This window comes from Bombus huntii, unplaced genomic scaffold (assembly GCF_024542735.1).
Source record: "Bombus huntii isolate Logan2020A unplaced genomic scaffold, iyBomHunt1.1 ctg00000135.1, whole genome shotgun sequence".
NCBI classification, from domain to species: Eukaryota; Metazoa; Arthropoda; class Insecta; order Hymenoptera; family Apidae; genus Bombus; species Bombus huntii.
Window position 1 is genome coordinate 1 of NW_026099382.1, and position 138,641 is coordinate 138,641.

The 138,641-nt window shown below is 37.2% G+C and overlaps 3 protein-coding genes, 8 long non-coding RNA genes and 1 pseudogene across 31 annotated transcripts; 6 read left to right on the forward strand and 6 right to left on the reverse strand.

Annotated features, from left to right (window-relative positions):
* Positions 1–21,537: 21,537 nt before the first annotated feature.
* On the reverse strand, positions 21,538–22,013 carry LOC126877232 (uncharacterized). The gene is made up of 2 exons (XR_007694857.1): positions 21,874–22,013; positions 21,538–21,807 (listed from the first exon to the last, which is right to left on the reverse strand). It is a non-coding gene; the product is annotated as an uncharacterized LOC126877232 (long non-coding RNA).
* LOC126877233 (uncharacterized) lies at positions 22,010–22,780 on the reverse strand. Of its 3 annotated transcripts, XR_007694860.1 has the most exons (4): positions 22,762–22,780; positions 22,361–22,452; positions 22,099–22,243; positions 22,010–22,039 (listed from the first exon to the last, which is right to left on the reverse strand). It is a non-coding gene; the product is annotated as an uncharacterized LOC126877233 (long non-coding RNA). The 3 variants fall into 3 exon arrangements; XR_007694859.1 differs by lacking the exons at positions 22,010–22,039; positions 22,762–22,780 and adding an exon at positions 22,554–22,572 and having other exon boundaries at positions 22,215–22,243; XR_007694858.1 differs by lacking the exons at positions 22,010–22,039; positions 22,762–22,780 and having other exon boundaries at positions 22,215–22,243; positions 22,361–22,539.
* A 22,323-nt stretch (positions 22,781–45,103) lies between these two features.
* On the reverse strand, positions 45,104–46,060 carry LOC126877227 (uncharacterized). Its single transcript, XM_050640036.1, has one exon. It carries the CDS (start codon positions 46,058–46,060, stop codon positions 45,104–45,106), a length of 957 nt encoding a protein of 318 aa, XP_050495993.1.
* Positions 46,061–48,140: 2,080 nt separating this feature from the next.
* Positions 48,141–49,925, forward strand: LOC126877230 (omega-amidase NIT2-like; annotated as a pseudogene).
* A 1,546-nt stretch (positions 49,926–51,471) lies between these two features.
* Positions 51,472–58,255, reverse strand: LOC126877234 (uncharacterized). The gene is made up of 2 exons (XR_007694861.1): positions 57,673–58,255; positions 51,472–52,767 (listed from the first exon to the last, which is right to left on the reverse strand). It is a non-coding gene; the product is annotated as an uncharacterized LOC126877234 (long non-coding RNA).
* On the forward strand, positions 56,963–108,566 carry LOC126877231 (uncharacterized). 8 transcript variants are annotated; one of them, XR_007694854.1, is made up of 7 exons: positions 105,659–105,880; positions 105,957–106,235; positions 106,311–106,579; positions 106,663–106,759; positions 106,922–107,026; positions 107,104–107,530; positions 107,679–108,566. It is a non-coding gene; the product is annotated as an uncharacterized LOC126877231 (long non-coding RNA). The 8 variants fall into 8 exon arrangements; XR_007694853.1 differs by lacking the exons at positions 107,104–107,530; positions 107,679–108,566 and adding an exon at positions 56,963–56,977 and having other exon boundaries at positions 105,785–105,880; positions 106,922–107,082; XR_007694851.1 differs by lacking the exons at positions 107,104–107,530; positions 107,679–108,566 and adding an exon at positions 58,403–58,419 and having other exon boundaries at positions 105,785–105,880; positions 106,922–107,082.
* LOC126877229 (omega-amidase NIT2-A-like) lies at positions 59,785–104,942 on the reverse strand. 6 transcript variants are annotated; one of them, XR_007694848.1, is made up of 5 exons: positions 104,826–104,942; positions 100,729–100,913; positions 100,160–100,328; positions 99,174–99,884; positions 98,882–99,110 (listed from the first exon to the last, which is right to left on the reverse strand). XR_007694848.1 is itself a non-coding variant. In XM_050640045.1 (4 exons), the coding sequence occupies exons 2-4, from the start codon at positions 100,810–100,812 to the stop codon at positions 60,278–60,280; spliced, it is 465 nt and encodes a 154-aa protein (XP_050496002.1). In that variant the 5' UTR covers positions 100,813–100,913; positions 104,826–104,941; the 3' UTR covers positions 59,785–60,277. The 6 variants fall into 6 exon arrangements, 5 of the variants coding, with proteins under 5 accessions (XP_050496002.1, XP_050496005.1, XP_050496003.1 ...); XM_050640045.1 differs by lacking the exons at positions 98,882–99,110; positions 99,174–99,884 and adding an exon at positions 59,785–60,489 and having other exon boundaries at positions 104,826–104,941; XM_050640048.1 differs by lacking the exons at positions 98,882–99,110; positions 99,174–99,884 and adding an exon at positions 92,708–93,634 and having other exon boundaries at positions 104,826–104,940.
* LOC126877235 (uncharacterized) lies at positions 68,422–72,138 on the forward strand. Its single transcript, XR_007694862.1, has 4 exons — positions 68,422–68,631; positions 68,769–69,415; positions 69,514–70,019; positions 71,765–72,138. It is a non-coding gene; the product is annotated as an uncharacterized LOC126877235 (long non-coding RNA).
* LOC126877228 (katanin p60 ATPase-containing subunit A-like 2) lies at positions 85,961–88,498 on the reverse strand. Of its 7 annotated transcripts, none has more exons than XM_050640040.1 (7): positions 88,456–88,498; positions 87,842–88,031; positions 87,464–87,740; positions 87,119–87,320; positions 86,930–87,060; positions 86,535–86,734; positions 85,961–86,384 (listed from the first exon to the last, which is right to left on the reverse strand). In XM_050640040.1, exons 1-7 carry the CDS (start codon positions 88,457–88,459, stop codon positions 86,024–86,026), a joined length of 1,365 nt encoding a protein of 454 aa, XP_050495997.1. In that variant the 5' UTR covers positions 88,460–88,498; the 3' UTR covers positions 85,961–86,023. The 7 variants fall into 7 exon arrangements, with proteins under 7 accessions (XP_050495997.1, XP_050495995.1, XP_050496000.1 ...); XM_050640038.1 differs by having other exon boundaries at positions 87,464–87,743; XM_050640043.1 differs by having other exon boundaries at positions 86,948–87,060; positions 87,119–87,287; positions 87,464–87,752.
* LOC126877236 (uncharacterized) lies at positions 89,372–91,755 on the forward strand. Its single transcript, XR_007694863.1, has 2 exons — positions 89,372–89,433; positions 90,188–91,755. It is a non-coding gene; the product is annotated as an uncharacterized LOC126877236 (long non-coding RNA).
* LOC126877237 (uncharacterized) lies at positions 102,654–103,725 on the forward strand. The gene is made up of 3 exons (XR_007694864.1): positions 102,654–103,054; positions 103,113–103,379; positions 103,476–103,725. It is a non-coding gene; the product is annotated as an uncharacterized LOC126877237 (long non-coding RNA).
* A 12,368-nt stretch (positions 108,567–120,934) lies between the features above and the next one.
* LOC126877226 (uncharacterized) lies at positions 120,935–135,733 on the forward strand. The gene is made up of 3 exons (XR_007694847.1): positions 120,935–121,925; positions 134,362–134,493; positions 135,120–135,733. It is a non-coding gene; the product is annotated as an uncharacterized LOC126877226 (long non-coding RNA).
* The last annotated feature ends 2,908 nt before the right edge of the window (positions 135,734–138,641 follow it).

Sequence of the window (138,641 nt, forward strand, 5' to 3'; positions counted from 1 at the left end):
ATTGACTCAATTGAACAACAGCGCCTAGATTAACGGACAAACCGCATGTTCCAAACAGATTTACAATCACGGCAGAAAATACATGCCGTTATAGATGTTTCCTGGTCAAGACTAATTTCCACGCGTTAAGAACATTGTAACCGGAATCTAGGAAGAACTAGCACTTCCTGGAATAATACTATTGTGTCCTCGATTAATCTTTTCCCACTCATTTTCATCTCCAATTTCTCATGAGGCTAAGATTCCTGCATCTTTTATCATAATAATTTATTAATACTATTAATAAATTGAGACAATTTTACACGTCGTATTTTGCGTTATAAGATGACTTGTAATTTGTAAAATTTACCTGTAAAATTCCTTTGTTTGTTTTACCGAAGCAATAGTTGGCATTTCTATACGACAATAAGAATTTGTTAATACTAATAATTTGTAAGGTTATCATGTTATCATTCTTCTAATGGATAGTATATTATTGAAACTTTTTTTAATATTGAAACGCGATATTTTTTTGGAGAAGAAGTGCATAGTAGTAAAGAGTTGAATTCTACGGACGTAAAAAGTGGACATAACATTTTCTGTACATGGAGTCGCCTGGCCTAAACATTTTATGATTTCCGGGCAAAAAACAGACGAATCCAGCGCTGATTTTAAAGCAGCTTCATCCAAATAAGCCACAATAAGAAATTCCCACGAAACAGTTGCGTTCATCCCCTTTCGAGGTCGCCGACCTCTTTGAATGCGTTTCAAGAGCGTCGTACCAATGAAACTTCGAGTTCTAAACTAATTTCTCAGCCTTTTGCGTTAAATTTAACCTTCCGCGTTAGTGTATTTCGGACGAGCTCCTATTTTACGCTTTCGTCGACTTCACCAACGTAACACGCAGCATCCGCAAGTAAAACTGTCTCTTAAATTTGATGTGACACCGATACACGACGAGAAGAATCACAATGCCATTTTTATTCCACTTCGTTAATTTTTCGTCGTAAGGTTTAGCTGTAAATAGGATTAAAAAAATTTAGATTAACGAGGAATTTAAAATTGATCTGTTAAATCAACAATTTCCATTAGTTGTCAATAGATTTTATAAGCCTCAGATTACTGAGAAATTATACACATTGCAAAATATTTACCATTGGTTACCCACGCTACACGTAAATTTGATCAATCTACCAATGCACTAACACTGCAATAAATTTCTATTGCAACATTCCACGCTCCTTTGCCGCACCTTAAACTCCTCGCTAGATTTATTCCACCTTAAAGTGTCACATAACTCCTACGACACCGATATCAAATCTTAAACTCCACCAAATTCCAGAGAAACTTGATTTCGTCGAAAGTAAGAGATTAAACTTAAAAAGCAATTTATTTCATCTTTAAACTATCCCAAACTTCTTAAATATAATTTATGTATGTCGGAGATAAGAGGACACCGGTGCCTTCCCTCTGAAACCTCGGGAAAATCCATAAAAACATTGTAATTAAAATCTACAGTTGTAACTAAACGATTTGCCGTCATTCTAACCAATTGTATTTGTTTGAGACTTGTGACAATGAGCTTGGGCTCAAGGCGACAATTAGTCGCCGAACGTAGCCGCGGTCAACGGGACGAACTCTCCATCTAACAAAGGCATTGAGTAATCCTATAGCTCTCCTTAAAAGAAAGATTTGTAGCGGCACGTGGCAGTAAACATTCCAACGAGTTCTGTCCCGTAGCTCGCCACACGCAGATCCTATTCTCCGGACAGGATGTTTACCAGATGTCGACGCGTCTCCACAGTACGTGATCAGCTAGCCCGAGGACCGTCATAAACACTAATATCTAGTTACCTAAAATCCTTCAACAGATACACAGTCTTTGTCCCAGTTACGGGAAGACAGGAGAGACCTATTTTTCCACGAACGACGTCTCCCACTAGCAACCCTCCCTCAAGGGCGACTAGCATCCTTTTATAACTACCGATATGGAGATTGGCCAATTAGCAGCAACGTCAATTTCCCTTACTTTCCGAAAGTAGGATGTCCCCGACGAATCCGATGATCTCGTGTCCTTAGATACACCCCGTCATAGTTTTCCTCTGGGGTATCACCGGGATGGAAAGTCATTCTCTCTTGCGGTCTCATCGACAAAAAAAGGATTAACTCCTTACAGTCAGCGAATATTAACACAGAATCCGACTTAGATTTTTTGCGAGTGCGTACGACTACCGTCCCGTTGTCCGCGGATTCGTTATTGAACCTAGGATCATTGTCATTAGTCTCTCGAGTATCTAATAACCACGGTTACTTGTCCGGTTCTATGGTAATCGTATTTGCACTAGCCAATGTCTTCTCTATTGCATAACGACGACGTGTAATCCAAACGAAGATTCGCTTTACGCCCCTAACCCTAATTCTAATGTAAACCCGACATATATATATGTCGGAGATGAAAGAACACCAGAGCATTTGGAATTTTGGATAATCCCGCAACATTCTAACCTAGAATCTACTATAGTTGTAATTGAACAATTGTAGTTATTCAACCCGATTGTAATTATTCGAGAATTGTGATAATGAGCTTGGGCTCGAGGCGACAGTCAGTCGCCGAACGTAGCCGCGGTCACGGGATGAACGCTTTGCCCAACAAAGGTATGGAGTATTTCTATAGCTCTCCTTAAAAGAAATATTTGTGGCGACACGCGACAGTAAACATTCCAACGGTTTCTGTCCCGTGGCTCGCCACGTGCAGACCCTATTCTTCGAGTAAGATGATTGCCAGATGTCGATGCGTCTCCGCAGTACATGTTCGGCTAGCCCGAGGGCCCGTTATAAATCTTAAGGTTTAGTTAACTAAAGTCCTTCAAACAGACAAACAGTCTCTGTCCCAACTACGGGAAGATAGGGGAGACATATTTTTCAACGAGCGGCGTCTCCCACTAGCAACTTTCCCTCGAGGGCGGCTAGCAACTTTCCCTCGAGGGCGGCTAGCATCTTTTTCTAACCACCGATATGGAGATTGACCAATTAGCAGCAACGCCAATTTCCCTTACTTTCTGAACGAAGGCTTTTCTCGACGAATCCGATGATCTCGTATCCTTAGACACAACCCATTATAGTTTTCCTCTGTGGCATCATCGGGACGGGAAAGGCATTCTCGCTCGCGATCTCATCGATAAAATAGTAACGTCTTCGCGATCAGTGGTTATTTCACGTTTTAACCAGACTTTGACTTTGTGAGTACGTTCTGTTGTCATCCCGTTGGCCGCGGATTCGTTATTGAGCCCGAGAGCATCGTCACTCGTGTCGCGAGTGCCGAACCGCCGTGATCAATTGTCGAGACTGTACTAATTCTATCATTGCAATAAATTACATCTGTGTGTACCGTATCAATGGCTAATCCTCGAGAAGATTCCTTTGACGCTCACAACTCCACTCCCAGTGCCAATCCGACATCAGAAGTGGGATCAGAACGGCTTCGAGCGCTGGAAGGGCAGGTCGCTGTCATGAACAACCTAATTCATACGCTAATGCAAAGGCCAAATACGGGAACCACCAAATTACCACATTTTAACCCAGAAGTCGCAGGCGCCGACCCATCCGCGTGGTGCGCGGCTGTTAGTAGGGCCATGAAGAACAACCCCCTACGAGATGACGCGCTATACTCTGCCTTAAGTGACTCTCTACAGGGTTCTACAGCACATTGGCTGGCACGAATGACGGGAGACGGAGAGGTTACTTGGTCTACCGTTAAGGAACGATTCCTTATACATTTCGGTGGCCGAGAGACGACGTCCTCATCGTTAATTAAGGTATTCAGGGAACCGCGGGGAGTGGGCGAATCCACGGGGGCGTTTGCCGGCCGTGTCCGTTCCCTCTTGCAGACGCGGTGGCAACATTCTACGCTAGATGAAATACTTAACGCTGTCACTCTCTACATATTAATTCCACACGACCAACGTCTTAAACGATTGGCCCTCACGAGCGATATCAGAACGGAGGACCAATTTCTGAGCGAAATGCGACCCTTTTGTTACGAAGAAGAGTCGACATTTTCGCCGAGAGATGCACCGGCGGAACCCGAAGCTAAGCGACGAAAGTTATCGGGCCACCAGACGAGGTGTCATTACTGTGGTACTCTCGGACACAGAATAAAGGACTGCCGCAAGAGGATGCAGAACGAACAGCAGAGGGATGCACGACGCCAGGAAGGAAGCCGACTGGCCGCACCGTCCAAGGCGGTTTGCTACAGGTGTCATGCGGAAGGCCATATCGCACCTAACTGCCCGGCACGACGGGACGGTAGACCAGGCCCCAAGGATGAGCGTAAAGTCAGCTCCTGCGTGGTGGAGCCCCCAGCCGGTAGTTTAAGTCATCTGGGTGAGTCGTTCCCGTTTTACTTCAATTCCGGAGCCGAGTGCTCATTAATTAGAGAATCTGTCGCTCCGAAATTCTCCGGTAGGAGAACGACAGATATAGTAGTTATGCGAGGAATAGGAAACACCTGCGTTAAGAGTACATCCCAGATCTTATCTACGGTACGCATTAACTGTTTTACATTGGAGATAACCTTTCACGTTCTGGCCGATAGTCACTTGCATTATGATATCATGATTGGCCGCGAGATCTTAAGCCAGGGTTTTGATGTAACTATTACACGAAATAGTGTCGATATTTGTAAAACGAAGACTATTAATGCCTGTAGTAAAACCTCCGAAGACGAGATCAATATCAATGTGGTTGACACTGACGTGGTTGGTAACGATAAAAGTCGATTAATTTCTGTTCTCGAGAAATTCAAAAATTCATTCATTACGGGCTTCCCACGTACTCGCGTAAGCACGGGCCAGTTAGAAATACGGTTAATCGATCCTAATGTCACCGTGCAAAGAAGTCCTTACCGACTTAGCGAAGAAGAGCGTAGGATAGTGCGTGAGAGAATAGACGAGTTAATTAGAGCAAAAATCGTGAGGCCGAGCAACTCACCGTTCGCGAGCCCTATCTTACTTGTAAAGAAGAAAGACGGCTCAGATAGACTGTGCGTAGATTTTCGGGCATTAAATAAAAATACGGTCGCGAACCGGTATTCCCTACCCCTCATCGCGGATCAAATCGCGAGATTGCAGAAGGCGAGATACTTCATTAGCCTGGACATGGCCAGCGGATTCCACCAAATTCCCATTCATCCTAATTCGACGGAATATACGGCGTTCGTTACACCCGACGGGCAATACGAGTACGTGACTATGCCGTTCGGATTGAAAAATGCACCATCCGTTTTCCAGAGGGCCATTCTCAACGCCTTAGGCGACCTCGCGTATTTGTTCGTTGTTGTTTACTTGGACGACGTCCTAATTATTGCCGACTCAGTAGATCAAGCCCTAGAAAGGTTGAGCACCGTATTAGATACCCTCGTGAAAGCCAGATTCTCCTTTAACTTTTCAAAATGCTCCTTTTTAAAGACATCGGTACTCTACTTGGGATATGTAATTCGTAACGGAGAAGTCCGTCCAAACCAGGGTAAAATACAAGCCTTGAGTTCTTTACCTGCACCGTCGACCGTCACACTACTTAGGCAATTCATAGGTTTGGCCTCTTATTTCCGAAACTTCATTCCCAAATTTTCACAAGTAATGAAACCCCTGTATGCACTTTCCTCGAATAACAAGAATATACCTTGGACGGATAGGCACGAACAGATAAGACAAAAGGTAATTTCCGTCCTGACTGACGCGCCGGTGCTAATGATATTTGACCCCAATTACCCCATAGAACTACATACGGTCGCTAGCTCGGCAGGATATGGAGCCATTTTAATGCACAGGGTCGAAGGTAAAAATCGAGTAGTGGAATATTACAGCAAAAGAATTAGCCCTGCGGAGTCTAGGTATCATTCCTACGAATTGGAAACGTTAGCAGTTGTAAACGCCGTCAAGCTCTTCCGTCATTACTTACACGGACGAGAATTTCTCGTTGTCACCGATTGCAACTCCCTGAAAGCATCCAGTAATAAGGTACACTTGAACGACAGGGTTTACAGATGGTGGGCTTACCTGCAAACTTTTACCTTTGACATTATGTACCGGGAAGGTAAACGAATGGCCCACGTAGATTTCTTTTCCCGAAATCTCGTAGACTTGGATCGCAGTACGTTCAGCAAAATTGTAGAGAAAGAAATTAACCTAACCGAAATCTTCGACGATTGGCTACTAGCGGAACAACGTCGCGACCCACAAATTTCTGAGATCGTCGATAAATTACAGAACGAAGAGCTCGCGGAAGACGTCGCGAATACGTATGAGTTACGGTCCGGCACCCTTCATCGTAAAATACAGAGAAAAGGTAGAACTCTCTGCATGCCCATCGTTTCGAGAGGGTTTAGGTAGTCTGTTATTAACCATGTGCACCAGTCCATTATGCACTTAGGTTGGGATAAAACGCTTGAGAAACTGTACGAGTATTACTGGTTCGAAGGAATGGCGAAGTATGTTCGCAAATTCGTAGAGAGCTGTCATGCTTGTCGAGTTTCAAAGGCAAGTTCGGGTAGAGTACAAGCCGAACTACAACCCATACCTAAGACCAGTATTCCTTGGCATACGGTTCATATGGACATAACGGGTAAACTAAGCGGTAAAAACGATTCGAAGGAATACGTCATTGTGTTGGTCGACGCCTTTACTAAGTTCGTATACTTGCACTATACCCGTAAGATAGACTCCATTAACACCATTAAAGCGCCTAAGTCCGCTATATTTTTGTTCGGCACTCCCTGCCGGATAATAGCGGATCAGGGAAGATGTTTTACGGGCAAAGAATTTCGAGACTTTTGGCAAGATAAATACATTAAACTCCATTTAATAGCGACCGGAGCTAGTAGGGCCAACGGACAGGTAGAGCGTATTACGAGTACGCTAAAAAACACAACAATAGAAACCACCGGGCGGTCCTGACAAGACGCCATCGGGGAAATACAACTGGCCTTAAATTGTACCACCAACCGCGTGACTAAGTCAAGCCCGCTGGAACTACTAATCGGTAAAACAGCGAGACCCTACGGCTTATCCCTACCCGACAATATCGAAGAAAGAGAAGTAAATATCTCCCATGTAAGACAGCAGGCGATAAAGAATATAGAAGCAAGCGCCAAATACGATAAGGATAGGTTCGACGAAAACAAAGCTAAAATAGATAGGTTCAACCTTGGCGATTTCGTATTACGTTATAACGGCATACCATATAACGTAATACGTTATAACGTCATACCATATAACGTAATAGGTTATAACGTCATCCCATATAACGTAATACGTTATAACGTTATCCCCTAAAACGTAATACGTTCTAACGTCATACCATATAACGAAATACGTTATAACGTCATCCCATATAACGAAATACGTTATAACGTCATCCCATATAACGTAAGACGTTATAACGTCATCCCATATAACGAAATACGTTATAACTTCATACCATATAACCTAATACGTTATAACGGCATACCATATAACGTAATACGTTATAACGTCATCCCATATAACGTAATACGTTATATCGTCATACCATATAACGTAGTACGTTATGACGTCATACCATATAACGTAATACGTTATAACGTCATACCATATAACGTAATACGTTATAACGTCATCCCCTATAACGTAATACGTTCGAACGTCATACCACATAACGTAATACGTTATAACGTCTTACCATATAACGTATTACGTTATAAAGTTATAGCATATAACGTATGACGTTATAACGTTATAAGATATAACGTGCTACGTTATAACGTTATACCATATAACGTAATACGTCATAACGTCGTCCCATATAACGTAATACGTTATAACGAAATACCAAATAACGTAATACGTTATAACGTCATACCATATATCGTAATACTTTATAACGTTATACCATATAACGTAATACGTTATAACGTTATAAAGTTATAGCATATAACCTAATACGTTATAACGTCATCCCATATAACGAAATACGTTATAACTTCATACCATATAACCTATTACGTTATAACGGCAAACCATATAACGTAATACGTTATAACGTCATCCCATATAACGTAATACGTTATATCGTCATACCATATAACGTAATACGTTATGACGTCATACCATATAACATATTACGTTATAAAGATATAGCATATAACGTTATACGTTATAACGTCATAGCATACAACGTATTACGTTATAACGTTATAAAATATAACGTAATACGTTATAACGTCATCCCATATAACGTAATACGTTATAACGTCATACCATATAACGTAATACGTTATAACGTTATACCAAATATCGTAATACGTTATAACTTCATACCATATAACCTAATACGTTATAACGGCATACCATATAACGTAATACGTAATAACGTCGTCCCATATAACGTAATACGTTATAACGTCATACCATATAACGTATTACGTTATAAAGTTATAGCATATAACCTAATACGTTATAACGGCATACCATATAACGTAATACGTTATAACGTCATATCATATAACGTAATACGTTATATCGTCATACCATATAACGTAATAAGTTATAACGTCATCCCATATAACGAAATACGTTATAACTTCATACCATATAACCTATTACGTTATAACGGCATACCATATAACGTATTACCTCATTTTCGAGGATACGCATCGTTTCACGCAGAAGCGCGTATATTCTAACCGGTCGTACTTTATGGGATGGCTACCTGAGCCTATGAACATAGGTAGCCTTCAGGCCTTTAGAAGGAGTGACAGCTGCACCTCCTCTATCTCCCGCATAATCTCAGCGCCAATGTCGGTAGTTATTCGGACAATTATAGCGCTCTTGACATTGGATACCTGTTCAGAGTCGTCCCCAGAAAGGATAATATGACGACTTAAACTTGTTTTATTAGTTATCAAATGTCCATATCGTAAATTATTATGATTAGTTTATTAATGATAAATGGATTAAACAGATGTTAATTAAACAGAAAACAGTGGTTATTAAACATGACCCAATTGCAATAAACGTATAATAATTAAAACAATTAGACAATTAATTAACAATTTTCGTCAACGCAAATTCAACTCTCTTTTAACAACGCTAACAACACTATCTTGACAACGCAATCCGCACTCTCGGACTTCTCAATACATACTCCTGTTAATTCGTTTATCGTCCCCTAGCATCCCCTTGTCTTTTGTCATAGCCCCAGTACGCATATGCTGAGCAACCGCTTGTTTATAATTCACACCTAGGCAACCGCTTGTTTACGATCCGCACAACACCCCTTAGGCCCCTCGTTCATGATACTACATTCGGCCGTACCTGACAATCACATCTGCCCTCGGATGTGCTCATCATCACTAATTTCACCCTCACCTCTGACTTCAACAACGTCCCACCATTTCATGCGGTTAGCCACCGTGGTTGTTGTTCGTGACCCTTCGTGTTCGCCCTCTCGTTGTACCACATAGCAGTCATTCCGCAAGACTTTTACCACGCGGTACGGCCCAAGGAACTGCGACTGCAACTTCGGACCAGGACCTGCGTCCTCTCGATCGCCACTAAATCTCCTGTCTCATACGCTGGTGCCTCTTTACCTCTCTTGTTAAACGTCCGTCTGTTTTTAGCTTGAATTTCCTCGATCCGTTTTTTTTGCCTTTACGCGTAGCTGATCTCGCTCCTCCTAGAACATCACGGCCCACTCGTCTTCGATCAGCTGCGCGCATTCTCATCCGCGTTCCAAACAAGAGTTGGAACGGGGTAACATTCGTACTTCTGCTAGTGGTTGCGTTCAAATACCTTTGCGCTATCTCTAGGTGTAACCACTTGTCTGGTGTTGGCGCAGACAAATTCGTCAATAGGGGAACAAGCGTCCGTTTCACTCTTTCTACTTGTGCATTGTAGTCCAGCCGTGTTGTATACCTTTCTCATCCCAATAATCCTCAAAGGCAACGGCTGTGAATATCGTCCCGCGATCCGAGATAATTCTTCTCGAATTTCCGAAACCTACAGACTGCTTCCTCAAATGGCGAATAACTTCCGCAGAACTTGTTGATTTTGTGGAATACAACCAAACGAACTTTGTGAAGGCATCAATCGCCACGAAGATATACCGGTACCTTTTCTTCGTAGATGGCAATGGTCCAAGATGATCGACACGATAAGTGTCAAATGACAACTCCTCCTTGTCAATAGGGTTCAGGAACTCCTCTCGTTTTCCTTATTTTTTCTCCGCAAGGATACAATCGATGCAACTCTGCACTACCTTATCCACCTTCTCGCGCATGCCCACAAACCGATAGTCCCTTTTTAATAACGCTTCCGTTTTAGTGATGCCCAGATGGCCGTGTTCGTGAGCTCGTCGAACCACTTGAGTCTGCATTGACTTTGGCACGCCCAGCAATGGTATCTCCTTTACTTCTTTGTACAAAACTTCGTCCTTTGAAACGTATCCGCCAGCTTCGTGCTGTTCGATGTTGTCCCGGATCTACCGCAGATTATCTTCTTGCAAATGCGGCTTCCTTAGCCGTGCAACAATCCTTTGTTCGTCCTCGTCTAGCAGCATGATCATGAGCAACGGATTTCGACTTAGCGCGTCGATGTGCAGTATGCTCCTCCCTGGCCTAATTGAATTGCTCTAAAAGAATTGCCCACTTCGCAACACGCTCTGGTCCTTCTTCTCCTCCTTCCTTCCCTTTTTCTCCTGACCTCCATCTCCCTTTCTTTAGAAAGCCGGCATTTCATCGCCTTTGTGCAGAAATCATAAAACCTATTCCAAAACCGCTCCTCCGCGGCCATCTTCTCAACGGCCCGGTTCTCCAATTTAAAGTCTTCACCGATCGCGACCTCCAACTCCGTTCTCTCCTCCGTCCATCTAGGGCACCAAAAGAGCACATGTTCGGCGTCATCCAGCACCGCACCACAATCCCAACAACTGGTGTGCGACTCTTTGCCGATCCTATGACGGTACCAGTTGAAGATACCGTGTTACGTAAGGATCTGCATCTGTATGGTAGTTGATCTTCCTCTTCCTTTTGTAGAAGACCAGCGGATCTTCTACCAGTCTCGTAGTTCAATTGTGGGGGTTGTGGAACGCCCACTCCAATCTCCACCTGTCCTCTGCCTCCGTCTCCAAATCCTTCATTTCTTCTTGCCCAACATGTGCCATTTCTTCAGGGCTCTCGTTGATCCGCCTCTTCACTCCATACTGCTTCCACCGCAACCATGCCTTGATGTAAATCGGCATGCTACCGGTAAGCACACACAGACCCCCATGTGACACCGTACGGTAGGCGGTAGACGTACGGATCAACGCTGCCCTTTATACCCTTCTCATGATCGTCCTATTTGTTTCTCTTCCCAGGGAGGAGGCCCATATCTGTGCGCCATATAGAACCACAGACTCCCAGATACCATAATACAGTCTCTTGACTAAATCGTTGGGCCCGCCGACGTCTGGGAGTAGGCTCCGTATGGCGCCCAAGAACCGTTCCGCTTTATCACAAACTGCTTTGAGGTGGGGGAGAATCCCCTAGCACTATCCAACACTACCCCTAAGTACTTCACAACACGGCTAGTGGAAATCTCGCCCCCATCCCCCACGTCGAAGTTAAAAATCGTCGGTATCCTCTTCCTTGTTAAGAGGATAACCTCCGTCTTCTCCCTGGCCAGGTGCACTCCAGTCTCGCAGCACCACCTAGTGGCCAAGGCTATGATCGCCTTTATCTTCTCATTGACGCCGTGGAACCCTCAGAGCTTGAGTAGAACCGCCAGATCGTCGGCGAACGCTACTGCTTCGGTATCCTTCTCCCGGTCCAGCGACTCCAGCACCTCGTCATACACGAGATTCCACAGTAACGGTCCTAAGACCGATCCCTGCGGAACCCCCGCGTAGACGTTCCTCCCTACGACACCGTCACGACAGTGTACCAGTATTCTCCTCTCAGCCAGATAGTCCGCTAACAACTCCTGTAGCCGTCCCGGTAGCCGTCTCCTTCGATCCTCCTCCATTATCCTCTCCCACCTTAGAGTGTAGAAGGCGTTCTTCACATCAAGGGCGACCAGAACACACGCCAGGTCCTTCCTTCTGCACTCTTCAGCAACTGCGACCGTCCTATCCAGGGCTTCAAGAGTCCCCCTCCTTTATGAAGAAAGCCATACTGGTCCCTATGAAAGGGATCCAGACCAACGCTCCTCTCGATGAGCATTTTCAGCGTGTGCTTCCACACCTTTCTCAACGCCGACAATATGCTAATCGGCCTATACGCCGATGACGTCGCAGTATCTTTGCCAGGCTTGGGTATTAGTACCACCCTAGCCTATTTCCATACCGCCGGTATTTTTCCATAGGTATTTATTCCGTTGAGCACTGTCAGGAGAACGCTAGGCTTTTGCTCCGCCAATAATCTCACTACAGTGCCAGGAATCCCATCCACTCCAGCCGCCTTCCTGGAATCGCATTTCCCAACGGCCATCCTCATGTCTACTTCCTCGATGCCTAACCCTCCTTCTTCGCCAGGTAGGATCGATGTCTCTTCCTGTGCAGTTCGCTTCTTCCAACTCTCCTCCTTGCTACGCCCGATCGCCCTTTTCAGCCGCCTCCTAGCATCCTTGAATTCGGCCACCAGGACCTCGGCATCATCCTTGCGGGCCGCCACCGCTCGCTGGGCTCTTTTTCTAGCTCTTAGAGTTCGCTCCTTAACGTAGCGAGCTCATCGCTCCACCAATAGTTGGCGCTCCTCTTCGCACTCGCCGGGTATCTCCTCTTCAAGTCCACGGCACACGTATGCTCCAGACTCATGTGCAGCCCTTCGCCGCATGCCGTCTCGTCAAATTTAAAACCATTTTCGTCATAGACTCCGTCATATTTGTTTAAAAAACCCTCTACATCCATCTCTTTTGTCAAGTATTTAAAGGCGCCACCCTCCACTCGCTTAATATTATCCCTAAACTTATGCTCAATATAAAAATGGTCAGAGGCTGAGTACCAACCTAGGACCCTACTCCCCCTCCAACTCAGCCTTATTCGTCTATTAACACTAAGTATATCCGGGAAACTAGTCCTTTCATTTCTCAGAAAGGAATAGTTTCCCGTTGTCCTAATAGGTATAAGCTCGTTCCTCGTTGTAACGTCCAGCAGACATGTTCCCCTACGGTCCGTCTTAGACCCCCCCCCCCCCCCCACCGTGGATTTCGCATTAAAGTCACCATAATCGCCGGTGCTCTTTTTCTCCCCTCCTTTATGATCCCTTCCAGTTCCTTCAAATAATCGTTGAACTGGCCCTTACTCTTATTAGGGGAACAATACCCACTGACGCAAAATACGTCACAAACCCTGAACCTTACAATCCCTACATTTCTTATCAGGATCTCGCTTGCCGCATGTTTTCCATTAAACAGCGTGACCCATATCGATGCATCCCCACCCTCGTCATTAAACCAAAATGGCAACTGCCTATAGGGCTCGGAGATGACCACAATGTCCACCCTGCTTTCGCATACGCACTGCATCATTAGCTCTTGCGCAAGCCTGCATCTATTTAGATTTATTTGTAGAACCCTAACTGGGCCCCCGTCTATTCCTAACACCTAAACGCTCCATAGGGCACGCCAACGAACCCGTTACATGCCTTGCATTTATGCCACCATGTTTCAGGCACATTGCGCATCTCGGCTCTTTATCACAATCTCTCATTATATGCTCAGCGCTGCCGCTCCTCCTACACGACTCCCTGCCATGACATGCAGCAGTACACCCTGCCGCCACATGCCCCAACATGTGGCACCTATAACAACGCCGAATATTAGCTATCTGCCTTACAGAAGCTATCGTTAACCCCGTTCTCAGCCTCCTCTCTCTCGTCACTAGGCACTCCACTCGCTGGGCGGACCACCACCGCCTCTTGCGTGCCCCATGGTGCCGCTTTTATAGATTTGACTTCTATATCCGCATTCTCCTCAATTGCCCACTGCGACCTGATCTCGTCCACCAGCTCTTCTTTGCTGGTGAGGGGATCGATGTTCCTTATTTGTAGGGTCGCCCTGTGCACCAGAGCGGCCACCTTCGTACTATCACTCAAGGCGGCTCTCAATTTAGCCGCCTCCTCGCTAACCACCACCGTCCTATCGAATTCAATTAGGCCCGCTCTCGTCCTACGGACCCCCGTGGCTCCCTCCAATGAACTCCTCACCTCCATTATCCTCTTATAAACATGAAGTCATTCGCAACCTTCCCTTCCTCCACCTTAATTAGAATGGCTTCCTTCCTCCTCCTGTTCCTTGGTACGTCTCTCTCTTCGGCACCAACCTGCCGTTTATTTCCCGGACGCACCATCGGGGTAGCTTGCTCTAAGGGAGCTTTCCTCTTCCTCTTCCTTTTTTCTACCCTCATTCACCCTTCGGAGTCCTCGCTGAAGTCACCCCTTATCGCTCTGTTCTCCCTCCCACACGCCTCGGCGTATGTGACCTCTCCTCTTCGGGGCCTCTTATACTCCCCAACTCTCATAATTTCAGCCGGCGATACTATCTTTCTTTTTGGGTATCCGCCCTTAGCTATCGTCACTTCTCTCTTCATCTCTGCCCTGTCTGCCCTTTTTTAAACCTCGACAGGCTCTCTCCTTCTCCTTCTTCCTGTTTCCTTGTGATCCCCACACTGCTCCAAGGAAGACAGGATGCTTTTCATCAGGTTGCCATGTCAGCACATGCCCTGTCACGATCAATCCTTTGAAAACTGCGTTTATGAATTTCTGGAAAACAGCTGGTGAATTGCATAATCCGAACGGCACACTAATAAATTCATACTGTAGGAACTGTAAATGCTGTATATTTCCTGCTACTTTCTCCCACAGGAACACGAAAGAATCTATTCCTGGGGTCCAACGTACTGAATACTATCGATCCCTGTGACAAATCTAATTGATCCTCGATCAAGGGTAGCGGGTATCTGTCTTTCACTACCTTTCGATTCAGTCGCCTATAGTCGATGCAAATTCTAGTTGAACCATCTTTTTTTTCAATCAACGCGATCCGGCTTGCATAGTCGGAATGTGACTGGCGTATTATTCCGTCATTCAGCCACATTTTGATCTGACCGTTGACTTCGACCTTATCTTGCGGGGATAACCTTCGCGGTCTTTCATAACCGGGAAGATCATCTTGTAATATTAGATTCATTTCAACCCCTACTTCGAGCGTTTTCTGCGGCTTATAATTTCGAATCAGATTCTCTATCGCTTGCTTGTATTGTATATTCGTGATATGGGACAAATCTACCTCATGCCTCCCCCACTCCCAACTTTAGCACCCAAATACCTGAAGGCTCTTTCTGGGATTCTTCCGGGTATCCTTAATTTACCAATTTTTATTGCCGGGTCTTTAATAAACCAGGTGTCTTTTTCGCTATTACCTGGAACATTTGACTTTTCTCTGCTGATATTTTCATGCCCCGACCTCTCCAGGTATTTCTGAAGCTCGTCTATCTGGCTTTGTGCCGCCCTCGTATTTTCACCAAGCAAGACGATATCGTCTGCGAAGGCCAACACAGAGACTTTGTTCCCTTCATTTATATTAATGCCACCGATATTCTTTTCGATTACTTCAAGCAGCGGTTCGAGATACAAGTAAAATAGCAGCGGTCATAAAGGATCACCCTGCTTGACTCCTCTGAGAATTTCTACCTCGACCCCTATATTATTATTCGCTTTGATCGTAGTTTTACATCCTTTGTACATTTCATTTATAATTTCAATTATGGGGGTCGGAACGCCTTTTCTCGCCAGACATGGTTTTATAGCTGAATGGGGTATAGTATCGAAGGCCTTAGAGATGTCCAATATTGTGAAAATTCCCCTTCGATTTCTTTTACTATAATTTAAGGCTGCGCTCATTAGGTCAATATTGATTTTACATCCACTTTCGGATGTAAATCCTTTGTGCCTTTGTTGAGAATTGTGGATCTTTGAAGCCGAAATAATGTTATAGGAACATTAAATGTATATTGACAGTTATTACTAAAATAATGATATATTTATTACATGAACGATTCTATATATATTTATCGATACACACTTGCACGCGTCTCAGAACCTTCTACACCCGACTCTTCATCGACGACTCTTAACCGACTGACTGTTTACATTCCTCTGTTTCGAGACGCTGCGCACACACACATACTTCCACACACTGATATATACATATAAGTATTTCTACTACGCACTTAACTCAGTCCAGCACAGAAAATTACACATATCTCAACACACCTCCTTAATTTTTTGTGCTGCATATTTATAGTGGGTCTCGTTGTAACTGTTTTGAAATCGACTTAAATAATTTACACTATAGCTAACGTCTAATCTTGTTCCAGTACTAATATATAACAAAGCTCCTATGAGATTTCTATATCTTATATCGTCTAAAGCTGATTGTGCGGGTTCTAAACTTAAGTTTTGTTACATTGGTGTAAAATATAATTTGCTGTTTTCTATACTATAATGTTTCGCTAATGACTCTATATAACTACTTTGATCCAGTTTCATCTCACACTTCTTATTATCGTATTCAATGTTTATTCCTACGTAAGTCTTTACTTCACCCAAGTCCTTCATCAAAAATTTGTTTGACAATTTTTTTTTAATTTCATCGATTTTTCTTATGTTTTTTCCACATATTAATAAGTCGTCTACGAATAGAATTAAATATATAACATCATCGCTCTCATACTTCATATACAGACAATAATCACTCTTACTTCTTTGAAATCCTAATTTTTTCATATATTCGTCGAAACATTCATACCAAGCTCTTGAACTTTCACGCAATCCATATAACGCTTTTGATAATTTACATACTTTCCCGCTTTTATCGTCGTAACCTATAGGTTGTTTTACAAATACTTCCGATTTTATAGTTCCGTTTAAGAAAACTGTTTCTACATCCATTTGCATAATCGTCAAACCATATTGACAACAATAAGATAGTAATAACTTCAACGTTTGCATTTTTGCTACTGGAGAGTATAAATCTTCCAGTACTTCTTTTTGTTGGAAGCCTCGAACAACTAGTCGCGCTTTCTTACGATTATCAGATTTATTCGTATATATCCATTTCAAGTCTAATACTTTTTTGTCTTTTGGTTTTTCTACTAATTGCCAGGTCTTATTTTTCATTAAACTATTCATTCTCGATCCATTGCTTCTTTCCATGAACCGCTGTCATCTCCACCTAAAGCTTCTTCATAGGTTTGAGGACTGTGTGCACTAACTATATTCACATAAATGAAATATGAGCTCGTTTGGCCATATCTTTGAGGTTTCTTTCTTTCCCGTCCTGACCTTCTCAAATTACTTTCTGTGTCCTCAAGTTTTTCTTCTGATTCGTTACTTAAATTTCTCTCTTTTTTTATTGCAACCTGCTCGACCTTTTCGTTTACATCCGAATGTTCGTCAAAACCCTTTTCTGTCTCATTGCCTGGTCCATCTTCTCCTCGAAATCCTACTAAATTATCATCTTCACCTATAAATTCTACGTGTCTTGCAATTACAATTTTATTATTAACTAGTATCCTATATCCATTGTTTTCATAACCTACAAGTATCCCAGTGTCTGCTTTTTTGTCCCATTTCGAATTTCTTTTAACTTCGGGTATTCTTACGAAAACTCTACTTCCGTACAATCTTAAATTATTTATATTCGGTTTCCTTTTTAAAAATATTTCAAATGGTGTTTTATTTTCATATGTGTTTGTAACGGTTCTATTTTTTAAGTACGCCGCGGCTCTAACTATTTCCGGCCAATATTTAATATTCAGCTTTGAATCATGTAATAAGCATCTAGCGGAATTCATGATTGTTCTATTGTAGCGCTCAGCTGTTCCATTTAACTCGTGAACATAAGGTGGGCATGGTTCTACGACAATTCCCTTTTCCCTAGTTAGATTGTACATGCTTTTGTTCATATATTCTTTTCCATTATCGTATCTTAATCTCTTTATCTTTTTACCAGTAAGATTTTCGACTTTGTTTATGTAATCAAGGGAGCAATTGTAAACTTCACCTTTTGATTTCAAAGTATAAATCAATGCACACTTACTGTAGTCATCTATAAATGTCAAGAAATATTTGGATCCATCAAACCCGGTATTATTATGAGGTCCATTTAAATCGGTATGTACTAATTCTAAAATCTCGCGTGCTCTTCTACGGTTATTTTGGAAGGGTACATTTCTACATTTTTAGCATGAGATTCTTGCCCTTCAATGTAACTACTTATCTTATATAAACCATGATCTTTGAATGCTATCCCTATCAACTTTCTGTATTTGTTATATATCTTTAAAGTATTTCCTGCTGAGACTATCTTATTTTCATTCGTTACTCTCGCATAGCTAATTAAGTTATTATCCATTTCTTTCACGTAAAATACATTAGACATTGTAATTTTAATCCTCCTTTTGTTTACTTCAAAGTAAGTTAAAATTTTTCCGACTTTTGTTCCTTTTAGAATTCTACCGTCTCCTAACTTCACATTTATCGGGTTTTTTAAATTTTCGTACTCAACAAAATAAGAGTCATTATATATAATGTGATCTGAACATCCACTATCCAATATCCAATCTATTTTTCGCGTATCGCTAGTACATACCGTAATTTCATTTTTATTATTTTCGCGCTCTACTCTCGTTAGGAAAGATCCAATTTCTTGGTCGTCGTAGCCCTCGTTGTGTGAATAATTTGCGTCGTGTTGACTTGCCTCGTAGTAGCGTTGTTGCCGGCCTCTGCTTTGTCCTCGTTGGCCAAATCCTCGTTGGCCGTATCCTCGTCTTCTTTGGCCAAAACTTCGTCCGCCGCGACCCCTATTCTACTGCGGCTGATACGCACCTCCTTGCTGTTGCGTTCTTCCATTGTTTGCGCCATTGTTTCCGCCTCTATACGTGTTTGTGCAATTTTTTGCCATGTGACCGTACTTTCCACAGCCATAGCACTTTATGTCCTTTTTTTCGGCTGTAAATACATTTGACTTTGTTCTATCACTTTCTTTCTTGCTACGCGTTTCCCACATTATAATTTTATTTTTCAAAAATTCACAAGTCCGATCACTTTCTTTCACTGAGTCGATTAAGTCACCAACATAGCTCAATGATTCTGGTAGTGCTTTCAGCATGTAGTCGAGTTTTTCACGTTCGCTTACATTTGCACCGGCACTCTTTAATTCATTGATAGTTTTTTCAAATTCCGTGAAAAATGAATTTGATTCTTCAAAGTCTTTCAACCTCATCATGCCTAGTCTACTTCTTATACAAATTTGCACTGCTGTTGATTCCTTCATATACATCTCATCAAACTTTTGCATTATTTTTAAAGCAGTGTCTTGATCACCAACAAATTCTAATTGCTCATTCGTTATACTACTATAGATGTAGTTCATCGCCCATTGATTCTTTTCATCCCACTTATCTTGCGCATCCGTGTCCATTTTCTCTCGTGTAGCCGGTTCATAACATTTTTTACACTTTAGATACATTAATATTCTTTTCTTCCACATTCTGTAATCGCGTCCATCGAATATTTGAACCTTAATTTCGTCGTCCCTTGGCATCTTGATTCGTTTTCTATATTCACACCTTTTTTTTTTTTTTTTTTTTTCAAAAAATATTTCTCTTTATTATCCAAAATCTTTTTATTTGTTCTACCAATAGCCTTTTTATCTCTTCAGAACTTATTTCCAATTTTTTATTCCTTTTTATAAATCGACTTTTATACATTCACTCCCGGTTACACGTGGTTCCATAACCTTAAATCTCGGCAACCACGATCTTCTACCATGTTGAGAATTGTGGATCTTTGAAGCCGAAATAATGTTATAGGAACATTAAATTTATATTGACAGTTATTACTAAAATAATGATATATTTATTACATGGACGATTCTATATATATTTATCGATACACTTGCACGCGTCTCAGCACCTTCTACACCCGACTCTTCATCGACGACTATTAACCAACTGACTGTTTACATTCCTTTGTTTCGAGACGCTGCGCACACACACATACTTCCACACACTGATATATACATATAAGTATTTCTATTACTTAACTCAGTCCAGCACAGAAAATTACACATATCTCAACAGCCTTATATTTTGATCTATACCCCGTCTTAGCCGCCCATCGAGGATTGATGAGAAAATGCGGCCTAGAATTGGGCCGATCGTAATTGGTCGCCAGTTCTCGACCATATTTCCATCTTTATTAGCCTTTGGTATTAAGGCTGTCCTATTTTTCTTCCATGCGGTCGGAAAATAGGAACTATACCATAATATATTTGTCGGAGATGAAAGAACACCGGAGCCTTTGGAATTTTGGATAATCCCGCAACATTGTAACCTAGAGTCTACTATAGCTGTAATTGAACAATTGTAGTTATTCAATCCGATTGTAATTGTTCGAGAGTTGTGATAATGAGCTTGGGCTCGAGGCGACAGTCAGTCGCCGAACGTAGCCGCGGTCACAGGATGAACGCTTTGTCTAACAAAGGCATGGAATAATTCTATAACTCTCCTTAAGAAGGAAATAGTTGTAACACTCGACAGTAAACATTTCAACGGTCCCTGTCCCGTAGCTCGCCACACGCAGACCCTGTTCTTCGAGTAAGATGATCGAGTAAGATCGATCGTATATATATATGTAACTATGCACTAAATTTGAAACGTATGCGATGTATTGAAAGTTTTAAAAGTTTCTTTCAAGTTTCAGATATTTAATCTAAATTAGAGATATATTAGTAAAACATGAAATGAAATATATATATTTACATTATAATTTTTAAACATATTCGTATTTTTAAACATCATTAAGTAAATTTCTAAATAATTAAGAATATACTGCTTCTTATTAAATAGGTACGAAATGTTTTTATTAGCGAGAAGCTATTAAAAGTGATGGTTGACAAATTGTATCGATATACCACAAGTTGACGAAGTATACCAGTAATAATTTAACAAAGCAAATTCTTCACTGCGATCTTCGAGAGAAATTCCTTGGAATTGGAATTGTTGTAACGAACGCAGCTGCATTTATAACATGCGACATAAGTAAACTCTTTTATATACTAAGCTATTTGATTAATGCTAAGTATGTAAGAAATCTAAAAAGCTTTTAAAATCGTATATTTATCATTGTACTATTGATTTTCCTACCATTTCGAAATGTACAACTTTGAGAGTAATTACTATATCTTCGTTCTTAAATAATGGAGCAGCTAGCGAAAAAAATGAAGGAAAGGCGGAGAAACGATGCAGAATATTCATAACGTGCACGTGATTCATCTGCATGTTTCAGTTTTGTTGTATATTTCACAATCGAACATTTTCTTTTCTCTTCTATCGTACTCTTGTATCTTGTGACGTGACTGTTTCTCGTGGGAGATAAGAGCAAGACGAAATGCGGTTTCTAGCATTTCGCAAACAAAAAAGGACGAAACTGTTCGCTTTTCTTCTGTTTTCTTGTTTTTAAATAGAGATGAAAGATAAAAAGACATATCTACAGAATTTATTCTATTTCCATTACACTATTTTCATCTAAATCAATTGGCTTGCTGAATAAATTCTTCTTGTTTACAGGCATAGCTAATAGAGATTTGGATAGTCTAATATGGCTTATTTTCATTCTTTTTCTTAGCTCTAATACTTTCTTTAAATCTTTCTCGCCAAACCTTATAAATTTAAAATTATTCGCACACTGTAATTCATTATTCCAATTCAATAACATTTCACATTGAGTTGCATTTAAAATATCAGAAATTTCTGAAAAATAAAGGAGGGTTTGTACATCAGGATATATTGAAAATAAATTTGGCTGTAATTCTTTACCTATTCCACGTGTATGATATTCTCCTAGTTCTTTCTACTCTAATTATATGTTCCCTCCTAGCATGCTGTCTACTCCTGTTGCTACCTATAGACCTTTTAATAGTAATTTCTTCCATTTCTTCATCATTTCTTGCTGCATACCTTTGGATCAAATATAGAACTATAACTAATCACATCTTTAATGTACAATCTCTGTATCATCATGTGTATACATTTTTGTTTTACCTCCGTTTCTAACAAACTTGCAGTTATCTCTGGAGTATAGGGTCACACGCCTGGAATCATATTGTTTCTGATCCACGATATTTTCTCTCCTATTGAATTCTGTTTTATCAAGCAGGACATTTCTGCCTTCTGTCTATTTGATATTCTGAAACAAAACACATTGTCCATTTCCTTCTTTATTACACAAAAGTATTATATAATCATATAAAATAAATGAAATGTACATAACAAAATCACATAATTTAATAGTAATTGTATTTACTTTTTGGCTTTTTTCGTAATAGCGATAGACTTTCTGCTATTTGGATGTATCATTTTCTTTGGCTTCAGGAATTCTTTTCTCATTGCAGTGGCCTATAAAAGACAACAAAATAAATTAGTTAAAATATTACCATGGCTATGAATTATTTCGATTATCCTAATCATCAAAACTCCAACTCAGGCTATCCGTTTACTCAATGTATAATCATGCACAGGCGAATCGTCGACAGTATCACACGCTTAGAAGCACTAATAGAGTAGACAAAACATCCTACATGCCGCAGCTATCGAAACAATAACCAGATAGCAACGGATAGGCGCCTCTGATATACACCCGACGATAACCGCTTCAGAGGGACTAAAACCTCAGTACAAGAAGTCTCCCAAATCAGCGTTCTATACCTCTTTGTTATAACACTCTGAACCGTCACTCTGTTGGATTCATACAATAAATTTTACCACTATATCTAAAGTTTAATTCTTTAACTTATTTGTGAAACGTTCGAACTGCGACTCGAGGAGATCACCGGTGATTTGTCAATTTCGTGATTTGTTGTGTCTCGTATATGATAACAGCAACGACGGCGACGCCTATCGATAGTAAAAGTAATATCGAAGTATACCTTCCTACCATGACATTTCCGGACTAACAAACTTCAAAATTGGTTTCTTTTGTTTCAAGATATTTTTAGCTATTTTTTTTTAATCTTATAATGATAACCTATTTTAAAATGTGCAATGTTTGATAAATGTACATTAGTAAAATTTCATACGAAGAAAGTTTTTGGGAATCCGTATTATATCCAGCGAGCAGAAAACGAAGACTTGACGGAAGTTGACAACAATGGAGATAAAAGTCTTTATCGTAATATTGTTTTTATTGATTTTAACGTCAGATGGAACGGGTTTCGACAGAAAACGATCCACCAAATTTCAAAGAGGTAACGAGCAAACTTCAAGTAAAAACGAGCAGAAGTCAACACCCGATTATTATTATTACTGCGACTCAACAGAGTTTGGAGTAGTATTATACAAAAGATTCCGTATTTGCGTTCTTGTTCGCCGTGCGACATGATAGAAATTGATTTCTCTTCCGCTTGTATCAGATGCGGGATGTTGGTTGATCCTTTTTCGCCGGTCTCGATTATCCTATTTCTCTTTATTCGCCTATTTTTTAAACACAAATATAGATTTTTTACGATTATTTATATTGTTCATGACATCATTTGACGAATTCTTCGAGAACTTCGCAAGGGAACCAAGACATAAATGATATTTAAAATGTTTATAGCAGTTCTGAAGTAAAGAGAAGCGATATTAGTTTGAAATGATGGATCATTTCAATGACTTTATTATTTATTGCCTTAATAGCTATCTACATATTATTTTAGTTGCGTTTTTCTTTTGGATTTGAAATGACTATCTTGTGTTTCGTCAATAATTTGTCTTGCTTCTCTTGGTGCATTTCTAAACGTAGTATTGACATAAATGAATTTTTTACTGCAAGAGTCAACATCACTTTTTTTCGACTTCTCTTTTAGGTTACAAGAGTACAAAGCTATATATAGGCCAAAACATGTATGTATTTTTCGATAAAAGATAAATTTTTATTCAAAACCTACGAGACTGCACGCAGATATTTCAAATTGCAGCGAATATTATCACGAATACTTCGCGTTAAACATGTTATATCTTTTAACATTTTCAGAGACGCGTAAACATCTGCAAGCTATTTATCACTTTATTCGATTGCATATTGTAGCGGCATATGAGTCATAGGACGATGCGAATCGAGAGTAACTCATGTTGTTGTTTTGCCTCGGGGCATTGATACCGTCTCGAGGTACGAAACTTGATAATAAACAAACTCCAGACAGAACAATATCGCCGCTACGCGCAACCGTCAACCGAAGTCGAATTTAAATTCGTTAAAGGGAGATCGTTAGAAGAGTACTGCCGATAGTTTTAAATACATTTGACTACACCAAATATCAACTCGTCTCATCACTATATACACCAACGCGTTTAATCAACCTCCACATAATCGAGAAATGATTTCAAATTTGACCCACGTTTCTATCGACTTCGCTTTCTTCTTTATTTTGGAAGAAATGCACATTCACTATTTATCAGCTAAGCGAACTCGAAACGAATGAAAATTCCCAACCACCACGTAGACCAAAGCCTATCAGCCTTTTCCGAACCTGTAGGTTACAACGAGATTCTTAATTAATTAATTCGTTTCTTACAGGCTACAGAGTCTGAGAATAAAGAATTTTTTTGACCGTTTTGTTACGACCTATGTTAAAACCACATCATAGCAATAAGATAATAATACAGATCGTAATCATTATATATCGGCACATACTATCAATTTGATTGTGCAATTAAATAACATAATATCAAAAGTAATCAAATGTTGGGATACTTTTGCGCGATAGTGTATATGTGTAAAATAATATGATTCTATAAATTCATTCACAATAAATCAAAAACAATGTTGTGTTGCTTATTCTAGTAAACAATCCAACCATTTAACTATAAGATATTTGGAAAGTTCATGTAACAAGCATACAATATGCCACCCGGAAGGTACCAACTACGTTCCTCTATGAAATCAGTACAAATGTTTCAAGACTTATATATTATTAACATTTCACGCAACGTTTTTATAAGATACGTTAATCCGTAGAAATGACCCGTCGCAGTAAATTTATACATAGATCAGAGTTAGAAAATACAAAAGAACGATATTTTCTCTGAGTATACGAAGTTAAAATGGTGTTGGACGCAAATTAATTGGTTGGAAAGAGGCGCCTTGAAGCGTACTAAAAGAGGTAGCTTACCTCCTTGAAATACCATGGAACGAAACCCTGTTGGGCAATGGGCATTCTGCTGTAGCCTGGAATTCCTTTTGCTCCCGTATTCTTCTTCTGTTTTCCGTGGTTTTTGTTACAACACTCGCGACGTTTTCATTCAAACGAACACACAACGCATAAACGGAGAAAAACAAACGTTGAAGGTTGCGTCGCGTCACGCGAATCACTGACGCTACACTTATACGTTGGAAACAGGAACGAAACCGACGCAGGTGCAGCACGGGGCCCGTGAAATGTAAACTATCGAACTACGTATAATAGCACACGAAAGTATTTCTATTGTTTGTATATATATATGTGTGTGTGTATATTCGTGTGTGTGTGTGTATTCATATATATATTATATATTGGTATATATATATATATATATATATATATATATATATATATATATATATATATATATATATATATATATATATATATGTCGGAGATGAAAGGAAAGCCGAAGCCTTTCCTTGGAAATTTTGGGAACATCCTCTAGTACCTTAGCCTAGATTTTATTATAGTTGTAATTGCTTAAGATTTCTAATAAGCGAGATTGGGTTCGAGGTGACAATCGGTCGCTGAACGTAGCCACGGTCACGGGATGGATGTTTTATCTAACGGAAGTCTGGAGTGGTTGTATGTGTTTTCCGAGAAATGTGGTTGTGGCGGCATGCGGCCTCGAGAGCGGGCCTAGCCACGTGTGATGTTGCCTCGGAGGTGCCGATGCAATGGGACATACATTGTATTAGTAATCAAAACTCCAGGCAGAAACTGCCTAGCAACGGCGTTTGGAACTTTCTCGATGCTTCCAACGAGTGTGCCGAGCAACGGCGTTTGGAACCTTCTCGATGCTTCCAAACGGGTATAGAAAACAAAATGCAATCGTACAGGGAGAAAAATCTCCACGAGGCTGGCATTCTTGCGATTGCCTTGGAGAGTGATACATCGAGCATTTTCGACGATCGCATTTGCGTCTAAGTTAGTTTCGCTTAGTAAGGAGTTATCCCGGTGACCGTGGATTCGTTTGAACTCAAACATTGCTAATAGTATTATTTAATTTAATTATTCGTAGATCGTATTATTCATTAGGCTTAGTGTTTGTTAGACTTATTATTAGTTGTACTTATTATTTGTTAAGCTTAGTGATAGACCTGTATATACGTGTAAATAAAATCTCGGCTTTGTGAAACGATGGCTAGTCCACATGAAGAGTCGTCGCGCGCCCAAAATTCGAATCGTGATCCGACATATATGTGAGTGTATTTTATCAAAAATATGTTTTTTATGTTTTCTATATATATATATATATATATATATATATATATATATATATATATATATATATATATATATATATATATATATGTATAAGATTTATAAAATGAATGCTCGGTAAAATGTCTGTGATAAATAATACCAATTAAAATTGAAAAATTTTTAATTGCATTGCTTCGACTATACATATACATATACTTAATGTGACTTACTTTGTATGAGAAAAATTCTGTTTGTCAATTCGATATCGAGAGCTGATAATGCTAACATACGATGAAACGATAACAGAAGAATCCGAATATTCAGAACTTTTCACGATATATGTTAAATAATATTATGAAATAAATTAAATAATTACCCCGCATTGCTTCCAGCGTACGTGTTCACGATTCTCGGCGAAACCGAATATGGCAGCAGGAAATCAACCAATCACAACTTCGGAAGAAAGTAAAGCGCGGGAAGAAATGGCGGCATCCAGCTTCCTGCGAATCTATTCTCGATCTCGATGTAAGCAGTAATCTTTCGATAATCGTTTTGCAAAATGGCGTGCCTTAAACGAAGTGTATAGTAAAATTCGTATTTGAGAGACGCATAAATAAACGATATCAGGCTATTTCCCGCGAGAAATTCACGTTCGGTTGCAACATAACATGTCACGTATGTATTTTCGTCGAAAACTGATTTCGAGGGACGTGTATATGTACGTATCAAGTTACTTGGCGAAAGTTCAACGACAGACTGTGACTTTAAAACAGTATGTAAGCCTATGTTTGTTGTCCGAGAATTGGAAGAATCTGTCATGTTTTGTTTACGTCGGCTGTAATGGAGTGGTATTTTTGTCTTGTGGTAACTGAATGTCTCAAACAACAAACTCGAGATTTCAATCGATCTTCGAAAAGAAGTCATACCCATTGGCCTTGGGTGAGTTGTGATTTCATTAACTTTTTAATTCATAATTGATAACATAAGGTTATTGTAAGACCGATGAAAATATGGATAGCAACCAATTGCAATTGAATATTTGGCCTGTCTTGCACTATTGAAATTTTGCAAGTCACTAAAGTTACCAGCATTAATATGTTCCCTTGCACAAGTTTGACGATAAAACAAATGAAATTTTACTAATTGCAAGTTATTTGATTATTCTATTTAACGAAAAATTATAAAATCATAAAATAGAATTCTATATAACCTGTAAATCGTAACTTGTCAATCTACTAGTACATATATTATAAATTGGTAAACTTTTGTGTGTGGGGGAGGGGGTGCTAGATGTAACACTGATACGACATTTTGAAAAAATATTTATAATCATGAAAGGCGTTATTGAAATATTGAATTTTTATTAATGTTCCTTGCAACTTCGAGTTTGCGTGCTATATTTAAAATGTACATAAGATATAAAGTATATTGACAAGTAACAGTCACAAAATTGTTTCAAATGAGGATAATCATCCTAATATCAACTTATCAATTGTGATCTGATAAACAAGAATTCAAAATACAGTTAAACTGTGTTCTACATACAATAATCTTTTTCGGATGAGATTTAAATATACGAACATATTGTGATATTTTGTCCATAATAACATGAATAATATAAAGTTTCGTATTACATATACTCTATTTTTTAATATATTCTGCATATCTCATTTTATGACAACAGACAAGCAAACTATATTCCCATTATAAGCTTCGCTCTAATTTCGCATCGTTTCACCTGAATATATCGTGAAATTTCATCCCGTCAAAATTTTGCGTCAATCTTTTTTATCTTAAAGGATTAAAGACAGTTGCAAAACGCCACGGTGTTTCGGGGTTTGTTTAAATTTCCGCCAAATGAAAAAGAAGTTTCGCGAAAAATGGTAGTTACTAACGGCACGTCTGGTTACAATTTTCGTTTACAATACTTTTGGCGAGTAAATATGACGTACTGGGTCGATACTAAGTAGTCGGTTATCCCTGAAATTTGAACTGTTGAGAACGAGGTAATAACAGGGCGACTGGTTTGTTGCTGTGTAACGTATACACGTTTCTGAATAGTTTTCTACTTTAAATGAAATTAACTGCCACCCGACGGAGTTTCGACGTAGCGATAAACACGCCACTGAAAAAAGCGACGAATGGGAATGGAAAATACGTAAAGATTTTTTTGACAAAATAAAGAATCATTTTGTCAGATTTCAAGAAGAGTTTGGGTAAATTCAATTTATGCTCTTTGCTACTTGACTTATGTTTATAACACTAAAAGTTATCTTTACAAGCAGCGAAGTGATTTAGTTTCATCCGTAGTTCGGTTGCTTCCAATTTTTTCATTTTCACATTGTGTAAATTTCGACCAATTGCGGGGAGACGTAATCGCGAGGAGAGACGTCAACGGGGGTCGTAAATCCCCGTTACGATTATAACAATCGACACCACGAATTGATCGATCCCCTGATTTCCGTTGAGATAATAGGGGTGATTGAGTTTGTATAACACTGTGATTCACAGAATTATAAATTATATATTTCCAACACTTAGATTACACTGACGTAGAGAAATAAATAGTTAACAACTTGTCGCACGAAGATGCGATAGATATGTACGCTAGAGCAGGGCTCTTATAATGGAAATTAATGTATTAATGGACTTAGCACTATAATATATTTAGGAGAGAAGATGTGTGTTCGACAACACCGAGAACCGACAAAAGATTTGCGTGAAGTATGCGACTCTCGCGCTATGTGTAGACTGCCGCGTTAGGCGTTAGTTTTTAGACTGTCTGTCGCTCTTTTTCTAATACGGAAGAAAAGTTCGGTGTGGGTGTGCCCCTGTGCCTAAAGAACGCGGATTCGTTGTTCCCACTTTCGTTAGGAAAAGTGAGGGCAACGAACCGCGGTGTTAATTGGTCATGACCTGCACTACTGCTCGAAGGGATGAGTAGGGAGTCTCCTACCATCGCGGTGGATAGATGACTGTGTGCGTGAGAAAAACCTAGCTTGTTTTATTACAGGGCTATTCGGATTTTCCTAATGGGTGCATACCCGCTTTCTCCGTGTTTTAAGTGCGACTAATAAACCCAAGGACCTCTCTAAAAACCGACTGTGTTTCGAGAATATTTTTAAGCTTTAGAAATTCTTCAAGACAAACGGATTGAAGACACATGGCGAAACAATACAGGGAAGTGAAAGTTATGGTGAGTCCTTAGGTTTATTGATGGTCGAAGTGACGTTACGCAGGTCGGTTGTTGTCCGGTCGCGCGGGCTGGCGTGCAGATGTTTTAGGCGGCATAACACATTGCGTATTACAATATTGATGTTAAAATATTATTATAGAAAAACATGTTAGCAGCTTAATTTTCTATTTGTTCGTTTCTCTGTTTTCCTTATTCTGTTTTTGGATTTGTGGTTGATGATTTAAATAATGACGTGACGAGTTGATACTTGATATTGTCAAATATATTTAAAATTATTCTAAATACAGAATTAATCGCACGGGAGACAAAGATTTTGTAACGAATCCTAGCGGCTGCCATTTGTCGTTCACGCGCTGTTGCCGATACCGGATGCGCTAATGTCACGTAAAATAACCAAATAAAAAAAGAAATTTGAGGTGTAAATAAAAAAGAGAAACTTTATTTTTTTTCTAACAACAATTCACTTTACAATCCACTTCCAAACTCTAGGCGTGACTTTCCAAGACTGAAGCTCTTATGATTTGACTTTCGATCCGATTACTTTCTTTTGTCATCCCTCAACATCCCCACCATGCATTTGCATTTGCTAGGCGTCCGCGACCGTTGCCACGTGCTCTTTCTTCTAGAACCTTCGGCGGAAGGACCGTTGGGATGTTGATGGTTCATTAGACACTTCAGCGATATTGCCGCCGATTGTCGCCGAGTGCCGCCACATCTTTATCTCCATCGTCAGTCCATCGGATTTGAAGTATGCCGGTCGTGACACTAACATTGTGGCGTCAGAGACGATGCGTTTTGACTCGCGAAAGGCATTTTCGGTTTGCTTCGACCACTCGATTCGCCGCGAACAGCTCGTACGTATCTTTGTTCGCGGGTCCGCGTAGTTTGTTGCACGGGTATACGTTTATATTGACACCGGTGTTCACAAGGAAAGAGATCCTTGGTGCCCTGTCCGTCACGAAAATGCGACAGGATACTAAAGCCATCGCCACATGCCGCGTTTACGGACGGCTGGTCTCGTTTCACTGGGTCCAGTTGCAAGGGGCCCGGCACTTCCTTGCGCGGTCTCGAAAGTTCTCGTGGTAATAGCAGAGACCAGACTTTTGCGGTCTGTCCTTCTAACTTGATATCAATCTTGCCTTCCGTATGTAGAATAACGATGTGAGGTGGATAGTGGGTGAAGGTGCCCACCAGAAATACTCTTGATGTTCAACAAAAAAGTTAATTAAATTATTAACAATCAACAGTCAACAATTTATGATCAACAATTAACGACTAACGATTAACTGTCAACAACAATTAACGATTAATGATGAACGATCAAAAACAATTAACGATTAACGATGAACAACAATTAACGATTAACGATTAACGATTAACTATCAAGAGTCAATAATCACGTATCTCTAATTGTGTTTGCTTCGCTATGACGCTTAACCTTTCGCACTCCGCAGCTCGGGGCAGAATGAATTTTTGATTCGAAACCAAATGGATTCTTTTCTTTGTTGCCCCTCGATATCTCCACTACGCACGCGTTTATTAGATGTCCGCAACGGTTGCCGCGTATGCATTCTTCCGAATATTCGGCGAAAGAGCTGTAGGGATATCAATGGTACATTAGGCGTGTCGGCCTTACGCTTTGAAGGTATAGCGCTTTGTGTCGCGAAGCCGTTGGAAAGTTCCATGGTCGAGTGCCACCACAGATGCATGACGATTAGATACAAACGCTTCAAGTATTACAATTAATAGCTGATACAATTGCAACAAAACAGATGTCCTTTATGCAAGACTACTGAAATTACACAGCTACAATAAAATAAGGAATACGTCTGTACTATGGGAAACATAAATAAATATACACATAGTAGCTTATACAACATGTATGTGGAGGACGATTAAACGCGTTGTTGATTACTGACCAGACGAGTTGATACTTAGTGTAGTCAAATGTATTTAAAATTATTTGCAGTACAGAATTAGTCGTCGTTCGCTTAGTGTTGCTCGATATGTGTATACAAGGTAATGCTTACGTTCGTTCGATATTAATTCGCTATAAGAATGTTCGATACTAACTGTCTTAACGATCGTGTTCTTTTATTTATACTCGGGGGAGTATCGAAAACTTTAAATTCAACCTCGGTTGACGATTGCACGTAGCGGCAACATTGTTTTGCCCGGAGTTTGTTTATCGTTACGCTTTGCTTGTCACGTAAAAGTAATGGGAAAATAATAATAAAAAAATGTTGGGTTCTTGAACCAGAGTTCGAGATACCTCTATTCTATAATAGGATTACAAGTGTGCGATTAAACTGTTACCGAAAGACTGAAGCCTCGATCAAGAACCAGCCCTTCTAGATGTTCGTTTATCTTATGCCTACGTGCCGAATTCATAATCCTTTATTTTGGGAGTCGGTGTCGTGTGCAAGGCGGTTCAGGTTTCCTGAGTCGGTTGGAGATATTTGTTGACGTTACATTCCCCCAGTGTTAGAGTGCGGCTGGTCCTCCAGACTCTTATTTTCGGTGTAGTGCCTCCTTTTGTATGCCCTTTTGGAATCTTACATGCCTTGCTTCGAGGATGACTGAATTGGTGTCTTCAGGTAATTCTCGTAATGGTTGTATTTCAGGCGTGGAATATGTGTTTAAAGGTGCGCTAGGTGTCTCTATTGGTCTAGAGATATTGCTTATACCTGTGTCTTTTTTTTTCTTTGGTTTTACAACATAATACGCGAATACATAATTTGGAAGGTAGGCATTTGCTTATAATATCGAATAATCCTATTTTGTTAAATATACATATGTTCCTAGTAATGCTAGATCAATATAACTGATAATTTATAAGACACTTAGTTCCTATTTCTTAAGACTTCTAATTCTATGTTCATAATTAAGAGAGTTTACTTCGTTGGAAATTTGATTGAGGTGCATTCTATACGATTATACATTATTAATGATTTTTGGAGCGTTTTCAATTTTTATTAGGATTTCTTCTAGACTGTCAGTTAAGGGTAAAGCTATAGTTTTGAAATTTGTTTTGTAAGTTATATTGGTTTTTAAGTTATTGTTTTCATCAAAAAATTTATCTATATTTTTATTCATTAATTCTAAATTATCGTTATCCAGAGTTACAAATAGACTTCTAGAAATGGATCCAACAAAATTCAATGACCCTCTTCGGTAACAAGTGTGTGTCATAAATTTAATATGCATGATTACATTGTCTAAATTTCTTTTGCGAGCGCGTGTAATCATTTCATTGGAATACGGGCATTCACTTTTAAAATGTTCTGTTAACATTAGTCTAAATCTTTTAATTTCGCTGAGTTTTGCATATATATCCTTAATGTCTAAACCTATAATTACGTTTACGGATTCGCTATATAAGTATGCATGAGCTAATTTTTCTTGATATATAGAACTACCATTAAGGGGTATAACGTTTAGCTTAGCTAACTATGAAGAAGGTGAAGATCGTCCTGGAAAGTAAGGTTTAATACGGTTACCATGTATTTTCCTAATCGAGCGATTTACTATTATTTCATAATAAGGGGGTTTTCACTTTTTCAATGGTGTATGGCCCTGGCCATTCAGTATCTATCTTGTGTTCTTTATGATCGTTATGAATTAATACTAAATGTCCTTCTTTAAAAATAGATTGAGGTTTGGCAATTTTAGAGAAGTTTCTAATAAATTTTCTATAGTATCCAGCTAGCCCAAGGAATGATTTTACATCTGTAGGATTTTTTGGTAGTTTGAAATTCTTTACTGTTTCTATCTTTTTAGGGTTAGGTTTTACTCCATCTGCTGTCACTACATGTCCTAGATATTCTAATTCGGGCTTTAAGAATTCACATTTATTTGGTTGTATTCTTAGACCTACTTTCCCGAGTCTTTGGAATATAATGATTAAGTTTTTAGTATGTTCTTCTATCGATTGCCCGAATATAATGATATCATCGAGATAAACGAAACAATGATTGTTAATCAAACCTCTTAAATTGGTATCCATCATTCTTTGAAAGGTAGCAGGTGCGTTCTTGAGCTCGAATGGCATTCTATTATAGTGGAAGTGTTCTTGTGGTGTGCTAAATGCAGTGTATTTCTTTGAATTCTCGTCCATGGCTATTTGATGGAACCCTGAGGATAAGTCTAAAGAGGAGAAATATTTCGCATTTCCTAGCTGTGATAGTATATCGTCAATGTCAGGTAGTGGATACGCGTCTTGGTCTGTTAGTTCGTTTAACTTCCTAAAGTCAATCACTACTCGCCACTTTTGTTTCCCTGATGCGTCGATTTTCTTTGGAACGATCCAGACAGGAGAGTTATAGGGGGAGTCGGAGGGTTCTATAATCTCTTTGTTTAACATTTCAGTCATCTGTTTATTTATTTCGGTTTTATAATGTTCGGGAGGACGGTAGGATTTTACGTTGATGATCTTGTTAGGTAGATGATACATTTACACTGTACACGTGAATGTGTGTGTAAGCGTCAGAGGGCGTCCAGGTCTCAGTAGAGACAAAAGACGATTGGAGGCTGTTAGGAGAATCTAGAGGAGGTGATTGACAACAAGCGTGCGTGCAAGAAGGTTATCGAAGTCTTCAGAGTGTAATATATATATGTATAGCTGTTGTGTGCGAAATAAAGTAAACTATTTGTATTTTCGAATCCTCTCTATACCTTAACATGGTAGCAGAGCGTGGTTACTAGTTTTGCAAGCTACTTAGTGCGTGGTTTTTAGTCTTGCGAGTTTAGTAAGGGAAGAAACGTTCAAAGAATATAAAATAAAAGAAAAAGTACTTCAAGCACGTAGGAACGCTTGAGTAAAGAATAGGAAATCAATTAAAATGGAGAGATCGGAAATTATGCTATCGATATTCGATGGTGAGGGTTACGGTATGTGGAAGAAAAGAATAACAATGTTTCTGAGATATAAAGAATGTGATATTGTTATAACTAGAGTGAAGACTGAAACAGACAATCCAGACTGGGATAAAAAGGATCTGAAGGCGATAAATATAATTTACAGTGCCTTCTCAAATAGACAATTAGAATATATTAGGGAAGAAAAAACAGCGTATGAAATAATGAAAAAGTTCGACGAAGTGTACTTGAAAGAATCGACGGCACTAGATCGTGTGCAGAAGGAGATTGGAAAAGATAAGTCTTGATAAATACAGTGATTCAGCATCGTTTTTTAGCGATCTTGAAAAATTAATAAATGAATTAAAAGGTGCAGGCGCAAAAGTGAGTGAGAGGGAAAAGCTGAATTACATGATAAATACGTGTTACGTCGCGTAACACTCTACATAGCCCAGGCCACACACCGCGGGCAAGATGGCAACCAGATGTCTTCGGATACTCACTGCGTACCCTCAATAGTCTCAAGTATCTTCCATAAATCTTAGGAATTTCCTAGTCGAGGTCCTTCAAACTGAACAAACGTCTGTTTCCAAAGCATTTCTAAAGACCTTTGTCTACTACGGCTTGACAAGGGAAAGTTGGTTTTTCTCACGTATGATGCAACTTTCCTCCCACGAACCACTTTCTCTCGAGGGCGGTTAAGACCCTTCGTTTAACCAATTAACAACGAAGACTATTTCCCTCACTCCCTTAGTCAAAATCGTCACCAACAAATCCGATGGTCCCGTGCGCTAGACACACCCATCCTTAGCTTTCCTCCGCCACAGCATCGTTTCCGAACATCACTGATTTTACATCCTTCGAACAGTCAACATCCTTCGACCAGGTTTACACCCGAAGATCAGTCAGTCTCAATCAAGCATCTCGTCAAGCGGTCAGCAATTCGAATACAGTGAGTCGACAAATCCATCAGTATACGCGATAATCCGTCTAGAGACTCAGGTCGCACTCATTCGTAGTCATCTCATAACAAATATTCATTTTGTGTTACACCGAAGTTGTTGGTTTGTGAAAATATATAATAACCTGTTAGCAACAGCGTTATCCTTCATTTAACTACCCTTATTATCCTAAACGAAATAAGGGATCGAGCGATTCGCGGCGTCGATTAGCAAATCGTAACGGGAATTTACGACTCCCGTTGGCGCGCTTCTTCGAGATCGCGTCTCCCCGCGAACGTGCGAAAACAATACGTTACCCGAAGAGTATAGCTACATAGCGGATATAATAGATGCAGTGAAAGAAGAGAAACAAACGGTAGCGTGCGTGAAGAATAAAATAGAAATAGCGGAAAAGAAAGATAAGTCTAATCGAGGAGAAATGAAAACTAATGCCTTTGCTGCAAAAAAGGAAGGATGCTTCAAATGTGGAAGAGTGGGATATTTTGCATGAGAGTGTCAAAATGGCGTCCAAGCGGGAAGCAGTAACAGTTATCGGCGTGGGTCAACACGTGGTCGCAGCAGAGGAAGAGGAAACAAAGGCAATACGAACAGGGGGCGTGGAAACTTCCATCGTCAATCAGCAGCCGGCACGAGCGAATATGGCAACTCAGGAGCAGGCATATGGATGGCAACAGCGCACGCAGCACACAGCAGCGAGATAAACGAGATAAGTGGTAACGAAATAACATGCCTATTAGATAGCAGTTGTACCGATCACATTATTAACGACGTAAATTATTTTGATAAATCTATCGACCTTAAAGAACCGGTAAATATATATGTCGGAGATAAGAGGACACCGGTGCCTTCTCTCTGAAACCTCGGGAAAATCCATAAAAACATTGTAATTAAAATCTACAGTTGTAACTAAACGATTTGCCATCATTCTAACCAATTGTATTTGTTTGAGACTTGTGACAATGAGCTTGGGCTCAAGGCGACAATTAGTCGCCGAACGTAGCCGCGGTCAACGGGACGAACTCTCCACCTAACAAAGGCATTGAGTAATCCTATAGCTCTCCTTAAAAGAAAGATTTGTAGCGGCACGTGGCAGTAAACATTCCAACGGTTTCTGTCCCGTAGCTTGCCACACGCAGATCCTATTCTCCGGGCAGGATGTTTACCAGATGTCGACGCGTCTCCACAGTACGTGATCGGCTAGCCCGAGGACCGTCATAAACACTAATATCTAGTTACCTAAAATCCTTCAACAGATACACAGTCTTTGTCCCAGTTACGGGAAGACAGGAGAGACCTATTTTTCCACGAACGACGTCTCCCACTAGCAACCCTCCCTCAAGGGCAGCTAGCATCCTTTTCTAACTACCGATATGGAGATTGGCCAATTAGCAGCAACGTCAATTTCCCTTACTTTCCGAACGTAGGATGTCCCCGACGAATCCGATGATCTCGTGTCCTTAGACACACCCCGTCATAGTTTTCCTCTGGGGTATCACCGGGACCGAAAGTCATTCTCTCTTGCGGTCTCATCGACAAAAAAAAGGATTAACTCCTTACGGTCAGCGAATACTAACACAGAATCCGACTTAGATTTTTGCGAGTGCGTACGACTACCGTCCCGTTGTCCGCGGATTCGTTATTGAACCTAGGATCATTGTCATTAGTCTCTCGAGTATCTAATCACCACGGTTACTTGTCCGGTTCTATGGTAATCGTATTTGCACTAGCCAATGTCTTCTCTATTGCATAACGACGACGTGTAATCCAAACGAAGATTCGCTTTACGCCCCTAACCCTAATTCTAATGTTAACCCGACATATATTTGGGCGATAATAGATCGATAAAGGCAACAAAAGTATGAAATGTTATAAGATATTTTGAAGCATTTGAAAAACGAAATAAAATAAATATGAATAAAATTTTTTATGTGAAAGAAATGTCCGCAAACTTGATTAGTTTCGGCAAGTTAACGGATAATAATAATATGGTTATTTCAAAAGGAAATATTGCAAAAATAATAGATGAGAACAATAAACTTACAGCTTTAGCGGTCAAAGAGAATGGTACATATAAAATGAAAAGTATATTGAAAGGAAGAAGCACTTAGTAAACAGTGGCGAACGTAGTGATATGAGTAAAAAGGAAAGATGGCATAGGATGCTAGGACACGTAAATTTTAAATACCTAAATATTTTGGGTAAAGAGCAGCTAGTGACTGGCATATCGAATGAATTTGAAAAGGAACTTTTGAAATGTAGGGTGTGTATAGAAAGCAAAATGCATAACTTACCTTTCAAAAATAATCGAACTAAGGCTAGGGAAATAATGGAAATTATTCATACGGACGTATGTGGTCCCTTTAAGACTGCCGGATTCAATGGAGAAAAATATTTTATTTCATTTATCGATGATTATAGTAAAATAGCTAGGATCTATTATATAAAATCAAAAGAGGTCTTTGATTCTTTCGTACAGTTCGTAAATGAAGCCGAAAATTTAACGGGCAAGAGGTTAAAAATATTAAGATGCGATAATGGTAAAGAATATTTAAATAATCGAATTTATAAATTTGCTAGGGATAAAGGTATAAGAATAAATAATTGCCCAACATACGTACATGAATTAAACGGGACAGCGGAAAGGTATAATAGAACAGTGATGGACATGGCGCGTTGCTTGTTAGCGGAAGCGAAAGTACATAAAAGGTACTGGCCGGCAATAGTTTGTACAGCGGCATACTTGAAAAATCGAATATTAGCGAATACTATAGAAAGAAAGACACCTTTTGAAATATTCTTCGGGAGAAAACCAAGTGTTAAAAATCTACATCTATATGGAAGTAAAGTTTTTGTAAGAAGGCCAGAACAAAAAAGAGTTTCTAAATGGGATAAGAAGGCAGATATGGGAATTCTGTTAGGATATAGTGAAGTAGGTTAGAGAGTCCTATTAGGTGTAAAAATAACAGTAGCGACATGTAGAGGTCGTAGAAACAGACAAAAAATGTATCGGTTTTGAGGAGAATTCATTCGATGCAGTTAGCGATGATAGTAAAGATAATTATTTATTGGACAGCATGAATAAGGAAGAGTTAGAAAGTAGAGAAGATGAAAATGATAATAGTTTTGAAAGCTTAAAGATTCCTAGGAGATCTACACGTAATAAGAAAACTCCAGTAAGGTATCCAGAAAAGGAAAACAGTAGTGAGATTCACGCAAATTATTGTAGAGTAGATATCCTTTGCACATTTGAGGAGGCGATTTGTTGTGAAAATAGTGAAGATTGGAAACAGGCTATGGATAAAGAAATAGAGTGTCTCTATAAAAACAAAACTTGGAAATTGGTAGAGAGGGTAAAAGGCAAAGAAGTATTAGATGTAAAATGGGTTTACACGAGAAAATCAGATGACAAGTATAAGGCTAGATTAGTGGTAAGAGGATTTCAACAAAGAAACGTAGTCGTTGATGACATATATTCTCTTCTCTTCTATCATATTGTTGTCAAAATGGATTAATCATTGAGCAAATGGATGTAAAAACTGCCTTTTTAAATGGCGAAGTAAGTTCGGAGGTATATGTAAATCAAGCAAAGGGATATGCAGACGGAACGAATAGAGTTTGTAAATTATCGAAAGCGCATTATGGGTTAAAAGAAAGTCCGAGGGACTGGTATGAGTGTTTTGATAGGTATGTGACGACATTGGATTTTAAGAAGAATAACATAGAGTTGTGCCTATATACTCATGGAGAGGGGGAAAATGTTGTTTATTTGCTAATATATGTAGACGATTTGTTAATCTGTAGTAAAAACAAAAAAAGGATCCAAAATGTAAAGAAGCTATTACCTGATAAATTTAAAATGAAAGATGTAAGTGAAGTGAAAGAATATTTTGGAATAAATATAGAGTATGATTATATAAAAAATGAAATGAAACTAAGCCAAACGAAATACATTGAATCATTAGCGAACAAATATAAATTACAAAACAGCAAATTGTACTGTACACCAACGGAAACAAATTTAAAAATAGAAAACGCTGAGATAAATAGAAATGACATTGGATACAAGAACTTAATTGGTGCATTGCTGTATATTAGTACAAATACCAGACCCAATATAAGTTATAGTGTGAATTATCTTAAGTAGATTTCAAGATTGTTGTAGCGAGACACATTTTAAATATGCTTTGCGAATATTGAAATATTTGTACCGAAATATTGAAATATTTAATATTAAAGATTTAAGGTTACATTAGAAAAGGAATGAAAAGTGTGAAACGATAGATTGTTATGTGGACGCTGATTGGGCAGGAGATCATTTAGATAGAAAATCTACTTCTGGATATGTAATTAAATTGTATGGAAATGTAATCGGTTGGAAATCTAAAAAGCAAAGGTGTGTGACAAAAGCCTGGACGTATGCAGAGTATGTAGCTCTATCGGAAGCGGTGAGTGAATTAATGTCTATTAGAGAAATTATGAAGGTCTTCAATGTAAATCTAGACAATAACCCTGTAAAAATTTATGACGATAACTCTGGAGTGATAAGTATAGCAAAGTACGGAAATTTCACAAAAAATTCTAAACACATTGAAGTTCATTACCACTACGTTCACGAATGCTTAAAGGAAAATAAGATAAATATAATTTAAGTAGGTACAGACGAAAATACTACATAGGTTCTCTAAGAGGTTTTTCTATGTGCGATAGTCGAATCAAAGATTTGAATTTTTCGATTTGATCTACAGTGTTTATATTTTCAATAATATTAGAAATTTGGACTGAAAACTTACCACCATTGATAAAGCATACTGGCGTTGGCTTTCCCTCGAGGTATACAATTTTTTGAACGATTTCTCCCGATGCGAGGGTTGGTTCTTGTTGCAGCAGAAGGGTATTATTATCTAATTTTAATGTTTTATTGGAGAGTTCGAATCGATATTGATTTAAACCGGGTAAGCCTAATATGCCGTCTTCTATGATAGGGAAATTATCATCTACTAAGGAAAATTCTATCTCTTTGTTGAATAAATTTAGTTTAATTTTGGAATTGGATTCGTATTTGGAATGTTCCATGGAGAATTTCTATGTGTCTGGTATTATTGTTCTTCCTGGGTAGCATCCTCGTTTAAGCAAGTTGATTCCTGCTCCCGAGTCAACGAAAAATCGCAATCCTCGTCGTCCTGGTAATTGTAGTCGTATTGTGGATAATCTTCCTGAGGTAGCATTGTTAATTCTGATTGTTCTTGAATGTGGTTTATTCCTGAAGGGGCTTTTGTTTGAGGCGGTATTCGAAAATTTTGGCATTGATTGGCAAGGTGTCCCAATCGATTGCATTTGAAACATTTCGTTTGTGGCCTTTCGTTTAATGGTCGATTTTCAAGCTTTGTAAAATTATTCATTCTTGGTAGAATGTTTTGTGTGGGTGGAGTTTTGTTATTCATGTTACTTGTAATCGTGAAGCGGTTACCTACTGGACGAGACGTCTGGTTACGATAAGATGGTGGAGTGGTTGTTTGTCGTGTCATCCGTCTGCGAGCGTTGTCTTCGCGAAAGTATTTTTCCACGTCCATTGCCTTTTTTTCTGCATCGATAATGTTTGGGGGGGGGGATTAGCCAATAGCACGTGTCCTATTTCTGAATGAAGGCCTCTTACATAGTCAATCACAGAAACCATGTATAGTCGATCGTTCATCGCTCATCGAGTTAGTTCGTCTTTATATTCATTGGTAATGCTGTATTGAAGTTTGTTGAAAACACGTCGAAATCTAATGTTATAATTTTGCACGCTTTCGGTTATTCCTTGCTTTATCACTCTTAACTGATCTTGGTGTTCCCTTACTGATGCTTGAGTAGCTACGTTACGTCTTAATCCTTCGTACAGAGTTTCGAATTCGTTAATATGGATATTGTGGATTGTCATTGCGGCTTTTCCTACAATTTTCTCTATTTTGATCATTTTTAATAATAACGTTTGTTCGCTACACATCATTCTCATTTCTTTTATTTCACGAATAAAATCTTCTACACCTATATCGTCTTCTCCGTTTAGTATCGGAGATACTAAACAGCTTTTAGATTTCCAGAGTTTGCAGCTGTTGGATTGGATGGTTGGACATATGTTGGTGGCTTTTGTGGCATAGGTGGAGGTGGATTAGTATCGTGTTTTAATACTGATATATTATCGCCATCGTCAGTCATCATAGAACCGAATTCGGTTGATTCTACGTTTATTTGTGGCAGTTTAACACGAGAGAGGTTTCTACCTAATATTTCCATTTCGTTAGCGCGTTTTCTATTTTCTTCGTTCGCTAATTTTAAAGCATTCTTTATTTCGTTAAATTGTTGTCGAAATTCTTCGTTCTGTCTCTGTATTAAGTCTAAAATTGCTCTGGTGGAGGAATCGAGTGATCCCGTTTTATTTTGGACTCCACTTGTAGAGGGTAAACTTGTCTCGGCTATTGAGTCTTTCTTGTTCATATTGTCTCTTCGCTAGAGTTACTAGAGAAACTAACTTTTCGCGTTCTATATTGTTTAAAAGAATTCCGACTTTTCTCACCTTGATACGTAAGTTCGTAGAATGAGGTTCCCTTGCGGTGTTTTCCTCTGTGGCGCGTTCAAATGTGTTGTTTGAGTGTCAAACTCGTTCTGTTGATTTGTTCTATGCTGACAGTGGCCTCGTTGATTTGGTCCACCGTGGTAAATTATTGACAGCAAAGTTCATAACACAAGTAGTTCGAATCCTTCGATCTTCAATAATGTCCGTAGACCGAAATCGTAACTTCGTTTACACTGAAGCGAATGGATCCTGGCAGGATCGCCAAAATGTCACGTAAAAATAATGGGAAAATTATAATAAAAAAATGTTGGGTTCTTGAACCAGAGTTCGAGGTACCTTTATTTTATAATAGGATTACAAGTGTGCGATTTGACCGTTACCGAAAGACTGAAAGACTCGATCAAGACACAGCCCTTCTAGATGTTCGTTTATCTTATGCCTATGTGCCGAATTCATATTCCTTTGTTTTGGGAGTCGGTGTCGTGTGCAAGGCGTTTCAGGTTTCCTGAGTCTGTTGGAGATATTTGTTGACGTTACATGTACGTCAAGACTGTGTAAGTGTCACGAGGCAAAACAATAATATGAGTCGCTCTCGATTTGCATCGTTCTCTAACTCATGTGCCGCCACATACTTATATAGCTATTATTTCTTACAACCTAGCGTATGCAGTTGTGTATGGGGCCTCAAGTTCACTGTTTATAGATACTGCTAGGAATTAATCGAACGAATTCAACGCAGTCGCGTTTACAGTGTTCCGTATTATCGGAAATGCCGAATTCGCGTGGTTTCGCTTTGACGTACGTCCACGTTGACGATTGTTCAAAGAACAACCGAGAGGCCTCCGCGTCGCAGCTACGAAAGACATCGAAGCCGCGACACCCTTCAGTGACTTCCCTATCTTTTCCTAAAACCAAGGATGACGCAACTCAGGCAATCGTTACAAGCGTTCGAACTTCACATTTTCTTACCATACTATCAACAAAAAATGAAAGCTGGTTTTCAATGAGTCATTATATAATTATATGTCGGAGATGAAAGAACACCGGAGCCTTTGGAATTTTGGATAATCCCGCAACATTGTAACCTAGAGTCTACTATAGCTGTAATTGAACAATTGTAGTTATTCAATCCGATTGTAATTGTTCGAGAGTTGTGATAATGAGCTTGGGCTCGAGGCGACAGTCAGTCGCCGAACGTAGCCGCGGTCACGGGATGAACGCTTTGTCTAACAAAGGTATGGAGTAATTCTATAGATCTCCTTAAAAGAAATATTCGTGGTGACACGCGACAGTAAACATTCCAACGGTTTCTGTCCCGTGGCTCGCCACACGCAGAGCCTATTCTTCGAGTAAGATGATTGCCAGATGTCGATGCGTCTCCGCAGTACATGTTCGGCTAGCTCGAGGGGCCGTTATAAATCTTAAGATTTAGTCAACTAAAGTCCTTCAAGCAGACAAACGGTCTTTGTCCCAACTACGGGAAGAAAGGGGAGACATATTTTTCAACGGGCGGCGTCTCCCACTAGCAACTTTCCCTCGAGGGCGGCTAGCATCTTTTTCTAACCACCGATATGGAGATTGACCAATTAGCAGCAACGCCAATTTCCCTTACTTTCTGAACGAAGGCTTTCCTCGACGAATCCGATGATCTCGTGTCCTTAGACACACCCCATTATAGTTTTCCTCCGTGGCATCATCGGGACGGGACGGGCATTCTTTTACGCGCTTCCGTCGACCAAAGAGTAACGTCTTTACGCTCAGCAATTATTTTTACGAGTCAGACTTAGATTCAGCGAGAACGCCCATCGGTCATCCCGTTGGCCGCGGATTCGTTATCGAACCGGAGACCATTGTCACTAGTGTCGCGGACATCTCACCGCCGTGGTAGATTGTCAAACCTGTGTTATTCATACCTGTGTCAATAAATCGTATCTTCGTTACACCGCAACGATGGCTACCTTCAATGAAGACTCCTCAAACACCGACAACCCTATCCCCAATGTCATTCCGACATATATATCCACCGAAAATGCGCTCTTGTAGACAAACGCTCGATTCGCGTCATAGCTTTTAAAGCTTGTCGCATCTCAATCCGTTGGAAAAAGTTTTTCCTGTAGCATATTTTATTTTTACGAACCAACAAGGTCTTTGTTTATTTCCTTCTGCTTTTGCTCCAATTTCCCCATTGTTTTTTCAAGGATAGTATTTCAGAGCCACTAGTCAAGTTTATTGTAACAATAAACGTACGTTTCGGAAACATTTTGTGCTGTGAAACAGAATACACTAAAGTTTGAAGGTCACATCGATTTTCGAAAGTTTATAAATGGAGGTGTATGACAGTATCACCAGCTGTTGCTGTCCAAGTAACTCCAACATCGAAATACTACAACGATTCCAATCGAAAACGCTAAGAGCCTTAATAGACGCACCTTGGTATGTTACCAACGAAACCATCTATCGCGACCTCAAGATACTGCAACGCTCGACATCGGATTGGTTGCTGTTTATCATTCAAAATGTTAATCTGCGCTGTGATGATTAGATCATTGGATAATAATTCGGATGCTATTGGTCTGATATGTTCGGTCATCAACGGAGTCGTCGATCGTCGGCGTCATTGGTTATGTGTTCGTCTGTCACTGGGCGGTGGACTTGGAGTCGCGGCTATTCGTGGTGTTTCCGATCTGTGGTCTGTTGTGTGCTTTTTGCGACGAGTGGGTGATACGTAGGGTGGCAAAGAAGGTGTTGTGGATCGGCTATTTGATGGGGAAGATTTCGGGCTGGACTTGCTGGAACGAGACCCTGAATGGCGTTTTGTCCTATGCAGCATTGTATGATGTCATTCTCCGCATACGCGACATGATCCTGCGAAACAATGCTTCGTTGCGTGCCCTTTCCCGAGGCAGTTGAGGCATAGTGATGCTCTTTTGACCTCCCGAATGCGTTCGCGAAGGGATTTGGTTTTGAAGGTGTCACATCTCCAAATGGGGTGTGGTCCTTGACAGGTGGGGCATGTTGGAGTAACCTGTGTCGCCGTAAGTGCATGTCCTCATGGTGCGCGTTGACGGACCGGAGTAGTTTGTTCCGGTGATTCTCTTGTTTGTTTGACCGTGGTGATCGGTCTGGAGCTTCGTGCTAATCTCTCTAGGAAGTTTAGTAAATGAATGTACGGAGGCACCTCGTTATTGGGCAGCGTCATTTCCCATTGTTTTTGGATACTTAGTGGTATTTTCGAGAGGATGAGGCTGTTGAGCATAGCACTGGTATCGGGGTAGGATTCTCCTAATTTGTTCAATGCATATATGTGTTGTTTAAATGTGTGGACTAAGCGCCTTAATTCCGTTGGAGATTCTTTGGTTATCCTTGGATAATCAATTATTGCCATGCAATGACTGAAAGCTGTGTATCGTGGACATTCGAAACTCTCCTTGAGAACGGCTATAGCCTGACTGTAGTTTACATTACTAAGGGGTAACGCGTTTAAACAATCGGCTGCTTCTCCTTGCAGGGCGGACTGCAGGTAATGGAATTTCTGTATATCCGTGAGACTAGGATTTTTTTCGATTTTGGAAGAAAAGGTATCATAAAACGTGTTCCATTTCTCTAAGCTTCCGTCAAAAGTAGGGAGCCGAAGATCTGGTAATTTAATGGCTATCGGATTTAAACTAGCGGATGATGCACAGGTTGGAAGGTTTATGGATGTCGACGGCGATGCTGCTTGCGCGTTCCTCAGAAGATTTTGTAGCTTTATGTCTACCGGGACGTACTGATTCCTTATTTCGAAGCCGCGCGCTTGTTCCTCCTCGTCTAATACTTCTAACTCGAGTTGGATCGCTTCGAATTGACTCGCAGCTTCGGTCAGTTGTTTCTCGTAGTTCGTTAACAAGGAGTTTTGCTGACGCTCGGATTGCTCGTACTCGTCCAGTCGGTTCGATACGTATGTGAATCGGCCGCTACAATAGCCTCGTCTCCGACGCAGGGAGATGAGTTCATCTTCGCTTGTCATCGTTGCCGAGGATAGGAGATGGTCGAAATAAGGAACGAGCTTACCTTACTATCGTGCGGCGTGAGGTCGCGTGTATGCTTAGCGAGGAACGCCTTGTTCCTTGCCGACGGCCACTCGTTCGGTTGTATTATTAAGTTGTGAAATTCGTTGCGTTGATGACTGTCCAGCTGCGGCGGAAGGCTGCGTGGTTGTGTTCCCTTGCCAATGGGATGTGCTTCTTCGAAGATGACGCGCCTGACGTCACTGGTTTCGCAGTAGTGGTTGCTCCCGCTCCCGCTGCTGGTCTTGATAAAGTCACGTGGCACTGTGTGGTCACTGGTAAGTGCACTCTTCACTGGCACGTGATTCAGCTCGAAAATGTTTCAACCGTTCGCGGAGAGACGCAATCGCGAGATAGCACGTCAACGAGAGTTGTAAGTTCCCGTTACGATTAAATAATCGACGCCACGAACTGATCGATCCCCTTATTTCGATTATGATAATAAGGGTAGTTCAATGAAATTCCACAGAATTAACACAAATAAATTAATGTTTATTTCAACAACTTATTAACTAGAAAGATATAAATGGAACAAAAAAAAAATGTAACTGCGTTTTGGTTGATAAGTAATGCGCGACATATCAGATGTGTAGACGGTTCGACTTCTCGAAAAGTTCTGAACGCCTTTCGATTTTTTTCGTTTTTTCTGGAAGGCGACCCCCACTACGTTCGGATCACGCCACATTCTTTTACGCGAGGTAAAATACGGGCCACGAGTCGACGTTTCTGGAAGTCGCCGTGCTTAATGAACCATGCTCTTGCCATTACAATGTTTGTTTGCCGGGCAGACACGACGATCCGTCGCCGACATTATAGTGCCGCGACCGATAGTTAAGAATATGACCTATGGTAAGCCGCATGGCGTAACATTCTCCCCCCGTTGAGAGGGTACCGATCAAACTAGCGAGGTGTGGTTGAAGTTCCCATCTTATTTCGTCTCGGTGGCTAGTTGTTCGGGTTTCTCGAGATCGGGTTGAATTGGCAGTGGGACAAGCCTTTTGACGCCCCGATCCAAAATGCTCTTTGCCGTCTGAACTGTAGCTGTCCGGATGACACCATCGGCGCCTGGATGAACCTTGATAACTCGGCCCAGAGGCCAATGCATGGAGGGAACGTTGTCCTCTCTGAGGATGACGATTGTGCACTTTTGGATGCTGTGTCCACCCTTGCTCCATTTATTGCGATTGGTTAGCTCGTTCAAATACTCCTTATGCCAGCGGTTCCAAAAATGTTGTTTAACCTGTTGGATATGCTGCCATTTGGAGAGTCGGTTCGATGGAATGTCTCTGAAATCTCGATCACGTAAGCACATTAATGAATCGCCAATGAGGAAATGTCCGGGAGTGAGGGCTAGGAGATCATTTGGATCGGTGGAGATAGGAGTTAGCGGGCGGGAATTGAGGACTGCTTCTATTTCTATTATAAGAGTATTACGGTGTTAAGCTCATATGTTTCTGTTCCTCCACTCGCGCTGCGCCATAATATCCTTTGATATTTCCGATCCTCTGGTCGTACGAGGAATTGCCGATACATTTTCTCGATGTCGCCAGTGAGTACGTACTGATGAGCGCGGAATCTAATTAATATACAAAATAAATTGTGAATTGATTCGAGAATATAGGATTTCCCCATTTTCATGATTATCGTGATTGTTGTATAAATATATTTTTTAAGATACTAATAATTAGGTACTTATAAATTAGTATTATCAATTATTTTGCATTTGTAATTCCGCCTCTAGTATAAGCGTTAATTGAAAACTAACTTTATGTTTCAAAAAGTACTAGCAAAGTCGTTGAGTAACAAGCCACTAATGCTAACACAAATAGCATTGTCGTAATTAAATATTTCTAAATATTCATTTCTCATTTTGAACCTGTAGAAACAATTTATTATATATACTATTAGCTAAGTAATTGCATATTTAATTAAGTCGAAATATAAAACATAGTTATTTTAATAATTTAAAAAATAAAAAACTGACAAACATTTCAATTTAATTTATGGTTGGAACAAAAGACAGTTATTTTTCATTAATTGAAATATTGCAATGCAGAGTACTTTCCAAAATACGCCGAGAGTATTCCTGATGGTGAAACGAGCGTTGCTTTATCGAACGCAGCTAAAGCAAACAACATCTATGTAGTTGGTGGTACGATGCCTGAAATAGAGTGCGATAAATTGTACAATACCTGTACTATTTGGGGTCCCGGTGGAACTTTGATAGCAAGACACCGAAAGGTAAGTAATATATTCCTTTATGGCTTTGAATTTGAAAATATTAGGGTGAAGAAAGTGACTCTATCTAGGAATAATTTAGGAATATACATATGTACATACGTATACTATAACCAATTCTATAATTTACGGTTTATAAAATACGTTATGATACGGGAAACGCCCATTTTTGTTGTAATGTGTTTGTGTTGTATAAATTTTTCACATACTTAAAATATTATTATACTTATTTTTTCTCCTTTTTAAACATTATTAAATGATAGGATTTTTTAATAAAAGAAAGTGATAAAAACGCTGTCAGTTATTAAATAAAAAATAATTAAAGTTTAGGAGTTGGTAACTTTGATATTAAATTACAAAAGTTGCAGCAATAGAATTAGCGACTACATTTTTATGTTATTAGGTACATCTATTCGACATCGACATTCCTAATAAGATTACTTTTCGAGAGAGTGATTCACTCAGTCCTGGTAACTCCCTAACGACGTTCGATGTGAAGGGCTGCAAAATAGGTATTGGCATTTGCTATGATATTAGATTCGAGGAAATGGCACGCATTTATCGGAACAAAGGTACAGTAACTTAATCGATCAATACTTAACTAGCAAAAAATTAAATATCTTTCTTAAATATATTCTATATAAAATTAATATAATCTGTAACTCTGTATAAAAAGAAGCTTAATTTAAAAAACCAGTATATTTGCTGAAAATGAAACAAATAAAAGAATTAAAAGCACAATAAGAGGACTGTCCTCGCATATTCAGAAATGATGGAATGTGAACCGTGCAACTACGAAGTTAATTGGTATTCGGTGGCTTCATATTTCCTGCTTCTCTGGGTTAGGTTGCCAAATGCTGATATATCCAGCGGCATTCAATATGACCACTGGACCACTGCACTGGTCATTACTTCAGCGTTTCAGAGCGAATGATAATCAATTATACGTTGCCTGCATATCACCGGCTCGTGTTCCTTAAGCAAGTTACGTCGCATGGGGACATACACAGTTGACCAATCCCTGGGGAAAGATTCTTTACGATTTGGAAACTCAAGAGAATATGGCAGTCACCGATATCGGTAATTTACAGCTTAAAATTAAAAGCGAGAGATCCATGATGTAATTAATTTTTAGTCTCGTTAATTTATCGATTTAGCCATCTTCCTCTGTATTTGTTGAATTTATTAGTAAGCATTACTTATTACTTCGTATGTTTCTTTTTTCTATCAGATCTAAAAGTTGTTGAGGAAGTAAGGGCTCAGATACCTACATTTTCTCAGAGACGTACAGATTTGTACGACACTGTCTGTAAGAAGGAGTAACTCTACACTAAAACAGAAAATGTTTTTTTATAATATTTCTACTACGATATCCTTTTTTTGTGAATTATTACTAATTTCTTATCATTTGTACTGAATGAATGACTCAATTAAGAAAATCAAAACGTTATAAATAATAATCTGTATATCTTGTGTATCAACATGTAATTAGATATTATAATAATATAGGAATGCTATAATAATATAGGATAATAATATAGGAGAATAATAATATAGAAAAAAATACATGCTTTTAAACACCTTTAATATCGATCACATAAATTGTTATAATTCACAATGATTACGCATACATAAAAGACCCCTTGATAGTAAAATTTACGATCAAAAGGCAATTACGTATCGTTTAACAACATTTAATTTATAACACCTTTTAAACATTTGGACAGATTAACACATAACACTTCTTATATATAAACATCAATTCGAAGTTATCAGCTTGGAAAAATTGGTCGATTAATACCTGTAGATTGTCTGTCTCGATGAAAGACTTAAAGAGAGCAAAAACATGATAATGCCGCTAATATAATATTCCTTCTTTCTTGTATCTGTCTGCCTCTCAGGTCGTTTTACTAATTACAATAAGTAATTTCGACTTCTTTGCGCTCTCTTTTAACGCATTCGAGACCGAAAGAAATTCATATCAGTCAGTAGGCAAGGGTATAGTATACATATTTTATATATAACTTATGTAGTAATGTATATATCATGTTAATTTCATATTTTTTTCAATATAGAATTATTATATATATATATATATATATATATATATATATATATATATATATATGACTGTACATAATACATTATAGAATAACATAGTATATAATTTTATATTTTAAAAATATAAGGCATACTATTTAAGATTGTCATCGATTTAAAATCAAAGTATGAAAAGGATAGAGTTAAACACAGAATCATTCTAACTAAACATTCAGATCGTACCGACACCTAGGTATCGTCTTACAATTAAATCTCGGTCTCGAATGGATTAAAATGAAATACATACTTGCAGCTTCAACATCTTCAATATCGAGGAGATTCAAACTTTACAAATAAAAGCGGCCTGTTCCCCTTTCCACGACAGACTCTCATACCATATCCTCTCTTATCCAGGCTTTTACTTGGAACCAGCAATGCGTTCATTTACAATTTAAATTTACCCGGACCATCCACTGAATCGTCAGCCCTTTATAAATATATAATGAACCCAGAACATGTGCCTGTGCCCCTGGTATCGACGCTTGTGATGTTCGTACCGGAACCTTCGCACAATTTCAATTTGTTACGCGTGAACATCGATTCTTCCAAGGGTCACAGCTTTATGCAGCTAAATCCTTTAGAACGATTAAAATGATACTAATGATATGGTATTTTTTTTTACGAAGATTTAACATATCCATAAAATAGGAAGTTTCGTGCTCTCCTATTTTATATTAATTATAAATTAATAAGTTTTATATGTGTTATTTATAGATCTAATAAATTTTGTATTGGTTTACAGCAGGTGCTCCGGGTATAAACAGACGACAAACGAACAAATAGAAATTCAAACTATTGTCGTTGATTAACTCGCATGGGACTATAAGCTCGAATTGGACTTAAACGTTACGATCGTCGAGAATAATTACTATATGTACCCTGTACGACGGGCAGAGAATCTTAAGTTATTAACGGCAATTCCTTTGTGCATAATTCAGGTTTATTAACAACCTGTAATGGATAATCATCGATGAACTCTTTTTGAATAAAGTTCACATTTATAAAGCAAACACTATAAAATACGACAGGACAATTGTAATCGATAAATAACATTTTATTAGGATATTATAAGAAGCTAAGATATCGAGTTCTAATTGTGAATATCAAGCGCTCGTCGTTCGAGGAGATTACCAATATTTTCTTCCTGCTCCTCTACATGGCGCTACGCGGGACTCGCTTCTGAGCACGTCTTTCTCGTTGGAGGCTTCTTCTTTCTTTTCTTTCCCAGTAGAATTTTTACACAATTCTTTCTCCCTTTTATCATTAAATTACCTTTAATTCTTAACGATCTTTAATCTTTGTCTCTTCTTCCCTATATATATATTTTTGTTTACTTTTCTCCGTAGCGAATTTTGTCTTTCTGACGCGGGATTAGATTCCTGGACTTAGGGAGTTGCTACACGCCAGCTCCACCATGGCGACGGCATTCACTAGGCAGCCTACATAGCCACCTTTCAGCTCACGCTTCGGGATACTTTTTTCGCTGAGATTCTCCGCGATGAGGCATGAAAGCAGAGACCACCGTCTGCGGAGGCATGATTATTCTATTGTTCCTTTTAACGAGTAATCGTTTTACTCGAGTCCTCTTACTAAACCGTAAGTACAAAAGACTATTATACTTAGATAGGTACTTGGTCTCAAGAACCAACTTATTTTGGTCTTTCGATTAAGTTCTTAATTAAATGCTCAATTAGATATTCATAAATATATCTTCATAATATTTCCCTCATCTATTTCTTTGACATTCTAGCAACCTCGTTAAGACGTCCGCCACTTCAACTTCTATCTACAAGTGGCAAAAACTGAAGCTGACCTTCTTCATGGAGAAACATGCCGGAAATGGCATCCGCACGTGTGAATAATTATACTCAGTGTCCAGGTAGTTCTTTCGATCATCCGATAGAAGTCGTTTCTGTTTTTCAGAGTTCGTTCACGCCTCCAGAATGTAAAAATATCCAAGGAAGTACCATTAGGAAGCAATGAAATTCAGAGCTTCTGTGGTTATTCCTTTTTCTGATTGTTTCTTTTCTTTGCCCAAAATGGATGATTTCTATATCAAATTGTTTATTCGTATTTTTTTTTAATATTCCTTGAGATTTTCAATCAACTCGATTTCGAATTTTTTACCACCCGATCTTCTGGTTGACGTCGTTAAGAAAGAGGAACGAGTGCACAGGAAGCATGGTCGGCGTGAGCATGATTAGATCCGGTCTGCCCGATGACCTTGCCAGTGATAATAGCGGTTCGTTAAGGTGGTTGCAGTCTTGGTTTGCTTCTGTTTCGATTTCCAGCGAACTCGTCAGCCGGCATGGCTTCCGAGATGCTCCCCCTGAAACAAGTCGAAGGGAAATAATTAATGGACTCTCTGTTCGATTGTACGTGGATGACAAGCTGACCGTAAAAAGAAATATACAAATACGATTAGAAAATATAATCCGAACCCCTTTCGGTTTGATCTGAAGGTTTCTTTTTCTAGATGGAACCAAAGATTCTTATCTGGTTTATGGTGAGCTAAGGAACTCTTTGAAAACAGCATTTATAACTTTCGAAAAAGAGACAGGTATTTCTTGCGCGAACAATTGAATAATTAATTCGTTCTCTAAATATCCTTATCTGTTGTTCCTAAAATACATAATGATTGGAAGCTTCTTACGGGAAGCGCAATCAGCCGCTGATATCATTGAAGTCGAAACGCCATTAAAACCATATTACGATTCGCATGCGACATGCTCCATTCATGAAAACACAAAAGCAATAAACAAGTACAAATCAACGAAATAAATCCTCCGAGAACGAGACGTTACAGGAATTATACCATTGCGAGGATACAAAAGACTTGCTCATGAGCTACTTCCTTCAAGTAGTCGAGCGGTGTATTTTCCGGTCGTTAACTTCCATATAATGGGATATTAAAGAGTACGGATACAACGCTGCTATTTTTCAACTGTTCATTATCAAATTACGCAGCGGGAATCGTTGCAACGACAAAACTGTAACGACTCGTACCTGCGTATCTTCCATTTAGCTGCGGTAAACGCTGACTTGTCTGCGTTTTTTTTTTTTTTTTCACTTCCTCGTTACGGAAACCAGGAAAAGTGATTCACAATACAGTTTCTAACTGTACTTCTCGCGATTCTTTCTTAGAAACAAGCAATTGCTTCTTTTCAATTTCCTAAATCTATAATAAAACAGGCCATTCCTTGAATAGAAATTAACTTTAAAACTTTAGGCGCATACATTGTACGTATCGTATGTATGTATTTTGATTTGAAAAGAAACGCGGCAAACGCCTTTGAAAAGACGTTAGGTTTTCAACGCCTTAACTAACTTAATTCCAGCGAGTTGTAAATCTGCTGCATCTCCAACATCTGAATATCAATCTTTTACAATGACTTGTTCTCCAATTTATTAAAATTACATCTCTCCCGTTGCACCGACCTTCTTTAAAGGTTCCCGCGGCAGGTTGAACCCGCATCACGTATCTTCCCTCTTCCTTCCACCCCCTGTTCCCTTTCTCTTTCTATCGGACGGGAAGAGCGGGAACGCTTAAAACGCGCGAATCACGCGAGCGCCTCACGATTTGCGAAACATCACGTGAAAATCACCGATCCGATCTCCGTGCGCGCGGTGCACCGTGGGGGTAACGATTAAATCGACAGGATATACTTTATTGGCTATTCCGTTATTACAGGCTGTAGTTGGCGGGGAAATAGTCACTATGGATCGATGAACTCCATTGTAACAACGCACCTTCGAATTGCATCGGAAACGCTTCTGTATTGCGTCCACCGTATAACCTATCATCGTGTGTTTAGGGTAAATCAGTGGATCGGAAGTTACGTTTCTATGTTTCTCGCCTGTCAGTATAACACTGTGCAAGAGATACAGCAAGATCCTAAAATCATTCGAGTACAAGTAGCGTAAAATGGTCGTTTAAATTTCAATAAATTAACTATTCATACGTTAATTGTACGCGGTCAGGATTAAGGGGTACGGCGATGGAGAAGATTTTGTTAGCTAGATGTTGAGTAAATAATCGAAGATGATAATTTATAAATGTTTCGTATTTATGATGATGGAAAAGATTTAATTTGAGTTACGTTACATTTGAATAAGATAGACTTTTCCAAGAGTGGAGGATTTGTAGAGATAGTGGACGTAATAGTAGTATGATTTAATACTTGATGTGTCCTTTTTTTCTTTGACAGATAGGTCACTGTGGGGAGTAATATTGATCTAGATATAACTATCTTTTCTGAGAAGTACGTATATGCTTATGGGAACTATGTTTGGTTAATCAATAGAGCCATTCTTTTGAGAAATTGAATCTAGAAGAATTTGACGATATTTTGCCTTGTTTCAATAATACATCATTTTAAAGAAACGCCTGCGATTATAGTATATAATTGCACATAGGTATATGCAAAATTGCATTTTCAAATAATTAAATCAAAAATATAGGAATGTATCAATGGGAAGAATATTTGTTAAAGATCTTTCCTTTGTAATCAAATTCGTCCAACAACCCCATTCTCGTCAAACATAAAATGAACGGTGCCTTTCTCAAAGAAACAAGAAGAAAATTGCTGTCGTTCTAAAGTTCTTCTCCATTGCTAAATTACCGTTCGTGTTTCTAGTTACACTCCAATTATTCGATTGTAAGAAGCAAGCAATCCCTCCATCCAAGGGCTAGATATAGTTTCTCGAGTAGTTCTCTTCAATACCGTTATATCGATGAACTCTTTTTGAATAAAGTTCACATTTATAAAGCAAACACAATAAAATACGACAGGACAATTGTAATCGATAAATAACATTTTATTAGGATATTATAAGAAGCTAAGATATCGAGTTCTAATTGTGAATATCACGCGCTCGTCGTTTGAGGAGATTACCAATATTTTCTTCCTTAACAATATGAATTACGAAGTTTCGATACCGTTTATGACATTAAGATCTCTTGATAGAGTTGTATCGTTAAAATCTTACTGTTCCTAGGGAAAATATATAGTTAATATATATAGTTAAATATATGTCGGAGATGAAAGGACACCGGAACCTTGGGATAGCCCCGCAACATTGCAATCTAAAGTCTACTATAACTGTAACTAAACTATTGTAGTTATTCAATCCGATTGTAATTGTTCGAGATTAGTGACGGTGAGCTTTGGCTCGAGGTGACAGTCTGTCGCCCAACGTAGCCGCGGTCAAGGGATGAACGCTTTGTCTAACAAAGGTATGAAGTAATTCTATAGCTCTCCTTAAAAGAAATATTCGTGGCGACACGCGACAGTAAACATTCCAACGGTTTCTGTCCCGTGGCTCGTCACACGCAGACCGTATTCTTCGAGTAAGATGATTGCCAGATGTCGATGCGTCTCCGCAGTACATGTTCGGCTAGCTCGAGGGGCCGTTATAAATCTTAAGATTTAGTCAACTAAAGTCCTTCAAGCAGACAAACGGTCTTTGTCCCAACTACGGGAAGAAAGGGGAGACATATTTTTCAACGGGCGGCGTCTCACACTAGCAACTTTCCCTCGAGGGCGGCTAGCATCTTTTTCTAACCACCGATATGGAGATTGACCAATTAGCAGCAACGTCAATTTCCCTTACTTTCTGAACGAAGGCTTTTCTCGGCGAATCCGATGATCTCGTGTCCTTAGACACATCCCATTATAGTTTTCCTCCGTGGCATCATCGGGACGGGAAAGACATTCTTTCTCGCGATCTCATCGATTAAGGAGTAACGCCTTCGCGATTAGTGATTATTTTCAGACTTAGACTTTGTGAGTACGTTCTGTTGTCATCCCGTTGGCCGCGGATTCGTTATTGAGCCCGAGAGCATCGTCACTAGTGTTGCGAGTGCCGAACCGCCGTGATCAATTGTTAAGACTGTAATAACTCTATCATTGCAATAAACTACGTCTGTGTGTACCGTATCAATGGCTAATCCTCGAGAAGATTCATTTGACGCCCACAACCCCATTCCCAGTGACGATCCAACATATATATATATATATGCTATTGAGTATTACTGAAGTATTATATTCTGAAATTTCTTACTGTACACATATATTGTGTCATAAAGCGTGTACAATTCTTTCTCATACTTTTGGTCATTCGTTTCCTGCATTTTCATTTATTTTTTTATTTTTTGTAATTAAGTTACAGAGTTACTACAAACTATACGGTATCTGAAGACACGTCAATTCGAATTAACATCAAATCGACGTCTTAAACATTAAAAATAATAGATAAACACAATTTAATAGTTTTGCCCACTTCTCACACCTCGTTATGGTATTTAATCTAATTTCCTTCTAATCTTAGTTTTGCTCAAAATACATATAACATGTACGTTATAAATTGGAGTATTTCAATACACAAATCAATAGAAGATTATTACTGTATATAAGTATAATTTCAATACAATTCGATCGATATATTTCAGTATCTTTGATTAAAAATTTAACGATCCTTTCAGGCTGACCGCGGCGGACCACTGCTGATACAACATGAATTAACCTCGTATTTAATAGGTATTGTGTCTTATGCTTATAAGTGCGGCACAGCTGGGTATCCCAGCGTTTACACTAGGGTCACATCGTACCTTGACTTCATTCTCCAAGCGATGCAATAATATGATATTACTGTTCCATAAATATCATTGTGCAAAAAACGTAAAGTTGGATTTTCTTATTGTGGAGATAAGAAACAGCTCAAATTTACATTGTTTTGTACGTTACAAATTATAGGCTTAAAATGTACGAAATGTAACTTTGAAACGACACTAATTTTTTACGCACGATAAACCTCCACGACTTAGGTATGTAAAGATGATAAACGTATATTAATTCTATAAATTTGGTAATAATAAACCAACTTTCTGAGAAGTTCTGTAAATTTCGTTTCTGTTGTATCAAGAGAATAATGGAATATTCCACTTAGATCGTATACTTCTTGTACGTACGTACAAAATTTTCCGGCTAATCTAAAACACTTCATAAGATAGAGAGCTTCTGGAAATTCGGACACAGAGAGTGCATAAAATACAAGATAAGTCTCGTGTCTTTCAAAATTATTTTTTATTCGCTAAAAACGTCCTGTGTACTCATGCAATCACATGCAACCTCGAAACTTCACTTATTTTTTATCACTTTCCAATTCAATACACAGTTTCTGCATTTTTGACTATATGTAAGAGAAATTTCCATTCAGCCAAAGGTGTACTTACAGATTATAGATTCCTATACGACTCTCAGTAAAAATTTATCCGCACTCCAGATAGTTAAAACTTCTGTCGACCGTATTGATCCATCTGCACTCTTCGTATGACGTCAATATCTGTTCAGTGCTGCTGCGCAGGTTTCTTTGTGTTACGTCAATTCGTTTGTGACCGTTGCGCGAGTAATGGCGCTTTGCAATGGTGATTTGCAGGAAAACAGTGCAGGATGCTGTGATTCGTTTCTTGTGGTCGGAGGTTATGTTTGATGCCTATATTTATCAAAGATTTAATGCACATTATGGAGAAAGTGTTTTGTCACGAAGTGTGTTTGAATGGGCACAAAAGTTCAAAGAAGATCGCACAAGTGTTATGAAAAAACAGCTGGACGCCCGTCCACATCCACGATGACAACATTGAACGTGCTCATGAACTTATGCTCTATGGAATAGACGAGTGACACTGGATAATGTGGCAAATCATTTGCAAATCAGCCACGGCTCTGCTTATGCAATAGTGCACGACAGATTTGGATTTTAAAAAGTTTGTGCGAGATGGATGCCGAAAAAGCTGATGAAAAGGTGAAGACGACGATGCATTCGTGGTTCGCAGCTCAGCCCAAAACATTTTTTAATGAGAAAATACGAAGGTCCTTCGGCAAATGGACAAAGTGTATACAGAAATCGAGTGATTATGTCAAAAAATGATGTATGTCTTTTTTGACAATTGCTTAAAATAAATTCTACACCGACAGAGCGGGTAACTTTTTACTCACCCTCGTAAGACACTTAAATTTCCAATCTATTATGATGAATAAAAGAGCTTATACTATTAAATCTAATTGTATTTTGTTGAATGAGAGTACACGTGTATGTGATGTACATTACCTTTATATCCCCTTGAACGCTTCAATATTGCGCATATATACTATATTTTGTACAGCTTCTATAAAATTTTGTATGTTTGTTTAGGCTGTTAATCTAGAGGCTGGAGTACAAAGAAGTGGCACAATGATGTGGGCTGATGACATTTATAATTATCAAGGAATCACCCCTACATTCGCTCAGGTATATATCGTTGACTATAATGTATTTAACACATATGATTGTTAGAATATTAATAATTAATTTTTAATTCTATCAGAATTTTAATGAAACTGTCCCTTGGGAAGGAAGAACTGATACCTTGATATCACGGTTTGTACATCCTATATATACGACAAATTTTAGAACATTATATAACGAAGAACCAGATCATTTTATCATTAGTTGTATGATAATACAACTTTTTCATGAATTCTTTTATTATAAAAATATTACTTCTAAAATCCCCGCTTTAAGGGACCAAATCACATGGCTAAAATTTTTAATCTTTTTGATAGATAGTCGCTGTTGATACTTAACCGAGTATGGTCATATAGTCGGTTAAATAAAATTTCCATCCTTTCAAATATATATTATATTCGTCAGTGGTAAATGTTATCTGTGTTGGCATAGTGAATAAATATATTGACGTTCCGTGTTTTAATCAGCAGAATCGTAATCAATACGTGTTTTCTATGTGTATAGAGTGTTAAAAACTTACTTGTTATAGCCGTGGGAGATGGTGATCTGTTAGAAAAAATGGATTACAAAATTGATCTGGAGTATAATTTTCAAGGACAACAGTTTTTATTGCGTCATAAAGTTCTCATGACGAGGAAACAGAAGTGTTATAGTCCTTACACGGATATAACATGTTCTTTTGGAAAAAGCTGTTTAAAATTTCATTAACCTTTACTCTGTATTTATTACGTTGTTGAAAGTATGTTTCAAATAACAGTTAATATAAGCATCAAAATAAATAAACAACAATTAATTAGATAATATCGTAATAATATAATATAATGGGTGTAATAATAAGTAATAAAGCTTAGAAAATGTGCTCTTGATGAAGCCGGTGAAAATTATCCTTTGTTCCGTGGTATATATAGGGTAAAACGAATGGTAGACCGCAGCATAGTGGTTTCCAACGATCCACACTTGTTCTAATTCCTCACTCAACGTCTTTCGTGTCCATTGACGTAGAAAAAAGTAAGTTATTGTAATATCGGAATATATTAAAGGTGTAATTTTGTCCGATTAATTATAATTTATTAATAATGGATTGAAAATACAGATATTAGTTAGACAGAGAAACGATGTTTGATTAACAGGAAAACTAAATGCAACGCTCGTATTTACATCAAATAACTTGACAACTATTTGGTAACTCTCTCTCTCTCTCTCTCTCACTAGCAACTCTAACACTCGACAACACTCGCAACTCAATTCTAACGACTCTATGCTTCGACGTCTCGATCAACTCTGAACCTCGCCAATGCATTCCTGCTCGGTCCTGCACACACACACACACACACTTTTCGGCTCACATACTCTGGCCTCTCGATTGCCACTCCTTGAAATATGAAACCGTACTTCTGTTTTGACGCTGCTTATCTTTTCTCGTGTCACTGTTACTAGGCGCTCTTGGATGTAAACAAAGCACAAAAAGACGGCGTACACGGTGTTTTCTAATTTCAGCCGATCTCCAATCAAAGCTATTCTACGATATTACATTATCGTATAATAATAAGCTTTTAATCGTTTAATAATAACTCGTCAAGTAGAAATTCCACACGAAGCATTGTGAAGAATAATACTTGAAGAAGATCTATGTTCTTACGAGATTGGCTGTGTGCAAGAACTTTGTTGGATAGATTGTATCGTTTGACGAAAATTTTATTGTTGAAAGTTAAGAAAGTTGGAAAGAAAACCCACGCTGTCTCGAAGATATCTTGTTTTTCAGATGCTATAAATTGGCAAATAACTAGATATTAGTATTGACATTATTTGATGTCATATCTGACCTTAAAGTATAAATAAAATCAATCTAGGAATTAATGAAATTTCAAACATTTTTTCTAAGAAAACAGAGGTTTCGTTCCTCCTAATGAGTATCACATGATGCAATAGAAAAATAATTTGACATTGAAAATCGTGTCAAGATCAATTTCGAAGCTATAAAATCGTCTTAAAAAAACGCCGTGATAAAAAATTTTTTGACACCTTGTACAAAGGTGTATATCAACGTAAGTGTACCTGTATGTCTATATTCGAGGTTATTTATCTATTCAAGATAGCAAAGTAAAAATACTATATAGAGGATTTAATTAATGTGTATATCAACGTATGTATCACTATATATAATACAATGATATTCTCGATATACGTACACGCGTCATAGAAGGTCGTTCGGGGAAAAATGTTCATGACACCGATACAAAAGTACCATATGGAGGATTTAATTAATGTGTGGATCAACGTATATATCATTATATGTAATTATATCATTATTATCAATATTATATATAATTATTATATTGTTATCATTATATGTAATTATATCATTATATGTGCATTTGGCAAATATTATTTGACATCTGGAAGCGACATGTTATTTATCTATTCAAGATAGCAAAGTAGAAATAGCATATAGAGGATTTAATTAATGTGTGGATCAACGTATGTATCACTATATGTAACAATAATATTGACTGTATATGTACGTGTGTAATAAAAGATTTCCGGTTTACAATGTTTACGATACTGATATAAAAATACCATATAGAGGATTTAATTAACGTGTATATCTACGTATATATCATTATATGTAACAGTAACATTATGTGCATATGCGTATAATATTGGTTAAATGCGTTAAAGTGAAATGTTATTTACCTATTCAAGATAGCAAAGTAAACATACCATATAGAGGATTTACTACTGTTAACACTCGGTATTCTCGTATTCAAAGTATTTAACCAAATAATTTGGGAATCCAGCGGACGAGCTTGTATTTAATATGATTATATTTAATATAACAACTTTACTCAATATACGCGTAGGATTTTAAATGTCATGAGGGTTGCAGTGGACTCAATTTTAATGTACCACACTTATACGTTAAACGTTTTGCTCATTGGTGACCTTATCTTAATCTTTTTCTTCTGCTATGCGAGTGACACAGTAAGTTTGATAAGTAATCGGAACACGCGATTTCTTTAAAACACAATCTTGTTTTCCGCCCGACGAACACGATACGAGACGAGAGAATGATTTATGAACACGATTTTCGAGTGATTCTTTTCGACAACTATTAAGCTTCATTTATAGCAATAGTCACTACCATAATCATGGTCAATCGTGGATGACGCAGTTACGCATTAATTCACTTTAACAATCCTGAATAATGGTTAATATCATACTGTAAATGTATACGTTAAAATTACGCTAATGACAGTTGCCTCGTACAATTTGTTCATTTACTTTGCAACAAAAAGAACGCATCTGCAAGCGTGTTAATCGGATAACGACGAACTTCATTTCGCAAACACCGACACGTGAAACATTTTGAAGTTACGTCGACGCGAGAGTAATTGGTTCCCTTAAATTACTCAATTTCCATTTCTTTCGCCATGTATATTCGAGTATTGCATTTGAATTGCAGAGCAGTCGAAAGTAGAGGAGCACCTCGCCGATATATCGACAGGAACATGAATTTTTTTTCATAGGGCGAATATTTTTTCCATTGAATTATTAAACCGAGTCAAATTTTCAAACTCAACCACTTAATTTAATCGCTTTATATAAAACATTTCAATCTTTTTTCTTCTAAATACTTTACCTATATTTCATCTGGCTGAATATTCCATATTTTTAAAGCTTGTTGATAATTACAAATACGTAATTATCATTCTGAAGCTAGAAATTTGAAATAAAATTGCTCTGCGCGAAAGGAAATAATTCAACGTTTTATATATAGCTGTTAAAATGATATAATAAGTTTCAGTAAAATAGCTACACTAAAATTTGTGGTTTTTTTCCTTTTCTATTCTTTTTTTTTTGGTTTTATGTGTTCAAGGGCGAACGTTCCCTCTCATTTCTTGTATTTTTATGAGGAATTTAGCCTTTTTACACCACGAGAGCCTCAACGTTTTCATTTTAAACGCTCGTTAAACACGTTCTAATGAGACCATGTGCTGACATTGCGAGTTTTATTATTTTCGCACAATAATTTATCATTTTAGATTTCAAATATTACATTCATACATTTTTCGTTGTAAATTTCTTTCTCTATTTAAACAATTTACCATTGTTGCTACAATAAATCAATTAATTAAATTAATTGATCAGTTTAAACTTAAAATATCATTTCATAAGTTTTCGTCACTTGAATCTAAAAACAACAGAAAACGGTATACCCGCATCATACATAGAAAGGAGATTAAAACGCTAGAGTGATCATATTCAACGATCACAAAACGATAATAGGACATTGTGTTTCTTCTGAAGGGCATGAAATTGTCAGGAGATTATGCCATAAATGAAATTGGAAGCTGGCTGGTCAAAGGGATTAAACTCGGTTAAACTCAATTGTGCTATATTGCACAAAGACTTGAGAACTGCTACCAAATATCTACTAGCTTAAAGGTGTGCTGATTACACCTTACAAATTGTAATTATATTTCAAATACAATCTCCTAAGTAATAAGTAAATTAAATTAATACTTTACCTAGAATCTGTGATACATTAATATAACAAAAATACATTTCTTAAATTATTCATTAATTTGCAATGTAATTAGAATATTATCTTTATTTTCTGGTGTCTTTATTATTCTTAAAAGATACGCTGCTTGTTTGCAAATTTAACACTACGTATGCTATTAATAAATCATTTTATATTTAATTTTGCAACCTTCAATCATTGTTAAAATTGATTGATAATACCGTTGGTTAATAGAAATTTGAAAATGCTCTCGTTTCCACTCGATTAAAAGGTAATTGCACAAACTGTCACAGTGTTGACTACAAATCACGTGTGTCGTTCTATTAAATTTATACACAATAGTATTTATTCTCGTTTTAATTTAAAATGAAATATGTTATTCTATGAATAGCAGAATGTTCAAATAATTGAAACAACTTTTTGTCCTCTAATTAATGATTCTCATTTAAAAAAATTTAAGAATTTTAATCAAGAAGATTTTGAAGTCTCGATCTAAAATGACCAAGGATTGAAACAGAGAATATTTTGATGCCAACAAATACATATTCTTCAGATATGAAACAAATGTGATAATAAAAATCGGTGTACATGAATGAATGTTGAAATATTGGAAAATTGTATAATTATATCCATTCTCTGTCGCGTTTAGATGTTTCAATTAATGTTTCATCAGAATTTTTATCGAATATTTTAGAGGTACTGGCTGTAAGGTTTTTTTTTAAATTAAAATTAAAATTAAAATTAAATGTAAGAACAGATTCAAAGTATAACATTTAAAAATTTGTGGTTATAAAATTTGTGGTTATAAAATTTACTTGTATGTCATAATTATGTAAGTGAATTAATCTCATAATTAATTAAATGAATTTATTCTATGTGAGTAAATTATATTTATCTATAATAAGTCTTAACTTATTATTAATAATCAGCTAACACTGTATAATACTAAGTAAAGTAACTGAAAATTCTCGACGTGAGAATTAATTATAATTTCAACAAGAAAATAAAAAAGAAAAGAAAAGAAAAGAAAAAAAAAATTCTATGTAAGTGATTGTTCTATGTAAGTAATTCTATGTAAGTAATTCTATGTAAGTGATTTGGGGCTCGGCCAGTACCTTGCCCTTCTTTGGGATATTCCGAATTATCTGTCCTCTCCGAGCTGCAAATCTGATATCTCAGATGTTAGGGAAACCCCCTGGCCGGTAAGGCACGATAGACAGATGAGACTAAACGGCTGGTGGAGAGGGCAATCATCAACAGAGGGTCACACCGTGCGGATACAATACTGGGGTCTCAATAAAATCTTACAACCGTGGTGTTCAGAACATCAAACTCTGTTATGTTCAATTATATGTATATGTGCAATTATATACTATAATCGCAGGCGTTTCTTTAAAATGATGTACTATTGAAACAAGGCAAAATATCGTCAAATTCTTCTAGATTCAATTTCTCAAAAGAATGGCTCTATTGATTAACCAAACATAGTTCCCATAAGCATATACGTACTTCTCAGAAAAGATAGTTATATCTAGATCAATATTACTCCCCACAGTGACCTATATGTCAAAGAAAAAAAAGACACATCAAGTATTAAATCATACTACTATTACGTCCACTATCTCTACAAATTTGCACTGAAGTGAATAGATCCTGGCACGGATCGCCAAAAATGTCGTGTAAAATTAAGGTAAAAAATAAGGAACTTGTTAATTTCCGACAAGGAGATAAAGTTCTTTTTATTTTTTACTCAATTTATACAATTTTTTCGGTTCGCGATGATACACTTTCGATACTTGGATTAGTTAAGAATTTTTTTATTAGACTGACTGGATGATTTTGAAGGGAGAATTTATATTCTTCCATTCGTTGGAGTGGGAGAAGGTTTTGTTTATACTTAGTGTAAAATTCGGAGAACGGCTGGAGTGATCGAATGCCACTCAGGCGGCTGAGAACGGATGCTGACCGGACGGTCACACGCGATAAGGCGTTCGGAATTTCGGTTTGTTATATACAGCTGCTCGAATTTCGTCTGTGACAAGAGCATCGTCCAGAGACGTTTCCATCATACACAAATAACTTTGTTTTTCTTCTTGCAAGTCGGAAGCGTGGAGAATTCGATGTTTCTGGCTGATCTGTTGTTTTATCATTTGCGCGGCATTTTTTCGCGGTTAGAAGAAAGATGAGATTAATATCTTTGTGGTATTTTGATACTTATCGATCTGCCGATAATGTCGGTGCTGGTAGGGGAAAGCGTGGTTGAGAAGAAGCGCGCTTTTTCGATAAATTATGAATTATGGCTAACGGTAATTCACGCAATTTACATAATCTAGATGGAACAGACGCTTTTCAAGATCGCTTGTCGACTCATTTATGTTTATAATTTTCAGGAGAAGAAAATCTAAACCTTGAATATATTCAATTCGAATATGTACTGTAGCCTAAATTCGGGTCTTTTTTCGACTTTCAACGATATCGATTTTGTCTCGATTGACTTCCTGCCGGTTTACGTGCTTTTATTCTTACTCCTTCTTCTTCTTCCGGTGTCCAATGATTCCTTTGAAAATCGACGCGGTTAGTACCGAAGCGTACGCTTCCGATGCGGAAAGTACGCGATCGAAGCGCGTGGCTTCTAACCGGAAGCGTAGCTTTGCAAACGCGATTAGATTGCATTAGCTACGAGACTGAAATTAAATCTCGAGTCGGAATTGTATTTAATTTTCTTCGGGAAGTTCAATGCCGGAATCGAAAATTAGACGATTGAATAGGGATTCCTAGTTGATTTTAGACGTCCCTCTTCCTGTAACTCCCACCGAACTTGCATTGGGCGTTGTTCGTAGGCTTGTCGTGCGGCAAACCGTTTCGCAAGAGCTTATTTGCATTTCCTCTAACTGCGGTTCGCATAAGACGCATCAAAGGAATATTGACTACTATCTATTAGGTCAGATTTTTTCACTATTTTCTGCTTCTCGTAGGATTGTAATGTTACAGTACCGGTAACACGAAGCTTGATCTACGGCAAATAATAAAATATCTTTGAGATTAAAAAATATAAAGATTTGAAAATTAGGACATTTGAAAGTTTGTACTTACTCGACTGAATTGCTATTAAGTGACGTTTAAAAATTTTAATCACAAGGTTGAAAGTAATATAGTTAGTAATTCTAACGAACACCTATCCTCAGATAGATTGGTATACACACGCGAGTCGACCGTATTCTCCGGAAATGAAAACAACTATATCCCTGGAACCTGGAACACGTGATTTTCCGCATATCCATTAAAGCAACATCGGTCAGTGACTCGTCTACGGTGCAGTCGCTAGACTCAATTAATGACCACGTTCTGGTCGTAAATATAGAAAAGGCAGCGAGATATTTTAGTTTGTTGGCTAACTGGGCTGAGGTTGGATCAATGTTTCTGTGGATTTCATTTACCTCTTCCGGCCTCCTTATATTTTCTGAATTCTTACAATTTCCGAGATACCAGTTCATAGCAAATTGATTCTTATTATGGCGTAGGATATAGTAAATCTTATTGTCTAAAAATACAGGAAAAGATTTCATTTTAGATGATTATTTCATTAAAAGATTATTATTTTTTTTAACATTTTATTCAAGCGTTTCTTAAGACATTTGTTCAAAGAGATGTCAGGTTATAAAAAATTGAATCAACCTTCCCAAAGCTCCTTAACCTCTTGTTATTTTTGATAAATCAATAGCATTACGCAATATATACCGTGTGATTTCCCTAGACGATCTAGTAGCACTCTTCTTTACAACCTTCTTTCAAAACGAGAAACAAGAAGAGGATTTACCAAATATCATTGTCATCGAAGCGCAGAGACGCTCCGGTGATTCTTATCTCCATTCATCTCTCCGAGTGAAACTATTTGACGTCGCCTTGAATAGGCTCAGACAGTTTTGTCGGGGGTCCGTGTCGTCGCCTGTAGCCAGCTCGCACGATCGTGAATGGAAAGACTCGTATAAAATCAAAGGGCCGACAGACTCTTCCTGCTTAGACGAGATCAATGAGATCTCGTTCAATAGAGAAGTTACCTTCTCGACCGCCGGCGCCGTATTACCCTTCAAAGTCACCGGAAAGTCATATAAGCCAACCGATGCAGCCTAACCTTTATCCACAGATAAAATAGGTTTCTCTTATTCCATCTGAATTTCTAAAGAAACCAAGACTTGATTTCAGTCTGGTTAAAAGCTTCGCTCGATTAAAGCTGTTTTTCAAGCAATAACCTACTTTGTGAATTTCATGCACGCGAATCCAAGTATGTATGCGGCAGAAATGAAGCTTTCGTGCATGTCTAATTGTAAGTTGATGCGAAACAATGCGCATGCGCCGAAATCCCACTACTTTGCGGACCCACATTGTGCCTTTTATTAAGGCGCCTTGTTTGTTTACTCTTCTCGAGCTAATTCTTCACTATTATTATCTACATTATTTTCACTGGCTAACAACTGGTTGGTCTGCAATTGACTAACCAATACAAATTTTTCGTTACGTGCATATATTCGAAAGAATTCGAAATTAAATTATCATGTATTACGGGCAGTTACGATAGAGTGACACAAAGCAATCTGTGTTTGAATGCCTCCACTCGTGGACAATATCGATATAACCTAAATGCGATAAATCGCGAACGTTTGATTCGACTCATGGGAAATTTACGCGTTTTTGAATCGTCCCGAGTCGCACGCGAAATGCAGGTCAGAGAACCGTCTAATATTTATTGTTGAGATCGTGGGCTTGATCTTAATGGCGCGGCGGCACGCGATTCTTTACCAACTATGCTCCTTAACTCCAGCTCTCGACCTTCTTCCCTATTCAACTAGCTCGAGCAGTGAAATTGACTCTGCATGCCTGTGATTTTGGCAGGGAATGGGAGTCGAGTTCGTAGTGAATGCACATTGTGTATACGTGTTTTAGGTGGTTTGTGTGAGTTTGTTGCGGAGATTCGAGACATTTATTTAACCTCTTTATCATATTCGAGCCTGTGCGATATAACCATATCTTAAATGTAATAAGTTTTATTTTTTATTGCAAAGTTCTTGAAATATATAATGCACACAATAAGTGTATAATATTTTATAAATTATATTTAAGAAGTTTGGGATAGTTTAAAGATGAAATAAATTGCTTTTTAAATTTAATCTCTTACTTTCGACGAAATCAAGTTTCTCTGGAATTTGGTGGAGTTTAAGATTTGATATCGGTGTCGTAGGAGTTATGTGACACTTTAAGGTGGAATAAATCTAGCGAGGAGTTTAAGGTGCGGCAAAGGAGCGTGGAATGTTGCAATAGAAATTTATTGCAGTGTTAGTGCATTGGTAGATTGATCAAATTTACGTGTAGCGTGGGTAACCAATGGTAAATATTTTGCAATGTGTATAATTTCTCAGTAATCTGAGGCTTATAAAATCTATTGACAACTAATGGAAATTGTTGATTTAACAGATCAATTTTAAATTCCTCGTTAATCTAAATTTTTTTAATCCTATTTACAGCTAAACCTTACGACGAAAAATTAACGAAGTGGAATAAAAATGGCATTGTGATTCTTCTCGTCGTGTATCGGTGTCACATCAAATTTAAGAGACAGTTTTACTTGCGGATGCTGCGTGTTACGTTGGTGAAGTCGACGAAAGCGTAAAATAGGAGCTCGTCCGAAATACACTAACGCGGAAGGTTAAATTTAACGCAAAAGGCTGAGAAATTAGTTTAGAACTCGAAGTTTCATTGGTACGACGCACTTGAAACGCATTCAAAGAGGTCGGCGACCTCGAAAGGGGATGAACGCAACTGTTTCGTGGGAATTTCTTATTGTGGCTTATTTGGATGAAGCTGCTTTAAAATCAGCGCTGGATTCGTCTGTTTTTTGCCCGGAAATCATAAAATGTTTAGGCCAGGCGACTCCATGTACAGAAAATGTTATGTCCACTTTTTACGTCCGTAGAATTCAACTCTTTACTACTATGCACTTCTTCTCCAAAAAAATATCGCGTTTCAATATTAAAAAAAGTTTCAATAATATACTATCCATTAGAAGAATGATAACATGATAACCTTACAAATTATTAGTATTAACAAATTCTTATTGTCGTATAGAAATGCCAACTATTGCTTCGGTAAAACAAACAAAGGAATTTTACAGGTAAATTTTACAAATTACAAGTCATCTTATAACGCAAAATACGACGTGTAAAATTGTCTCAATTTATTAATAGTATTAATAAATTATTATGATAAAAGATGCAGGAATCTTAGCCTCATGAGAAATTGGAGATGAAAATGAGTGGGAAAAGATTAATCGAGGACACAATAGTATTATTCCAGGAAGTGCTAGTTCTTCCTAGATTCCGGTTACAATGTTCTTAACGCGTGGAAATTAGTCTTGACCAGGAAACATCTATAACGGCATGTATTTTCTGCCGTGATTGTAAATCTGTTTGGAACATGCGGTTTGTCCGTTAATCTAGGCGCTGTTGTTCAATTGAGTCAATATTATTTGTTGGTAGATTAGTGTGTGCAAGAGCGCTCTGTTCATTATTGACCAATTCGAGCACGTATTGGTAAATTTCACACCGGCAATTACGGTGAAATCGTTCGTGGTCGCTGGAAATTAGCAGTATCGTTTGCGGTCGTGAGCTGATTGACACTGCGTGAGCGGGGAATTATGTGAAGCAGCTTTGCTTTGTCGTTTCATGCATTTAATAGGTTTACGGCGGTGGACAGAGTTTGTAAAAAATGAAGACAAGGTAGAAAAAGATTATTTTTCATTTTTTACTATTAGATTATTTTCAAAGTGATCTTTTCAGTGAAATATGATTGACAAAAAATAAGATCTATAATTGAATCATTATAGAAAGTAGAATAATATTGATAATAAAGAAATAAAAATCAATTATAGAATAACATATAATAATAATAATAATAATAATAATAATAATAATAATAATAATAATAATAATAATAATAATAATAATAATAATAATAATAATAATAATAATAATAATAATAATAATAATAATAATAATAATAATAATAATAATAATAATAATAATAATAATAATAATAATAATAATAATAATAATAATAATAATAATAATAATAATAATAATAATAATAATAATAATAATAATAATAATAATAATAATAATAACAACAACAACAACAACAACAACAACAACAACAACAACAACAACAACAACAACAACAACAACAACAACAACAACAACAACAACAACAACAACAACAACAACAACAACAACAACAACAACAACAACAACAACAACAACAACAACAACAACAACAACAACAACAACAACAACAACAACAACAACAACAACAACAACAACAACAACAACAACAACAACAACAACAACAACAACAACAACAACAACAACAACAACAACAACAACAACAACAACAACAACAACAACAACAACAACAACAACAACAACAACAACAACAACAACAACAACAACAACAACAACAACAACAACAACAACAACAACAACAACAACAACAACAACAACAACAACAACAACAACAACAACAACAACAACAACAACAACAACAACAACAACAACAACAACAACAACAACAACAACAACAACAACAACAACAACAACAACAACAACAACAACAACAACAACAACAACAACAACAACAACAACAACAACAACAACAACAACAACAACAACAACAACAACAACAACAACAACAACAACAACAACAACAACAACAACAACAACAACAACAACAACAACAACAACAACAACAACAACAACAACAACAACAACAACAACAACAACAACAACAACAACAACAACAACAACAACAACAACAACAACAACAACAACAACAACAACAACAACAACAACAACAACAACAACAACAACAACAACAACAACAACAACAACAACAACAACAACAACAACAACAACAACAACAACAACAACAACAACAACAACAACAACAACAACAACAACAACAACAACAACAACAACAACAACAACAACAACAACAACAACAACAACAACAACAACAACAACAACAACAACAACAACAACAACAACAACAACAACAACAACAACAACAACAACAACAACAACAACAACAACAACAACAACAACAACAACAACAACAACAACAACAACAACAACAACAACAACAACAACAACAACAACAACAACAACAACAACAACAACAACAACAACAACAACAACAACAACAACAACAACAACAACAACAATAATGTGGATAGACTTTATGTTTACTTTTATATGTATAATGATACTGTTTGATCCTTGAATTAAAGTTAAGATTAACGTTGCGATTATGATTATCCTTTGTCTGACTAAATATATTTGAAGTATCAATTACAGTAGAATTTTTGAAAGATTCTTGGCTGTTAAACAAAAGACTGGTTCCTTTATATTTCGCTCAATTATCATAGAATCGTGAAACTGACTTTCACTTCAAATTTTGTCTGTTTCAGGAGTAACAAGTACCTGCAAAAATCATCCATCAGCCGGATATGTGCTGTCGGAGGGTTTTTCATTAGCATTCCCGTCTTTCTAACTGGTAAGAACCAATTCCTTCAATTCTGTCAACTTTAACCTTTTGAAAGATACTAGTACTTAAGTTATACGTTTAATTTTTCTTGAATTCAGGCATGAATCTAAAAGATACTGTGAACTATCTCTGAGTGTATGAAATCAGTTTAGAAATCCAATGGAAATAAAGTTAATTTTAACGCCGAATAGTCATTATTTTTCTTAGAAAAATAAAAAATGATCGTCTTTTAGGGAAGTTTTAACAGATTAATTTATAAAGAGCTGAAACAGAATATTCATGTCATGCATGAATACGGCTGGTTGATGGATCGAGATCTAATCTAAAGTTTACGTTGTGTCATGCTAGTTTACACAGCTATCATTCGCTCGATCGATCGTTAAGCTGTTGAACTCGATTCAAGACGGACATTTTGACTCTGTTCAGAAGAAAACTGCGTTTTAATAAATTTGACGGAATAGAAATTTTGATAGACTACAATGTTTTTTTAATTATATCATAAAATTTATTTATTTTTTTTTAATGTCATGTTAGAAACCTCAAATACTGTCCAAAACTTCGAACGTAATCGTTTTAGAAATTTGTAAATTACTTAACGACCAAAAATATTGAATTCTCTATTGTCTGAAGATAGATTCTCTATAATTTAAGTAATTTATTCGTCGAGAATTGATATATAAAGACTTAAATAATAAATTAATTGAAAAATAATTTGCAACTAGTATTGAAAATTTCAATTAAAAGCATATGTATATAGTTTACGCTTCGAGAATTATATGTATTGAGAATATATATTTGCGCTGATTCTTTGTCCCGCTTGTTATGGCATACGTGTTATAATGATCCTCTAACAATGCTTTCAGATATGATATTGTATATATGCATCCAGTTTCATTCGACGCCGGTAATCGTTGCGTCGGTTTTCATAGGCCTTGGCATCGTGTTTTGTGGATGCGCAATGGTCCATAACGTCTTCGTGTGGCAGAGGGTAAGAACATATCGCTATTAAAAAAGAAAACGAACACGTTCAAACACGTCTAAATCATCTTTTATGTGTATTTCACCCGGAAATCATTTTATCGTAAAATTTTGTTTTTCAGAGTTACCATAATTTATCTGGTAGAGTTCATAAAAATTTTTCTGAAATCAATTGCAAGCTTTTAGGAAACCAGGATTTTTCACATTTTTAAGAAGCGTTATAATTATATTGCTGACCTTTATACGTTCGTGCGAAATTGAAAGGTACGCAAATGGCGCAAAATGCATAAAATGCGCTAAAATATACGTATATAAGAAAACAAATCTCGATTAAAATTTTATTTCTTTCATTATGTTCGTAAAACTACAAACTTGTATAAAAATACGCATTCTAGTTATAAGTGTTAAAACATTCGATCTAGTCCTTATCACATTCATGAAAACCTCCATTTAACCATTCGTTGTATCAACAAACATTCATATGCAAAACTTACCACCTACCACATCCTCCGCGTATTAATATAATCCCCTTTTATAAATTATACACTTTAGAGTGGACTGGTTGGGTCAGAGTGATATAAGCTTACAAGTTCTCGAGGAGTTCTACCGAAGTTACATTTACGTTTGCATAATTTCACCGAAAAAGATACTCTGTAGAATGACAGGTTCGTTTGTTTATGTGATCCGCGATCGCAACTATTTCAAGGGGATTTTATAAATAACCATACACACGATATTCAGTGTATTTTCGTATTCTCGTTTATTTTTGGGAGATTTGTAAAACTGTTGAACAAAATAATTGAGTAACGATTATATTTGCTGAGAAAAAGTCTTTTTCTCTGTACCCCTCCTTCTACTTCAAGCATGTAGTATTGACAATAAGATTGACAATGGCTGAAAGTAATCCAAAAGAGTTTTCACCATGGTTATCGGTAACGAAAAAGATTTGAATCATCTTTAATACTTATTCGTAACTAGAATCATTTCAACTAAAATGTAAATTCTTATATTATAACTTTTTTAATTTGTTATGGCCCCTGACTACAACCTAACCTATCATTCTTATTTCGTAGGAGAAGACGAATGCCGTGAAGGCGTTGCAGCAGCAGCTGCAACAGCACCAGAACCAGCACCAGCTACAACAGCAACAACAACTACATGGCCCGTTAACCATCCACCATGCTGGCTGCCCAACGAAAGTCGGGCCCGTGACGAACTAACTAAATACCAGCCACGCAACGCACGGCCGAGCTGCACAGTACCAACACTATCATCACCATCATCATCATCGACACGTGTCAATGTCTCCACCGCCCTTGTTGCTCTCATCGCCAGCTCCGATCGCGGCGACGCACAATCATCTGAACGTGAGCGGACACAGAAACGTGGTTACGCCACCGGATACACCAGCAGATAGATCGCCACCGAGTCCTGGAAATAAGCTAAATAGATCGCAGCATTTGCCACGGGAAGCAACCGGCAGCGTCAGTCCTGGTCTTCCGGCTGCCACATTGGATCTAAGTAGCGCAGCAACCACCAATAGTCCGCATGAATTGTCCACGTTAGTTTAGAAATTTGGTCCGAACATTATATCTTCACATAGGATTGGAGATTAATAGTTGATAGTTAATTTACACATCCATCTTTTTATTTGTAAATTGGGTCGTGGTTTAGAGTTGGTTTGTAAAAATTCGGTCCTAATTGTTAAATGATGAATATTGATTAAGAATAATAGGCATTGATGTACCAATCTTTTTTTAACTTATATACTTGAGCACACGCATTGGAGATTTCACTTTTATTCAGTGAAACAGCAACTTCATTACTCGCTTATTCAATACGGCAATTGCATATATTTCATGGACATTTTAACAATGTTTTGAATAATTTCTAACGGTACAATTGTGATGAAGTGAAAAAAATCGTGATAAGAAACAGAGAGAAAAGTTGCTCGTTAATGAATATTGACCAGAAATAAAGTAATTTCTAAAGAATATCCCGAAGACGTCGTAGATATTACGAAAGGAATGATTAATTTATACCCGCGTGTATCTTGCCATTACCATACTATTATTATTATTATTAATATTGTTAGTAGTACTCGATTACATTATTATTAATGTAATATCGTGATATAATGTGTTTACAAAGAGTGGACAATAGAGATGTTAATCAGACAGAAAAAGACGATTGTTATTCAACCTGAACTATTCACGCCAAACGTACAGAAAACAGCGCAATCCACACTCTCTCGGCAACGCCACTCGCAACCTCTGTCTCCGCTCAGCTCGCACTCGGCTCCTCGACTCGCACTCTGCTTTTCGACTAACTCTCTGGTCGTTGCCGCATTCTGTTGTCTTTTTCCTAGGCACACCGCACACGTGTTCTGCAGGCGCTCGTGGCCAGGGTCACGTAGGTCTTTTCCACGAAACTATGCACTTGAAAAGACCGATGACACATTGATGGGCCCGACGACGCCTCGGCTCTCGCGACATTGTTCATAGTTCGCCCGATATTTCTTAGGCCTTTCGTCCACGATACTACACTCGGCCATCCTGCAATAACATCTGCCCTCAGATGTTGCCTTCTATCTCGCTGTCATCAGATGCGTCACTTTCGGCGTTTAGGACCCAAGGTTTCATAAAATCGAGGTGTGTGCGGGTCCTTCCTTCGGTACTGCTTCGCACGCTTTCTTCTTTTCTTGTAACTTCGACGATTCTCCTCTTGAGTTGCGGCGATCTTCTTCTTCGCGTCCTCACGTAGCTCGCGACGTTGTTCTTCAAACCTCGCGGCCCCCTCTTCGTCGATCAGCTTTCTAATCTTCGCCTCTTCCCTGACTTGCATTTCGACCCCGACCAGTAGCTGGAAAGGAGTCTTCCCTGTGCTTCTGTTTACGGTGGAATTCAGGTATTTCTGAACCTGGTCGACATGCTGCCCGTTCCCCCTCGGCGCCAGTCTTCGCGGTCTTCGCGCTACCGGTTTGTCGCTTTTCAGAACTATTTTCGCGGTTATCCCGACGTCTCTCTTCTTCTCCGGCCTATACCCTTTAATAATATCCCGAATGGCTTCACGATAATGCGGTTCCTGTACGTGTGTTAGGTCTGTTTCGTCAGTCTGTTCTACTACGTTAATTCTAAACACATCCGACACGTCTTTGTTAGTCTGTTCGTCAAGCCGCAAGAAAGTCACTTCGCCCCGTTTAACCCGTAACTCTACCTGATCCAGAAAATCAGTGCCTAACAACAGGCCGTGCTTCGTCAATATTTTGTTTGAAACAACGTGCAAAGTGATTGGCAGTTTACACCCATCAACCGTCATTACCTTAGTGAATTCACCCCAGGTCTCATTGCCAGCGGAACCAAAACCGTCGAACTTAAACTTGCATTTACCTAGCGGTGGTGACCCTAACCTCGCATACTCGTCTGATCGGATGAACGTGAGATCACTACCCGTATCCACTAATGCCACAAACCTACAGTCATCTATCGCCACTTCTTTCACATACTTCCCTTTTTCGGATCTTGACACTACGCAAGTCTCTTTCGGTCGTGCCGTACACCTCGCTGCAATATGTCCAAATCCGCTGCACTCGAAACACCTAACACCTTCTCCCCTCTCCGGACACTTAACACTTAGATGATCCTCACTATCGCAAATGAAGCATCTTCTTTTCTTCATTGCATCTACAGATTGACTGGGCTTCCCGTTCTTCTGGGCTTTAGCCGGCTTCACAATCGACTTTGCTCTGCGACTCTTCTGTTCTTCGTACATCACTAACCTCTTCCTCAACTCTTTGATTGACGTAGCGCCGTACAATATAGCCTTATTGTTCTCGTCGTCTATTATTCCGTCCACTATGTATTCCACCTTTGCTTCCTCCTCCATGTCCACATGGCTGGCTATTTCGAGCATGCGGTACATGTAGGCCAAACATGCTTCATCACTCTCCTTTTTTGTTTCTTCAAGTTTCTGATGTACTTGCCTACTGTTGACTTTCCTCGAAAATTCTTTCACTAGCCCCCTCTTCAACTCATGCCAAGTCCTGGCATGACACTCGAAGCTCGCGAATATTTTCGCTGATCCCTTCAGCAGCTTCCTGGCGTAGACTGCCTTCTGCCCATCCGACCACATGCACGTATCAGCGACTTCCTCGAACGACTCGAACCATCGTTCGACATTTTCACCTTTGTCGCCACTAAACGACTCTAATGCATCTTCGACGTCTCTAAAACTCAGTGTCGAACCAACGCATGCCCTTCGACAACATTCGTCACGGTCCTGATACACCCTTCGCGTATCTCTCTTGTATCCTCTTGCGTTTTTCTTGTCATCTTCATCCTCACTTTCGTCGTCGCTTTCTTCTTCCGACGATATGTCGTTACCATCCATGGCCGCTTGTAGCCGTGCGCGTAATTCTACTTTTCTTCCCGTCGTTTTTAAACCCAAACTAGCGAGGCGCTCCTTCAACTCCTTCGTATTCATTTTCTCAACATCTTCATCTTCGTTACAATCACGCTCAGCTCTCTGTACGTTTCCTAGATCTCGTTGACCGGTTAGCTCTTCACCGCCCGTCGATCCCTTAGGACACGATTGTCCAGCCCTACACGCCCGATTCAGCCTTGCAATCAGCACTGACCTCGCACCCGATATAGGGAGGTTCATTCGCGCGAGCTTACTCCTCAGCTCCTCCATCGTCGAACCCTCTTCACCCGACAATCGCTCGTCCCCGACGTTTGCCATTTTTCACACTACACAAACTTAAACCGTCGACGATATCGTCTTTTACTGCACCGCGCACCGGTAAATTCACAACTAGCTCGAATAGCTCTGTTAAACCGTTTCGTTTTCTGTCTTGTCCAATCCCGGCTGAGCCCCCAAAAATATGTAATATCGTGATATAATGTGTTTACAAAGAGTGGACAATAGAGATGTTAATCAGACTGAAAAAGACGATTGTTGTTCAACCTGAACTATTCACGCCAAACGTACAGAAAACAGCGCAATCCACACTCTCTCGGCAACGCCACTCGCAACCTCTGTCTCCGCTCAGCTCGCACTCGGCTCCTCGACTCGCACTCTGCTTTTCGACTAACTCTCTGGTCGTTGCCGCATTCTGTTGTCTTTTTCCTAGGCACACCGCACACGTGTTCTGCAGGCGCTCGTGGCCAGGGTCACGTAGGTCTTTTCCACGAAACTATGCACTTGAAAAGACCGATGACACATTGATGGGCCCGACGACGCCTCGGCTCTCGCGACATTGTTCATAGTTCGCCCGATATTTCTTAGGCCTTTCGTCCACGATACTACATTAATATTAATATTATTGCCTTATTATTATTAATGTTATGGAACCTCTAGTCCTAGGTTACTTTCGCTGCCACGAAAGGATAAGATTTTCGAATTTTTTACTATTACGTGTAATTCCAGTTTTCCTGTTGCGCATGCGCAGTAGAAAGAAAGTTAGCGGAACTCAAATCTCGAACTATAGAGAGTTGAAAAGTAGTAAAAGTAAAAAAGCACGAATAACATTTGTATTTGTGCTGGATTAAGTTTGATAATTGAAAATTGAGTTTGATGATAACATTTTTTTCGTATTCGCTTTGGTAAATATTAGTTTTATTTAAAATTGAACAAAGCATTTTATGTTTTTCAAATACGGTACATAATCGTAATATCGAATTTTGTAAACTGATAGTAAGAAACTCTATAATTCGAGACTGGAACTTTGATCAAGTTCACATTGAACGTAAACTGACTTAATTTTGTTATTTAAGCGTGTATACTATACGTGTTTGTTCCTTCTTCTCTTGTGCGCAGGCTATAGCTTAATTACTTCCAATAAACGCAGTTATATCGAATCAATGACCGATACAAATTTAGATATTAGGAATATTTAAACAAGAGATTAAAAACTAAAAAGTATTGTTTTTATACTGCATATGTGTTACGCCGGGCGACTCTCTGCCTGGCCCAGGTCACACACCGCGGGCCAGACGGACATCAGATGTCCGCTCTTCCGTACGGCGTACCCTCAATAGCCTTAAGCACCCGTCATAAACCCGAGTCACTTGCCTGCTAAGGTCCTTCAAACCAAACAAACATCTGTTTCCGAAGAATTTCTAAAGACTATGTCTACCACGGAGGGACAAGGGAAAGTTAGTTTTTCTCACGTACGCTGCAACTTTCCTCCCACTAACCACTTTCCCTCGAGGGCGGATAAGACCCTTCGTTTAACCAATTAACATTAAGCCTATTTCCCTCACTCTCTTAACTAACATCGGCACCAACAAATCCGATGGTCCCGTGCGCTAGACACACCCATCATTAGCTTTCCTCCGACACAGCATCGTCACTCAACTTCACTTCTTCTACATCGTTGGAAAAGTCAACTACTAAGTATACCGCTAATGCCCATCGGGGCAGTCTAAGCATAACGCGAAAGTCGGTCTCGGTATTGTCGAGCATACATTTCCTCTCCTAAATATCTTATAGTGCTACGTCCACTAATACACTAAATCTAATTATAAGAGCCCTGCTCTAACGTACATATATATCTTATCTTCGTGCAATAAGTGATTATCTATCTATCTATGCTCATCAGTGTAACCTAAGTGTTGGAAATATATAATTTATAATTCTGTGAATCACAGTGTTATACAACCTCAATCACCCCTATTATCTCAACGGAAATCAGGGGATCGATCAATTCGTGGTGTCGATTGTTATAATCGTAACGGGGATTTACGACCCCCGTTGACGTCTCTTCTAACGACTACGTCTCCCCGCGATTGGTCGAATAAACAATATGTACATATGCAATATGAACGACAGTTTGTGTAATAATATGTACCTCTCTTCTTAGTTTACTTTTGTATATTTTGCGACAGTTGATATTAATTTTATGAGGAACGTACTTACACTTTATCTTTGTAATTAAATGTGAAATGAAAGAAAAGAAATGACATGAGAAAAGGAAATTCGATGTATGAGTATATACGAATTGACGGAATTAAAATTTAACGCTATATTTAAATAGAAGACGTGAAATATCTTGTCATCTTAAAATAACTTGATCATTCCTATTCTTTTACATAAAAACACTTTTCGACTGTAACTTAAGAAACATGTCTGCTAACGTGAAACGTGCCAGAAAAAATTAACAACTTCCATTAAATTGGCAAATTTCTCATTAATATCGTAAAACTCGCGTTTACAAAGATCAGATCAATGTACATAATATACAAAACAAATGCAGAATATATAAATATAGCACATACGTTCTGAATTATATTCGAATTGGGCAGGGTAACCAAGTGAAAATATGTAAATTTCACGATGTGTAATGTACACTTTATCGAACTTGTAAGTAGTGTAGAAATAGAATATTTTACACGTAACAAAATATACAAACGACAATGCACAAGTTAAATTATTTGTTAGATCCATGTATAACAAGCATAGTACAAAAGTGTTTTAGCTTTATGTACTGGTAATTATGAGAAGTACCAACTTAATAGATGTATTTGGTATGTACCTAGTTAAGAAAACAATAAATTATTCTGAACAGATAAAGCGTTTAGTAGCTTGTGAAGTATGAATTTTCGAAAACGTAAGTATTTTATATCTAAGTAGTTAAGAAACGCGAGCAAGGGAAATCAAACAAAGGAACAAAGTTTTTTTGTTTAAAAATATTTAATTTGTTGTTCTATTATCCGAGGTTAGAAGCGATAATGTACAAAATCTGAATAAATAAGATTCTTCAATATTATTGAATTTTAATTCTAGGGTAAAGTAATATATCCGCATATTTTATTTATATACAATATGTATAAATAATGATGTGATTTGACTAATTTTGTTGAAAGAATATTTGTACTTTTTACGTAAAACTTCAGTCTTTTACAAACTTTCTTGTAATTAATAAACCTTCAATGTCCAGACTTGTTGCAAAATCATTTTTGCTCGAACGATTACCGGCGCGAGCAATCCTAGTGGATCATAGATTTGTGCGATGACTGAGCTGATTGATCGCTTTGTGATTCGGGAAGTGTCACTGTTCGTCTTGACCGAATATAGTATGGTATCGTCGGCTGAATCCCAAAAGACGCCGAGTGTTTTTAACGTGGATGACTCACCGAGATGTAATTTCTGGTTGGTGTCTTCCTCAGGTAGCCCTCGCAGCAGATCCCGATCGTTTGATGCCCATTTGCGGATATTTAGACCGGCTAGCTTAAGTAATTTCGTGAGATCATTCCTGACTGATAGGGCTTCGTCCTTCGTATCGGCTCCGGTCAACGCATCGTCGACATAGAAGTCTCGCCGTAGGATCTGCGCTGCTCTCGGAAATCGAGGTCCCTCGTCTTCTGCCAACTGTTTGAGACATCGGATGGCCAGATACGGGGCTGCGGATAGACCGAACGTTACGGTGTTGAGTCGGTAAGTTTCGATCTCTCCGTTGTCGGCACGCCACAGAATCTTTTGATAAGGACGATCTTCTGGACGTAGGATGAATTGACGGTACATTTTCTCGATGTCGCCGGTAAGGACATATTGAAATGACCGGAATCTCAATAGGATGTTTCTCGGGTCTTCTTGTAATTTCGGACCCGTATGAAGGGCGTCGTTTAGAGACATTCCCGTGGTACTTGAAGCTGAGCCGTCGAACACAACCCGTAGCTTGGTGGTGTCGCTCGATTCCTTGATCACGCCGTGATGTGGTAAATAATATCCGTGGTCGGTGGCGTGATCCGTGTTGATCTTCGTCATGTGACCCAAGTCTAAATATTCTTGAATCACAGCACATTACGCGGTTTCATATTGTTTGTCGCGTTGGAATCGGCGATGAAGAGAGGCGAGCCTGCTCATTGCAGTGGCCTTCGATGACCCTAGTGAGGAAAGCTTTTCGTTGAATGGTAATGCAACGATGTATCTGCCTTCCTTGGTTCGTCGGACATGGTTTCGGAAATGTTCTTCACATAATCGTTCAGATTCCGAAAGATGAGTAGTGGCCGGTCCCTCGCCGATCTCCCAAAACCGTGCGAGGTCCTCTTGCAGAGCCGTTGTGGTTGCGTGGAACGTATTTATCGCGGTTTGGGACGTGGGACTCCCCCCGATTACCCAGCCGAATCGTGTTTTTTGTAGACGTAGTTCAGGTTCGCCTGGTTGCGCCAGATTGACCTGCCCGATGCACAGCGACGCAAATGTTGATCCGGTACTAAGTAAGACATCGATCGGGTCTGGGCAATGGAATTGTGGATCGGCTAGTTGAATATTTCTGGGTAATCCCAGACTCGAGGGGTCGATGGGCTCGCTTGGTATGAAGGTCGATATGGCCGGGATAACAAGAAATCTCAATGTTTTCTTATACTTGCCGTCCGTCGACGTGATTGTGGCCGTGGTGAATCGTTTTGCCGTGGTGCTCAAATTGTCGAGGGCTCCGATCTGGATCGCACATCTCCTTTGCTTTATACCGAGGGAATTCGCGAGCTTGTCGGTCATGAAGTTCATGCTCGACCCAGTGTCGAGTAAGGCTCGGACTCGGATTGGTTGTGCCTGTTTGTTCAAAACCTTGATCTGTGCTGTGGCCAACAGATCATGATGCAGAGGGGTGTGGGCAGATGTGTTTGTTAGTCCGATCCCCCTTGCTGTCGTAGTCTCGGATAGTCAGTTTTGCCCCGGTTGGTACTTGGACGAGGAGGTTGGGGTGGTGTTCTGGATCCGGGCTGAGCGTGACTCGTACGAGGCATGCTCTTTCGTGCCTCTTGGAGCCGAAGATGTATGCTTCCGTGAAGTGTCGGATGTTCGCCTCGACTTGTGGGACGACCGCGACTTCGATGATCCCGATGGTGATTGTTCGGTGGAGGCTCGCTTGTGTGATGAACGACTGCCCGACGACCGACCGCTCGATGCGCGACTGCCCGACGACCGACCGCTCGATGAGCGACTGTCCGACGACCGTGAGTCTACCTGGGTTTGTTCGCGGTGTAGATAAGTATGGTGTCGGTGACCGCAGATACGACACGAACCCGATGTACACTGTGTCGGCGAATGTCCTGTGCCTAGGCAATTTATACACAACGATGCCTTCTTCACGATCTGAAAACGTTTGGTCGCTGATTTGGCCTTGAAGATTTTGCAGTGTCTGATCTCGTGAGGTCCGTTGCAGGTCGGACACACCACCGTTCTGCTGGTTGTAGCAAGGGTTCGCCCATGCGGTATGGTTGTTCGCTGACTGTGGTGTTTGTGGGTTGACCCTTTTGATTCCTTCTCTTTAGAGAGGAATTGAGTCCCGTTCGCCCGTGTTTTGAGAAAGTCTATCAGATGCTGATAGGATGGCACCTTTTGGCGGGGCAGTGTGCGTTGCCATTTACGCAGGCTGGACGAGGGCAACTTCGACGCGATCAATTCGATCATCGCTATGTTTGATGTGACGGGCTCTTTTAGGTGTTCGAGCGCCTTTAGATTTACGCTGATGGTTTCCAACAAATCCTCTAGGGCTTCTGGAGTTTCCTTTTTGATTTCCGGATAGTTGCGCATCAAATTCCAATGGCGCATGCAGATTTGGAGGGGGCAATTGAACTTGTCCTTCAGTGTGTCAAGCGCGATGGAATAGTTGGCCTCTGTGAGTTCTAATGACTGGATACTCTGTGCGGCCCGTCCAGTTATAGATGAGCGTAGATGCTGGAACTTTTGGACATTCGTCAAACCTTCGTTACGGTCCACTATGGATGAGAACGTGTCGTAGAAATAGGTCCAGTTCTCGAGGGCACCGTCGAATTGGGGCACGCGGACCTCTGGAACGGTGGTCGGCTCTGGTTTCCGGCATGTCTCACCTATTTTTGTAGTCGACGGGGTTGTTGCTGATATTTGCTCAAAGAGACCTAGGAACCGCATGTCAAGCTCCCGATACTCTTGCGATAACGAATCTACACGCGCATCTTCCCCCTCATCTAACACATCTAACTCTTCTTGAACTTCGAGTATCCTCCTCCAAAGCTCATCGAACGAGCTGCGGCAAGATGTTAGGAAGATTCTGTTTGCCTTCCCAGGCGCTTCGTATTCATCGAGTTCGCGCCTTATGGTTGCAAGTCGACGGGCTAGGGCGCCTCGTCTCCGCCGTAACGTGCTGATTGGTTCAGCTTGGGCCATATTTGATTTTAATAATATGAACGATCTTACCTTGATCGAATGGACGTTGATCTGGGATTCGGTTGATAATCGTTACGATGCGGCGTGGGCTCGTGTAGATGCTGAGCGACGGAGGTGCTTCTCTCCGATGGCGGTTCCCTTGATCAGTTGGCTAAGTGGTTGGAACTTGGATTTCACGCGACACTGTATAGTCACTGGTCAGTGCACTTTTTGGCGGCACGAAATCCGGCTCGAAGGACCTTGTAAATTTCGACCAATTGCGGGGAGACGTAATCGCGAGGAGAGACGTCAACGGGGGTCGTAAATCCTCGTTACGATTATAACAATCGACACCACGAATTGATCGATCCCCTGATTTCCGTTGAGATAATAAGGGGTGATTGAGTTTGTATAACACTGTGATTCACAGAATTATAAATTATATATTTCCAACACTTAGATTACACTGACGTAGAGAAATAAATAATTAACAACTTGTCGCACGAAGATGCGGTAGATATGTACGCTAGAGCAGGGCTCTTATAATGGAAATTAATGTATTAATGGACTTAGCACTATGATATTTTTAGGAGAGAAGATGTATGTTCGACAACACCGAGAACCGACAAAAGATTTGCGTGAAGTATGCGACTCTCGCGCTATGTGTAGACTGCCGCGTTAGGCGTTAGTTTTTAGACTGTCTGTCGCTCTTTTTTTTAATACGGAAGAAAAGTTCGGTGTGGGTGTGCCCCTGTGCCTAAAGAACGCGGATTCGTTGGTCCCACTTTCGTTAGGAAAAGTGAGGGTAACGAACCGCGGTGTCGATTGGTCATGACCTGCACTACTGCTCGAAGGGATGAGTAGGGAGTCTCCTACCATCGTGGTGAATAGATGACTGTGTGCGTGAGAAAAACCTAGCTTGTTTTATTACAGGGCTATTCGGATTTTCCTAATGGGTGCATACCCGCTTTCTCCGTGTTTTAAGTGCGACTAATAAACCCAAGGACCTCTCTAAACCGACTGTGTTTCGAGAATATTTTTAAGCTTTAGAAATTCTTCAAGACAAACGGATTGAAGACACATGGCGAAACAATACAGGGAAGTGAAAGTTATGGTGGGTCCTTAGGTTTATTGAGGGTCGAAGTGACGTTACGCAGGCCGGTTGTTGTCCGGTCGCGCGGGCTGGCGTGCAGATGTTTTAGGCGGCGTAACAATAGGTTTCACGAATAATGAATTTAATTAACGCTATTAACAATGTTCCGGGGTTCAAACGAATCCACGGTCAACCGGATAACTCTTTACTATGTGTAGAATAATTTTAAACACAAAATACAATTGCTGAGGCACCGGTAAATTGCTCGATGTATCACTTTCCAAGGCGATCACACGAATGAATATCTGATGAAAATCTTTTTCGCTATACTACTGCATTTGTTTGTTATATGCTCGCTGGAAACATCGAGAAGGTTCCAATCGTTATTGCTAGGCAATTTCTGTCAAAAGTTTGTTGTATACTCTTTGGAAACATCGAGAAAGATTCAAACGCCGTTACTAGGCAGTTTCTGTCTGGAGATTGATTCCTAATACAACGTGTGTCCCATTATATCGACATCTCTAAAGTACAATTCTATGTGATTTCTAGGGAGAACAATACAACCGATCCACACCTTCGTCAGGCAAAACGTTTATCCCGTGACCGTGACTACGTTCGGCGACCAGTTGTCACCTCGAACCCACTTTCGCTTTCACAAATATCAAACAATTACAAATGACAATTGCTTAATTACAGTTATGATAAAATCTAGGCTAAAGCATTAGAAGGCTTCCTCAAAATTGCAAAGGGAAGGCTCCGGTTTTCCTTTCATCTCCGACATATATAATACAAGGATATAATACAACCGAACATTTTAAACTTAGCCTATAGCGCGTGCGCGCACACACACGCACACACATGACACACATGACACACATGCGCGCACACACATGCGCGCACACACATGCACACACATGCGAATGATTTCTCGAACGATAATCCATTTATTTATATTTTTCAATATCTGTCCTTACGATTGCGTATTTATTTGTTCCACGTATCATATTTATCTATTTGCATAACTGTAGGTGACATTTTTTGTAACAATTTTGCTAATATTTCATAACTTTTTAATTCATATTTCAAAGTGGTAACAGGTGTTTCTTTCTTTTCAAGTCTCCTCCATATCGGGCTTATTTCTGGTAGCCACGCTTGCTTACAAAGCAATTTTATATCTGCACAAGAATATCTTTCAGTACATTTTACTATGTGGTTTACAATATCTGTATTTTCTAATAAGTGGTTGCTAAGGTATAATTTGAATATACCAAGTCGAGCAACTTCATTGGGTAATGATACGTATATTTGCTTTTCGAGACGCCTGAGTAAAGCTGCATCAATGCCCCTAATAACATATTTACAATAAATATTATCGTTCTATTATACTAATAATAATGAAGGAATACTTCAAACAACACAATAACATATTTGGAATTTGGAGAAATATTACGATATTTTCTACTTAGAAAACATTGAAATAACGTGATATACGTACCAAGGGGAATTAGTTGTAGCCAGAAGAACTACATTAGAATTCTCATTAGACACTAATCCATCCAATCTAGAAAGAAGTTCTGATCTGAATCTCTTTGCAGGTTCAGACAATATACAGTCTCCTTTATTTGTGGCGATCCAGTCAATCTCGTCGATAAAAATAATTGTAGGCGAATGACTATAGGCAAGTTCAAATAAAACCTGTTCAGTTTAACAAATGTATTATTCATTAAATATTATATTCGAAATTCCTTAAATTCATTGCCTCATCACGAATATGATATCATTTCGTTTTCCAAACAACTATTCTATTTATATATAAATGACGAAAAATAAAATCAAATCTTTTTATACCTAGAATCTCTCCTTCATAGACAAAGGAACAAAGAAACTTACATAGACAAAGCAACTTACACGTATATACTTCTCGGAATCGCCTCTCCATTTGCTGACCAATGAGCTGGCAGTTATGTTAAAAAAGGTGCAATGGCATTCTGTCGCGACTGCCTTCGCTAACTTCGTTTTCCCTGTTTTGTATATTTCTTGTAAACATGTACAGAAATGAAAAGAATACGAGTATCTTACCTGTACCAGGTGGGCCGTACAGCAAAATACCTTTCCAGGGGGAAAACGGGCCATCAAAAAAGATATGATACTTAAGGGGATACACAACGGCCTCCTTAACAGCGGTTTTACATTCCTCTAGGCCTATAACGTCATCCCAATGTACATTTAATTTGTTTACTATGATCTCCTGTGACGATACAAAGATAAAATGGCGTCTTCTCTATATTAAGTAAGTGTTACGTAATTTGATATTTGAAGCGTTACTGAAATCACGTCATCGTCGATATACGTTGGACGGTTTATCGACGGGAATTTTATCGTTTAAAAGCTTTACGATACGTATATTAATCGAAAATAACTTACGCATGAGATGTCCTCAGCAATCTTTCGTAATTCCGGATTATCTGAATAAAACTTTTCAATGCATTTCAATATCTTCGATTGCATGGATTGTTCCATTGGGACGTTAAATAGCTCTTCTGATGAACGTCCATCACTCTCATTGGGGAATATTGACGTCACTGTCATTGCGAGATTAATATGATTCGTATTGTCATCAGTTATCTTCTGCTGTAGATTCGTCTCTTTCACAGGCTCACTTCTCGCTTGTTTACTAACAGATTTGGCTTTTGTCTCAATACTTCTACAAACACTGGATCATATTGTAATACGATACGTTGAATACGATACGTTGAATACGTTGAATACCGTTTAATATCGTTAAATAATTTAAATTCTTACGTTTTGCTTGCATTTGTCACTTCCCTCGTCATTTCCCTTCCAGTTATTTTCTTACACAATATGGGATATTTTTGAAATTTCATCTTGTAATAATTTTCATACTCTGCAACGATAATTTCCAAATCGATGTTGTCGCAAACCCGATGTTCGGGAGATAGACGAGCTTCCCGGAATAATACATCGCTAACGTCTATATACCTAAAAAAATGTAGCTTTTAATTAATTATAGTTTTTAACTAATTAAAAATATTTTTCGCAATGACTGAACACTATAAGATAACCATCAAACAACTGTTTTATCTCTAGGTAAGACAGGCAAAAGAATGTATTTACTATATAAATCCTCGAAGATAATTTCTTGTCTTCTGCTTTTTAATTTCCAATTTTTAGATGGATAAGAATAATTTGAATTTATACTTCATATATTTGTTTATAACTAGTTAATCTACATTATCGATTGAGTTATTCTTAACTACTGAATTACCGATGTCGAATTTTCAAATTTGGTTTCGCCTTCTCTCTCCATGATGTCCACTGATTTCTATTTCGATTGGTCACTGACACTATTCAAAAGAATTGGAACTAGGAATATATTTTAATTATAATATACTCACCCATTGTGTTCCAAATAATCACATACAAGGTATAATATGTTCCGATGACTTTCCGAAATACGACTCTCCTCCTAATATAATTATTTTTTCATTACAATAATATAAGGTTTTTCATGTAATTTTTTGTTACATTTGCGAATTCAACGAGTTACACATGATTTTTCATGAAACACGAACGTTAAAAATATTTGATACAGCCTAATTATAAAAATTGTTAGAAGCAAAAGTCATAGATACTATGTGCGAGTATCGCATGAAACGAACAGCTATTAAGAGAACTGCAGCAATATTACAAATCAAATAACAAAACACACTCGTCTGTGACGTGGAAATTCTAAAATCTAAAATCTAGAATATTCCTTACCTTTTTTCGCAGATTATAAAATATCTTATTCATACTACCTTGCATCGATAAATCACCGTTCATAGTGATACTTTCAAATCGCCTATCGTTTCTCAATGGATACGAGAATTTCCGTTTATTACTTTAAAAACAACCCGTCCATTACGTTTCTCTTAAAAAATTCTTTTAACTCCGTTGAAAACCGAGCATCAAACAAGAGACAAACGATTTGTTGTCATGGAAATGTTTGGTTCACACATAAGCAACGCACAAATATAATGATAGAATAGCTGAGTGTGTGTACTGTATAGTAAGATGGATGCAACATGGAAATAGAAAGAGAACACCATGTATAGATACTTCCTGTTCTTGTTTAATCAGGCATGCACACTAGTGGACACTGACGCTGCTCGTATACCGCTGTTACATATTTCCTGTACAAGTGCGCGTCATTAGACAAGGACGGAACATCCTCTCTCTACTTCTCTATCGCGTTTTTAGTTCGCTCACGCGCTCTGTACTTATATCTATTACATTTCCACCATAAGCAGCGGCCGTGCAGTAACTTACAAAAGTTCCGAACGGTTCCATCCTGGGCGGACGGTTAATTGCGTTCGGTACTTCGAGGCAGGAAGGTGAGTACAGAATCGCTCCTCTTAGTACTCTTATTAGAAGTGTTATCATCGAATATAAGTTTTTTCAATAAATTCTTATCGTTTTACAATCTTTCTAGAATACAATGACGTCAGCAATCGATCATTTTCGCGAATTTATTGTAAATTAATTGGGGGAATATCTGGAGTTCTTTATCGGTTTCGACTGTAAAATCAGCAACTATTCGAATTTTTCATTCATAATTGTGACATTTTCGACTCTTCCGTTCCCAAGACCCTCTTGAGAGATTTTTGGCACGTTCCATCACCCTTGTTAAACGAGTGCACATTGGTGGATATATTGATTTTAAAAACCAATACGTGAACGAGGTTTATTATCTCACTGGGACAAAGAAATCCGTTTTATTCGCGAATTTTCCGTGTTTCTTCTTAATTTTCGTGAGTGTCTGGCGCGGAGCATTATTTGAATGAACTTTTCATCGTTCAGATTATATTTCGTTTAAAAAGATTGAAATTGATGTCGAGAAGAAATGAAACAAGGTGCTCGGGCATTCTTTCGTTTCCCGGGGAAAGAGAAATATGAAAAAAACGGTCGTTCTTCCTTCTGCCATTTTCGTCCATTACCAAAATGGTATGACCCAAGTGTCCCGGGCCGTGAATCAATCAAGCGAATTTTGAATAATTTTTGAATAATATCCAGTTAATAATTTGTGAAACAAATTAATTTCATTTTATTGTTGGAAACAAATTAGTTGGATTTTTCTTTCTTTAGCAGTTTTTGCCAGAGTTGACCTGACGTGCTACTTCAGTTTCCATCTTCGCTTCTCGAAATTTCCAACGTCCTTGGTGTTGGAGTCTCCTTGCCCAGGTGAGTACATAGCTTCTAGATACTCGTCACTGTTCATCCTTACGAGCCTCTCGAGCTTTAGTTGTCAATTGTTATCGTTAAATGAAGAGAAGCTCGCGACAGATGTTATCGAACAAATCGTTTATTCTCGAAAAGTTCGAACTTGTTCGTTGCGTTTGAATATATATGGACGGACGCCATTTTTCATGACATCATCATGATTTGTCATGTCGTGAGTATAGCTTCTGACTACCATATGTTTGTGATTTATGTGAAATTTGACCACTATACCGTGATAGAAAAATATTTCCAATGAATTATAAATATTTTACATTGTGAATTATAAATATTTGTTACAAATTATATCGTACTTGAGGTGAAAATGAACCATATATCTGCTTATGGAATATGAGGTAGTAAATCATTCGAAACATAATAACGATTAATTAAGCACATATACAATAACGTTTACGAATGAATATTGCGAATTATTGTATGGCTTTAACGCGGTATTTAATGTTTTGATTGCGGTCTTTGAAATGGTATCATAGGTGCTGATATAATATCGCGCGAAAAAGGAAAGACCAGTGGTTAATATTGCAGGTGCACCAGTGCGTTGCGCTCGTCGAGGGTGGTTCTGACGCTGGTGCCGAGGAAAGGCGCAGAACGTGTTCGATCGACCCGCGAACGTAGCCTGTGCTCATACTGCGACAGAGTTCGTTTCAGTTAGGCTCAGTCACTGTCCGTTGACAGCGTATAGTCGCGTCGGCCTACGATTCCTTTTTTCTTCTTGTTTCTTGCGAACTCTCTCGCAACAGCCGTTCTATACGTACGCCGCCAGTATATCGCGTGATCATCGTTCCCGTTGCTTCCCTTACCCTCTCACGTCCTTCGAAGAAGACCTCCCTTTGGTTTTTCCTTGTTTGGAGGGAATTCATCGCTCGGACACATGGACTGCGAAGCACGAGGGTTGATCGAGGCATCAGCGTGATGTACTTTTCAGGTTTCATATTTTCTCTATGATACTTTCTAAGGAGAATTTGGAAGATATACATTTTTAGGAAATAAAGGTTTTTATGGAGTCATCGATAGGTTAGAATTTAATTAACTCTCTTATAACAGGTATTCCAATTTTTTAATATATAAATTTAGTTTCCTCTATGGTGTTAGAGAACATAATGCGGGCATTTTATGATATAACGAATATATTCGTATATATTTTAGATTATTCATTCGTCAAATTTCCCTAGTAGGCCGGCCTGCAGCTCGCATGCAGCACTTAGTAAAAATTTGTTTTGTTAGAGGTTGGCCATTCTTCTTGCTACAAAAATATCGTGAAGTCATATCATATGATAAAGCACCTTCTGAAAGCTAGATGCTCGATAACGAGCCTAATGATTCTCGGTAGTTTGTAATGTCAAGCTTTGAATTGGCGAGATCGCTCTGCTGGCAAACCGCCGTCCAGCGGCGACCACATTCTTTAACCACGTTCAAGGGGTATATCACGCTACAGAAACCATCAAAGGGTTTGCAAGTTAGTTGCCTTTTAGAAGTGGGGCAGTTGGTTGTTACATGTAATCCGTAGTTGCTGGCTGTTCTCCTTAGTCGCCATACATCATAGAGACGACGGTTATAGTCGCCAGTTGTCCTTGCTAATGGTTGCTTGTTGTCGCTAGTTAGTTCTCGTTATCGTTATGTATTCCATCAATCACGCGAAATTTAACGTATGGGATTTTATTCTTCTTTATTCTTTCTGTAGGGAGATTTTTTAAGACGAGGAAAATATAGAATATTTCAAGACGACGGTAAGGTTTGAATTTAAGTAACTATTTTATGATACAACAAAGTGGAAAAACGATTTAATTTTATAAAGTTTAAGGTAATTTTTTAAAAAACTTCGAATTTAAAAGATTCAAATAGATATCTTAAACGTAATTAAACCCTCCATATCGTAAGAAATTAAATGAAATTGCGCAAGAAAGTTGATACATTTAATGTATTATTTTAAACATTTATTTAAAAACATTTATTTAAAATTTAAGTGTAGGCGTTGACGCGCGCGCGCCATTCGAAGCATTTGTCAGTTCGTTACATCTGCGGTAAAAGTTGTAACTACGAAGAAGCTTAACATATGGTGCGTCTCAAGACGACAGTAAAAAGTATTAAGAGATTTTTCGAGATTTTTTCTTTTAAATTTCCAAGTACTTTTTCTATTTAACTTCATTTTTTTGCATTTTCTCACAATATTCGATAAATAGAGACGAAATATGACAGTTCTTAGTTCGGGGATTTATTGGTTCGAAACTTACTTCAAAAGTGTTTCTGGAGTTCGTGCGGTTAATACTACTGAGTACGACTTATTCCGTATGGCTGGACAAATCTTTGTTGATACTGTAAGCGTAACTGGTCCGGATATTGTCTTGTGGAGATAGAAAAATACACGAAGTATTGATTGAACTACATATTTTTTTAATTCTTTTTTAATTCTTTTAGTTCTTCATATATTGATAATAGAACGATATTCCGCTACTTTGAGCACAATATAGTAATGTTTAAATAAATAATAAAATTTACGCATTTCGTCTTCATGCGTCGATAAGAAAATGCAAAAAAAAGTTAAAGAAAGATGATGCGCAGACGCGAAGTTTAGTCAGCAATAATATTTAAAACCTCTAAAATACATTGTACACATTTATTTGCAAATAAGCTCAATGAAATTAAACTGTAACTGTGTTTCCAATAATGTCTTCGATGTATTGCTCGCCATTATGTCGGATTAACAACTCTAAGTGATCGACCTTAATCACTAAATGGCGGCCGTGATTCAGTGGTATAGCTTTACATATGACGGACATCGCAGGCGCTTATAAGACGTCTATTGTGAAACGTTTCCAATAGCACCGTTTATGTGATGGTGAAATCTGAATATATATATATATCGCTGAAATATATATCGCTTATCACTTGAGTCTGACACGATCGTTTTTAAATAGAATCACAATTTTTTATTCTTTACAAAATCAGTCTATAAAGATTATGTGCAAATAAAATAGATAAATAGATAAATGGTTGTACAAACTTATAAAACAGATATTACAAGTATATCTAAATAAATGATATATTTATAAATTGTAATATTTGATCTAAAGTTTAAATAAATAAAAGAGATACTCGTGACTTACAATAAACGTATTTTTTTTTCAATTTTTAAACAAAGCAAAAGTGGATAACAATTTTTCAAAATGTAAAAATCAACACAATGGTTGTTTTCTTTAATTAATCAATAACGTTTAAAGTTAATTAATGTCCAGAGTGGTTTGTACATTTTCTATTTCGCCGTATTTCAACGTTCGATGTGTAAATAAAACTTGATGCCTGAAATATCGAAAAAATAATTAAATCCGATCGTTCCGTCGAATTTGCAAATTGTATACTCGTGTAAAATCGAGTGCGCTTGTGTATGCTGATACGAAAAGTGGTAGTATATTTTTCTTTTTTCGATTATCGTTATCACTTTTTGTGTGGAAAAATTAATTCCGTGAAATGGAAGTGCAATCAATACGGCTTATCACGAAATAATAGCACAACGACGGTACATATTGGTATTGACGTCAGCTTCACAAAATTTCTCGAGTATCGCGGTCGACTATTTGGGTTAAGAATTCATTTTCAAGATTCTACAAGCACGAGTATCTTATGGATATGAGATTTTCAGTGTACATTTTAATAACCATATTTCATATTGCATGCTGCGGTCCAAGAAAAATCCGTAGTTAATATTCTGCTAATCCCTGCTGCTTTTAAAGACCATAAGTAGTCGTCCGTAAGGTTTAAAAGATTTCGAGTAGATTTGTATTACGTATTTTATCTTCTAATTTTTAAAGAGAGGGTCGTGTTTAATTAATTGAAAATGACGAAACTGTAATGGGACATTATTATAAAATATTAAACGTGGTTCCATTGGGTACTTTTATGGTCTTTGCGAGATATATATGCATTATACGTTGCTATTAGCAACGCGTAGCGATGAACGATGGAGAGCAGTACCTTCGTTATCTCGTCTCGGTTGTGTACATATCAGTAATGCACAGTACTCGTACTAAATATCTTACAAATTCCATAGAGATTTTCAGATTAGTTTCGAATAATACCAACACGACCATGATAGTCACAGTACAGTATTAAATAGTGCCACTATGCATAATACACTCCTAAAATGTTTCTACAAATATATTTGTCCGAATATTCTTGTCAGCTACTATATCCTAGCCACGATTTATTAAACAATATATAGATTTAAAAAAGAATATATAACGACATTACTTGTTTAGGCTAGATTGGTTTAACTTGTATAGTTTTAATAACTGTGTAAGATCAAACAAGAACTTATCGTTAGTTTGGCGAGATTTGATTACACGAAGCAACATAATTGCTTTGAAACTCAGGACAGAAAACAATGTCAACCGGTAGACGCGTTTGTCTGGCGAACGTGTAACGCGTGAATAATAGATAGCGACAATCACGCGAACGCTAGTTACAGCTGACTTGGCTTACATTGTAGCATTCAAACTAGAGTATACGAGCCGTAAGCGCTATTGAAAGTTCAAAGGCCGACTAGTGAGCTTCATCCTATCTCATTTTTTAATCAGGCGATGGATCGACGAATCGTATTGATTTCGAGGATTATTATAGTTCTGTGGCAATTTTAAAGCGCGGTTTGTCTAATCTTGTCTCGTTAGCTACAGACTCTTTGGCGAGCAACCTGAAACTTGATCCAGTTTCGAGAAAATGAAAAATTCGTTTCTTCTCTTTGCTTCCCTGCTCCTTCTTTCCTCCTTTTTCCCTTTTTACATCGCATTAAGACCCGTTAAATAATATTGACTGCCGTGGACGCTGGCTGAGAAGTGCACTTTATAACTAGCTTTAAAATCACTGACGTCGATGAGGACAAAGGTAAGTTAGAGGGTCATTTATCTGAGCTGGTGTTATTCGACCTGAACTCTGCAGCTTTTCAGAGCTTCTTTCGTTTTTCTTTTAAGAGCAGAGATGTTAACTGGTCTTTTGTTACGTGTAAGAAGTATGTACTAAAGCTTATTTAGCACCAATTGGTTGCTCAAAGTCGAGATATACATACCTATTGTAATATCGTAGAATAATAAATAAGGAGGGATTATTGGTTCAGAGGAATGCGCGAAAAAGTAGAAAAGGTAGTGCAGAGTTGCATCGACTGTATCCTTGCAGAGAGAAAGCAGGGAAAACAGGAGGGGTTACTAAATACCATCGACAAGGGGGAATTACCGCTCGACACCTACCACGTCGATCACCTTGGGCCATTACCTTCTACAAAAAAAAGTTACCGACATATCTTTGTGGTGGTGGACGCGTTCACAAAGTTTGTATGGTTGTATCCCACCAAGTCGACGGGTTCTGCCGAGGTCATTAGTCGCTTGAGGAAGCAGTCTGTGAATTTTGGGAACCCGAGGAGAATCATTTCCGATCGCGGAACAGCATTTACGGCCGGCGCCTTCGAAGACTACTGCAGAGAGGAAGGCATACAGCACGTTCGGACTACAACTGGGATCCCGCGGGCGAACGGACAAGTGGAAAGAGTGAACCGGACGCTTATCCCACTGCTGACGAAGCTATCTGCACCAACGCCGGACAAGTGGTTCAAACACCTGGAGACAGCGCAGAGGTATTTAAATGCAGCTCCCAATGTAAGTACGAACGCTGCCCCGTTCCAGTTGTTGTTCGGAACACGAATGAGGCTGCGGGACGACCCACAGATCAGTCAGCTAATCGAGGACGAACAGGCCGCGGTGTTCCAAGAGGAACGAGATCAGCTGCGTGCAGCCGCAAAGAGACGGATTGAGGAGATCCAAATCCGAAACAAGCGGGCGTATAACAGGAGACGCAAGAAGGCGACAGCGTACAGGACGGGAGATCTAGTGGCAATCGAGAGGATGCAGAAGGGTCCCGGGCTAAAGCTGCATCCAAAGTTTCTTGGACCGTATCGGGTGATAAAAGTCCTACGAAATGACCGATACATAGTGCAGCGAGAGGGGGAGCACGAAGGGCCACGTACAACTTCCACGGCAGCCGATCACATGAAGTGGTGGAATGCCGACGATAGTGATGTAAGTGCGAGCAGCGATGATGAGCACATCTGAGGGCAGATGTGATTGTCAGGAAAGGCCGAGTGTAATATCGTAGAATAACTTTGATTGGAGATCGGCTGAAAATAGAAAAAAACCGTGTACGTCGTGTTTCTGTGGTTCGTTTACATTTAAGAGTGCCTACGTGACTAAAGGCACGTAGTTGGTAGTTCTTACATAGGTATGAGGGAAACAATAGACAACGTTAGAAGAAGGACGGTTTCGCTATCCAAGGCGAATCGAAAAGTGTGCGTGTTGCGAGAATCAGAGCTAATTGAGTCGTCGAAGAGTAGAGTCGTTAGAGGTTTTGAGTCGTCGAAGAGTAGAGTCGTGAGAATTGATAGAGTTGTTAGAGAGAGAGAGTGTGTGTGTGTTAGATTCGTTGTGACGAGAGTGGTCAAATAACTGTAAAGTTATTTGATATAGATACGAGTATTGCATTTAGTTTCCGTTAAATATCGTTCTCTGTCCAATTTATATTTGTATATTCAATTTAATATTAATAAATTGTAAGTAATCGAAAAAAAAAATTTCTATCCTTATTTTTCGATATTACACTATATTATATTAATACGTTACAGAAGATTACGCGTTGGTTAGCTTATGAGAATTTATAGTGTGTCACAGATCACAAAAGCAGAATGACTACTTTTTCATAAACGATATATGTATATGAATTGAAAGTTTAACTATTACGCCACATACTTCTCTCGATAAACGTCGTCGAGTGCATATTGTTAAGGAATATTAGCCATTTGAATTCAATAGTTTCGAAGATACTAATGCTTCTGTGAAGTTTTTGCAGGCTGTTAATTTTTTATTGAGATACTACAAATTTTGAATAACTTCGATTAGAAATAAAAATCACATTACATTAACGCGTAGAATGTAACGTAACGTAGATAATGTAAATATAAATTATATTACAAGGAAATAATACGGGTAAGTAATGTGAAACATTCTGGTTAAAATTGCATCCTTTAAAGGCTAGGACACACAGTACTTACGAAGTAGATTAAGTACCAAATGGGGTACTTAAGAAAATTCATGTTGTCATTGTTTAATAAACATCTTTAGCTAATAGCTTTCTGCAAAAGCTGGTTTAAGTTATGCTAGCTTATTCCTTATTAATTGCAATTATATTGTTCGTATCTCCTAGAGGATTAACAATCCATTTTTATAATGGATAATAAAAGTAAATTCCTATTAGGTTGTCCCAAGTTTCTTTCGTTTTAAAAAGAAATGACAGATGCACAACATATTTTGTTTTATGTTATTCTATATTATTTTACATTAAATTGGAAAAAGGTGGATCACACGTAATTCAATAAAATAATATAAAACGAAAAATGTTGTACATCTATTACTTTCTTATAAAACGAAAGAAACTTTTGAAACAACCTAATATTTCTCTACTACGACGCTTTTACAGTGCTAAAATATTTGATAAAAATGTTAAGAAATTCTAATATTGATTTAAGCGTATCGATTTATCTGCTCTTCATATTTAATCAAACAGAAATTGTTAATTATGATTTCCACTTAAAAGCGGATTGCATATTATGAGGATAAATTATCAAATTCATCTCTAATATAGACATTAGAGAATCATTCATAGCCGCAATCCTGTTTACCGCTAACATTCCTGGTACTCAATAATTCATTAGGTGACTGCTTTAGCCGCACAGAATACACCTACAAATAATTAATCGCGATTAATATTCCATCGACTTTTGAAAATCCCTCATGTGATCTATTTCATGCGATGAGAATACGTATACATTGAGATTGCGATCGACCATCCTCAGTCGGATAAATCGAGTGATTCAAATTATAACACAAAAAAAAGTTAAAACTAGTTACATTATCTTTTTCAATTTTTATGTATTATTTGGCGGAAGAAACTTTGGTAATTGGTAAGTAAAGTTCACCTCCTTAATGTTAATGATTTTAATATGTTATTAAGCTCAAAGTTCTAAGGAATTTTCTATACATATATACATATACATAACTGTGTGCGTATATGTGTAATATACGTATACAACCAAAGTTCAGCTCTCAAGTGTACGCAAAACTTTTATGTTCATTTTACGCTATACCAGTATGTTTCATGAATTTGTTTGCTAACAGTATCGAAACAAATAACAAGCAGAGGACGAGCTATTCATGAATTGTTTTGCCAGCGTGTACGCTCCCAATATTTTCTATTTGAGAAAACATACTTGTTGCTATTGCAACTACAAATATTTTTACAGTCGACGCTTTTGCCGTGAATCAGCAAAGAGAAGAAACGAATTTTTCATTTTCTCGAAACTGGATCAAGTTTCAATGCGTTAAAAGGGAGCGCAAAGAAGGCGAAATTACTTATTGTAATTAGTAAAACGACCTGAGAGGCAGACAGATACAAGAAAGAAGGAATATTATATTAGCGGCATTTTTGTAGCCATTATATAGGGTTTCGATCGCATAATTAATCAGTATCAACTTACCAGTCTTTAACGGAAGGACAAAAAGAAGAGCAGACGACACACAGACCGCAATCATGATCATTTTCAAGTAGAATCTCAAACTGCCGTACATCTTCGAAAACTTCGTTAGTCGTAAGGGATCAAAGGATGATGTCCGCGCTGCGGAAAATAGATGAGAAGCGGCTATTTCAACAACCACCGTGTAGGTACTGCACTAGCCAGAAGTATCTGCGACAGAAATCAGAATACACTCGTTTTCGCATGGTTGGATCAATTTCGCGTGGGACTAACCTGATTGAACCTAACGCGGGATAATTGCTCAATTCACGACTTTAACCAGCCCGCTTGATTCTCTGTAAATGCTTGAAATTGACGCTTGGATTCTTTCCAGATTAACTAGCTTTGCCCCTCCCTCCCTTTATCTATTTTCTTAGATCGACTTAGACTGCCACAACATATTATCTTTCTTCTTTTCTTTTCTTTTCTTTCCTTTTGATCTTTTAAAGCCCTAAATCGCTGGCTATTTTGTATACTATATATTTTGTACACTCAATTACTCTGTAAGTCATAAGTACATATGTTTTACAACGTTATTTGTCATATTTCAGTTAAACCCCAGAAAAGCCAGAAATATATTTTCAGCATATTTTAACGCGCCCGTGGCAAAGATCTCAAAAACGAGTTGCGGCACAATTTAAAGCGACAAATAGCATCGCGGGTCTCGTTGTGGTAACACACGGTTCGCCAGCTTTTTTTTTTTTTTTTTTTTGATATCGGTGACTGCCATATTCTCTTGAGTTTCCAAATCGTAAAGAATCTTTCCCCAGGGATTGGTCAACTGTGTATGTCCCCATGCGACGTAACTTGCTTAAGGAACACGAGCCGGTGATATGCAGGCAACGTATAATTGATTATCATTCGCTCTGGAACGCTGAAGTAATGACCAGTGCAGTGGTCCAGTGGTCATATTGAATGCCGCTGGATATATCAGCATTTGGCAACCTAACCCAGAGAAGCAGGAAATATGAAGCCACCGAATACCAATTAACTTCGTAGTTGCACGGTTCACATTCCATCATTTCTGAATATGCGAGGACAGTCCTCTTATTGTGCTTTTAATTCCTTTTATTTGTTTCATTTTCAGCAAATATACTGGTTTTTTAAATTAAGCTTCTTTTTATACAGAGTTACAGATTATATTAATTTTATATAGAATATATTTAAGAAAGATATTTAATTTTTTGCTAGTTAAGTATTGATCGATTAAGTTACTGTACCTTTGTTCCGATAAATGCGTGCCATTTCCTCGAATCTAATATCATAGCAAATGTCAATACCTATTTTGCAGCCCTTCACATCGAACGTCGTTAGGGAGTTACCAGGACTGAGTGAATCACTCTCTCGAAAAGTAATCTTATTAGGAATGTCGATGTCGAATAGATGTACCTAATAACATAAAAATGTAGTCGCTAATTCTATTGCTGCAACTTTTGTAATTTAATATCAAAGTTACCAACTCCTAAACTTTAATTATTTTTTATTTAATAACTGACAGCGTTTTTATCACTTTCTTTTATTAAAAAATCCTATCATTTAATAATGTTTAAAAAGGAGAAAAAATAAGTATAATAATATTTTAAGTATGTGAAAAATTTATACAACACAAACACATTACAACAAAAATGGGCGTTTCCCGTATCATAACGTATTTTATAAACCGTAAATTATAGAATTGGTTATAGTATACGTATGTACATATGTATATTCCTAAATTATTCCTAGATAGAGTCACTTTCTTCGCCCCAATATTTTCAAATTCAAAGCCATAAAGGAATATATTACTTACCTTTCGGTGTTTTGCTATCAAAGTTCCATCGGGACCCCAAATAGTACAAGTATTGTACAATTTATCGCCCTCTATTTCAGGCATCGTACCACCAACTACATAGATGTTGTTTTCTTTAGCTGCGTTCGATGAAGCAACGCTCGTTTCACCATCAGGAATACTCTCGGCGTATTTTGGAAAGTACTCTGCATTGCAATATTTCAATTAATGAAAAATAACTGTCTTTTGTTCCAACCATAAATTAAATTGAAATGTTTGTCAGTTTTTTATTTTTTAAATTATTAAAATAACTAAGTTTTATATTTCGACTTAATTAAATATGCAATTACTTAGCTAATAGTATATATAATAAATTGTTTCTACAGGTTCAAAATGAAAAATGAATATTTAGAAATATTTAATTACGACAATGCTATTTGTGTTAGCATCAGTGGCTTGTTACTCAACGACTTTGCTAGTACTTTTTGAAACATAAAGTTAGTTTTCAATTAACACTTATACTAAAGGCGGAATTATAAATGCAAAATAATTGATAATACTAATTTATAAGTACCTAATTATTAGTATCTTAAAAAATATATTTATACAAAAATCACGACAATCATGAAAATGGGGAAATCCTATATTCTCGAATCAATTCACAATTTATTTTGTATATTAATTAGATTCCGCGCTCATCAGTACGTACTCACTGGCGACATCGAGAAAATGTATCGGCAATTCCTCGTACGACCAGAGGATCGGAAATATCAAAGGATATTATGGCGCAGCGCGAGTGGAGAAACAGAAACATATGAGCTTAACACCGTAATACTCTTATCATAGAAATAGAAGCAGTCCTCAATTCCCGCCCTCTAACTTCTATCTCCACCGATCCAAATGTTCTCCTAGCCCTCACTCCCGGACATTTCCTCATTGGCGATTCATTAATGTGCTTACGTGATCGAGATTTCAGGGACATTCCATCGAACCGACTCTCCAAATGGCAGCATATCCAACAGGTTAAACAACATTTTTGGAACCGCTGGCATAAGGAGTATTTGAACGAGCTAACCAACCGCAATAAATGGAGCAAGGGTGGACACAGCATCCAAAAGGGCACAATCGTCATCCTCAGAGAGGACAACGTTCCCTCCATGCATTGGCCTCTGGGCCGAGTTATCAAGGTTCATCCAGGCGCCGATGGTGTCATCCGGACAGCTACAGTTCAGACGGCAAAGAGCATTTTGGATCGGGGCGTCAAAAGGCTTGTCCCACTGCCAATTCAACCCGATCTCGAGAAACCCGAACAAATAGCCACCGTGACGAAATAAGATGGGAACTTCAACCACACCTCGCTAGTATGATCGGTACCCTCTCAACGGGGGGAGAATGTTACGCCGTGCGGCTTACCATAGGTCATATTCTTAACTATCGATCGCGGCACTATAATGTCGCAGACGGATCGTCGTGTCTGCCCGGCAAACAAACATTGTAGTGGCAAGCGCATGGTTCATTAAGCAGGGCGACTTCCAGAAACGTCGACTCGTGGCCCGTATTTTACCTCGCGTAAAAGAATGTGGCGTGATCCGAACGTAGTGGGGGTCGCCTTCCAGAAAAAACGAAAAAAATCGAAAGGCGTTCAGAACTTTTCGAGATGTCGAACCGTCAACACATGTGGTATGTCGCGCATTACTTATCAACCAAAACGCAGTTACATTTTTTTTGTTCCATTTATATCTTTCTAGTTAATAAGTTGTTGAAATAAACATTAATTTATTTGTGTTAATTCTGTGGAATTTCATTGAACTACCCTTATTATCATAATCGAAATAAGGGGATCGATCAGTTCGTGGCGTCGATTATTTAATCGTAACGGGAACTTACAACTCTCGTTGACGTGCTATCTCGCGATCGCGTCTCTCCGCGAACGGTCGAAACAAAATGATTCACTAAAAACTGTCCTGAATTCCTAAGAATTTATTTACCGCAAAACTGACAAAGTGTTTATTTAAAAAATGAGGTTGAAGGTAGTCCTTTTCTTTCATTTCATTCATTTTCATTTTCTTTCTTAAGTATGGCTAACACAATATCTAATCAATTAAAATTTTATATTTTCACGTGAGTTTCTTTAGATAATTATTATCAACATGATGACTAACTCTTACGGATTAATACGTGTCTGTAGGGCAATCCGGTGGACTTGATCGGCTTTTTACTTCGAAAGTTGAGTAATCGGTGTCGCTTTCTTACGCATCTTTGAACTGTATAAATGTTTTAAAATTGTTTGATCCAGAATGTACCACACCGGACAATCAAGAAGGCAGGTGCCTTGACTACAGAAAATGTAAACCTCTGCAAGAAATATGGCAGATACAGTACCGTACAGCCACCGCTTTTTATAGACGATCAGTGTGCAGATACCAGGGCAATGTTACGATCGTTTGCTGTCCGAACGATCCAAACAAAGACAAGAGAGAAATTTTAATAAAAACTGTGTATAAGTATAAGGCTTTGCGACCACCATACTGTGGTTTTAGCAACGTCTCTCATACCAGGGTGGTCGATGGTAAACCAGCTGAACTTGGTACGTTTTATGTCTTTCTTTCCGATTAATAATAAGCCATTTACTGCAAAGAATGAACTTTAAAGGCATTAAACAGCACATCAATGTACATTTCAATTAGACTAAATAATAATGCTATGATTTTATCGGTAGTAACTTTACTTATTAACTTGAATTATTTCTTTCTTTTACTTCATGTTAGGAAGAGTATCTTTTTGCTTGAAATAAAAAATTGATATAGGAGTAATAATATGGATAGAGATCAAAAACTGTTAGGGCAGAAATTACACGTTTGAACTTTATAGTTCAGTATAGTTCAAATAGAAATTATATAGAATTATTTAATAATTTGTATTCCACTGGAATAAAAATTTAATTTCTGTCTTTATCAAATCTCTATTTCAGAGTATTTGTACGTATGTACTTATCGTCTGCTGTATGATCGAATATCGAATAGGTAATAATTCGTGTACGGTAATTAAGTTACAGAGTTACTACAAACTATACGGTATCTGAAGACACGTCAATTCGAATTAACATCAAATCGACGTCTTAAACATTAAAAATAATAGATAAACACAATTTAATAGTTTTGCCCACTTCTCACACCTCGTTATGGTATTTAATCTAATTTCCTTCTAATCTTAGTTTTGCTCAAAATACATATAACATGTACGTTATAAATTGGAGTATTTCAATACACAAATCAATAGAAGATTATTACTGTATATAAGTATAATTTCAATACAATTCGATCGATATATTTCAGTATCTTTGATTAAAAATTTAACGATCCTTTCAGGCTGACCGCGGCGGACCACTGCTGATACAACATGAATTAACCTCGTATTTAATAGGTATTGTGTCTTATGCTTATAAGTGCGGCACAGCTGGGTATCCCAGCGTTTACACTAGGGTCACATCGTACCTTGACTTCATTCTCCAAGCGATGCAATAATACGATATTACTGTTCCATAAATATCATTGTGTAAAAAACGTAAAGTTGGATTTTCTTATTGTGGAGATAAGAAACAGCTCAAATTTACATTGTTTTGTACGTTACAAATTATAGGCTTAAAATGTACGAAATGTAACTTTGAAACGACACTAATTTTTTACGCACGATAAACCTCCACGACTTAGGTATGTAAAGATGATAAACGTATATTAATTCTATTAATTTGGTAATAATAAACCAACTTTCTGAGAAGTTCTGTAAATTTCGTTTCTGTTGTATCAAGAGAATAATGGAATATTCCACTTAGATCGTATACTTCTTGTATGTACATACAAAATTTTCCGGCTAATCTAAAACACTTCATAAGATAGAGAGCTTCTGGAAATTCGGACACAGAGAGTGCATAAAATACAAGATAAGTCTCGTGTCTTTCAAAATTATTTTTTATTCGCTAAAAACGTCCTGTGTACTCATGCAATCACATGCAACCTCGAAACTTCACTTATTTTTTATCACTTTCCAATTCAATACACAGTTTCTGCATTTTTGACTATATGTAAGAGAAATTTCCATTCAGCCAAAGGTGTACTTACAGATTATAGATTCCTATACGACTCTCAGTAAAAATTTATCCGCACTCCAGATAGTTAAAACTTCTGTCGACCGTATTGATCCATCTGCACTCTTCGTATGACGTCAATATCTGTTCAGTGCTGCTGCGCAGGTTTCTTTGTGTTACGTCAATTCGTTTGTGACCGTTGCGCGAGTAATGGCGCTTTGCAATGGTGATTTGCAGGAAAACAGTGCAGGATGCTGTGATTCGTTTCTTGTGGTCGGAGGTTATGTTTGATGCCTATATTTATCAAAGATTTAATGCACATTATGGAGAAAGTGTTTTGTCACGAAGTGTGTTTGAATGGGCACAAAAGTTCAAAGAAGATCGCACAAGTGTTATGAAAAAACAGCTGGACGCCCGTCCACATCCACGATGACAACATTGAACGTGCTCATGAACTTATGCTCTATGGAATAGACGAGTGACACTGGATAATGTGGCAAATCATTTGCAAATCAGCCACGGCTCTGCTTATGCAATAGTGCACGACAGATTTGGATTTTAAAAAGTTTGTGCGAGATGGATGCCGAAAAAGCTGATGAAAAGGTGAAGACGACGATGCATTCGTGGTTCGCAGCTCAGCCCAAAACATTTTTTAATGAGAAAATACGAAGGTCCTTCGGCAAATGGACAAAGTGTATACAGAAATCGAGTGATTATGTCAAAAAATGATGTATGTCTTTTTTGACAATTGCTTAAAATAAATTCTACACCGACAGAGCGGGTAACTTTTTACTCACCCTCGTAAGACACTTAAATTTCCAATCTATTATGATGAATAAAAGAGCTTATACTATTAAATCTAATTGTATTTTGTTGAATGAGAGTACACGTGTATGTGATGTACATTACCTTTATATCCCCTTGAACGCTTCAATATTGCGCATATATACTATATTTTGTACAGCTTCTATAAAATTTTGTATGTTTGTTTAGGCTGTTAATCTAGAGGCTGGAGTACAAAGAAGTGGCACAATGATGTGGGCTGATGACATTTATAATTATCAAGGAATCACCCCTACATTCGCTCAGGTATATATCGTTGACTATAATGTATTTAACACATATGATTGTTAGAATATTAATAATTAATTTTTAATTCTATCAGAATTTTAATGAAACTGTCCCTTGGGAAGGAAGAACTGATACCTTGATATCACGGTTTGTACATCCTATATATACGACAAATTTTAGAACATTATATAACGAAGAACCAGATCGTCGTGGCCATGTGATGTGAATAAAAGGACTTGAATTTGATGATATTTTTATAATGTTAGATAACATAACTAAGTATCTTCACAGTAAGATAGGATGACATGGTTTACATGATCTTAATGTTGTTCACTTGAGTGATGATATTATAAGGAAAAGTGTAATATCACAGGTAGGATGATTCATAATTTAGAACTACTAACTCATGTATGTATTAAAAATTAAAGAAATATATTAAATTTTATAGGATATTTATGTTTAGTAACCAGTAATTCAGAGATTGGTATTCATGGTTACTATAACGAGGCTGTAGAAACGCACCCTTTCTTCTTTGCAAATGGTCCTGTATTTATGTCTAAGCCGAAACTGGAACCTCTGAATAATTTAGATTTATTCTTGTTATTTTCTAAAATACTTATCTACAGTATACCATAAGGAATGATACCGTATCACACCTAATCAAGTGCCTTAAGAAACATCAACAGGATATCACAGTAATCCCTTATCGACTGATATGTAAGTAAAAGTTATGTGTCATTGTTATACACAGTTATGTGTTAGTGTTATACACAGTTATTTATCATTTTCTATTAATTCAGTTGTAGCCACTACAATATCTATGACACTGGTAGTAATTATAAGAACAATAATGATATTCTATAAGAGGAAATGATGATTAGGAACAAAAACTTACAGGTAAGTCAAAGTATATGTTATTTGCCATTTGAAAAGAAAGTTACTAACTTGGAATTTTTTGATAAATAATAATTGTGCAAAATATATTGGATTTCAAATTTGTCAAAAATTGAAATTTAAGAAGCATTGTAATAATATAACATTAATATTTTGATTTTTCAGGAGATATCATGCGGTGGATGGATAATATGTAAAAAATATTAAGCAGTATATGAATTTTCATATTGCGTAGAGATAACAAAATGAATTTTAAAAAATGTCGACATGGTAATAAGAAATAGCATCATGACAAAGAATATATAAACACAGTTTCATTTTTTATAAATAAAAATTTGTTGTTCCAGATTTTGAAATATAGTGAAACGTTTAATTAGTATCTTAATATCTTTAAATAATTATTATTTTAGAATCAATTGTAATTGTATCATACGTACTTTTGAATTTGTGCAAGAACATATGTTATTTTGAAGTAGTTATTATTAGGAAATTGTTAGACGCGAACAGTATGCGAAAAGTTAGTATGCAGTGTAATAATTATCAATCAAAACACAAGAATTAAATTCTTTAGGAAAAAATTTCCGGAATTTCTTATTTACATGATTATAAAGAAATCCATAATAAAAAGGAGCTGCTTTCTAATACTTCTCTTCCTTGTAATGCCTACGTTAACAATAACGAGGTTCGACTTTTTGTTTTTAGAGGGATACTGGAAAATTTGAAAGTACAGTACCATTGGGAAGAAAATCACGATATTGAAAACGATATTTGCAAGTAAATTTCCAAAAAATCTGTTTTCAAATTTTCGCTTTCTATTTCACATTAAAAGAAAGGGAGGGCTGCCTTCTTTTTCTGCAAGACAAAACAAACATTCTGAATCTCGTATCAATGAATGATGTCAATAAGTTATTTTTCTTTTCAGATTGAACAATATTCCAGATTTATTCATAATTTCATACTACGCGAAGAATAGACTTTCATAGGTATATAAAGGAAATATTAAGTATAGGAAAACTCTTTTTCGTTGTAGGTGACATATGCTTCACGGTTGAACACATGTATTTTTGAACACATATAAATGAAAAAGTACTCTTATGGAGAAAAAGAATTGATACCTTCGATTGACATTAGATAATGTATATAAACTTATGAACAATCACTATCAGTTTGTATTTTAGGTGCACACGCAGATTTGTTGGAGTTCTTATAAAATGTACTTCCTGTACGAACGTTTTATTCTTCCAAATTTTACGATACTATGTCTCATATAATAACTATATGGATTAAACGTAATATAAATGATCCGAAAATAGACTCGAACGACATTAATTGTCTTTCTATTTATACCAATATCGAAAATACAAGTAAGGCTGGAGCAATAGTATGCAAGAATGGACTATTTATTATTTTAAACCAAATCATAGCATATTCAGAATGCACAGTATTATCATGAAATGTAAATGAATCAGTTGTAAACGAACGATTTTACTGTAAAATCGTTGCCTCCTTTTTTTTCATCTGAAATATAGCAACAATGAGTACATTCTTTTAATATATAATAAAACGAGATATCTTTATAAAGTTACATATGTAATCACTGGTAACTGTTATCTCGTATGACACCAAATATACCGTTAGTATGGAATGATATTTTTATGAAGATATACTTTAATGATAGGTTTTATGAATGAAACGTTATATAAGAAAAATTATCTCTTGTTATTCTATGAAGTGTAGTAGCTAATGAAGATTAATTTTACGAAGTATTAGAGCAAAAGAGAATTAAAAAATTAAAAAGATCTAAATAAGATTGTTCGTGTGGCTTAGTTATCTCAATTCTGGTACACCACTTGTTACATTCTAACTAATTAGCGCTAAACAATAACTTGCAAATATTAAAGATATTAACACCTTAATATTAACACCTAAAGGTTTTCAGGAAATTTTATAATATTTGATTATTGTATATCTAGTCATTGATTGATAAAATTTCTTGTATAAGCATAGATCGAGGTTGACGTCATACGCAGATTGCATTACAGGTATCGTTTTAATTTATTTTATGGCTAGAATCGTTTGAATATTATACGAATAATTATTTCCATTCGAACGATTAATAAATCACGTACCTATAAAAGATATATTATGAAAAAGACGTGACGAAACAAAAAAATATTGGAAATTCCGTTGTCATTAGATCAATTATTTTTGCAATGATTTTTATTTCCATGTAATTACATATGAAATGGGTAATTCATTAACATCTCCTCGAATCGAATATAATTCGTTACACTTCACAACGATTCAAATAATGGACGGGAAATATATAATAACTTTCCTGTCCTTGCGTTAAAATAGTACTGTACAAATCAGATGATACAACCTAACCCCAACCTAACCCCAAAAAACCCAATTACATCCACATTGCATGACAGCACACTTGCAATGGATTTTTGTGATTTCAATGTCACAGACAATGACACAACTAATCAGAACACGTTCGAGGCTACAGACATTGAAATTACCGCGTGTTTAATACGTTTAAAGCATAAATCTAAATTTCACGCGATTATTTCTTTGTACATTGTGAAACTCTTAAATTATCTTAATCGAATAAATAATCCTAATGTAATAAAACATCTTGAAATAGACCTAGATATCTGAAACAGAAACTCGAAGGATAAGAAATCCTAAAAGGTACTAATCCTAAAATAACAAACTCCTAAATAATAAACAAGTGATAAAACCTGTTATAAATAATAAACCTTACCTGGAATAATCAAATCCTAACTAATCGAAAATAAAATAAGGCAAGCAATTCTTAATCTTTCAAGTAATTTTTCCGAAAACACAGAAAGATAGAGAAATTAAAAAGACGCAGCACAAATTGCAGCACAATGAAAGTTTCAGAGCGATGAATACGATCGTATTAAACTAAATAATTTTCAAAAGTGAAATTACACTGAAACGTATATCGATGATATTTGTCATTTCTACGATCTGTTTCGCTTGATCGTGCTTCTTTTCTGATGTAAATTCAATTTATAATACGAACTAAGTTTCCTTTATTATTATTAGTCCTGCGTCTTTTTAATTCGTCACTTCTTTTATTTCAGAACAATGACGGGCTCCAAGATGTTGTTCGGATGTTTGGCGTTAATTGCTTTTCTGCATCCATTAGTTCACGTTTGTACTTCGAGTAGTGCAGCTCAAGGTTTGTACTTCGAGTTGTCTTTTTCCATGCACTTCAAATTCCAATACGATCTGGTCACGTGGCCTTCGTACAATTTCGAAATTTTACCTGTTTGGTAATCGTCAATGAAAAAAGAAGTTATGCGTGACCTCAACACATTGAAACAATTTTTATGATTTTTTATTTGCCGGTTGGTCAGCAAGTTAATGGAAAAATTTCACTTAACTATTCGCGTTAATTTCTTCGGTTTAACTTTTGGGAAATGCTTCGTTAGCTTCGGGAATATTCCAACGATTCGTTTTACGTACAAAATAAGCATGATAAATATTACATCACGGTAATGAAAACTATTGGCGTAATACCTAAGATAAAGATGCAGAGACATTCTTAGAATTTCTAATGACACCTTTATAGATTTCTCGTTTAATATCGCTACTACATTTGAATCACTTTTACCTAACGGTGTCACATAGTCTCGTTGGAAATTTGTCAAATTCCTTAAAATGATCACTGAAAATTTTCCTAAATTTCCAAGAATTTATTTATCACGAGGTAAAGAAAATGTGTATTAGAAAGATGAGATCGAAGGTTTACCATTTTTTCAATTATGGCGAACGCAATATGTAATCAATGAAAATTTTATATTTTCACGTTGAAAGTTTCTTCAGATAATTATTATCCAGATGATGACTAACTCTTACGAATTAATGCGTGTCTGTAGGATAATCCGGTAGACTTGATGCGCTTTTTATATCGAAAGTTGAGCAATCGGTGACGCGTTCTTATACACCGAACCGCGAAAAGCAAAATTTCATATGATCTCACCAATTTCGGATGTCAGTCAAATCAGTCAAATCAGTCAAATCAGTCAAATAATAAGTTCGCGTTAATGTACACGTTCGATTTTTGAAAAGCTTGTTCAATTTAATAAGAGTCTTGGTAACAGGCTTATGTTTTTAGACCTAATTGGTTGTTTTCATTTACAAGTACCTCGTGTTAAAGTACTCATAAAATGACATTAAAATCAGAAAACTAATAACTGAAAGATTATCATTTTTCCTCTGTGGTAGTTTACATATAACATAATGCAACTAACATGTCACGATTAATGCAAAATAAATAAATTACTAATATAGACATTTTTTTAGTAATTTGTATAATCGTGAAACGAATTGGACTTTCTAAAGGCAAATATTAAAGGAAACATGGAATTGATGCCAAATCTATCACAAATATTATTTATACTACTTATTTGCGCAGTTTGAAGCGAATCAAATTGATGAAGGTTTCTTTGTTACATGTTAATTTACATTTTACAAGACATAACAGGCACGCTAATTAGTTTGCTTAAGATACTTTCGAGATACCAAGTTAGACGCGTTTCCATGAAATCATATCAATTTTACGATGATATTTTTCTATCAAGCATGCAATTATAACCGTATAGTTGATTAGTGCATACAATTATCCATGTACATTCGTCTTTCCGAGTACCGCGCTTCAATATTGCTAATTTCAAATTCGTACATTAATGTTCGTAAATGCTTGAAAATGCTATATAACTGTATCAGCTTCTGTTAAAAACATTTTATAGTAAAATCTCTATAAATTTGTAATATTTTTTAGACAATTTGAATTCATTATATTATACATCATACATTCTAGTCATTTCTAATTAAGTTACTTTTGCGATGTTTAATTATATTTTATGTATATTCTTATAACTCTCTATGTTACGGCGCGTACGATGGTCCGTGCGCCGTCTGAAACTTTATACTATATACTGATCTACTACATACTATATACTATAAACTTAATCCTTTGACGTAATCTTAATAGCTTGAAGGAATCTCTAACCCTGTAACTGTTTTCGGTTTATGGATGGTCCTTAGAACAATGCTTAGGTTTATTGCGCACTCTTACAAATAACGGAGAAAGCGGGTAGTTATTTTTCCAATAAACAATGTCACCCACGAGCCACGTTGGTAGGAGGCTTCCTCCTCCTATCTTCATTCATTAACGTTGGTTATAATCAATGGGCACCCTCACTTTCCTAACGAAAAGTGTGAACAACGAATCCGTGTTCTTCGTTCAGAAAGCACACCCACACTGAGATTTCCTCTCGTGGCGGCACACGAGAACGCAAATCTCACCACTCGAAACCAACTAGTGTCGGACGACGGCAGCGCAGTGGTTAGCGCCATAGAGTACAAACGTTCGGATCCCGGGTTCAAATCCCGGCGCCTCGTACTTTTCCAAAGTCCGATTTTTCTTCCACGACATCTAAATAAGAAGGAAATACAGCAGTACTACACCCCGGCAAGCGACATCTACAGCCAGCAGCCTACAATTATCACGGATATATGAAGGAAGACGGAGAAAAAGAAGAAAAAAAGTGTGTTTCGTCCAGAGCCTGCTAGTGGACTCATCAGTAAGGCTTACCTAGCAGGCTCATGCCTTAGACACAATGGAAGGAGGGGGAAACAAAGCTATGTACATGGCAGAGACATTGAAGACGGATTCCTCCCTCCCACGGCCGGACACTGTATCCAAGGCCGGTCGGATCTCCTACCCTCTCTTGCGACGTATCCCAGTGGAGCGGCCCCACTCTTAATCTAGTTTGGTGGGAAAGGTTCGCGTACACACCGTGTGTAAGAACTATTAAAAACCACACAGTGTATCGCGACTACCTTTCTACTACTTAACCCAAGTCCTATATTATCAGTCTTAGGTCCGAGGCGGCTCCTGTCACGTAAAGTTGGTACTTGGGTGGTAGTAAGAAGGCCGAGTCGTAACCCAACTACTTATTTTCCTTTATAAAACTTTATTATAAACACTTACAAAATAACACCGAACCCGAAAATAGGGGTTGTATGAGTACAGCAACTAGAAGAGGAACAAGAATTGCCCGAGCTGAGTGAAGTCTCGGTTTATATACGTTTTGGTTTTAGGATGTTGAGGGGCTAGGTGTAGGTTATGATGTAGAAAAGTGTCCGAAGGTCGGGGGTCCATATCCTATCTCTGATGTGGACGGAGGTGCGTCACAGCCTTGGTGTATGCTATGATGATAAGGTGGTGATGTGTCCAAAAGTGTCCGAAGGTCGGGTGTCGATGTATTATCACTGATGTAGGTTGAGATGCGATTGATGTCACATACCCCCCTCTTTAGATTGATTTTGGTCCTCCAAAATCTTGGTGTTTCCTCAGTATGGAGCGATGGAATTGGACTCTGACTGGTTCGACTTGTACTTGTTCTTCTTCGTCGTGGTATATGCTTTTGCTATTTCAACCTGTGAAGGTTGTTGGCTGGTTAAATTTCGACTACGATTAATAGGGATAATTTGCTAAGTTTGACGAAATGCCGCAGTATCACGTGTTGAATCTTTTGTAGACTTTCTAACAGCCTGTGATATAGAATGACTTGGTGGTCTTTGAGTAATGGTTTTATACTATCTTGTTGTTTCTTTATAGTTTGATTGTTATCCAGTTGTTCCTTTGATACTTGCATTTCTTTGTTTTGTTTAGCAACTTCTAAAGCCTTTTCAGCATCTACAACTGGTTCTTTTTCCATGCATGTAATTTCTTCTTCAACCAGTACAACTGTGCTTTCCTGTATAGTTCGTGTTTTTGTGTCATTTAGTAAACTTTTCAATTCAATTTCCACAGTATCTGGAGCTTTAGATACCGACTGACTGTCATCTTCTGCATTTTCAATGCCCCAATTATCAAAGATATCCTGAATGACACTTCTTTTGTTAGTTATGCGCACTTTATCTGCTTCACTTATAGATTTATTCCTTCCTTCTGTATTAGCAACATGTATAAGTACGACAATTTTATTATGAATAATTTTCTTTTCTACATTAATTTTATGTGAACTATCAAAAGATCAATCTTGCCATTTCCATTTGTTGTTTCTTGTTATTCTTTTCTTTAATATCAATGTCATCTGCAGTTTCTAGATCACTAATTACTCCTGAGGTAATAGGAGTTATAGAATCGTTTCTTGTCTTTGTATGATTTAATATGTCATAATTGTATTTCTGGCTACAATTTTCAGAAACTTCTTGAGCCACAATTTCTGTTGAAATTACTTCTATAATTGTTCCATCACTTTCTCGTGCTTAACCTATCGAATTAAATTCTTCATTTACAATTTCAGCGTTCTTCATTCCTTTTTGTTCTGCAGAAACATTTTTTTTTCTTCATTGGAATTTACAACAGCATCCTTTTCATGTACAGTTAAAACAATATTTTCTTCTGTACTTTCATTCATATCATTAATATATAGTAGTTTCTACAGTCAGTACCATTACTTCTGAACTACTATCAACTAGTTTAGACAAATCTGTGTCTGTATCCGTGAGATGCAATGTTTGGGCTTTATCATCAAAAGTTTCACCAAGTGTTTTAATTAATGCTTGACACTGAGCATTAGTAACACTAACTGTATCTATATTTAACACTGTATAAACGTTGTGTTTCTCAATGTTTTGTTCACCCTCATTTGTATTAAATATTTCAACATCGTTCGTACTTTCTTTATCTAAAGATGTGTCACCTGCATATCTTGAATGATCTCCAATCTCAGTTGTATTCTCTGCTTGCTCTTCTTGAAATTTCTCATCTTTTTTTTTTTTTTTTATATTGATCATCAATTTGTGGGTCCTTATTTATTATTTCTTGTTCTACTTCATTAATCGCAGCGTTCTTTATGCTGTCTGTCTCACTACTTTCCTTACTTTAAAATTTTTTTTTTGTTTTTATTTAAATCTGTTACATCACATTTATTTACTACTAAACCATCTTGAATTGTATTATCTGTACATTCCTGTGACTTATTTTTTTTTTTTTTTTTTTTTTTTTGATTTTCTGGAATATCATGCACATTCTTTATAATATCAGTCGTTGATTCTGATATTAATGAAGAAGATACATCTACTTTTATCGATGATTCTACTTTATTAATGTCACTGTGCACTTCATCTAGTTGTTCCATAGTAAAACATCAAGATTGTTACAATTACTTAAGAAGTCATGGATTGTTATTTAAATATTTACTGCACTTTTCCATCAATGTAACCCTTTATGGCAGTTTGACATTCTACAGAACACCAATGCTGTATCAGTTTATATTTTTCTTCATCATGAAGTTTTATTATATCACCTAATTCTTCCTGATGTTTTTTTTTCTTCTTTCAATTTTCAAATAAGAGTGTGTTTTCTATGTGAATCTTTTAATTCTTGGTTCGCCTCGAGTAAGCGATTATTAACATCTTTGGAAAGCTTTTGGACGTTTTCCAGTTCTTTTCTAAGAAAATTATTTTGTTCGTTCATATCTTTTACTTTACCTTCAATTTCTACCCTACGCAATATTTCAAATTTATTTTCATTGACAAGGATCATTTTTCTTATTTTTCAAAATCCAGTTTCAATTTATTAGTTTCTTCTTCATATTTATATCCAAAATCACCCACTTTTTCATATTCACCCTTTAGTTCGTCTAGTTCACATTGAAGGGCAGATTATTTGTCCTTGTGGTTCAAGAACTACATTTTATCTCTTTTGCATCTTTAGCTCCAGCTTCACGTTCCTCCATTGAATTACTAACACATGAATTAAGTTTGGCCTTTTTTTTTTGTTCCAGCAAGTCAACTTCATATTTGTGACTTATGTTCTTTCTTCTAATTTTATTGTTAGTTCTTCAATTTGTATTTCAAAAGATTGAACTCTTTTTACGTGCGTGTGTGTTTTTTTTTTTTTGTAACTCGTCGAGTTGCAATTCTAATTTTTTCACTTCCTCCTTCATGTCCTCTATGTGCTTCTCGAACTCTTGTGTCGTCCTGTCTTTGTCGGAACATTCTACTTGAGGATCAGCGAGTTGATGCTCGGGATCGTAATTCAATTTTTGGTCGTTAGCAGTAATAAGCTCGCGTAACTTCACTTTTGAACTTGATCTTGTTTGGTCTTGATTGTGTTTTCGTGGTGCTTGTGGTGTTCTAAAAGTAATCGTCACGTTGCTTGCATTTTTAGTGCACATTGATACACTGCACTCTGCACAGGCAATGCTTTTGTTGTCATGAAATCTCTCTAACTTTTCAGTAACAAAACCTTTTATTTTATTATTTAATTTTGGATCATGCCCCTGGTGGAGATACATTATGTGTTCTCTTTACCTTTATTATGCACACGTTTTCCTTTTGCTCTCAATTTTTCGATCATCTTGTGCTGTTCTATATATTGTGTTCTTATGTTCTTCGCATATAAATCCTGTCGATTGATTTTATCTTTCAGTTGAGGTACATGTTTAATTCTTTACCTGTGATTATGATGAACAACCTCAGCGTATTTCCTTTCTCTCTCTCTCTTTTTTTTTATGGATTTCTTGATAATCTTTTAGAAGTTGCTCGTTATATTTGGAAAGCTTTCTCACTTCGTCTTCAGCTGTTTCCTAACGGGATTTTTCTTCTTCAAGTTTTTCTGTAATCATGTTTTCTAAACTTCTCCATTTATTCTGTTCTTCTTCGAGTAATTCATTACGTTTCGGTATCTGGCTATCTTTTCCTTTAAAACATTTAATTTTATCAGAGAGTTCTCCTATTTTCAAACTTGCTTCATTTAAGGTAACTTTATGAATTTCCGATTGATGCTTTAACATTTGATGTAAGTCTTCTATTGCTGTTTCACGTTCTTTCAACTGTTCATTAAATTCGTTGTTTAGCATATCCACTCGAGAAATTTCGAGTTTTTGAGCATCGTTTCTTCTTTTAGAAATTTGGCTTATTTTCTCTCGCCTGCTGCTACATGTTGCTGTCATTTTATCAACTTCTTTCTTCTTTTTTTTTCTTTTTTTTTTTTTTGAACTTAAAATCTTGATTTAAGGTTTGTGTTTCACTATATGATTTATTATTATTAACTAGTTCAACATTATTTTCAGTAGATTTTTTTTCGCGTGATTTTTATACTTATTTAAATAGTTTAACATGAGCAAATGTATCGTACGTCAGATATACCATTTTTAATAAATTGTCGCCTTTACAACTCGAGTTACCTCTGAACGAGTCGCATGATTGATCAATAAGCCATGAGTAATTATGCAAATTCAGTATTTTTTCATCTATTTATTTGAATATTATAACAAAGACTTTACATTGAATATTTTATTAAAATTGTAAGTTTTTCATAAACGCTTCAAAAGCCACAGTCTATTGATCAACTCCTCTATCCTTTCTCTTTCTCCTCACTAAAATAGATAAATTCCTAATGTAGTTTGTGGATAATATTTTTTTTTTCTAAAGCAAATCACATTTATCATCTGATATATTTTTTTAAATAATTTCTGTCTGTACATTTTCTTCTTTTCCCTTACGCCTCTTTCTCTTTCTAATGAATTCTTTTTATTCCGTAAAATAGTTTTTGTATATTCAATTTTGTTAAGTGCAATCCTTATTTCTGATAATTTACTTTTATTAGATAATTCTTGTGAATCTTCTACTACATCTTCCATATCATTTTGAGTGCGGCTTCTACCTTCAGTAAATTTAATATCTTGAACCGTATCATTAATTTCAATAGCTCTTTCGGTATCAAGTAAATCGCACTTATTATTTAATATACCTTTTGAATTGACTTCTGTCTCTGCAGTTTCTTCTTTTGTATCTTCTTCGAGTTTTCTTTGTTCTTCTAATCCACCCTTCTCATTTTGTAGGATCTTCCTTGTATCTTCATCTTTTTTAACTTCGACTTTATCCGATCTCCTAGGTCTGCCTCTATGTTTCGCTTCATCAGTTGCTATTACACCCGTTACTGCATTATCATTTTCTACAGATTTATACCTATCGCTATCACTAGCTGTGTTCGTTAAAAGAACTTCCCTTCGTTGACGAGTATCAGTTGTTTCGTTTTCATTATCTGAAATTGATTTTTGTTTAACACCTCTTTTTTCTTCTTTGGCAAATTTATTTTCTACATTTTCCGATGCCTTTTGTTTATTAATTATTTCAGACTTGTCTTCGATTAATTTCGTCTTTAAAGCGCTTCGCAAAATTTTATTTGTGTTTGATTGTCTGGTTTGATTATAAACAATATCTTCAAATTTTGGCGAAGTAGCAGGCTTTGCAGCAACATTATAACGACTGCTCCGTTTACTACTATCTAACATAGATGGAGATGGATTCTTGTCATCTTTATTCTCTAAAGACTTCTCTTGTGTATTAGCATCTAATTTTCTCGACATAAGATCTGCTGAAGTTTTTGATTCTGTAGTGTCACACGCATTTTTCGCTGTCATCATTTGGTCTTCTTCTATAAGCAAATGTTCATTATTGTAAGCATTATCTCTTGCTTTTTGTATGGATTCTAATGATATATTTTGTTCAACGTTGTCTATTGATTTTGTATCATTTTCAGCAGTTGATTTACTAACTGCTTCTAATTCCTTCGTTTCAATTTGGTTTTTTTTATTTGTATCGCCGTCCAAAATATTTCTCATTGAAATATTATCCTTCTTGTTATGATCTTTTTCTGCTTCTCCTAAACTTTTACTTTTTTTGTCAAACCATTCTTGTAAATTTTGAGTATCTTGTGACGAAGATGGTGACAAATCATTATACAATACTGCAATATCTTCTTTCCTTCGTTTCACAGACTCTTTCTGGTATTCTGTTGAGCTATTGACATCAAACATTAAGTCTGTTTTAATGAAAATATAATCCTGTGAAGCGGTGTCAATTGATACTTTCTTTTCATAAGAATTTTCTACATTAGACTGCAATTCTTTTGAAAATTCTTTCAAAACCATTTCTTCATTTCCTACAGTAACGTCTGTTTTCTCCAAGCTTTTGTTCAAATTATTAGAAACTAAACTACCCTGATAACTCCGACTAGTCGCTGCTTTAATAGTCTCCTTTAACAGTTTTCTTAACTTGATTTCGTTCTGCTTCTGCATAGCGTCTAGTATGGCCCGAATACTTGGATCCACACCAGTAGCCATAGGGCTAACAGAAGATGTGTCTTCTGATTTTTTGCTCATAGTGGTTATTGTACTGTTGTTGGAGTCTGTACTAGCGAAGCTATTGCGACGAGTACGATAATATTTAAAAGAATCCAGTTCTTTACCTGAATATTCTTCTTTTCGTGACCAGTTTCAATTTTGGTGATGACCGTAGTCCGCTTTCCGTAGAAGTCGTTTTCACGCAAAGTGAGCTGATCTGCAGAGGTCCGCTGATCCCTCAATCTTCAATGATGCACGTATGCCGAAATGCGTAATTTCGTTTTCTTGAAGTTGATGGATCCTGGCACGGATCGCCAAAATGTCACGTAAAATGGATACTTGGGTTGCGAGAGAAAAGAAAGCTGAGTCGTAGCCCAACTATTAATTCTCTTTTATCGAACTTTATTATGACTTTGGCACTTACAGTAGAATAACGTTGAACAGAGAAAGGGGTGTTGTACAAGAACAGCAACTAGAACGAGAACTCCCCGGGCTGGGTGAAGTCTCGGCTTATATACACCCTGGCTTGGGGATGTTGGGGGGTTTGGTGTGGATTCCAAGGAGTCCGAAAGTCGGGGTTGGGGCCTTATGTCTGATGGGGACTAAGATGCGTCGCGGCGTTGGGGTCCGACAGTCGGGAGTCGCTGTCTTTTCTCTGAGAGGTAATTGGTGTCACACGGTCAACGGGACGAACTCTCCATCTAACAAAGGCATTAAGTAATCCTATAGCTCTCCTTAAAAGAAAGATTTGTAGCGGTACATGGCAGTAAACATTCCAACGGTTTCTGTCCCGTAGCTCGCCACACGCAGATCCTATTCTCCGGGCAGGATGTTTACCAGATGTCGACGCGTCTCCACAGTACGTGATCGGCTAGCCCGAGGACCGTCATAAACACTAATATCTAGTTACCTAAAATCCTTCAACAGATACACAGTCTTTGTCCCAGTTACGGGAAGACAGGAGAGACCTATTTTTCCACGAACGACGTCTCCCACTAGCAACCCTCCCTCAAGGGCGGCTAGCATCCTTTTCTAACTACCGATATGGAGATTGGCCAATTAGCAGCAACGTCAATTTCCCTTACTTTCCGAACGTAGGATGTCCCCGACGAATCCGATGATCTCGTGTCCTTAGACACACCCCGTCATATTTTTCCTCTGGGGTATCACCGGGTCGGAAAGTCTCTCTCTCTCTCTTGCGGTCTCATCGACAAAAAAGGATTAACTCCTTACGGTCAGCGAATATTAACACAGAATCCGACTTAGATTTTTTGCGAGTGCGTACGACTACCGTCCCGTTGTCCGCGGATTCGTTATTGAACCTAGGATCATTGTCATTAGTTTCTCGAGTATCTAATTACCACGGTTACTTGTCCGGTTCTATGGTAATCGTATTTGCACTACCCAATGTCTTCTCTATTGCATAACGACAACGTGTAACCCAAACGAAGATTCGTTTCACGCCCCTAACCCTAATTCTAATGTAAACCCGACGTATATATATATATAAATAAATAAATAATTATAAATTAATATTACCTATTATTAATAATAATTTAATTATATATCTCAAGATAATAAAATATTTATAATTTATATTAATTTTTATATATAAATATTTAATTATATATAATACATTTTTTCAATTTAAAGTTAAAATATTTATATTTATATTTTAATTTTTTTATAAAATTAAATGTATGTATAAAGATTTTAAAATTAATATATTTAAAATTAATAATTATATATTAATATATACTTATATACAAGATAATTCAATTTTTATCAATTTTATTAAAAAATTTTATTTTATTACGTTAAATATTTGTAAATTATTTTAATTTAATTATCTAATTAAATTATTATTAATTAATTATAATAGCAATATTTATAATAGTATTGTTAATTTTTTATTTTTATATTTTAAAATATATATATAATGTACGTATCCATTATGTATTTCCAATGTACGTACAGCAGATACTCGCAGGAAAAACCAACGAGACTAATAATAAAATCAATGAATTAGAAAAAAAGAGCTATAGACAAATATCTTATAATATACCGTGGCATAATCTGCAATTTATTATAAAATAATTGATCCGAGCAGTATCAATTATAAAAGAAGATGGCTGAATATGATAGACACTGTCGAATACTAATCAAATATAATCATTTAGTTAATCTTTAAGATTTAAGTTAAGATACATCTTTGAGGAATCAATAAGTCTTTCGCTAATAGCCTAATAGATCTCTTGATAGATCAAACGAAGAAATACCTAACCGCGATTACAGCCAATTGGTACATATTATTCGATACATAATTAATATTTGTATCACGTACAGCGATGCAAGTGGTATTGAAGAAAATAGCCATTTTATGTTACAACTATAACGAGTAAATTTACTCGTTCAACTTGAGAGGAATTAAAAAGGTACCTGACTTTTAAATAAGCATTAAATAAGAAATTTAAATATCGCAGACGGTGATGTAGGTGTTATTCAAGGAAAGAGAACATTTTATTTTGTAATTAGCACGAGTAAATGAACGAATATCAATAATATAATATAATGATTAATATGAATTTTATCTGGCTGATTATTTAAATACCATAACATATTTCACAGTAACGTCATCGACTGCCGTTAGGCTCTTTTCCCTTTTTGTTCAAACTAATTGATAGTCGAAAACTAGTATCAAGGAGGTGTGAATTTAGTCTTAGTTTGTAGAAACTATTAAAATGATAAAAATGGATACCGTATTAAATCGTCGAAGGCGCCAATTTACGATAAAAATTAAGAAATTGTTCAATTTGATTTTGTTACAATGGAAAACCCGTCCTTTGCTATGTCAAGAGATCGTTAACGTTTGATTGACATCTCGACACCTTGTCAAGATATATAAGGAACGCGGAAGTCGCGCGCGAGCTCTTTCGTGCCTGAAATTCCGGACAGTGAACATCCAAGAAGAATTTAAATATAAGGTAAATAAAAAAAATTTTCAAATAACAACATTGTAACTAGTAATTTATAACGTCTAAGCCATTAATTTACAATACTTGAGAAATTAATTTATAATATTTAAGCTATTAATTTATAACATTTAAGCCATTAATATATAACATATAAGCAATTAATTTATAACGTCTAAACTATTAATTTATAACATTTGTTGAGATATGTATAATTTTCTGTGTTGGACTGGGTTAAATGTGTAGTAGAGATACTTGTATGTGAACATCAGCGTGTGGATGTATGTGTGTGCGCGGCGTCTCGAAAACAGATGAATGTAAACTGTTCAGTCGGTTAACAGTCGGGTATAGAAGAAAGTGCTGAGACGCGTGCAAGTATGTATCGATGAATATATAAGAAATCGTCCATGAAATAAATATATTACTATTTTAAAATTAATCCTCAGTATAAATTTAGTGTTCTTATAACATTATTTCGACTTCAAAGATCCACAATTCTCAACAACATTTGTGCTATTAATTTATAACATTTAAGTTATTAATTTACAACATCTAAGCCATTAATTTACAACATTTGAACTGTTATTTTATACATTTAAGTTATTAATTTATAACATTTAGGCTATTAATTTATAACATTTAAACTATTAATTTATAACATTTAAGCCATTAATTTATAACATTTAAGCTATTAACTTTCAACATCTAAGCCAATAATGTACAACATTTAAACTGTTATTTTATACATTTAAACTATTAATTTATAACATTTAAGCTATTCATTTATACCTTCTAAGCCATTAATTTATAACATTTAAGCCATTAATCTAAAACAATTACATCATTAATTCTTAACAGTTATACCAATAATTTATAACAACATTTTCCCATTAATTCAATGTAATTATGCTCTTAATTTATAACAGTTGTACCCTTAATCGAAAGTAACTCTACATTCATTGATTTTAATCAATACCATAAATTCGTAGTGAGTGAATTAAAGATTTATTTTGCTTTATTTTATTAACGAAATCTATCAAGTCTTTGAAGTGCTATTTCATTTCCATATAGCATTATATTTTCACTCTGAATACAGTATTCAATTTCCAATTTCACTATTTCGTATAAAATCTGTGGTAACACAGAGTGTCGATGTATGTGTCACGTAAAATAACAAAATAAAAAAGGAATTTGAGGTAAAAAAATAAAAAAAGAAAACTTTATTTTTTTTCTAACATCAATACACTTTACAATCTACTTCCGAACTCTAGGCGTGACTTTCTAAGACTGACTCTTATGATTTTACTTTCGATCGGATCCGATTACTTTCTTTTGTCATTCCTGAACATCCCCACCGTCCATGCATTTGCTAGGCGTCCGCGATCGTTGCCACGTGCTTTTTCTTCTAGAACCTTCGGTGGAAGGACCGTTGGGATGTTGATGGTTCATTAGGCACTTCAGCGATATACATTGTCGCCGAGTGCTTTATCTCTATCGTCAGTCCGTCGGATTTGAAGTATGCCGGTCGTGACATATGTAACGATATATGGTATAACGTTATAACGTATTACTTTACATGATATAACTTTATAACGTATTACGTTAAATGGTATGACGTTATAACGTATTACGTTTTATGGGATGACGTTATAACGTATTACGTTATATGGTATAACGTTATAACGTATTACGTTATATGTTATAACGTTATAACGTTATAACGTAATACGTTATATGGTATGACGGTATAACGTATTACGTTATATGGGACGACCTGTTTCTGTCTGGAGATTGATTCCTAATACAACGTGTGTCCCATTATATCAGCATCTCTAAAGTACAATTCTATGTGATTTCTAGGGAGAACAATACAACCGATCCACACCTTCGTCAGGCAAAACGTTTATCCCGTGACCCTGGCTACGTTCGGCGACCAGTTGTCACCTCGAACCCACTTTCGCTTTCACAAATGTCAAACAATTACAAATGACAATTGCTTAATTACAGTTATGATAAAATCTAGGCTAAAGCATTAGAAGGCTTCCTCAAAATTGCAAAGGGAAGGCTCCGGTTTTCCTTTTATCTCCGACATATATAATAACCTGTTAATAGCAGCGTTATCGTCAATTTAACTACCCTTATTATCCCACAAGAAATAAGGGATCGAACGATTCGTGGCGTCGATTAATCAATTGCAACGGGAATTTACGACTCCCGTTGGCGCGCTTCCTCGAGATCGCGTCTCCCCACGAACGTGCGAATTTACATATTTAACAATATATATATGGCGGGTTAATGTTGAAATTTTGGGTGTTTGGGCGTTAATTTTAGTTTCTTTACATTTTTTTCCTTTAGGAATACCTGCACTTTATCATTTATGGAAGTTTTGTTAACAGAAACGAAATATTTAGAAAAGATATGTATAATCAAGGAATCTCAGGATAGCACACTTAGACTGCAGATTTTTCTGTATGCAAAAGTAAGTCAAAGGAAGAGGATGAAGTTTTCTTGTATAAGGCTTTGTTTCTGCTTGAGCTAGCTTACAATGAAATACGTTCAGTGTGACAGAGTATCTACAACTATTTCAAACTTTAGTTTTAAATAAAAAAAGTTTACGCGCAAAAATAAGCTGGAAAAATGAAAAATGTTTTTTTTTTTCTTGTTTGACGTCTTATCCTGTCTGGCGGTATGGAATTATTCTGGAAAAGCCTGTATATGTACAGAGTATATAAAAAATACACTTATTTGACCGGATTCTACAACCTAATTCTACAACTCTAGATGATACAGTTTTACAAACGTCTACTCATCGCGAGGACCAACTTGCCAACTTTTCAAAATAAGCTATGAGTCGCAATTGAACCGTTTTCTGGAGAAATGACGTTGAAATTCCATTGGGTCTTACATCGAGATTATTCGCAACAAGTTTATATTTCGCAGTCAGGTAGAAAGTAAGCAATGTGACATTAACGAGAAAACAACAAGTTTTCGTTAGCAGGTGGGATAGCCCGTGATAAACAGAATGGAGCAATCAGTGTGATTTCACATTATTACAGAATTATCTACTGTGTGAAAAAAGACTTTCAAACAAAGATTCTGATTTTATTAGCTTTCTTTTAGAATAATAGAAAATAAAATTTGTAAATAACAATTAATCTCATTATTTTAAATAATATATTTAAACTTGTTGAAATTGCAAATAATTTATTTGTCTTTTAACATTTAAACAATTATTTAAATGAAAATTTATTTAATAGTGTCCAGTATTGCGCGCAACACATTTTTGGAACAACGAACAATTCGATAGTCGGTAATAGAGATAGATGGCAAAATAATTGGATTTATTGATAAAATGAGGATTAAATTGATTAAAAAAAGTAAATTGATTAAAATGTATACAAATCCTACATATACAAGAATAATATCTTGCACATCATGGTATCCAAATATACTTTCCCAGTAAAGTTCCATTTGATCCTCGTGCTAAGTAGCATACGGTGCCAGCAAACGTCAATTTTTACAAAATTTTGCATGAATCAATCGATCCAGAGGCTCCGATCCTCCGAAATCACGCTAGTGGACACTTATACGCCCTGACACTTTTTATACATGCTGTACATAAAAATATATGTATCGAAACTGTTGTTATTTCTATACTCAGAGGTAAGATCAGAGTAGTTATTATTTTATTGAATGGATAAATCTATTACACCGTTCTGAGCCAAAAAAAGCCTTTATTGCACACGCTTACAAAAACTAGGGATAAAAACAAAAAAGCATCTTAAGCCTATCGATTAAATCTATCGATTGTAACTAGCATCATCCTCTAGTTACTATTTCTTATCACTAACGCATCTGCATATGGATGGCGAGCACGAACTCACGTTGTCATTTTCAACAGAAACTTTGATACAAAGTACGCAGATTTGTGTATAAATACATTACGGTTGAAAAATTGTTGAATATTTACTACTGTATCTGTTATACTTGATCGTTAACACCTATTTTTTTCGCCTGCCTAACTTACTATCCTCAAAACATTATCAGATTATACATTTTGTTCGGCTGATAAAATGGAATTTCTTGGAATTTAGAGCTCCCTTTACATTCACTTGTTATTGTACGAGTATTTTGCTCGTTCACCAGCCGTTCACTCATTTTATTTTGCAATCGTGACAATTTGATGCTGCTTCTCCACTCTGTATAACGTGTTACCTACAAACACCGATATGTATATAATCTGATGCATTAATTACTATACGATACACCATGAGGACGTTAATACACGCAAAACGAAATAGATAAACAGTATCTGCTAAAATTATAGCTATAATATATAATATAATATATAACATAATATAATATAATATAATATAATATATTTTTGTTACAGTCAACTTCTCCAAAAGTCAAAAGCTTGTCTTGTTATTGGCGCGTACCGTAAACACTCGACTAATTGCGTATTTCTTAAAGCTATATTTCCCCTCTTTACAACTTTTTTACGAGATTAGTTTGAAATCAGCCCAATTGATAAACCATTTCAATTTTCAATCTCTATATTCAAAATTTATTATAATCAATTCTATTTTAGTTTTTGCTATCAAAGGAACATAAATTGGAAGTTGAAACAAAAAACATGGGTTCTAATTAAATATTACTATCTGCTTCTATTCTTAATCGTTACGAATTATTTATACATTATTACCAATTATCAATTGTTTATTGTACATTGCTCGGTGCATTCACCCTATTACCCCTACACTTCCGTATCATCAACCATATTGCTATCTTCGAATAATTTTCCTCAAACGCAAAATCTCCCACATACCTAACCTTTTAATTTCAAAGCTAATTAATTCAGGGACATCTTCGATCTTTAACAAGCGTGTATCCTACCAATGATTAGCAGCTACTCTTCATTAATTCATTAATTCATTGATTCAATCTGTAACGTTTCGAGTATGTACATCGCATGTCGTATCATTGTATCGGTATTGTATCTGTTGATTCGAAAGATAGCTGGTTACTCAGGTGGCTAAATTGATCTCGCCATAGACGAAACTTATTTGTGTATCCATCTATGTATATATATGTCGGATCACGATTCGAATTTTGGGCGCGCGACGACTCTTCATGTGGACTAGCCATCGTTTCACAAAGCCGAGATTTTATTTACACGTATATACAGGTCTATCACTAAGCTTAACAAATAATAAGTACAACTAATAATAAGTCTAACAAACACTAAGCCTAATGAATAATACGATCTACGAATAATTAAATTAAATAATACTATTAGCAATGTTTGAGTTCAAACGAATCCACGGTCACCGGGATAACTCCTTACTAAGCGAAACTAACTTAGACGCAAATGCGATCGTCGAAAATGCTCGATGTATCACTCTCCAAGGCAATCGCAAGAATGCCAGCCTCGTGGAGATTTTTCTCCCTGTACGATTGCATTTTGTTTTCTATACCCGTTTGGAAGCATCGAGAAGGTTCCAAACGCCGTTGCTAGGCACACTCGTTGGAAGCATCGAGAAAGTTCCAAACGCCGTTGCTAGGCAATTTCTACCTGGAGTTTTGATTACTAATACAATGTATGTCCCATTGCATCGGCACCTCCGAGGCAACATCACACGTGGCTAGGCCCGCTCTCGAGGCCGCATGCCGCCACAACCACATTTCTCGGAAAACACATACAACCACTCCAGACCTCCGTTAGATAAAACATCCATCCCGTGACCGTGGCTACGTTCAGCGACCGATTGTCACCTCGAACCCAATCTCGCTTATTACAAATCTTAAGCAATTACAAGTATAATAAAATCTAGGCTAACGTACTAGAGGATGTTCCCAAAATTTCCAAGGAAAGGCTTCGGCTTTCCTTTCATCTCCGACATATAAAAGATATACACAAGCAAACAGATAAGGCAATCGAGAATCAATGGATTCAATAGCCGGTAAATATTTACAAAAAAAGGAGATACCGCCGATTTTGACATTTTTTAAATATTTTGTTAATGTTATCAGTTTCGACAAAGTAACGAAGATGTAGAGTCGAATTCGAGTACGATAAGTAGTCACAGAAAATTTATCTTTTCTCCAATTGATTGCGTCTCCTAGTTTAATGGTGTTTTATAAACGGGCCGCTTATCTTGAAAATGGTAAATCCATTTTCCTTTGTTTCGGAATATTGAAACATTACGTTCGATTGGACTATTTTACTACGTTTTATGACCTTGAGTGACCTTAAATGACCGCGATATTTAAATCCGTCTTCAAAAGAGCAACAATGGGACAAATAGGTATTCAAAACTACACGGCTGCACTTAAAAAAAAAAACGAAGCCTATTAAAGTGTTCTTTAAAACTCGTAAACGCGTCCATCTGAGAAAAACTTTTTCCATCGCGTAATAGCCTCCTCGAAACCAAACAACTTTTGTTTCAAACATTTCCCTGCGTCTTAAAAAATTGAAAGAATTATTCAGGTGGTTTGCTGTTGAAGACTCAGCCTGTATATCCCCAAAATTCCATGTAGTTCTGATTGTTAGGCAAACTGATATTGTAATCTAACACGAGTCAACCTCATCAAGGGGCGAGAGGGAGGGGGTGTCAATAGACTAAACACAGAGGTATTCGCCTCTATATGTACCTCTATTCGCTATTTTGAACATGAACAGAAAGATAACAGTACGGAGTGGGTGAGAAAAGCATTAAGAATTTTGATCCAGCATTTTTTAATCTCTTTATTGTGACATGAAAACTACGGAAAAAGTAATTTAAAAAAGCGACCAGATATCAATGACCTACGAAAAAGATAAAATTCATCCGGACAGAAAGAAGGAAGAAAACTATTTAACGTTTCATCAGAGAAAAAGAATCGAGGAAAAGGCTTGGTTATTGATCTTGTGAGACAGGAACGTCATAAATGCTAGTATAGGTAATCTTGCAGAAGTTGTTAAGAATCTTTATCGTAGTTTGGTATGAAAAATATCGAATAATTTGGATTTCGAATCACATACAAAATAAGATGCAGGGGAGAGTCGCACAGTACCTTGTGCTAGAGTTGGTAAAAATGAAAATTTACAAAGTGACTTTATAGCACAAATGGAACTTGATAAAAGTAGGAAAATTAATTTTATGAAATTCAATAATACGAATTGACGAATTGACAATGTGCAAGAATAGTAATGTCGGAATTTCTAGGAAACGAAAAATTGTCGTCCAGTACCGATCAATTATTTAATTATTTGATCTTTTGCTCTAAATGGTTAATAATGTTTAAAAAAGTCCTCTAGATGTCAGTATACATATTCTTATTCAAATTTGATTTTTATGTATATCGTATGGAAAATACTTAATATTTTCTTGATCTGCGCATTCGACGTGTGCCCAGACTTCACATTCGTCGTTTTTGAAACATTGAAAGCTGCAGTGACCTGTCTTTGGGCCATTTTATTTTTGAGGAGTAGCTTCGAAGCCCCATTCATGTTCTCCTCTGACCATTTCTCTCTTTTCTGTTTTGGACTTTCAGACATTTTTCTATGGGAAAAGGTAGAAGAAAAATTAAACGGACACCTTCTAATTTAGTCTCAGTTGCCAAAATATTGAACTTACAGGTAAAAGAAATTCGGTCTATGACTAAATCATCGGTATTAGACGACAAATACGTTGAACAAATACGTTTTAGATTATAATGTATGTAATATACAAAGGAAATTATAAAAGTGGGGCAAATAACTGGTAATTACACTTAATAAATTAGATATAGTATACATTAAAAAACATTTTACTTACCTGAAAAACAACATGTCAACTCTAGAAAATAATTTTTAATTTTCGAAATATCAATGTATATGTTTGACATATCAGATCAATATGGCTCCGAAATATGTTACACGGAATTGTTAATTTTCATTTGTTTGTTCCAATAAAAGCGCTAATATCTGGTGAAAAATCCTATGTATTTAGAAATTAACAGAAATGTTAAGTGAGCTGTTATTTTGCCCGCATTGTATTTCTTACATGTAATGCCTGTTACACGTTTTATCTTTAAAATAGCAAACTCATTATTTACTCGAGATTTATTCCTAGCGCACAAATATTTTTCAATAGAGCGATGCAAAGTTTTACTGTATCTCGGATCATCACAAGTTAATCAAAATCTTGAGGATTCGATTTCACCTGCTCAAAGTGACTTTTGCAGGCAAAAGAAGTTGTTCCTCGGATACTTTAATATTTTTTACTAAATTTCATCAAAAATAGAATTTTATTTGCTAATAGAAGATAACTATGTTTTGGTACTCCTACAGAACAATATCACGACATTCGCTAAAATTACAAATATTGTACAGTATATTCACTACAAGGCTAATTGAAATAGCTTGTAATCCAACATATAAGAATGCTACTTGCAAAGTATCTTTGCTAGTAACAGTTTAAAGTAGAGAGATATTCCTAAACAATCATATATTTTATACATATATGTACGTAGTATATACAGTGGATATAACTATCTTTCTGAATTTATAAAATAACAGTATATAATAATAAATAATAATAATAAATAAAAATAACATAATAATAATAAATTTATAGAATAACAATATTCCAATATTTATATTTTTCCTTATTGCAATTTTGTAAACCGTCAAAGCGTTTACAACAGAAATTCCCAGAAGGAATTGAATGCCAAGTTTTCTGTAACATTTGATTCCTTTTCTAATTGTGGTGGCATAAGAAACCATTTGATCGGAATAATCTATACCACACTTTCCTTCGTTATATTCGACAACAGCTAGCGGTTTTAATGTAGCGAACAAGCGAAACGAAAGATCATTCTTGAGACCATCACTTGAGCGATTCGCATTACTAAAATATCGATAGGAGCACCTAGCAGAGAACGCTTGGTACTGCTGTACGCGTGGCCTGACGCAGATTTTTTTGAAAACACGCGTGGCAGTCAATGTGTTAATAAACTATTAAACTACATGTCGCGAAGAAGTATCCCCTTTATGAACATTTATTAATAGCTCTAGAGTTGATAATATTAGCTTGAGGAAGTTCTGTATGTACGTGTAATTGATAGTACTCGCGTACACCTGTGCGTGTAAAACGTTTCAAGTTAATAAAGAAAACATGATACACGTGGAATAGGTATGAATAAAAATTACAAGAAGCCGGAGAATATTCTAAAACATATGCCATGATAAAATATAAATTGTAAAGAGTTATAGATCATGTTATTATATATTAAAATTATGCTTAACAAGCAGATATTAGCGTAAATATGACGCTGCGTTAATTAAATCCAACAATATTGAGAAAAGAACAAATTGAACAATACCTAGAAATAATTTAGAAAAACACTGTTAGATCAATTTCAAATTGGGTTTTCTTTACTCGATGTCAAACTTAACTCTTATTCGTCTTTTGCATAAACTCTTTTCGTGATATGAAACTTTAGAGTTGACATGCTGCTGGTATTAATTGCACACGCAGAATAAGATTTTCCAAATTGAACCGAAACGATGTAGACAGAAAAATGTAATACTTTCAATACTCATAACAATTATTTATGCATTCCGCATATAAACCTACCGAATATTTATTACTTACTTTTAGCTCAAAAATATTTGATATACTACTACCAAGCAAATATTAGATTGAAGAGGAAATCATACATGAAAGATGTCACTTTTTTTAATAAAAAGTTCGTTCTCATCAAAGTTTCTGGCAATTTATTACATACCTGTGTACAAAGTGGATTACTTTGTAACACAACTGGAAAGTAACTTTCTTTAGTAATGATTTACGTAATAAATTACGCAAAAAGTAAAAAGAAGATTATATTTTAAATCATATTCTAAGAATAACTGTATTTTAAACGTGATTTCAAAAGAATTTTGAATTTAAAAATTCGTCAAAAGTACATACGTACTTACTACTTCGACACGATCTAGGCTAATTATGTGTACTAATGTTTATACATCTTGATAGTAGCTGTATTCAAAGAGCGCGTCGAATCTTTTTATAGTATTTGCCTTTTGATGTATTAAAAGTATCATTAGAGATATTCTTCTTATTATCGCAAATATGTATTGTTCTGCTCATTGCATCGACAAGTGAACGGATTTTAAGCTTCCTATTCTTTTACATTTTCAATATTTCCAGAGTTATTTGTTTTCAGTAGAAAAAATATTAATTCCTGCCACTTTTGAGAGGAATTGTTTAGAAGTGTATCCTGTTTATCTCGAATCGCTCAAATATATCGGGGAAAAAATGAATGACACAAAAATCGAATGACATCGAAAGGGATATACTATTATATTCGTGTGTATTTACTTTGCGTGTATTGTCTTAACATGAAATCTCTTGCGTGTTAAAATATTTCAATGGATATCTCCATTTTTTGTTACATAATCACGCAGCTGACGTTCAGACATCTCTAAAATACTAGAAACTTGCGTCTTTCGCACCATCCGCTATCGTAATAGAAACTTTCAAATTCGACAGAGCAATACAAAGCACGTGTCACGTAAAATAACAAAATAAAAAAGGAATTTGAGGTAAAAAAATAAAAAAAGAAAACTTTATTTTTTTTCTAACATCAATACACTTTACAATCTACTTCCGAACTCTAGGCGTGACTTTCTAAGACTGACTCTTATGATTTTACTTTCGATCGGATCCGATTACTTTCTTTTGTCATTCCTGAACATCCCCACCGTCCATGCATTTGCTAGGCGTCCGCGATCGTTGCCACGTGCTCTTTCTTCTAGAACCTTCGGTGGAAGGACCGTTGGGATGTTGATGGTTCATTAAGCACATCAGCGATATACATTGTCGCCGAGTGCCGCCACATCTTTATCTCTATGGTCAGTCCGTCGGATTTGAAGTATGCCGGTCGTGACACACGCGAAAAGTGACTGACCAAAAAAGAACTGAATGTTTTGACGACATTAAGAAACTGCAGCCTTGTATTTCAGCAATATCATACCAGCAATAACAAATTTTGAGAAATATCTTTATGTTCTATTCCTGTGGCGTACTTTGGATAACGCTAATCCCGGCGACACACTAAATTTTGAAATCCATACGACTGATTCTACAGAAGCGGGGATTCTACAGCAGCGATTTCGCTTGCACAGTTGTTCATTTAATTTGTGAATTGTAAGAAACCTCAAGTATGTCAGAGGACATAGTGATATTGCTACAAAAGCGACTAGACAAATAGAGAGCTACATGTGATTTTATCGTATTTTTTTAACCCTTTCGCTTCGGCAATCCAGTCCGCCGAAGTACTGTCACTGAACGGAAACGCGCGCCAGAAATACGCACAGTGTGTGTCACGACCGGCATACTTCAAATCCGACGGACTCACGATAGAGATAAAGCACTCGGCGACAATGTATATCGCTGAAGTGCCTAATGAACCATCAACATCCCAACGGTCCTTCCACCGAAGGTTCTAGAAGAAAAAGCACGTGGCAACGATCGCGGACGCCTAGCAAATGCATGGACGGTGGGGATGTTGAGGGATGACAAAAGAAAGTAATCGGATCCGATCGAAAGTAAAATCATAAGAGTCAGTCTTAGAAAGTCACGCCTAGAGTTCGGAAGTAGATTGTAAAGTGTATTGATGTTAGAAAAAAAATAAAGTATTCTTTTTTTATTTTTTACCTCAAATTCCTTTTTTATTTTGTTATTTTACGTGACATGTGCGTGGCTACTGTATATACGTTTTCCTAAGTCTTAAATAATAATAATTCTTGTAAGAACCGTATACGAAATATCGTTTCACTGTCAATGGATTTAGTAGATTTTTTAGCATGAAACAATATACGATTTTGATGTTGTTTCAACAACGAGTAACTTAAAGAAGTGATTAATCCAATATGTCAATAAAATCAAGGGAAAATGTTCTGTCGATAACGAAAAAATATATTAATGACCACAGATAGCATTTGTATATGCATCATTTTTGTCAAATTTTGTCTTCAAAACACAACTTTGGACAATACAAGAACTAGATATTAAGTTTTTAATGTTTTTAATATTCCTCTTTTATCTACTTTTGCTAAAATACATTAAACACATTTCAATACTAAACTAAAGATCTTTAAACTTAAAAATGACTTTTGCTTATTCCCATGTCACAAACAATTGGTTTTAATAATTATCGATCAATACTCTCTTATTCGTAAGCACATCAGCATATTCGATCCATGCAAATTCACGTAAAATGTTACTACTTCCTGCCTTTCGTTACATGTATCTTAATAAATTGTATCTTATTAAATCCTAATAAATATGAGTCTTAATAAAAAGAAGTTACTTTTTACGTAGACCAAACCTAGTTCTATTATTAAGCGCGTAAGCAGATAAGATGAAGATCAAATAGAGGCAAAGCTAAAAAATAACGATTATATATTTTCATGTTTCAGCGTTGAAAACTTATGTGGGTGAAACGCTAGAATTGACTGGAGTTCTTCGACAAGAAATGGGCACTTGTCTTTGCATAGACAGCAACAATGTGCCTCCGACAGTCAGCAAACGTTACTCTGTACAAGTTCACTGTATGTATTATTAAGCGCTTATCATAGAGTTATTATATAAATATATTTGCAATTATCATTCTTATATATTATACAAGGTGAATCAGAACAGGTGGAAAATATGGCAGAGGTTGATTCTGAATACTGAAATAAGAAGAAAATTTTATATAACATAATATGCCTAATATGACCATACGTTCCGCTTATAGCTTATTTTGCGATGCTAAACATTACACAGATGAACGATTTCTTGGAAAATAGATAAATCGTGCTGGCCTTATTTCCGGACCAATACGCTCTTCGGATCCGAATCCGTTCGATTATTAAATACGGGGACGTTTAAAATCTCTTACTTATAAAACGTTAGTTGACGTGACGATCAAAATTTTCGACAAATTCGTGTAAGCTGTTCGAACAAGATGGACGATCTATGACGCGACGCATTCGCGTTTCCATAGAAACTGGAACTGGTCGATTCGAGTAATTTCTCTAAAAATAGGTAAGAAAGTACTGTGACACAAAGCAAGCGTCTACTCGAAAACGTTTATACGAAATTTTCTTCTTATTTTAATGCGCTGAATCAGCCCCTGCTTGCCTGGAAGCCGTACTTTCCACATGTCTCGAACTCTATCATACCGATCCACTAGGTAAACAAAATAAAAACCTGCCAAGCACTGTGGCGGCACGGGCCACGGAACTTTTCAACGGCTCCGGATGCAAAGCGCGACGCCGCCAAAGCGCAACACCGACGTGCCCAATGTACCATCGATATCTTCACACTCTTTCCGCCGAATTCTCGGAAGAGCATACACGTGCCAGCACTGGCGGCACATCTAATGAATGCACGCTAGTGGGGGATATCGATGGGCTACGAAGGGAAGAATCTGCGCGATCCGAAACAAAAGCACAGGCAGTCTGTCTTACGCCATTAAATGTGTAACTCCTCGGTACTATTTGCATAGCAACGCGTCGAATGATCTCTCGGTGTCTATCGTTATTTGTTAGTTGTTACCAGTTGTCTGTTAAGTGTAATTGTTAATTGTTAATTGTTAACTCTGATTGTTGATTAGTTCTAAATAAACTATTGTTCGTTAAAAACACCAAGAGTAGTTCCTTACGCACCTATCACCATACCACCTCAGCACGAACGCCGTATAGATTGTTTTCACCTGTTCGATTCGTGCTAGATTTGACTAAAATACTCATGCGAAGTTATTGAAAATATAAAATCCGAATTAACATCCAGTTTTCAACAACCTGTCTAAAGATAGCGCTCACAAACAAGCTATCATTTCTTGAAACAAATATATAAGATTTATTTACGTTATTAATTTCGTGTGTCGAAATACAGCCCACTCAAAACATTCTATGGACCAAACGAAAAAATTGTTGACATTGATTGTCAACAAGTCCTACAAACTAGGATCTTTCATATTTCTTTCGCTTTTGATAATTAGACACAACCTCCCGCTAGCCGATGAGTCATTCTGCTATATTTGGCTTATCCTTTGTTATTATACAAATTACTGCCATTGTTCACGGCTGATCTACTAATTCGTTTGGTGACTAGACACTACGTTAGATATTTTAATCAAATAAACTCATAATTGTATCGATAAAATACTTCCTATCAGTACAATATATGATCTAAAATTTAAACATCCTGCTTCAGGGCGACATATCCAGTGAATTAACGGCGCCTGAACAATCCCTTAAAACGGGTAAATCTATAACTTTATTATCTAATTTCAACCTAATATCCACAAACTGATCAACATAATTTCACTATGCCCAAAAAGAATCGCCTTGCAAATGATATCGATATTTACGACATTTCTTTGCTATATTAATATAGTATTATTTGTTATAGATCCAGACCACCGACCTCGACCAGGGCTATCAAAATTCGCCTTCGTCATGGCCAATAACCAATATAATATTAACTACGATAGAAACTGTCATTGTTAATTTAACACTAGCTATCGCTGCTATAATACGAATAGCCTGTATACATATTAAATAAACTGTAATAAATAACTTATTATTTTTAAATACATCCTGTCTTATTTATCTACACCTTCCTTTGTCTTACGTCCACCTTGACCTACGCATTGTCGCGTAAAATTCGTGATAAAAAAGGATTTTTGCAATCCACTAGCGATAAAAAGTTCGCGTACAAGGTAAATAGCGGGCAAAAGAACGGTACAAAGCATAGAGTGTAGAGTATAGTAGCATCGCAGAAAAAGAAAAATCAACAGCTTGGTCGGTCATTGAGCAGCAACAGATCGAGCAACGATACAAATGATCATGGAAGTGCGTTTCTGCTTTCCGGTCTGTTCGAACTATGACGATTTGTCTTTCTGATCTTTCCGACTCGACCGTTGCACCGTTCACTCGACCATCGACCATAAATTGTTTCGAATTTTCTAGAGAACGGACACTTGAAACTACGTGCTTGCGGTACATTCGATAGCCAAGACAGAGGGATCCTTCGTGAGCCTGTTTTCGTCCTGCGAGACGAGCAAATTATTAGAAATTTCCTGATGCAATTGTACGCGGTTTTATGCAACTTTGATTATACACGTGAACGATATTTGGCACAGAGGAGTAACATTTTCGGGGTAACATTTGCGCACTAATAGGTTCCCACGTAGCTAAAATAAAGCAAAAGTTGCGCGAAATTAACGGATGACAGTTGAGAAATTTCTTGGATGATCTACGTTTATTACGAAATGGTTGGATGCGAGAATCGATATCTGGTAGCATCTAAGTTGTCCGAGAGAGTTTCACGATAAAGGAAGAGATCTCTGCCGATACTCTCTATCCGACTATCGTAGCAGATTTGCGTACTTTTGCAAGGTTCTCCAAATTAATACAAATTTCTAACTACCGCAACATCGAGATATTATACATCGTAAGGCAAAGTTAAGGAGAGTGGCGATGACCTCGGAAACGCGAAAAATATCTCAGAAGATAGAATTTTGGTGGCGGGAAGGACAAATGTTCGTGATGGTTTTCCCAATAGCGATTCTGATTCTCCCTTGACGTGTCTGCTCGGCGCCACTTCCGGCATCGTGACAACCACCGTAAGCCCTAGGAAGCCCTTACAGCCTCCTTTACATCGCATATGCCCTTCTCGCTGTTGATGAAAATCCAATTTGTGAAATTAGACGTTTGCTCGCTTTGAGACAAAGTAAACCGCGTTTCTCACAGGTGTTCGGCAGATGGCGATGATGAGATATAGTGCAACAAAGTGAAATTTTACGCGCGTAAATCTAACAGGATTATAATGTAACAGAAGCACAACAAAGAGGAAACTTGTGATGAAAAAGGAAGAATATATTACCAACGAAACTCTTTTGCTCCATTTTCTTTCGTAGAATTATATTTCACTTGCGAGTATTATAGCAGGTCTGCCTTTGATACAAAAATCATAAAAGGTTTACGTATCTGCACGTATATTTACGCTGTATGAACGACACTCGAGTATTACACGCATGCATTATCGACAAATAGATCCACGTTCGAGATAAGAGTTCCTCTTTGATACTTTCTTATGGTATAAATAACGAGAAATTATCAGGAAGTATGTAATAACATTACAGTGAAACTACTCATACTTCGTTACTTTTACTCGCATGTATAACACCTACAACGATATTCTTTGTTGAATCAATAAATAAAAGCGCTCCCCAGCGTACGTACAAGACTAGATCTTGAAATATAAGAATCGACGTAACAATAAGACTAGAAAAGTTCGAAATGAAAATAATTCGCCGAAACGGCAAAAAGAGAATACCTGACACAAAAATAACGATACGGTAAATCAGCGTCCCGTTTTAATTTTCATCGATCAGTCGTCCAGCAAGCGAGATGTGTCAAGCAGCAACGGCGACAAGGTAACAGAGACGAAACATTATCGAGTTAACGCACGCGAAGTGGTCGCAGGAATGGCTGACGGGTGCGAGAGTGTAATGCACTTACGTCACGCGAATTTCAGACGAAACAACTGGTGGTGTAACGAAAATTTAGCGTCGCAACCGAATGTGCTAAATATAAAATGGATGGCTGTTGACCGAAAGAAAAATGCTCGACGATACGGTGCCGCCGTTTGTTCTCTTACAAGATTGAACGTCCACGGTCGACCCATTTACCAGACCCTCCTCGTT

Excerpts from the sequence above, each read along its gene's own strand:
- LOC126877229 (XM_050640045.1), bottom strand. The coding sequence starts at position 100,812 with ATGCCTGAAATAGAGGGCGATAAATTGTACAATACTTGTACTATTTGG. Across the intron at positions 100,329-100,728 it reads TGATAGCAAAACACCGAAAG|GTACATCTATTCGACATCGA; the intron begins GTAAGTAATATA and ends TTATGTTATTAG. Across the intron at positions 60,490-100,159 it reads ACGCATTTATCGGAACAAAG|CATCTGAAAAACAAGATATC; the intron begins GTACAGTAACTT and ends GCCAATTTATAG.
- LOC126877228 (XM_050640037.1), bottom strand. Across the intron at positions 86,735-86,929 it reads GTGTAAGTTGCTTTGTCTAT|GTTTTATTTGAACTTGCCTA; the intron begins GTAAGTTTCTTT and ends TAAACTGAACAG. Across the intron at positions 86,385-86,534 it reads GCTACAACTAATTCCCCTTG|GGGCATTGATGCAGCTTTAC; the intron begins GTACGTATATCA and ends ATATGTTATTAG.
- LOC126877227 (XM_050640036.1), bottom strand. The coding sequence starts at position 46,060 with ATGACAAGCGAAGATGAACTCATCTCCCTGCGTCGGAGACGAGGCTAT.